We start from the raw sequence: 113926 nt of genomic DNA, 5'->3' as shown, positions 1-113926 counted from the left end.
TGAATGATACCAAAATCTACAGAGTCGAGTCATCTACCTCTTTATATCTTTCTGCTCAACGTCATCAGATGAATTCATGTTCACGACTGAGCTGCACTGATACAGAACATCTTGTTTGAGCTCTGTTGGCTCTCAGAGTGCTGTATTGATCTCGATAAATGCCACATTTGTTCTCTTCCTTCTGTTTCCCCTATAGGCCTGGCCTTTCACTCACTCACTTCCAGCTCATGTTCAAGACAGAAAGTGCCAAAGGCTTTTGTGCATTTGCAAAGTGTTCAGAAATTCAGAATATCTGAACTCAGCTAATTGTGTGCCTACAGGTATGCATTCATCTCTGAGAGCTGAAGCTGAGAATTTTTGTATGGTGTCTGAGGTGCCTAAATTTAAAACCCAGCTTTAGTTGCAGTTCTGTTTGGTGACGTTAAAGGGTTAATTCACCCAAAAATGAAATTTCTGTCATTAATTACTCACTCTCATTTTGTTCCACACCCATTAGACCTTCGTTCATCTTCAGAACACAAATGAAGATATTTCTAATGAAATCTGAGAGCTTTCTGTCCCTCCATAGACAGCTACACAACTGAAATATGATAAAAATATAATAGAGATTGTAAAACTAACCCATATGAATTATTCAACATTTTCTGAAGAGACTCGATCGCTTTTTATGATGAACAGATTGAATTTAGGCTTTTACTCACATATAAACATTGATCAGTCAACATAAACAGAAGCTCAACCAAACCTGCTTGACGTGCGAGAACAAACCTCCTGCGGAAGCTCAAACGTGCTGCGTAACACATGAGAATGAACCTCATTGGTTCTCGCATGTCAATGTTGATGAATGTTTACATGTGAGTATAAGCTTAAATTAAATCTGTTCATCATATAAAGCGATCGTGTCTCTTTAGAAATTTGGACTAAACCGCTCAATACATATGGGTTACTATTACGATCTCTTTATGAACTTTTTGAAGCGTCAAAGTTTCAGTTGCATAGCTGTCTATGGAGAGACAGAAAGCTCTCAGATTTCATCAAAAAGATCTTCATTTGCATTCCGAAGATGAATGAAAGTCTTACGTGTTTGGAACAACATGAGGGTGAGTAATTGATGACAGAATTTTCATTTTTGGGTGAACTAACCCTTTAATGCAGCTAAAACTACATGACAATTGACATACGAAACTTGGACATGTCTGCTTGGATTTAGATTTGAAAAAAACAACCATTTGCTATTTGCTCAAAATCTACAAAGCAGATATGAAGTAGTTATTAGACTTATTTCTGGAAAAACTTGAATTGCACATATTAATTCACATCCTGCTTTCAATCACTCAATCATGTCCTCTCAAAGTTTCATGCATCAGAATAGAAAAAAAATTCCCCAAATGTTCTTTACTAAACATAACAATCCACAGGCACTTACAGAATAGCATAACACAATCATAAGCAGACTCACCTCCTCAGAGACCATGTGTCTTTGCAGAAGTGAGCTTTAATTACATTCTTTGGATGTATTTACCAAGGAGGTGCATAATGAATGGTCAAGGTTTGGCTGGTTAGCATGACACAGTTAGCCCCTGCTGGTAGATGCTGTAACTACACCATTCTGGGGGCAAGAGCCACAAGTTGTGTAATTTGAATGTTTTTAAAGTAAAATGTTCTGAAATGGTGTGTGTAAACAGTCACATTTATTGGGCTCAAGACTCAAATACAGCCTTTAAGGACTTGACAGAGTTTCACACATTATGTTTGCTTTTGCATAACCTTCCTAGTTAGCTAAAACATGTTTAACCACTTCTGTTGCAGGGTGAATTTAGTATGCCCAAAATTCCCATGCATTTCCTGTTAATATCAAATGAGAAATGTTTAAATTGTAAAAACCATTTAGGTGAATATGTTTGGAACATGCTTGTCATTGTCAAAAAATATGAATATATTTGCTTAAAAATCAAATTTGTCAACGTAAAACAAAACTAAATTGTATTTTGTCAAAAGTAAGACAAAAAGCTTGCGAATGCTGAAAGCTTCATGGCAGACTCAATTTGGTTAGTGTCTACTGAACACATACTGCTGCAGTGAATCACTGTTTGCTAAAAAAAAAAAAAAAAAAAAAGAAAGAAAAAAAGAAATCCTGAGAGATCAGCCCAAAATGTTTGATCTCTTTTGAAATAATTGTAAAAACAGCTACTTTTGATTTGCTGTTCCATCTTTTATGAGTCATATTATTTTCCTCTTCCTTCTTTCAAATAAATAATTAAATAAATATTACCATTTGTTTTATTTTAAAATCTTATATTAAGTAAAAATATATAAATTATTTTATATTACCATTCTACAGAGATAAAAAAAAAAAAAAAGCCTGCCAGATATTTATCAAATTCAGTTATCATATATTAAAAATAGTTTTTAATACAATAATTACAAAAAAAGGATTTATTGATTTAGTAAGGAATAACTGATGACGGGTCGTTGAATTCTTAGAAAATAATGCACACCCGATGTGGTAATTATTTATTTATTATAAAACGGATAGTTCTGGCCCTTGATTCTGATTGGTTGAGACGCGTTCAAAGCCGTTGTAAAATTCGCGAAAACATACAGCTGACCACATTACATAAGTATCGCTGCACCACTGTGTATGTTACTGCGTCTGTCTTAGCAACCACTCTTATCATTGTAAACATATGTTTGTTCTCTATTGGTTTTTGTTCATTGAAGCTTACTGCATTATGTAGAAGAGTATTGTGAGAGAGATATCGAGTGGCCGAGTGTAGTCAGTCCTATGTTCATAATAAAAAATCAGTTTGAATGTCCGCTGCAATCTTGTCCTTTTAACATTTAATGGGTTTTCCCGTGCCCTGCTGACACAGCGCTAGTCAAAGCATTTGTCATTTGCGTCTTGTTCCGTGTTCACAACAAGTTTTGATATAAAAGTCTTAAATTGCGACTGAGTGACTCACTCATAAAAGCAATCTTTGCCGCCATCTAATGGCGTAATAAATGTAACTTCTGTTGCGTTTCACAGTCAGGGACTATTTTTTTCTGGAAGGAAGCCTTTTAATGATTTTACTTCATGAAAGTTGCATTGATACATATTTTTTGGCTTTAATATTTGTATTGTGTGGTAACCGTTTTATAAAAGCAATAAGCCCCGTGAAGCCGTGGTTTACAGTGAATTTATAACAGCTAAGGGGGTTTTAGGCACTAACAGCCCCTTAGCTGTTATAAATTCACTGTAAACCATGGCTTCTTGGAGCTTATTGCTTTATTATAATGCACACCTCGGGTGTGCATTATTTTCTAAGAATTCAACGACCCGGAGTCAATTATTCCGCTTATACTATGGTTACCTCACCTCAAGACACTGTTCCGATGGTGTATTTCAAGACATTTGTCAGGTTTTTGTCCTTAAAACACTCTTGTGTGTGGGACTATTTTCTTATGCATTTCATCCCAAGCCTCCGTTGCTAATTCCAAAACATAATTTCAAAACTAGTAACGAAGGCTTGAGCCTTGATAGCAGAATAATACAGTTGATACAGTTATTAACGCATTTGAGAGAGAGAGAGAGCGAGAGAGTAAGCATATGTGAATTATCCTACCTGAGTCAGTGCCTCTCTCATGCCAGTAGTCTCTATTAGGTCACTGTGATTTTGCCAAGTAAGACATGTTCCTGGATCAACATTCTTGTCTGAAAATTTAGTCATAACCCCATTCCTACCCCTAAACCTATCCCTACCCATAATTTATCCCTAAAATCAGAAGGAAATGATAGGTGAATAACACTGACGTAGAAGCACCTCTGGTTGATGGCCTAAACTTGACATAAACTGTAAACTTTTCCCTCAAATCTGATTGGTTGATTGGAATGTTGTTCCAGGATCAACAAAGATGTTGATCCAGGAACATGTTGTACTTGGTAAAATCACGTTCACCGTTTGAAAGAGCGGGAGAGAGAATGCGCTTTCAGGACACAATAAAACGTATTTTGTCGCAAAAACCATGACAATAATTTGTCGTTTTCAACCTATTGTTTTCTATATTTATTTGCTTGGTCGGTGTCATTTTGGGTTTTGGTTCTTTTGCGGTTGTAAGCTGTAAGGACCTATCGAAATAACTGAAATCATTTGGCGAAGTGATATGGAACTGCAATGCGGTCAAGACCTGCAAGAACTACTTTAGCTGTGCGTTTCCCTGAAAATAACTGCACACCTTAGAATGGTGGTCAACCAAGCCCCATAGTATAATTATTAATAATTATCTCTAATGCAATGAATGTAAAAAGCGGTAGCAACATATCATGGTTTGAATGCCATTATTAAATGTCTATAGCCTATTACAAAGGTCACAACACCAAAGCCAGAGCTGTTTTAAGCCAGACTGATGCCTCACTCAGAACTTCATCCTTCTGTAAGCAAAAACTCATTTTTTTCCCTCAGTTCTCCTAAAACAGTTGCCATGCCAACCCATGCAATTCCATGCCTTAACTTGGGAAAGAGCCTCAGTGTTACCAACTTCTGTCCGTAAGCTGTTTTTCACATCATTTATTTCTCCCGCTCACATATTCAAACAAACAGATTGCCTTTAAATCATTTGAGCTATAGATGAAAATAAAAACATGAACGCTAACATCAAAGTGTCCAGCATCAGCGTGTTTATAATGATCAATCATAGATGCATTGCATTTAAAGATAAAAGACTTGATTATCTAACTCAAGAGCTGCTTGCATTTCATAAGAACAAAGACAAGAGGGTTTATGCATAATAAAGTCAGTCACCTATACAGACATCAGACCTCCAATGGATGACAAGCACACTGAGGTCTGATATCTTTGACAATCATAACGACCATAATGATGTTAATTCATGTTGATTGACATTGCCATCTGACCTGCTAATAATAAGCTCATCCAGTGCTGTTCTGTTATTGAAATGATGTTTACTATACCTATCTGTCCTATAAAAGAGTAGATGTCATTGGTGCATCTGTCTGTGTGGCTGTATGAATTGTTTTTCAGAGCTTGTGTGGGAGGCTGCAAGCAAGAGTAGTGTGCTCCGTTTTGAATGATCATGGTAATTAGTGCAACACACACACTGAACAAAAGCCATCTTGAAAATAGAACATGCACAGATAAATTAAAGCAGTGTATTACTATGAGTGACATGTTTTTCCATTCTCTATCTCTGTTTCAGTTGGCTAATCTTACATTTGATCTTTTCCTGCTTGAGCATGAATAGATGGAAAAGGTATGGGTCAACACCAGCAACTGTACATCACAGGATTTTGTTGTTTGTTAAAGACAGAAAGGAGAAATAAAATGACAGGCTCAAGCATCTATCATTTGGGATATTGATTTGACAGAATCTACTATATACTGGTAAAGAATGAAACTGAACTATGCTGGCCCTTTTAACTCAAACAGCATAAGCATAGCTTATTTAGCCCCCGTCTGGATTCTAATGAATATAAAATGCCTTTCAGCACCTTCTTTTATCCATATAATCACACTAAACATTCTGTTTTTAGATGGAGCACCAGAGCAAAACAAAAATCCTATTCCACCCTGTGTGACCATCAAAAAGAAAATCTCTCAACAACAAGCCAACTTTATCACCTGGTTCGACTTCAGATGTTTTTCTCTTCGACAGTAGTGAATAGCAATGTTGAAGCTGTGTTTTCTGTCCTTTAGTCTGCAGCGACATCAACTGGCCAATTACAGAATTGACCTGTAATATTTTGTCCTTTTTTTCCCCTCTCACCTTTTTTTCTTTTTTGCATTTTGCTATTGGAAATTTTATTTTATTTTATTTTATTTTATTTTATTTTATAACAAAAGAACCTTTGAAAAAACAGCTTATGAAATTCAGTGGAACATGTGGTTAGGACCCAGTGCTTTGGGACTTTTGTGTGAGTACACTTGCTCTAGGTAACCAGTCTCCAGGCAGTCTGCAACAGCCCCAGGTGCTCTGTTTAAAAAAAAAAAGAAAAAAGATTGACACACCTGAGAACAACAGAATAACTGCTTACAAATCTTGTTCTAACAGGTTACACCAATCATGTACTGAAATGTTGGAGGGACAAAGAGTGTCTAAATTGATTTGCATGTAGTAAAACAACCACTGATGAGTCTCAAAGTTCTCTTTTCTCATAAGAGAATCAAGCATATCATGATCCTTCTCTAAACGGAATGGAGAACATAGTTGCAAAGCAACAAACAACATATCAAATAGCACTGAGAGATTAAAGTTTAATGAGTTTAGGCCCACACAGTGATCAAAATAAGCCTGATAAACTGTCTCCTTTAATATACAAACAACACTTCAGTTAACATAAGAATGTCTTTCTTCTTCATCTCTGCTCAAACCCGTTATAAGCCAAACTGGTTCTTCAGCTTTCAGGGAGCAACTTCTTATGTCAGCCTAAACACCATCACCACAGCAGTATCAGGTGTCTGCTGCTCTGAGATTACAGTACAAACAAGCAAATAACATGTATTTTATAGGATATATTATATTATAAGCTAAGTAAATATAGTCTATGAATTCTGTTTACAATAACATTGAGATGAAAGGTTAAATAAATTGAGATGAAAGGTTAAATAAATAGTTATTGATTGATTCAATCATCAATCAATCAATAAATGATTGATTGAATGAATGAACTGAAGACATACTCTCAATTTAGTAGCGTTTATTGCTACAATAATATTGTAAAAGTTAGGCGACTCGTGACAAAACATCATGTCTTCCCCCATATCGATATTAATGTCATGTTTAAATAGGAAGTTTTACGAGTGTTTGAGTTCCGCTTATTGTATTATAAGGAAGGTTATTAATGTGTATCCTAAATGACAACGGCTCGCGCGTTATTACGTATGTCTCAGTCAACAAGGCGCTGCTCGGGCGTGGCAGTACCTGCTTTGCTCTTGGCCGTGTTTGCGTGCGTCAGGTATCGTATCTTCCTCCGCTGCGCGGATAACACCGATGCAGAAAGTTTATTCTGGCATATTCAAATGAACCGAGTCGAAATCCAAAAGAAAGATGTTTATCTCATAGTTTATTCCGATACAAAATAATGTTTTTATTTTTAAATGGATTCATTTCGTTAAGTTTTAACCCGTCGTTTACATAGTGAGTGATACAATGAAAGACATACACCTGCCATCCGATTCATGTATCAATGGTAAGAGAGTTTGTTGTTTGTTTAGTAACTATCGTCAGTAATATAACTTAAATTGTAAGTTGTTCATGTATTTGTGTGATAGCCTATTGTTAGAGCTCTAAGCTGTTTTGGTTCGATACTTGATGATACTTGAGGTAAATGCTAGGCCTATTTGTAATTGTTGCACATTACGTTGGTTTGGACTCATTATGTTCTCTTTCAGAAAGGATATGAATGACAGCATGCTTATTAACATATGATAACATTTGTATAAAGGACAAATATTCTTTAATGTATCAATTAATGACAGATGATTGTTTATGCCCGGAACTTTGGTTGCATTGTTACCTATAAAACACTACGTAAACACCGTCTTTAAAAAAAATGTAGATGCTTTAGAAATCAGATGATGATGATGATTATTATTATCAATATAATTATTATGAAAGTAGTTGTGTATGTTGTACTGTTGTGTAACTGTTTTACATTATTAACCTGAATAAAAATCAAACAAGAATTCTGTAAACTGTAATTTTGCAGCCTACTAAAATTTAAATAGGATAAATTAAATAAAAATGTATATACATTTTAAAATGTTTGAAATTTAAATGAACAAAATGACAACCTGCAGTGTTAAGTTCATTGCCCTTTTTGCCTTGCTGTCAATGACGAAATGCTCCTGTTTGATTTAGCTGTTTCATGTTGATTTAGCTGTTTCATGTCACTAAAACTGTATATTGTATATATAGTTAGTATATTGTGAATAAGCTGTTGTGAAAATTAACTCATCAATTTAGCCTATTGTTGTAACATTCAGTTCTTCTTTCTTCTTTTGATCAGGTTCAGTAATAAGGATCTTCTGTGCCACATCCGCCTCTGTTTGTGTGTTTGACACGGGTAGCAACACATCTTTTAGCGTGGACTCCAATAAAAACTCTACAGTCAACACAGCAGTTCCCGCCATTGACAAATGGAGCAACTACAATTTCTGGACGGGTTTGACACTGGCCGTGCTTTCAGCTTTCCTCATAGGTGGAAGTATTATCCTGAAAAAGAAGGCATTGCTGCGTTTGGCCAGTACTGGGGAGACGAGAGCAGGTCAGGTCATTTACATCAGTATTTACATAATACAAAGACTTTAAAAGCTCCATCAAATTCTGACAAAATAAAGCATGTTTGATGTTTATACTTCAATGTTCAGACTGTTAGAATGACCAGTTATGTATATGAGGGTATTTGGTTTAATGTTAATTATTTTACTTGACTGAATAGCAGTTGCGAAATTGGTTGAAACCGGTTCCTTCTTTGTTTGTGCTTAGCTAATAATCACAGAATTACCAGCAGGCTCTGTTTCGTGATCTTTAAATAAATGTTCTTTATTGCCTGTTTAGCTGAGGGAGGTCATGGGTACCTGAAGGACTGGCTGTGGTGGGGAGGGCTTTTGACAAGTAAGTGCAATGCAAAGCAACCGTAAGTTATCTTCCTTTCATGATTTCCGACATACTCAGTTAACATCCTGCTTTTTTTTTTTTTAAGTGGGTGGAGGTGAAGCAGCAAACTTCACAGCGTACATGTTTGCTCCAGCCACAGTGGTGACCCCTTTAGGAGCTCTCAGTGTTCTTATCAGGTAACAGGACACCCTTATTTACACTCACCAATGGTTTGTTTTACAAGCCTGTGAGTGAGAGGACCAGTGTACTTTGAAATATATATGACTATAATGGTAAACATCCTGAATTGCAATATGTGTAATTAAATCATATTTAGTTGAGCTAGGGCTCAACTAAATATGAACTAAATTAATGAATATTAAATGTAGTGTTTCAACAATTTAGGACTAAAATGATATAGTTTCATATTTTCTTCAAACATTGCTTTTGTTTTCAATTTTACACTTTGTACATTACCAGTAAAAAGTTTAAAGCCTCTTATACTCATCAAGGCTGCATTAATTTGATCAAAAATACAGTAAAACAGTAATATAGTGAATTATTATTACAATATAAAATGTAATATTATGTTTTATATTTTAAATTAAATTTATTCCTGTGAATAGAAAGTTCAAAGCAGCAGCATTTATTGAAATAGAAATCTTGTAAAATAATAATTGTCTTCAATGTCGCTTTTGAAAAAACATTTAAGGGTTAACAGAGTCAGAGGCCCAAATGATGTAATTTCTCTGGCAAATGTCATTTTAACAGATACTAGATGTTCAAAGAATTTGTCAGTTGACAATGTCAATAACAAACAGTCAATTCATCATGAGATTATCATTATTATAAACATATACTATGAATATCTCATGCACTGATCTCCACCTTTACCTACTGAAGTCACAAGGTCATAGTTGAATACCTTGAATGTCTCTCAGTATGAGTGAATTCTGGTAATTAGGGCCCGAGCACCGGTGGTGTGAGGACCCTATTGTAATTGCTCCGTTTCTTATTATTCTTCTCCGAAATGAATCGCATTTTTGAGGGCCTAAACGTGCTTGAAAACTCATTAAACTTTGCACACGTGTCAGAAGTGGTGAAAATTTACATCTGATATGGGTTTCAGAATTAAGTGTGGCAAAATGGCTCGATAGCGCCACCTACAAAATTCAATGAAGTGCCCCTCACGCTACGTTTCACGTACAAAATTGGGTAGACACATTTATCAGCCCAATACCTGGAAAAACCAACAGGAAATGAGATATTTTGAATTTATTTTGCAAAATATTTGCAGTTTTTGCCATTTCCAGATGCTGTACTTTAAAACTCCTCCTAGAGCTTTAATTAGATCAACATCATATTCAGTCAGTCTAATCTAAAGGGCTTTGTGACGTTAAATTGCAAAGATCTTAAGTTTTCGCTGAAGGGCGTGTCCTTGGCGGCCTGACAAATTCGATGTTTCACCATGAAACAGGAAGTTGTTGTAACTCAGGCATACAATGTCCGATCTGCCCCAAACTTCACATGTTTTATTAGAGTCCTGGCCTGAAGACATCTACATGCCAATATTCAGTTAGTCATAGCGCCACCTGCTGGCAACAGGAAATGACATGTTTTACATCGTGATTAACTCCTCATAGAGATTTAACAGAATCAATATCATATTTGGTCAGTCTAATCTTAAGGCCTTAGCGATGATAAATTGCGAAGATCTTGAGTTTTCGCTAAAGGGTGTGTCCGTGGTGGACTGACAAAGTTTGATGTTCCGCCATGAAACAGGAAGCTGTTGTAACTCAGGCATACAATGTCTGACCTGCCCTAAACTTCATGTTTGATAAGAGTCCTGGCCTGAAGACATCTTCATGCCAATATTCAGTTAGTCATAGCGCCACCTGCTGGCAACAGGAAATGGCATGCTTCACATTTTAATGCACTTTCAGAAACGCATTTAACTATGCCATGAAGTACCAAACATGCTAGAAACACGTTAAATCATGCAACACTTGGCTAAGCGCTAATGTATGTGATTAACGTCTCGAAACAGGAAGTAGTTGTAACTCAGGCATATCATGTCCAATCTGCCCCAAACTTCACGTTTAATAAAAGTCCTGGCCTGAAGACATCTACATGTCAATATTCAGTTATAGTCAAAGCGCCACCTGCTGGTAGCAGGAAGTGTGGCACATCAAAATGACTTTTCTATTTTTGTCCTATATTTACCCGCTTAAATGCATGTCACCCACTGTTCTCTGTTTTCCTAAGGCAACAGGTGGCGGTGGCCCCGGATGCAAGGGCCCTTTCAATGCTGTTTGTAGCTTTAATGGCCTTTTGTGTTTCTTTCTGGTGTTTTCATTGGAACTAAATGGAAAGTTATTAATGTTAATGTTTATTTACTCTCTTCAGTGCAGTACTGTCCTCCCACTTGTTTGGAGAAACAATGAATCTGCTAGGAAAACTTGGCTGCATGCTCAGCATACTGGGAAGCACTATAATGGTTATACATGCACCTGAAGAGGAAGAAGTGACGACTCTTGCAGAAATGACAGTGAAACTGCTGGATCCTGGTTAGTGTTACGATACCTTTAGTTACGAAACCTAAAACACATTGTCATGGATAACAACAGCTTTTTCTGCTTCTCCTGAAGGTTTTCTGGTGTTTGCCAGCATCCTACTGGTTGCCTGTATGATCCTGATCTTTTACGTCTCTCCTCGCTTCGGTCAATCCAACATATTAGTCTACATCAGCATCTGCTCTCTGCTAGGAGCGTTTACCGTGTCCTCGGTCAAGGGCCTCGGCATTGCGATCCGCACCATGTTCTCCGACCTTTCGGTGGCCAGTCACCCTCTCACCTGGATTCTTTTGCTGACCTTAATTGGATCCATCATCATCCAGGTCAACTATCTGAATAAGTCGCTGGACACCTTCAATACGCTCTTGGTGTATCCCATCTACTACGTCTTCTTCACCACCGTGGTCCTGAGCACCTCTGTGATTCTGTTTAAAGAGTGGGGAGCCATGTCAGGAGTGGATGTGGTGGGCACCATCGGGGGCTTCTTGGTGATTGTGGTCGGGGTGAGCATGCTGCACATCTTCAAAGACTTGAATGTATGTTTTGAAGATCTGAGGAGCAATCTCTGTCAGCCGCTAGGTCAGGAGAGCCCATCGAAGAGGGAGGACAAGCACATCCTCATAGAGCACATAGACAGCCTGCCGCCCATGAGAGAGGAAGGGCCCAGAGTCTTCATCATCAGCTGAGATTGTATCAAATATAGTTGGAAGATGCAGTTTAGTAATATCTTCACTGTCTTAATTGTTTATTTCCTCTGCTGAGTGCTGTTGTACTGTGACGCAGTAGTTTGAATGGCCTGCTGCTGAGTACAGTGATGACGCAGACATTTTCTTCAAAAATATTATTTTGCTGTTGTGACTTGAATGAACTCTAAGCAGCCTTGGAAATATTTAAAGATTGAAACACCATATACAGAACATGACGCAGCAGAAATTCAAATCTTGCTGCTGAGAATTACCACCTAATTTACAAAACATTTAATCATCTTTTTTTCTTGGATGCAACCGTGTGGGTTATCGTTCCAGAGAAATATCTTGAAATAGATCAAAATATATTTATTTACATAAATATTTGAATGTAAAAAAATGTTTCACAGGAAATGTATTGTAGTTTGGCTTGAAAAAAAAAAAACTATTATTGAATGTTTTGGCTAATTTGATAATGCTTTCTTTTGCTTCTACTATAAAGCAGTATCACATTCAGTGCCTGACTTTCTGTATTATATTTATTCAGATTTGAAAATGAACATCCTCTGCATTGTGGGTTATTTGTGACTGTGTTGCCAGAGAAGTGTTGCTGTAAATCGGATAGCTCCAAACATCAAGAGACAAGTCAACAAGACTGTATTTACCTTTTAAATCATTGACCAGAAGAGCACTGGGTTAAATGACTCTGTCAATAGAACTGTAGCCTGTTTGACAGTTGGCATCTGTGTCTCTCAGGTATCATTTGGTTTGAACTGAAAAGATCAAAGTCTTTTAGGACAACGATTTTTATGTTTTAATGTTTTTTGTTTGTTTGTTTGTTTGTTTTTTAACACCCAGTGATCACTGTGAAATGTTTGATTTAATACTTAACATTTCTCTGAGAAATCTTAGTCAAATGCATAAGAATACATTTGCATAATAGAATTTAAAGTGTCTTCAAATTTATGTATATTCAGGAAGAAGAACATTAAGAAAAATGTCTAAGAATGTCAAAGAAATGTATTTGAAAGTTAAGTATACAGAATTCATATTATTTTCACTTTGTGCCCCAGTATTCATTCACAGTCAAGGAAGTTGCACCACACAGACAGATTTACTATCTAAAATATCCAAGAGTTCATTGCAAGAACAACAGATCATAGTGCAAAATTGTCTTTCTCAGTTGCACCAGTAGATGGCAAACTCTACACACCAGTCAGTCCCACATCATCCAGGCATTCAGGTCTCCAAACTGCCTAAACAATCTATTACACAGGGCTTTACATAGGTGTGCCTGAAATTGCTTAGTGTTGCTATGATACGGTAATACAAAAACGCTTAAAGGGATAGTTTACCCAAAAATGAAAATTCTGTCATCATTTACTCAACCTCAAGTTGTTCCAAACCTGTATAAATTTCTTTGTTCTGTGAACACAAAGGAAGATATTTGAAAGAATGTTTGTAACCAAGCAGATCTCACCCCCCAGTATTTTTTCCCTACTACGGTGGTCGAGATCTGCTTGGTTACAAACATTCTTCCAAATATCTTCATTTGTGTTCAGCAGAACAAAGAAATTTATACAGGTTTGGAACAAACTTGAGGGGGAGTAAATGATGACAGCATTTTCATTTTTGGGTGAACTATCCAGATTTGCTTACCCTCAAGATGTTCCAAACCTTTATGAATTTCTTTCTTTTGCTGAACACAAAAGAAGATCCATCCATCCATCTTCAGCTGCTTATCTGGGGTCGGGTCACGGGGGCAGCAGCTCCAGCAGGGGACCCCAAACTTCCCTTTTCCAAGCCACATTAACTAGCTCTGACTGGGGGATCCCGAGGCGTTCCCAGGCCAGTGTGGAGATATAATATCTCCACCTAGTCCTGGGTCTTCCCTGATGCCTCCTCCTAGCTGGACGTGCCTGGAACACCTCCCTAGGGAGGTGCCCAAGGGGCATCCTAACCAGATGCCCGAACCACCTCAACTGGCTCTTTTCAACGCAAAGAAGCAGCGGCTCTACTCCGAGTTCCTTAATTGGCCTCAGATTTAGAGGTGCTAATCCTCATCCCAGCCACTACACACTCAGCTGCGAACCGATCCAGTGAGTATTGAAGGTCACGGACCAATGATGCCATCAGAACCACATCATCTGCAAAAAGCAGCGATGAGATTCCCATCCCACCGAACCGCAACCCCTCCCCACCATGACTACGCCCCGATATCCTGTCCATAAATATCACAAACAGGATTGGTGACAAAGCGCAGCCCTGGCGGCGGCCAACCCCCACCTGGAACAAATCCGACTTACCGCCGAGAACCTGGTTGTTCGAGTGTGTGCCAGCTCTCGCTTTGGATGTACAGCGATTGGATAGCCCTGAGAAGGGACCCCCTCACCCCATACTCCCGCAGCACCTCCCACAGTATCTCCTGGGGGACCCGGTCACACACCTTCTCCAGATCCACAAAGCACATCTAGACCGGATGTGCATACTCCCAGGCCCCCTCCAGGAACCTTGTGAGAGTAAAAAGCTGGTCCGTTGTTCCACGACCAGGGCGGAATCCGCATTGTTCCTCTTTAAATCTGAGGTTTGACTATCGGCCGCACCCTCCTTTCCAGCACCTTGGAGTAGACTTTACCAGGGAGGCTGAAAAGTGATTGGCACGCACTCTCAGGTCCCCCTTTTTGAACAGGGGAACCACCACCCTGGTCAGCCACTCCTTGGGAACTGTCCCCGACTCCCACGCAATGTTGAAGAGGCGTGTCATCCAAGACATCCCCTCCACACCCATTGCTTTCAGCATTTCTGGGCGGATCTCATCAATCCCCTGGGCTTTGCCACTGTTGAGTTGTTTAACCTCAGTGACTTCTCCCAGGGAAATTGACAAAAGAAGATATTTTGAAGAATATGGTTAACCAAACAGTTGATAGACCCCATTGACTTCCATAGTATGGAAAAAAAAAAGTCAACAGGGGCCATCAACAGTTTTGGTTACCGACTTTCTTCAAAATATCTTCTTTTGTGTTCAAAAGAAGAAAGAAATTCATACAGGTTTGGAACAGCTTGAAATTTTCATTTTTGGGTGAACTATCCCTTTAAATCCTAAGGGTCATAACTCTGTCTGAACTGTTTTTAATCAATTCATGGATACATTTAAATACTTTCCACACCTTTACTTTCATTTAATTGTAGTTTTCCCAGAATATATATGAATGTCATTTTAACATAATATATAAAAAAAAATAGCAAACCAATTGGTATTTATTTATTTAAAAAAAGAGCACTTTTCAATCATTTCACAAAATTAAGTTTGTTAGGTTTCAAATTATAAATCAATATATGCACTGTTATTTTATAATATAAAAATAACAAGATTATATTTATAATTAATAACATTTGTTATTAAATTATTGTGACAACTTATGGTTTTCAGACTTCAGTGGAACATGTTCATAAATCATTGTGACACCAGTTGGCTAAAAAATGACAAAAATGTTACTTCTGATCATTTTTTTTTAGCAACAATTGTTCTCTGATGCCACTTGGTTTCGGTATTTTGCATCTAATGCAGACATGTAAACATTTATGTGAATAAAGTGTCCCAAATGATGTCCAGTACTTTTGGGGCCACTTTATAGGACATTGAGCACAATGTTGAGTCAATATGTAACTCAAATTCCTCAAAAGTTCGGCCAGTAAACATGAATTAAGTTATTGTAGAGTGATAATTTGTCCCATATCACAACTGAAAGCTGACCAAACGCAACAAAGTGTTTTCTGTAAGCCATTCCTCCCTGTTGTGACAGTATGAGTGAAGTCATTTGATCCAGCTGCAGGACAGAGGCCATTTCATTTATTAGGGACAGCAGTATGACTGTGAGTTTAAATGGTTTCTATTGTTCTATTGTGCTCCCCCACTCACTCATTCACTCACTCACCCACACACATACACACAGTTTCACTCGCAGTTGACATAACTGCTTCACTGCAAGCACAAATGTTTTTCCTTGATTGTGGAATACAGTGAGATGGACACAGAAAGTTCAAGGGAGATACAACCGTCATTCCCTGTCGTAACACTCCCACAGACATATTCATCATCAGCCAATCAGTGTTGAACAGACAGGTACTGTGACAGATACCACACCTATGACAGGCACCAGCACGTGGAGAAAAGAGTGAGAAGGTGGAGAATAAATACAAAGAGCCTGGGTGTAAGGAAGACTCGAGGAAAAAGTGGAAGAAAACAGGCACCGTTTCAAGAATCTGAATGCGATTCATGTGGACACTGTTGGAAAGGGCACAGAAAGTTTAGATCACCAAGGAAACAACATAAGAAGGACTCGCTGTCCGAGAAAAGAAGAGACACAGAATAAAGTGTGGAGGATGGACACATGGCTGAATGAAGTGCAGAAGCATCCAGCCCTGTATGTCTTGTTCTGTTCTGTAACCTTCAGGATTCTTCACAGGTTCCTGCAGACTGTGCCCAGCCCCAGCATAGTGGAAACAGACCCCTGGAGGACGTGGAAATGGAGGAACCTCTCAGTGTCACTTGTCCATTCACTGCTGACTGGCACTTGGGCCGTCGCCTGGTGAGTTGTTTTAGTTTTCATTCAGCTTTTCATTGAATTGTTTTATGAATTGTGTTCAGTAAGAGCAACAAATCACCAAACACCAATCTTCACTTTCATTATATATATAACTTGTGTTTATTTTTGGACGTTGCGGTTAGTTTGTTCTAATAGCACTGTCTAAGAATAAACACAAGTTAATGAATGTTCATAAACAGCACTTAACCTTCGGTTACAGATCTTTCAGTTTAGAAACAGGAAAAACCTGTTTTACCGGCATGGATTGAGAGAATGAGTGAATCACTTCTCCCCACAAACCAAGCAAGAATTTCTAACAGCAGTAGACTTTTTCACTCTTTTTTCTGTTCTTTAGTGTCTGTTACTGAGCACATGTCTGTTGTATTTTGATCCTCTGGTTGAAATGATCAACACCCTACATGAATCTGTCTGTGTGCCGACAGTGTCATACAGCATCCTGTGATGGTGCATGAAATCCACTCAACTTACACCCCTTCATCCTACATGCTAGTCATCGTCTCATCTGGTCAGTAAACATGTCATCATATGAGGAACACATTGTACTAACATACAGTAAAATGCAACACAATGAACCTAGAAATTTGACACAAGTAGTAAGTGTACAAATCATTATGCTACTCACATCTTATTTATCTGATGCTCATGTTCTCCTGTGTGTTCAAGCACATAGAAAACTCTGCCCAAAAAAAAAAAAGTTGCTGTATGGATTTTAATAAGCAAATACTTAAGAGTCTATGGATGGATCATTATTACAATGATTATTATGTTTCTAGCATGTTATATGTTTGGCAACGGTTCTTTTAACCCTAAAAGATGGAGTGTGTAGCTTTTCATTTCTTAAACCATGTTTTAAAATGTATCATGGCCATATTCCAGGATGACAATGTCAATATTCAACATGCTCAAATTGTGAAAGAATTGTTGGGAGGGAACATGAAGAATCATTTTCACACATGAATTGGCACTGACCTTAACCTCAGTGTAAGTTTTTGGGATGTGCTGGAGGAGACTTTACAGAGTGCTCACCTCTTGCATTGTCAATACAAGATCTTGACCAAAAAATGACGCACCTCTCGATGGAAATAAATGTTGTGATGTTATGATGTGTCTTCCTACATGGTTGTTTAAGAAATGAAAAGCTACACACTCCATCTTTCAGGGTTAAAAGAATCGTTGCCAAACATATAACATGCTAGAAACATAATAATCACTTTAATAATGATCCATTCATAGATTCTTAAGTATTTGCCTATTTAAATCCAAACAGCGACCTTTTTTTTTTGGCCAGGCAGTGTATATACTGTATATGTGAGCATGTGAGAATATGTATGCATATACAGTATTTTTATATATATATAGATATATATATATATATATACAAAATCAAACAACATTTAGGGTCGGTAAGATTTTTTAAATGTTTTTGAAAGATATGTTTCTCATGTTCAACAAGGCTAAATTTCAATACAAGGCTATGAAACATTTTTAAAAGTTCTAGGCAAAATCATAAAAAGTCATAAAAAGTATATAGACCTGGAGAATGTCACAACTGAAAAAAGCTTGAGATTCATAGCAAAGTTTCTTGAGCAATCCAGTTATTGATTTTGAACACAGGTTAGAGTGGGCTCAACCTTAATCCTGAAGTGGGGTGTGTGCACAGCCACAGTGGTTGATTATGCATCATTCCCAGTGTACTCCAGGGAAACATGCCTTTTGTACTTTGTACATAATATATGTTTCTTTTACTTCTTCTTGTACTTGATTCCTTGTTTGGCAAGTCCTCATTGCTCGTCCTGAAAAAAAAAAAAAAAAAAAAAATCCATGCAATTCTAGCAAGTTGAAACCATGTGCAATAATGACAAACAATCCCCCTAGAAAGACACTGTATAAGCAACAAAAGCTGAGTTCAAACAGCGACTTTTTTTTTTTGGCCAGGCAGTGTATATACTGTACATGTGAGCATGTGAGAATATGTATGCATATACAGTATTTTATATATATATTATATATATATATATATATATATACACAAAACCAAACAACATTTAGGGTCGGTAAGATTTTTAAAATGTTTTTGAAAGATATGTTTCTCATGTTCAACAAGGCTAAATTTCTTTGATCAATAATACAGTACAAACAGCAGTATTGTGAAATATTAAAAAATAATTATATACAAAATGTAATTTATTCCTGTAATGGCAAAGCTGAATTTTCAGCATCATTACTCTCTAATCATTACAGTCTTCAGTGTCACATGATCCTTCAGAAATCATTCTAATATGCTGATTTAGTGCTTAAGAAACATTTCTTATTATTATAAGTGTTAAAAACAGTTGTGCTGATTAATAACAGGTCTTTACTATCACCATTTTAATGTAGCCTTGCTGAACAAAAGTATTAATTTAACTGACCCCAAACTTTTATTAATCAAAAAATTATTATAGTCAAAGAAACGTTGAAAGGACTGAAACCCTAGAGATTAAAGGGTTAGTTCACCCAAAAATTAAAATTCTGTCATTAATTACTCACCCTCATGTCGTTCCACACCTGTAAGACCTTCTTTCATCTTCAGAACACAAATTAAGATATTTTTGATAAAATCTGATGGCTCAGTGAGGCCTGCATTGACAGCAAGACAATTAACACTTTTAATGCCCAGAAAGGTACTACAGACATATTTAAAACAGTTCATGTGACTACAGTGGTTCAACCTTAATGTTATGAAGCGACGAGAATACTTTTGTGCGCCAAAAAAACAAAATAACAACTTTATTCAACAATATCTAGTGATGGGCGATTTCAAAAAACAGCGCTTCATGAAGTTTCGAAGCTTTACGAATCTTTTGATTCTGCTAAAGTCACGCCCCCCAGTGGTGAACCATTGAAATTTCGAATCACTTATGATGTAACAAAGCCTTGTTTACTGAAATCATGTGACTTTGGTAGTTTGATACGCACTCCAAACCACTCATTCGAATCAAAAGATTCGTAAAGCTCCGAAGCTTAATGGAGCAGTGTTTTGAAATCGCCCATCACTAGATATTGTGGAATGAAGTCGTTATTTTGTGTTTTTGGCCCACAAAAAGTATTCTCATCGCTTCATAACATTAAGATTGAACCACTGCAGTCACATGAACTGTTTTAAATGTTTTTAGTAGCTTTCTGGGCATCTGAAAGTGTTAGTTATCTTGCTGTCAATGCTGGCCTCACTGAGCCATCGGATTTTATCAAAAATATCATAATTTGTGTTCTGAAGATGAACGAAGGTCTTACGGGTGTGGAACGACATAAGGGTGAGTAATTAATGACAGAATTTTCATTTTTGGGTGAACTAACCCTTTAATCTGAGAATCTATAGAAACTGTTCCAAACACAGACACCTTTAACACTCGTTGAGTGACACTATACAGTGAACCTGTTTCACATACAGGGACTGGAAATTGTAAACTTTAACCCTCTTATAATAAAACACAATTTATTTTAATGGTTTTGTCAATAAATTCAGAATTGATCTCCTTCAACAGGGTACTTCATTCAGGATGCTGGAGACATTATTTTTAGTGGATACGCAAAAGCATCTTGGGAGTTTTTACTTCACCATGCTATGGTAAGTCAATACACAGGTTATCATACAAGGCTATGAAACATTTTTAAAAGTTCTAGGCAAAGTCATAAAAAGTCATAAAAAGTATATAGACCTGGAGAATGTCACAACTGAAAAAGCTTGAGATTCATAGCAAAGTTTCTTGAGCAATCCAGTTATTGATTTTGAACACAGGTTAGAGTGGGCTCAACCTTAATCCTGAAGTGGGGTGTGTGCACAGCCACAGTGGTTGATTATGCATCATTCCCAGTGTACTCCAGGGAAACATGCCTTTTGTACTTTGTACATAATATATGTTTCTTGTACTTGATTCCTTGTTTGGCAAGTCCTCATTGCTCGTCCTGAAAAAAAAAAAAGAAAAAAAAAAAGAAAGAAAATCCATGCAATTCTAGCAAGTTGAAACCATGTGCAATAATGACAAACAATCCCCCTAGAAAGACACTGTATAAGAAACAAAAGCTGAGTTCAAAACTCCTGGAAAGTGTTACTCGGTTATCACTAAGATTGGCTGGATTCATATATAGCTATATATTTACTAGAGCAAATTAGGTTGAAAGACACTACAGACAAAAACATTGTTGTACATACACTTGTAAATTTTTATATTTTGGACTATTTGGCATTTCATAATGTGTTGTTTAATTCAGACTAGGGGAATAGAGAACATACACTTTTAAGTGTTTACTTTATTGCACTTTATCTATTTGCATCTGTAGACTTAAAGTGATAGTTCACCCAAAAATGAAAATTATCCCAAGATTCACTCACCCTCAAGCCACCTTAGGTGTATATGACTATCTTCTTTCAGACAGACACAATCAGATACAGTATATTTAAAAATATCCTTAGTCCTCCAAGGTTTATAATGGTTGTGAATGGGGGGCCACGTTTGGAAGTCAAAAATAATGCATCCATCCTTAAAAAAAGTAATCCATACGACTCCAGGGGGTTAATAAAGGCTTTCTAAAGTGAAGTGATGCGTTTTTGTAAGAAAAATATCCATATTTAAAACGTTATAAATTCAAATAACTAGCTTCCGGCGGACGACCGTACGCAGAATGTGGAAGTCGATTTGCGGCGGAAGAGTATCCTTTGACCTGACATCATTGACCGGTCATTACGTTGGTGAATAGGATAGAGCAAAACAAATCATTGGTCATGGATTGTAAGTCTAAAACGATAATTTTTAAAGAGAAATTTCAGAGGATTTCAATATAAGTGAAGAGGAGCTTAAATTTGTCGCAATTTACCCCTACATCCTGCGTCATACATCAGGGGTTATTAATTTGGCGAATTTATTTGAATTTATAAAGTTTTAAATATGGATATTTTTCTTCCTAAAACACATCGCTTCGCTTCAGAAGACCTTTATTAACCCCTTGGAGTCGTATGGATTACTTGTTTTATGGATGGATGCATATTTTTTACTTCAAAACGCAGCCCTCCATTCACAACCATTATAAAGCTTGAAGGACTAAGGATATTTTTAAATATATCTCTGATTGTGTTCATCTGAAAGAAGATAGTCATATACACCTAGAATGGTTTGAGGGTGAGTAAATCATGGGATAATTTTCATTTTTGGGTGAACTATCCCTTTAATAACACTCATTTTATTCAACTGAAGAAATATGGTGATATTTGTTTTTATTTTTTTCACCCTACTCATCTAGGGTGTATTAATTGTATATCTTTCCCTATAGGTGATCTGGTGTTTCCTGTACGCCGTGTTCACACATCAGTATGTGGCGGGTGCAGTGGTGGCTTTATTTGTGGAGGTGAACAGTGTGTTCCTGCACACACGTTTACTGCTCAAACTGGCTAAGGTGGCCCATAACTCTTTCATCTACACCGTTAATAAACTGTTGAATGTGGTGACTTACGTGACCTTCCGGCTTGGAGCACAGTTTTACCTCACCTGGTACCTCATACATCACTACTCGACATTGGATCATGCTCTCTACTTCCTGATAACCATGATGCTCATGAACATCATGATTCTCATCTATTTCTACCGCCTCCTCCGAACCGACTTCTTCAACAAGCGTCGTCCTCACAACAGTGCTCCTAAATTTGCTGAGGACTGAACTAACAGATGCTGATGTCTATCAGTCCATAAACCAAAGACTGAATTCAAGTGACTGTTAACAACATTTATCCATAGGATATCTGTTCTGAACAGATAAACCTCACCAGAGACGGTCTGACGCCAATCAGAGACATTTAAAACATGTTAGAATAAAACATTTATTTTTAATTTTTTTAAAAAATGTTTAAAACTTAAACTCAATAAACAACTTTAAACTCAAGAGTCATGGTAGACAATTGTTTAAGAATCTGCTACAGATGGGTTTTACACTGCAAAAATGAAGTATTTTTGCCTTGTTTTGCAGTACAAATAATGGGTCTCGTTCGCTAAGCAAGCATGTGTACGCACAAATTTATGCGTGAAATCTGCGTACGAACGTTTTCACGAACATATGATTCATCAATAACTTTAGTTCTAAAATGTATTCTAAATTTACGAAAAAAAAATGTACGAGCGGTACAACTGAAACCACTCGTACGCAAAAATTAGGCTACACCCTGGGTGGCATTATAAACGCGTTAAGATGATGCGTTTATCCATACATATTTCATGTTAAATAATATAAAGGAATTGGTGTTCGGGAAGCCCTTATGGACATGGTTTATTCTCCAAATTCATTAACGTTCGAATGAGGTTAAGAAAAATCCATGTGTGTACAATTAGGTGAACATTTTTCCTGTGCGTATAAATACAAATAATCCATGCAATTATTAGTGAATGAGACCCATTATCTTATGTAATTTTGCTTTTCAAATAAATGTATGTTGATTTAAGAATGTTTATACTGGAAAATAATACTAAGAAAGTAACTTTGCAGTGCAGGGTATCCAAGGCAAGGGTCATCATAACCTATCCAAAGACATGAAAATATCCAAGTTATGTCATTAGTATCCCCTTGAAATAACCAATAATTATTTTTTGAAATTTTTATGGAAAAGTGTGTAAACAATTGTGTTTTATGGTCGGTTGGAATTGTGACCGGTGGGATAATGTGTATACTGAATTAACATATTGCTGCAGTAATCAAAATTCTTTTATGGCCTATCTCAGCCCAGATTTTAACACATTTCATCACATTCTAGGGTTACTATTATACATAAAAACCATTATACAACACTTATTACTAAAGCCCATGTAAAGTCTTTGATTATAATTTTAAATTTAATCTGAGATAAAAGACAAAAAAAAAAAAAAAAATTACAAACATCAATGCATTTCAAAAATGTTACTTTATTGTAACATATATAGGCTAATATTGTTATATTAGTGCAACCAGTAGCCTATTTAAAACATCAAGACTGTAACTTATTTGTAACATTTTAACTTTTAATTTAGTGCAATATTCACTGTAACTTTGTCATCGCAACATTTTAGTGCAACCTTCCCTAACAACTGCAATTGGATAGTTCATTCTGTATTACCCACTGGTCACTGTTGTTTCCATTAACATATTTACTCATTCTATGACCAAACTTAACAAAACCAAATAACCGTGAAGTCATATAATAATACTAGACACCTTAAAGATAATGTGTACCAAAAATCTTTGTCACATCTTTGTTAACATACTAAACTTTTGTTTTGGAGCTTTGATGCAGCCATCAGCTACTGAACAATAATTAAACTGCTCTGGTCATGTGACTATTTGCACTAACCGTGTGAAACTGCACATATTTAATTGAGACCCTTTATTTTTTCTATATTTGCAAGAAATGCACTAAAACACCAGTTAGTAACACTTCTTGAGCTTCATAAATGAAAACCTTCTTTATGGTCACTATTGTTACCGGTGGGATTAAATGGGTTATTTGAATTAAAAGCAAATTATTAAAAGAAATATTTTCCCAAAATGGTAGCTGTGGGGTAAAGTGTGTCAGATTCTAATACTAAGTAATACCGATAAAGCTTTGCACCCAAATGCAGAAATGAACTAGCTTTATAAATTCCTTCTGAGAGAGCAATGAAGGGGAATTCAAACTTTAAGAAAATGATCAAGTATCTTCCTAAAAAATTATGTATTAGGAATGAAGCTCTCTCACCAGTTACCTCAGTTCTGCAGAAAAAAAAAAAGTTCAATAATAGTGTTTGGAATTTACATTTAGCAAAAATCATTTGAGTTTGCATTTCAAATTTAATTCAGGAGTATTCAACCGTTTTTAGGCTTGTTCCCTTGGTGGAGAGACAGAGCAGGGATCCCTGATACACACTGCATAAAACTTTATTTTTGGGTTATAGTGTATATTTAGTATACCCTATTATTACTGTATTCATATAGGGACCCGTTCTGTAACTTTAACTTTGGTTAAAATATTTATCACTTTAGTTTGAAAAAAAAAAAAAAAAACACCCTCTGCAGGAGCACCACAGGCCCCTTAAGTGTCATACAGTTCCTTTTGAATCACCTGATGCAACTCACTCACACAACTGACAGCAGTGATATAACTGGAAAATATTTTGCTTTTTACCTCTCCATTTTTCTCACAGAGGAAAACTCAAGGTAAGCTACTGTGCCACTTTTCATTTCTCACCCTAAAGATCAACCTAAAAATGTTGCCCTGCACTCAGTGGGCTGTCAAGAATTCAGAACCTAACTAGATAGGGTGACTGAAACAACAGATAACAGTCGATCCATAAATCCATGTTCATGAGGCACAAACTTCAATTATGTATAATTACTAAGGCTGGGTAAATTTGTTTTTTTTTTTAAAATCTATTCTCATTTTTATGAACCAATATCAATTCTTTAATCCCAAGAATCAATTAGTCTATCCTGTTTTCAGTTGATGAATGAACAGAACATTGTTAGCTTGCCTCCCATCCAATAAATCATAATAAGCTTTACTTTTGATATGAAAAAGTCTTAAAATGGACAGAATTTGAAATCTTACAAAATTCAAAAAATAGATTGCTGCAGCGCTTGAGCTCAGTTTTGCTAAATATAAATACATCAAGTTATGGCAGCTGCTATTTAAATATTTATATTTTTTTAAAAAACTAATTGGAGTAGAAAAAATTGTGACTGAAGTCAGTATTATAACTTTTATTATAAAAACTTCTTTGGGTGTAATGCAATTGCAAATCAGTTATTTTTAACCTTTAATATTATATAGTAAATTAGTAGGCCTACCAACTGACTCCCATGTGTTTACAGCATTAGTTTAGAGATTTTTTTTCCATGAGAAAATTTGCCATGTACTGTACCTGATATATACCCAAAATAATCGATAATGAATCAAAATTGAATCGAATAGTGAAATAACCAGCCCTAATAATTACAATAATTACAACATGTAATACATATTAGATGAATGATAATTAGATATGATAGAATATTATCCTGCAGATGCTCTAGCTTTAATTTACTTATCTAGCTTTACTGATTAATTATACTGAAACTACAAAGAAAAACACAAATGAACATTTTTGGGCATGGGGGGGGGACCCATTCTCAAACTAGTATTCTAAGAAATGTAAACAAATGAAGCCACAATAGCAGTTTTTACAAACATTTATTCTTCTGTACATCTGACCAAGAGCACTTTAGATGATGCCAATCTGTAAGGAAAAAAGACGACAATCAGCACAGATCGGAGCACTAACATTTCATTAAAAAAAAGAAAGAACAAAGCATCAGTGGTTCCTTTGAATGCATCACAATCATTCAGGCAGAATTGTAGTTTACATCATTTGCAAAGATTGACGATTTCCTCAGCAGCCAATTGTAGCTACATGAAGCTGACAACATCAACTGTTTGATACAAGTGTGAACATTTACTAATTTACCTTGTTTGCAACATCCAAGGCATCATAATCTGGTGCAAGACGAACGTATGCCTTCTTTTCACCATCAGGCCTGCAGGGAGCAATAAAGCATTTAGAACACATTCCATCACATCATCACAAATTTAACAACGCTCTTCCTGTGCATCAGTGGTTCCTTTGAGAACATCACGTTTCAGAGTAATGATTATCTTTACATCATTGCACAGCAGGGCTTCTCCCACAATGATTATCATTGAGCAGACCTCATTGGCCAGACAAGTTTTGCTTTAAAACAGTGGTTCTCAAACTTTTTGACTCAAAGGCACCCTGTTAGCAACAATATTCAAAAGCTCTCCTATACTGGCTATTTCAAATATTTCTATTATAAGACAAAACGGCTTCATTTTCTTCATTTAACTCTTTATCATGATATTAAATGAACCAACAGTATATGCTCCAATTAAAAACAATTACCGAAGGAGAATTTTAAAATTTTTATTAATTATAAAAAATGCATCTCTATTTTATGTCTTTAGCATTTAAATTTTGAGTTAGATTTTTTTTAATACATTTATTCATTTCAATATTTATTAATCATCTTGAGGCCACCTTGGAAGTTCGCTGAGGTCCCCGGACCCGAGGTTGAGAACCACTGCTTTAAAAGACTTGATGAATAAACCGAGTTCTACCTGATCAGTGTGTTGACTTTAGCCACGTCGATGTCGTACAGTTTCTTGACAGCGTGTTTAATCTGATGCTTGTTAGCCTTGACATCAACAATGAACACCAGAGTGTTGTTGTCCTCGATCTTCTTCATGGCTGACTCAGTGGTCAACGGGAACTTGATGATGGCATAATGGTCCAGCCTGGCAGGATGATTGAGATATCAAAACTCATGCAAGCTCTGCATTGTATTTATGCTCGAGTTCCATCTATATCTCAATGTTGAAATGAGGATGCATCAGTATTTAAAAAAAAACTGTAATCACATAATTTCATGCTTTGATCGCAATTCCCATCACTTGCATCCTAAAACATCTGATTTTAAAACATTTGTCACAAAGTAACAGATTCCCTCTGGACTTCAGGGAGTCACAAAGCACAAAATAGCATGCTGGTCTCACTTGTTTCTGCGTGGAGCGCTCTTCCTAGGGTACTTAGGCTGCCTCCTCAGACGCAGGGTCTTGGGCCGGCGGAAGGTTGGGGTGGTCCTGATCTTCTTCCTCCTCTGGCTGTGGACACCCTTCAGCACAGCCTTCTTGGCTTTAAGGGCCTTGGACTTGGCCTCGGTCTTAGCCGGTACAGCTGTACAAAGATATACAAAATATGACCATACAATATCACCAAAGCAGTCTATATGACAATGAATGAGTACAATGTACTCGTTTTCACATCCCTAATAAGCATTTTATTGCTTTATTATAAAATGTAAGGAACTTCGACACATTATTTTGTACATGGATATTAACGTGTATACATTTAAGCAACGGCTTTAAAATGCCTAAAACTCAAATTTGCTGAAATTTCAAAACGATATCGTTTTCGAGGCTGAGTGAATTACTCTTTAAAAATCACTAAACTGGCTGGTAATGAATGAGAAACGGATAGATATTGGTAGCCACGTGTGTGTACTAGCTAACTAAGACAAGCTAATGATGTGTTATTTACTTGTATTTTACTCTGTACAATCCAAATGGAAAGTAAGTAACCAGTTTATGCCAGCTGGTTAATGGTTATAGCACGCGGACAGTCTGATAGAATGACACACTGCAATGGCAAGTAGCTCAATTTTGTTAGCTTGCTAACCGCGGATCTGACTGAGGACGTCTCACTCCGGCACTTCTTGCATTAAAAAACAATGTTATTTAACTCCAGACGCCCAATAAAACCGCTAGATAGAAACATAACTATATCAATTACATTTAAGCGCAAACGCAGATGTATATCATCAGAATAAACTTTATTTTTACAATGCAAAATCTATAAACCTAACGCACCTTCCTTCTTCGCCTTCGGGGCCATGTTGGGAAAGGAAGAACGAGAGGGGTTTCCTTCAGTATATCGCAGGGGTTCACGTTAACAGACGCAGTCATCGCGAGAACATCGCTAGGCATTATGGGTTCTGTAGTTAAATTGCGCACTGTAAATATCGAGCGCAGCAGCCACAGGGCGAGAGTACTTATGTTGAGCACAGTCACGCAGTGAAACTTTTATAGGCGATTACTTGTTTATATATTTCATGCATGTGCCGCAAAACATCCTACAAAATAATATTTGCTTCAGCAACAAAAATGTGTCGATTAAATAATAGCCTAATGCGAATTTACTGTCAAGTCTAAAATATAGGCTACTCGTAGAATGTAAAAAAAAAAAAAAAAAAAAAAAAAAAAAAAAAGCCTTCTACCTTTCGGTAAGGTAAGTTATATTTATTTATTTTTTGAAACAAATATTTAGTATTACTATTATGTTTATGTTTGTTTATCCCACTAGTCACAGGACAGAATGGTTCAGTGTTTGTGTGGTCTCGTTAAAGCTCTCACATGATGAGCTCTCTACCCCCTGTGAAAGGAGACAGGATCATCTGTGAACTCCCTTTGGTAACACTTTCTGTATTTTTAGTTAGTTATTAATTTTGTCTCAATGCACATCTTTATACTCGCACATCTTTATACTTCTCCCTAGCTTTTTTTTAATTTTTTTTATCAGAATTACAACACTTAAAGGGATAGTTCACCCAAAAATGAAAATTCTGTCATCATTTACACACCCTCATGTTGTTCCAAACCTGTATAAATTTTTTTGTTCTGTTGAACACAAAGGAAGATATTTTGAAGAATGTGGGAAACTGAACAGTTCTGGGGCACCACTGACTTCTATAGTATTTATTTTTCCTACTATGGAAGTCCCCCAAAGCGGCCTGGTTACAAACTTTCTTCAAAATATCTTCCTTTGTGTTCAACAGAACAAAGAAATATTTACAGGTTTGGAACAACTTGAGGGTGAGTAAATGATGACAGAATTTTCATTTTTGGGTGAACTATCCCTTTAACGCATACATTGTGGATTACTTTGTTGAATAACTGTGTAATACTATAAGCCAGACTCAACTGGACCAGATTATTATATAAAAGGCGATCTTTTTGTTTTGTCTTGTTTTAATGTTTTAAAGCATAACCTAACTAATTTATATTGGTCTATTTATTCAGTACTTTACAAGGGACGCTGCAGTGCACACCAAAGATGGCTTTAATATTACTGTTAGAGAGGCATGTCAAGGACAGAAAACAGGGTAAGTTACTCTTTTTCTCTCTTTCACACACATGCAATTATTTGTTTTGCTATTATGGTGGGGGCTTTTCCATTAACTGTATTGTTTTGATATTCTCATTAACATATATTAAGCCTTTTTCCACATGGGGACCTTTGGCTGGTACCCACAATGTAGGCAAAAGCTCACACACAAACCATGTAGATTGGTTTAGATTGGATAAATGATACAAATGTGCAATGCAGTATGAATGAAAATTATTTTATTGTAAATATTTTCAGGCTAAACGTAGCCAAGGTCATTGTAGTTGGTGATGTAGCAGTTGGGAAGACGTGTTTAATAAATAGGTAAGAATCTGCAATGTTAATTTACTATTCTCATTCAGATCTCATTGTGCTTTTACTGATAAATTTACATGTTACTAAATTAATTCCAACAGTGTGCATGTAAAAAGAAAATTACAGCTTGATTAACTATAATTTTTAATATTTTTTACCTGAAGATTCTGCAAAGACACTTTTGACAAGACGTACAAGGCGACTATTGGAGTGGATTTTGAGATGGAGAGATTTGAGGTCCTCGGTGTGCCCTTCAATTTGCAGTTGTGAGTTCTGTGTATTTTATAGGTTTAACAGTCATACATATGGTTGCATCCTTCAATCATGGACCTCTTTCCCTTTGCAGGTGGGACACAGCAGGTCAAGAAAGATTTAGATGCATTGCATCCACCTACTACAGAGGAGCTCAAGGTAATAAGACAGACTATATTAAGCATACGCTTGCTGTGAATTGTGCAAAAACAATTTGTCTTTTGTTCCCAGCCATCATCGTTGTGTTTGACCTGAGCAATTATAACTCTTTGGATAATGCGAGGTACAGTATGACAACTTCTTTGGTTTGAAACACTTGTCTGAATAGTCATGAACCATGTCTGTTTTCTCTCTGTTTATTCAGAGAGTGGCTTGAAGATGCCATGAGAGACAATGACCCTTCTAGTGTTCTCCTCTTCCTCGTGGGAACCAAGAAGGATCTTAGTGTGAGTTATCAAATGATCACCTTTAAGCCATTAAACATCACCACACTGATTTGCACATGATGTTGACATAGAAGTGTTCCATTAACTTTTTTAAAGAAAAAATGGATATGGATGCATGAAATTATATTATTCTAAAATAATCCCAAAAGTGTTTCCTCGAGATAACTAGTCTTGGTGAATATTTATCCCCTATAGCACCCAGATCAGTTAGCCCAAATGGAGCAAGAGGCTGTTAAACTTTCGGAGGAGATCAGAGCAGAATATTGGGCCGTCTCTGCCCTGTCAGGTACAGTGAAGTGTTAAAGACTTTGAATCAAAGTAGTTGCAAAAGCAGATTAAAATATGCATATATTCTGTGCAGTAATGACAAAATCTTTCAAAATTTATGGAAGATAAAAAAAAAAGTAATAATCTCACTAAAATGCACCATAACCATCTGAATATATCGTCATATCATACATTATCGTCCAAAGATTGGAATAAGATAGTTAAAGGGTTAGTTCACCCAAAAATGAAATTTCTGCCATTAATTACTCACCCTCATGTTGTTCTACACCCGTAAGACCTTCGTTCATCTTCGGAACACAAATTAAGATATATTTAATGAAATCCGATGGCTCGGTGAGGCCTACATAGACAGCAATGCCACTGAAAATCTCAAGATCCATAAAGGTACTAAAACATATTTTAAAACAGTTCATGTGACTACAGTGGTTCTACCTTAATATTATAAAGCGACTAGAATACTTTTTGTGCACCAAAAAAAACAAAATAACGACTTTTCAACAATATCTCGTGATTGCTGGTTTCAAAACACTGCTTCTGAGCTTTACAATTCTTTTGTTTCGAATCAGTGATTCGGATCTCCTATCAAACGACTAAACTACTGAAATCACGCGACTTTGGCGCTCCGAACCACTGATTCAGTTTGTAAAGCTCTGAAGCAGTGTTTTGAAATCAGCCATCACAAGATATTGTTGAAAAGTCATTATTTTGTTTTTGGATCTCGAGATTTTCAGTGGCATTGCTGTCTATGGAGGCCTCACTGAGGCATCGGATTTCATCAAAATATCTTAATTTGTGTTCCGAAGATGAACGAAGGTCTTACGGGTGTAGAACGACATGAGGGTAAGTTTTTTTTATCCTCCATTGAAAGCAAAGAAATGACCACATTCAATGTCCTGAAAAGTACTAAAAACATTGTTAAAATATTCAACGTGACTACAGTGGTTCAACCTTAATGTTACGAAGCGACGAGGATACTTATTGTGCGCAAAAACAAAACAAAATTAACAAATTTAACTCGCTTTATTTTCATCAGCGAATAGGGGAAAAAATGTATCATGGTTTCCAGCAAAAACTGTTATCATCATTGATAATAATAAGGATTATTATTAATAATTGAGCAGCAAATCAGCATATTAGAATGATTTCTGAAGGATCATGTGACACTGAAGACTGGAGTAATGATGCTGAAAATTCAACGTTGCCATCATAGGAATAAATTCCATTTTAAATTCTATTAAAATAGAAAACACTCATTTTAAATTGTAATAATATTTCATAATATTGCTGTTTTTACTGAATTTTTTATCAAATTATATGATTTCTGTTGTCCTCCATAGGGGAAAGTGTGAGAGACTTCTTCCTCCGGGTCGCATCACTTACATTTGAGGCGACTGTATTATCTGAGCTGGAGAGGAACAATTCTAGACAAGTTGGTGATATTGTCAGTAAGTTCTTTTTCAATAAAGTCCAAGCAATATAACAGAAATGTCTTAAAGGGGCTAGTCAACAAAACATTAAAAGAAGATATTTTGAAGAATGTTGGTAATGAAACAATTTTGGTTCCCATTAACTTCCATTGTATTTTTTGACCATATAATGGATATCATTTGGAACCAGCATTCTTCAAAATATGTTCTATTTTTCTATTATTCTATTATATTCTATTAAAGTCATACATGTTTTGAAACGGCATAAAGATGAGTAAATTATGGCAGAACTTTAATTTTTGGGTGAACTATTCCTTCAACAAGTTAAACATTCACCCTTTGGGCTCATTTGAAACATTTTATTTCTGTTTTACTTGGGAAATCTTTCACTATGGTTATACATCATCTTTTCTTACATCTGCAAATTTTTTGTTCACTCCACAGAAATTTCTAATAATTGTAATGAAAATTTTAAGAAGAGGCAATCAAACTGCTGTCGTTGACTGAACGTATGCAACATGTTTCAATGGATCTGATCAAATGGGAATAAAAGTGACCCTTGAATACAAACTTTGGGACAATGTCCCGTAATGCCCTGACACAAATCTCTGGGTGAAAGAAGAAAATAATACAAACAGAAGACTTGGCCAGTGAGATAATGAGGGAATCTCAACAAGAATCCATCTGAAAGTATTTACAGATGAATGCCATGAAGTTCCAATTGTTTTAATTATGAATCTACTACTTTTAATACATTTTCTGCATCATTGTATTACATGGTTATGCAGATACAGTTTGTCAGACTCTCAAATAACCAGGATTAAGTATTATTTTGTCTATAAATGTGTTAAATTTTGTCCCAAGCAGTGACAGAGATTTATCTAATCTAGAATCTATAAATACTTGGTGTCATTTACTGACATTTAGTCTATCAGTATTACATTAAACGATGCAAATCCCTGTAATTTGATGGTAACGAGTTCTGCCTTCATGTTTCATTTTTATGCTAGCAAACAGCAGTGTTTAGTGCAGTGCACTTAAGAGGTCACATTAAATGCCCTCCTGGCAGTTCTGAGTGGATTTTTTGTAAATGCAGCCCTTGTTTTTCATTGCATCATGAGTTTCTCTGGCTAATATGATACATATGCCAGCACTCATGACCACAGGCTCTGCTGCCGTCTGCTCCGACACGAGATTCCCACTGTGCGCTAAATGGAAGGATTGTTAGACGTAAATGGAGAAGTATTTTTTAAGCAGAAATGAGCAACTCAACAAACATGTATGGGTCATTGACGAATAAGGTTTTTTAAAAGTATAAAAAAACAAAATGGAGATATAATTAATTTCGAAGTTTTATTAAGTGTTAACAATGAGATTATGTGGTTTTTATAATCAATTAACACTGCTTTTGTCATTTTTTACAAGATGGACTAAATTTGTCACCAAAAAAGTCATTCGGTTTAACCAAAAATTCGGTTTTACCGAATTACACATTTGGTTATACCGAATGGCGTTATTTTCAAACAGTGCTAACAGGCTGATATGTAGATAGCTAGCTAATTAGCGAAAGGACAGATACATTTCATATTTAGTACAAGTTTTTAAAATATTACAACATTTTCAATGTTTTATAGCAGTTGTACCGAATGACCTGATGTTTCAGGACATGCATATGAGCAAGTGAAAACATGAATTTTTTAAATAGTTAAAAGAGAGTTAGTTACTTTGCTTCATGACCATGTGGTCCTTTGCCAAAACGTTGCAAAACGTTTTTTAAACGGAAACGGTGGTGCGTTGAACACCCTGTTCATGAGTTGCAACTATGGCAGCTGAGAAGGCCATTCTTTGTGATCTTTTTGAAGAATTTTCGGAGCCTGATGAAATCGGTATAAATACGTTTAATACGCTCGACGTTACAGTCACTGCCCTTGCCGTCTAGAATAAAAGAGAACATCCCAATCGAGTGAAGGGATTTGTGGAAACTTCTAATTATTGTAATACAACATTTGCCTTGCATTTCATCATGAAAAGACAAACATTTCAGGCGAAGGATAATCCACTTCTTACCTCCGAGACTGTGTTGATCTATATTATTTTTATTGTGAGTATTAGGCTTATCATTATTGCTGATCACTGTTGTTGTGCTATGATATTGTAATATTTACCATTATATAATCAGAAGAGTATAGAAAAGTTAATGAAAGTGTCACTTCACAGTACAACAGCAAAATATATAAGTATAGTATTTTTATGTTACATTAATACCATACCCATTGTGCGCGCTGTATCTTTAATACCGCGTGGTATACATCTTGCCGCTGATTGGGCTGACATTCCTGACACACCCACCAAACAAGAGAAAACGTATCTCAAACCCGTTGCACACCGTTTCCAGGAAACATGTTGTTCAACCCGGAAAACGTAGCAAAACGTCACGCACCGGTTTAAGCTTGAACGTGCCCCTGGTGTCTGAATGATGTCACATGATATTGATCACATGACTTGATCCAAAATGGTCCCTTAATATTGGTTACTCCGAATGACATCAATGAAATTCATTTTTCTGGACATTTATATTAAAATACCTTTATATGTAGCAAACTATAATTGAAACCTTTTGGATTCAATAAAAGATCTAGTTGTACTACCTTACATACTTTGGATGTCATATCTTTGTTTTTTATTATTATTATTATTAAGGCCTTTGGACAAAGAAATGAGCCGTCACGTCATTGACCCGTATACATCACTGTATTCTGTACTGAAATATCCTCAATTCTTAATTCACAAGACAATAAAGGCTAACATTTCAAAAAAAAAAAAAAAAAAAGTATGAATTTAAATATGGATTGTGTTGAAAGAAATTTGAAGTTGGTAATTTGTTTGAAATATTTTGGTCCACTGGTAGCTTTGCATTACATATGACAGCTTGTAGAATCTGCTCGAGTCTCTTAAGCATCGGAGGCATTAAAATTCCAATGAATGTCACGTGGAAAATGGCATAATGCAGCCGTATCTTAAAATCACAGCTGTCGGAAATGAATTATCTAAGGTCTGAAGCTTGAAGACAAACACTCAAACCTCTTCTTTACTAACTGAAATCAGTATAGACCGCCAAGAAACGGACTACTTAAATAAAAACACTTGAATCGGAAGTTTATTTTTGACAGCTTTATCAAATGAAAAGAAATGAAATGGATGTCAGCAATGAAATACACTGAACAGTGACACTTTGAGCTCACTTCCTGACCTGAAGGCATAGTGCAGCTTCAGTGCTAAAAGAACACATGATCAGGTCAGAAGCGCTTCCCAGAACTTGGAAGATTCACTATATGGGCTGTGTGTGGATGGGAAGTCATAATACAAATAACTGCTTGATGTGTGAAAATATTGTTACAGTATAAGGAGCCTATTCGTAAAGTTCTCTTTGCTTAAATGTCACACTTTCGGTCTATAGTGATACATAGGATTGTACATGAAGGAAAGAAGACAGTTTAAAACAGCATGTGCAAACACCTTCAGGAAGTCTGGCCAGCAAAGATGCATTCACATACACACAAACAGCCTCCAAACTGAAAAAGCAAAAAACTCAGAGGTCTCAATATCTTTTAGCACAATAGTTCAGTTTACTTGTACAAGCAGTGATATCTGATTCTGAACTTAAATGAACAGCTAAATGAATGGGTTCAGCAAACCTTAAAAACATAATTTTTCAAAGTTTAGAATTTGAAATATGTTCTGATCACTGAAATGGTCCACAAAGACACAGCATTTACAGGATCTCTTTTAAACATACTTCATTTTAGAGTAGATAAACAAATCTCCCTAGTGCTTTATTCTCAGAGTTTTGCGTAACAGCTCAACAGAGCACGGATTTTAAATCATTACAGTGCTCTGGTTCATACTGAAACAGGGTTTTATTTAAATGTTTAAGCCAGATACAAAAAGAAAAGCTCTCTCAGTGGCCCTGAACTAATGATCTTATGATGAATTGAATACCAGCTCCCAAGGGCACATTCATGCAGCTCATGCTTTAAGCCTTTCCTTTTAAATTTAGTTAAAAAAAACTAAAGAAAAAGGAGGTGCATTCTGCACATACTTAAAAAGAAGAAAAAGAAAGAAAAAACTTTCGTGACAAACTTTTATTGTAGGTCCATTTCCTATCAGTTTGTCAACACCATATTTCAAGTGTTTGTCTTTGTATCAGTAGCTCTGAATGACTCAAAGAAATACTTCTAGCAGCGGAAGAGAGCAAAAGACGGAGAGTGAGAGATGGGATGTGGATGGATTGGGTTTTATATGAGATGTCTGAACACCCCTTCCCTTCTCCTATCGGTCCATCTCGTCCAAGAGAGGAGTGGCGTCTCCGGCGATAGACATGGGCGTGCTTTCGATCATGGGGCTGGGTGAAGGTCGGGGCGTCATGCGGGGCGTCTTTTGCTTCCGCCGCTCGGCTTCTTTCTCCTGCAGCCATTGTTCAGCCATCTTACCCCAATCCACGGCAGTGTGGGAACTTGTCCTGCAGGAAACACAGATCGAGTTTTAGTACTTAGCAGCCCATAATAATATAAACTAGCCAAAATTAAACCAATATAAAAATCAACATTAAACCAATATAAAGCCTAAATTCAATCTTATCATATAAAGCAATTGAGTCTCTTATAAAAATTTGGATAGAATGCTCTCAGATTTCATCAAAAAGATCATCATTTGTGTTCTGAAGATGAACGAAGGTCTTACAGGTTTGGAACGACATGAGGGCGAGTAATTAATGACAGAAATTCCATTTTTGGATGAACTAACCCTTTAAACCACACCAAATCCAAGAGTACAGAGAGTTTTCTTTTTGTGATGTGGCTAACATGGTTCTGTGTGTTGAAGAAAGCAGTAGTAGCACTCACTTGGGCTGTGGCGTCCGCACTCTCGATGACGAGGACGATGGCGTAGAGGACGAATGCTGATGGTGTCCGTGTGAGGACTGCGGTGTGCTGCTGGGATACTGGGGCGTGGTCATGGCCTGCTGCTGGCCAGGTGTGGTGTAAGAATAGCTGGGCGTCATCATAGGTGTGGCCATTGGCTGCTGGGGCGTTGCGAATACCTTGAAAACGCGGAAAGGTGAGGAAAGAATATTAAATATTAGCGTGCTCCATTTTGATTCAGTAGGATAAAGAGGCAAATAGGTGCAGGTCTCGTACGTGATAAGCGCTGCTGCTGCCACCACCTCCTGCACTGCTGCCACCACTGTAACCATACTGACTGGAGGCCCATTGGGCCGGCGTTGTGTTGGGATTCTGGCCCTGCCCTGTAACCGCCGCTATGGCGTTGAACATCTGGGACGTCATGTTTCGCGGGAGAGCGTTGACAGCTCGAGTCAAGTCTGAGAGCGAGGGGACAGGTATGTTTTAAAATACATTTATAAGAAGAACCATATGAAGAAATCACTGTTGTTTTCAGGGAAGATGTCAGCATGTCTAACATACCCGCAATGTTAATGTTGGCAGGTGTGGCGTTGACTGATGCTGGTGTTCGCGTTCTGCTGCTGGTTGGTGTGACACCTTTAGAGAGACAACAACTCAGAATTAAAAGGAATAATAACGATGCTAGGCCAGAGATGGGGTTAAGATGGAGACTACTAACCTGGCACAGGATCCTGGTAGTGGTCCTTGAACCAGCGGAAGAGACCATTGACTGTAGGGAATATCTGAGAACGGTACCTAAAGCCATCTGGAGTGATGGTTACAAATTCTATTCTGCAAAACAAAAGACCAAAAGCAAAACATTATTAAAAAAAAAAATCCTGATGTGTCTAGTGCCCTGTTCTAGTTGGGTAGTGTGCGTTACCTCGGCTTCCCTCTAGGCTGGTAACCCAGGAGAAATTTGCCCGGTAGGTCTCTACAAGCTGAAACAAAGTAGGGGATGAATGTCGGCTTCTCTTTCTTGGACCTTATGAGGAGTTCCTCCATTTTCTGTACAAAGGGAAGAAAAGATAAATGCAAAACTCTTCATGTACAATTTGCAGAGGCCATTTGATCTCTAACAGAGTATTAAATCAAGAAGAGAACAGAAAAATGGTAGTTCCTCAGAATTATAACATACCTTCCTATCACCCCCATTGCACTCGTGGAAGTACTTGTGGCCAAGCAGATCTCGTGCAAACGCAGCCATGGGCTGGACATATCTGGCTGTGATTTCATCCAGATCCTCAAATTCCTGCAGACAACCACAACTACCATTAGATTTCAGATATACTGTATGAACAAGTGTGCTTATCCTCTACCGTTCAAAAGTTTGGGGTCAAGATTTAAAAAAAAAAAAAAGAAAAGAAATTTAGCAAGGATACATTAAAATTATCATGACGTTTACATTACAACAAATGTTTTCTGTCCTTTTAAACTATCAATTTAACAAATAATTATAAAAAAAAAAATGTATCACACTTTCCACAAAAAAAAAAAAGCAACCGTTTTAAACTGTGATAAGAAATGTTTCTTGATCAATAAATCAGCATATTAGAAAGATTTCTGAAGGATCATATGATACTGAAGACTGGAGTTATTACCATCATGGGAATAAACTACTTTTTAAAATATATTCAAATACAGATTTTAAATTATAATAATATTTGACAATATTAGTGTTTTGGTATTTTTAATCAAATTTCTTGGTGAGCATAAGACAAAAACAAAACAAACAAAAAATTCTTACTGACCCCAAACTTTTCAATGATAATGTATGTGCGTGATGTCGCAACAGATCACCTCATTGTTGATCCAGAGAGTATGTCCAAGGCTGAAGGCATTCTCTTTGCCCTCCTCACGCACATCCACATGCTGATAGATCCCATCAGCCACCTTCCACGTGACCGTCAGGTGGTTCTCCCCTTTACTGCTGGGTCGAATAACTACGTCACCCTGGTCCATGGATTCCATCATCTTTTCCGCTTGTTTGAAGTTGATATTGTGGAAGGATGGGTGAGCGATCACACGCTTAATGTAAGCTAGAGAAAGAAAATGAAAGTCATTCCTGCATCACTTAAAAAGATGGTAAATGCTCTCAAAAAGAGTTTTGGTCAATACTGACTGGTTCTCTGCTGTTTCTTCTTATGCTCCTCTTCCTGTTTAACATCATCTGTCTCAGCATCAAAGTCATAGTAGGTGTCTTTGGGAAGCTTCCATTCATTGTTCTTGTCACTCAGATCAGATGTTCTACAAGTGAGGTCCACATTGAACTTCTCGATGTCAATCTTCATGATGCGGCAGTGCACGGTCATGCCAACCTAACAGTGGAGATCCAGGCATAAGTGTGTCAAAAGGACATTTTCAGACTTCCAGAACTTTTCTAAGGCGACATATTTGATTTATATTGTATATAAATGAATAAACAGATAAAGTAAAGAAAGGAAATATGAGATTAGCTCACCTTGACCCTCTCCTCAGGGTGCTTGACCACCTTGTCACTAAGAAACTTGGTTGGGATAAAGCCCATGACAGCATTATCTAACCTGGTTCTCACACCGATGGCTTGACCAGGACAGGAGCCGCTGTCAAAGTGATTCCACACCTGAGAAACACACACAACATCATCATGACACAAGCATTTTGCTAATGTGCAATAGCTAAAACTTCCATGATCTCATTCCTTTGAAAGGTAACAGAAAAGATTCCCACCTCACTGAGTTCAGGGAAGTTGTCTTGCTGGCAAAATGGACACTGCCAGAGTCCCGTCTCATCATTACGAATGGCCTGGTCATAACTCTCGCCCTGTGGCCTTCTGTGAGCGATGCCAGTCACCACACAGGTGATGAGTTTACCTATATGTGCACAGAGATTGACAAAAATATTTCCAACAGTATCAAGACCGAGCATCTCTAAAATATGTAAATCTGTAGGTTTATGATTACAGATTACTCTAAAATCCTTTATAATATCTAAAAACATTCAGGTAGTATTTACCAATATAGAAGGTCTCAGGCGTCTCCTTGGTGAGCATGTTAAAGACCTCCTCAGTGTTGGGAGGCCTGTAAGGGGCTCTCAAATCTTTATATCTACAGCTGAGCTCCGCTCGGATGTCATACAGTGTAATTCCCTTATTGCCATAACCCTGAAAAAAAGAAAAAAAGATACATGGTTACAGGAAAACTGTCTAGTTCAGTTAAGTACATGGTTGAAGAGCTTATGCTGTATTCCTTGATTGTCGCTTTGGATAAATGCGTCCGCTAACAGAAAAAAAAATATCCAAAATTAAGACCTAAACAAAACTCACCTGTCTCTCCAGCTCCTCAGCAAAGGCATCCAGATCCAGGTCTTTCAGTCTTTCTGGGTTCTCAAGGATCTCCTCTAGTGCTCCGGCTGGGTTGGCATCTTCTGCCGACTCATCATACTCTAGAGCATCCACCGCCATTTTACGCGCCCACTCATACGTTTCAGGATGCACTCGGGAACCGTCAAGAACCTCAATGTAGGAGTCAGTGCTGCAGAGTGAAAGACACATTATTTCTTCAGAATGCAGAGTAATTCAGAGTGAGCTGGTGGTCATTCACACACATTACGTTTAGCAGCTTACCTGTCTCCAAGAGAGGCGGTGTCGATCTTGATAAAGCCAGCACAGTTAATAAAGACTTTGGGTCCCATATGGCACATGGTGACCAACTGTGTCCGGTTCTCTAACCTAGTGTTGTTCTGTTTAAGAATCTGAGGAACATTGGGAAGGTACAGATGATGATTTCAACATCTTGTGATTTAGTTCTAGCAAAAAAAATTATTATCTAGACAAATAGAGAACATTTTTAGGCAGAAAAACAGAATGAAAGTGAGAATACAGATTTTTGGAGAATGTCTCACCTTGAGCAGGTGGGAGCCTTTTCTAGGTCCGAGGCCACAGATGTACTGGACCAGGCTCTGGGTGTAAGGGTGAGCAATGGCTCGGTTCACATCCACACCAACCTCATTCACCCGGTTTATGAACTCACAGTAGAGAGCGCCCAGCAGCTCCTCTTTCACTACATGCTCCTGAATAACATTTAAATAATACATGAGAATTGATTCACAAATAACCATCTCAAACAAGATGAAAAAAAAAAAGACATCACTTTGTTAGCAGCCGCAAAACTATCACAAATCAAAATATAGGGTAATTCCGTGTCAATTTAACCAGAGGTCCCTGACTCAAATGTTTAATTTTGTTAATATTTTTTCTGAAGAAAGACTAAAATAAATACAGTGATGCAAGCCAAATTACTGAGGGGGTGGGGTCAAAATGACAATTTTCACATAAAATTTAAAGAAAAAATTACAGGAGGGAGAAAATTACTTTAGAAAGATTGCAGCATCATTTTATTTTTACACAGAAATCGATAGGTTCACCAAGTGCTTACACAGATACACACGGGAACGTTTGAAAGGCGGCGTCTATCAGCAGATCCCTAATATATCCACAGATAGACAGATTTGCTGATAGACGCCTGCTTTTTTTTTCTCCTGTGTGTACCTGTGTAAGCGCTCGGTGAAGAGCGTCATTGATGATTATTTACAACATGTTTTTGAAGCGTCGATCACTGTACCTAATCACAGACATATATGTTGAGCGTGTGAACAATGGCCAATCAGAGGTGTTTAAGAATCCGCTCAGCAGCACTCAAAATGCTAGGGGGAAAGGCTGGTATCACCACATTTTTTAAATTTCAGTATCGACTTGGTATCGAAGTCGAAGTAATCAATTACAAAGATGAGTCGTTCCAATCCTAGTATTTAAACATAAATGGCAGAAACCAAGTCATTAGAGGAAAAAATGTGCTGGTACCTGCAGGGGATGCAGTTTCAAACACAGAATGTCATCATCGGAGCTGCAGACTTGGGCAAACTCCACTAGGGGGTCCTGAATCTTGCGTGCCACAGACACAGCCTGCCGAAGCAGAGGTGGGTAATCTCTGAAGTCCGCCTATGAGAGGAGCAGAATGTGAAAGAAACATTAGGAAAGGTATTGGAAGTATTGTAAAATTTGTTATCTCAATGCACTGACCTCAGACTTCTTGCTGTTCATATAAAGCACAGCCAACTCATTGTCCACCAGCTCCACTCCCACCGCAGGAAGAGAGGAGTCCTGCTCCAGCTCACTGATGGTGCGCTTGATGTCCTCCATCACCATATGAGCATCACTGAACACAATCCAGATACAGGATTAACATGCAGCCCAATACAAGTTTAAAACTTGTGCTGTTTTTAAAACAAAAGGACCAACAATAAACATACCGATTCTCCCCAGCAACTGCAACAACATGTGGCTTCTTACTAAGGAGGAATTTCTTGAGATTTTCAATGTCTTGAAGCTATGGAAACACAACATGTGTTTTAAAAGCCACAATACTGAAGTCAGCTGGAATTAACCAACAGCTCAATAGTAAAGGCAGGGCTTCTGTTTTTTTCACCTTTTTCTCTCTTTCATCCTCTCTCCATGCATTTCTCCTCTTCAGGAAATAAGGTAGCCGGAGGAAGTCCACAACCTCTCCTTCACCATTGATGAGGGAACAGAAAACTGGTGTGTCTCTATAGAAACACAAGAAAACACTATCAGATACCATTCAAAAGTATAAAAGGACTGATAACAATTCTGGCCAATACTGACAAGCCAATAATTATAATGACATTTTGGTGAGTAACTGATAAATGGTTATTATTCTGTTAAAAAATAAAAATAAAATAGTATTTGAAAACATAAAATTATTCACAGATTCATAATAAACAGAGTTTAATAACGATGCGTGTTATTCTCTGAATTGTGATTCACTTTAAGTGAGAATTAGAGAACCTAAATGCACATTAAATACCCAATATTTGCCAATAACCGATATGGTGATATAATGCATCCCTATTCAAAATCAAATGAAATTCTCTCTCACTCAGTACAAATATGTACCTGCCAGAAGCAAAGGCCACCCCGAGTACACGGATACCCTTTCCTTGTGACTCATCCATAAGGTCATCATCCTCCTCTACCTGCTGATCAGGCCGATAAGGAGCTACCTTCAGGCAGTTATACAGCTTCTTGCAGCAAGACTGTACCACAGACACAAGAAACACAAATCAATTTGTTTTAGGCCACAAATTGGTACAGAAACTGTTGGGTAGCTTTTAAAGGAAATGCAGGCAATCAACGTGGCACCTTAACAATATTGTCCTTGGCTTCAGCGATAAGCTTATTCTTCAGTTCCTTGGCCATCTGTGGATACAGGAACTGCTGAAGGGAACGTTCAATGGCAAGGGTTCTCTGCTTGTTCCATTCCTGCACCTGGTGACTGAACTCATCCCTGTAGTAGAACTGCTTAATCTCATCAAAGTATGTCTGATCGCCATACCTGTAGAGATGACAAACAAAACTGCTCTGTACCTCTTGTAGATAATCCGTAACAACTCTTGAATTGTTTTCTGACACTGAATTCAGGTTAATCAAGTTAAAATATTCAGGACACATCTATACCCTTTGACTCCCACAAGGTCAATACAGATGTCTATGGCGAGCAGGCCTTCCTCCTCAGCCAGGCACATCTTCAAGAACTGATCTCCACTGAGCTCTTTCACAGGCTTGTTCTTCAGGTACTTGAAGGAATAAGCATAGTGTGCCTCATCCACATCCTGGGAAACATGACAGACATTAGCTGATGTGGAATTACTGACAAAAGAACAAACAATGCAGTCACTGGCACATCAGTTCAGTCTGGGTTTGAATAGAAGTTCTCTATGTTAACATCTATTGCAAAGCAAAAACAATTCCTACATGCATCAACAGATTTGATTCTAGCTAAAGCTCTAACACAATAGAACTCTGCTGGGATGGGAAAGTTTTCTATTCTGCCAATACCCTTTCCTTGACGAATATGGTTAAGCAAAAGAGTAGAAGATAAACAAAAATACAACAGTTAATAAAATGATGGTAGAATACCGACACTTCCTACACAATAGCAGTAAAAGTACTAACCTTCTTTCCCTTCTTAGTTGGCTTGATGTTAATCTTGGCCCTCTCCTGGAAGGTCTGTCTGAGCACGTGCCTGACCAGAGGTTCACGGGCAATCTGCATCGCTACCATGTAGCGAGCACCTTCCAGAACAGTCTCAGGGGTGTTAAATTGGCTTTAAAAACATGAATAAATAAATGAATATGCAAATTGCTATTCAGTAAGCAGTGGGTAAAAGACTTGATCACAGAACAATTTATAATAAGATACAATTTCAAGTTTGCATTGATCCATTACCTGCACACATAATCCTTGGCCAGCTCCAAAGGCTCTGCAGGGAACTGCTCGGTTTCGTGTCTCTGATAACTGTCTCTCAAGTTTTCTCCAAACTGCTCTGGGGTCAGTCCAAACTTCTTGGCAAGACCATCTAATAAAAAAAATAAATAAATAAAAAAAAATCATAACTTTCAAGGAGTTACATTGTCATTATATAATATGCATATAATTACATAAACTGAAAAATAGTAGTAATAATTTTTTCCACTTTACATAATTCTATCATATTATACAACATTTTTCTGAAATATAGGCCCTGTTTCCACCTGGTATTAAGAAGCGTTTTGGTTGATTGGATCAAAAGTGGACGAGGGAGACACACCTGGTTTTTTAATCAGTCTATTTTGTCCACTTTTAACCACTTCTGTCCTGATTTCTTCAAGGGAAGGTTTATTGGCGGGTAAATGTATGGGTTATTTCAGATCTTTCGATGTAATGGATGAAAAAAAACTCAAGCAATTTACATATGAACGCATCCGGAGATGATGGGGGAAAAAAAAAAAAAAAAAAAAAAAAAAAAACCATACAGAAAGCAGCAGCTTTCATTTCTGCTATGATAGCCACAAGACCAAGGTGAACGCGGTGTGTGCGTGTTAGAAATCAGGAATGGTTCGTTTTTCATCTTCAAACCAAACATAGGTCTTCAGCCAACAAAGTTTAAATCCCGTCTGGCTAGAGCGCTTCTCATGATGTTTACGCATTAGGCATAGAGTAGGTGGCCTTTTGTGGCTGTTTGAAAGCATTCAACCACATGAGTGTCTACACTATGAAAGCAATCCGGTCGAATGCGTTTTCGACGACCTCTGGAAGTGGTCGAAACTGGACAAGCTCTAAATGTTTTACACCCCGTTCACACCTGTATTTAGCGCCGTCCACTTGTGATCCGATCGACCAAAATGCATCTTAAGAACAGGTGTAAACAGGGCCATAAAATGTGTTGCTATACATTTGTTAAAAAATGTAAAAAAAAAAAATTCTGCCAGTGGGTCTGGGATAAATTCCCCCCCCCTTCTTAAAAAAAAAAGAAAAGAAAATTATATATATATATATATATATTGTTGAGTCTTCTATACATTTGCAGTATGTACACACCAAGGCCTGCGCTCTGGCAGATGCTGTACATATCTCTGCGGGAGGCTTGTTTCAGATCTGGCCCCTTCTGCTCCTCTTCTTCCTCTTCCTCCTCCACTTCTGCTTCTTCCCCTAGCAGAACAAAAAAGTTGTTAGTCTAATGCATGCCTGAACATCATAATTGGCTCATTCAATGAAAACAAGGCTGTACCATCTTCCTCTGACACTTCCTTGATCTTCTTCAGTTTCTTTTTGCTGGCCTTGGTTGCATTTTGCATCTTAGGAATGTCTCGGCCATAGTAGAGCAGGAAGTGGTTGTAGACGTCTCCCAGCTCATCAAGAGACTGGACATCTTTCAGTCTGTCAAAGCAGACAGAACAAGTGATTGCTGTGGATACAGCATAATATATAAGACAGTTTGTTAGGTTGGTGCTCATACCTCTCCATATCAGCAGTGTCTAGGGGACGAGTCGAGTCGGCCAGCGGCTTGTCAGGGTCAGCTGAAATCTGCTCAAATTGATAAGACTGCATTCGCTGGAAAAGACGTGTCAGGTTCTGCTTTCTGGTCTTCAACTGGGTCCACTGAGGAGGACAGCATAAACAGCCACATTTAACTGTTAAATTAAAACAAAAAGCAGCAACCACAATGCATTCTGAGAACATTTTGATTGTGCCCTTACCTTCTCATCCCACTGCCACACTTTCCACAGATCATTAATGTTCAGCTCTGGTTCCACATACTCCTTCCTGTAGAATGCAATGAAGGGAACCTGTAGGAAGGAAAAGAGAAGAGACAAGTTAATATCAGATTATCTGTCTATCAAGTAAGTTTAAAGGCTGCGACACACCAAGCCGTCAAAGAACTAGAGGCGACGAAAGCCGGCTGTGTTGCCGCTTTGCATCGACTGTGTCTGGAACACACCAAAAGGACTACAGGCGACTGTCAACTAACATGTGTGTTCTGTGCCTGTGTGTAAGGAACAGCTATATCAGCAGGTGTCAATAGTGACACGGCGATTTCAGCATGCTGAATAAGGGCAAACTGCCGCCGGCGTGAGCCATACACTGCAAAGATTTGCCCCGACAAACGTTCACCGTAGGCTTGGTGTGTCACAGCCCTAATACACCCTATTTTCCCCACATGACTATACCTCAAAGTGTTGATTCCTCATAAAGTTCAGGGCTTCTTTGATTTTAGCAATAGTAGTGGGGCCCTTTCTGCTGAAATTAGTGGTAGTCCCACGATCCAGGTAGTCTGTGCTCTCCTAAAGTGCAAACCAAAACAAAATAAGCATAGAAGTTAGCTTAGTGCCATGATATAAACATTATGATATACAAACATTTAGCTCCTACCTGCATGGAGATGGTTGGTGTAGAGAAGGCATTCCTGTAAATCCATTCAGCTTCTTCCTCCAGCTCATCATCCTCAGCAGGCTTTACAGGGATGGCCCTCAACTGCAAATGACAAGAGGTTATAAAATATCGTCATTCCCACCCATGAAAAGAGAAACACTCATATACACACAGCCTAAAGCTGATCCACACCTGGAATCTTTCTGGCATGTCTGTAGAGCGGATCTCATTGTCCTGATCGGTCATGTGGCTGCTCTCCAGCTCACTGGGCTCATAGATCTCAAAGATGCTACGACGGCCAACTCTTCTCTTGGTCTGCTTCTTCGGTCGATCCCATGACTCATCATCCTGATCCTCCTCTTCCTCTTCCGCGTGATCATACGCCTCAGTGTCGAACTCAGCAAAGTCAAAATCACCCCCGAAAATCTCTTGAGCTTCTTGCAAAGCACTGGAATGTCAGAAAAGAGAGCAACACTAGGGTAAAGGCCATTTGAATTTAGTCCATCATACCAAGGTACACACACACTATATTTACATAACCAAAACACTGTTTACACAACTTACGCATCAGTGTAGCCAGAGAATTTCTTTCCCTTCTTTTTAGTGATGGGCTGTCCATCATCATCCACAATGAAATCATCAATGTCTGCAAAGGTTGAAGAAAAAAAAACATCACTAAAATTCTACAGAAATGTAGCACAAGAATTCAAATCCATGATGAACAGAGTAAATGTCTTTTCTACCAGATTCCTCATCTTCCTCCTCCTCTTCATCATCTCTTGGGTGAAGTGTGTCCACAGCCTCTCCGTCCTCAACTTCTCCATCTCCGTCTCCATCCCCAGTGAAGATCTCATCAGCAATCATGTCTTTCTCATCATCTTCCCCCTCATCATCCATGGTTTTTACACGAGAGTACTTCTTTTTCTGAACACACACAATTTTTTTTTATGAATTTAAAAGTGTTTAACTGGTATCAGTTAAATTTGCGAAAAACCTGCAATCTAGCACAGGCAGGAACTTTGGTGACTTACCCTCCTCTTCACTTTCACTCCTAAATTCTCCTCAATGAGGTCCAGATCATCATCATCCAGATAGTCATCATAACCTGACAGATACAAACACACATTCTTTAATGAGAACTAAGGTTGAGCAAAATAGAAAACAGATATAGAAAACAATTTTTAATTTTGCCTTTGGTCAATATTTTAAATGCTTTTTTTTTCCCCCCTAATCAGAGCAACCTTAATTGTAGCCAAATTGATTAAAAATAAATGCAAGAAGTAAAAATTTAGTTATGACACATTTTTCCTAAATAAACATTGGTAGTACATTATAGTATTCACATGCAACCATCTAACCAAAAAAAGTATTATCATTTAAGTATTTCCTGAACAAATCTGAGTGATGATGCACTGATTCAGACAGCTGAATCAGAGTTGTCAATCAATCAACTGAAATGAGTAGTTTGAACAGTTTTACAAAAATTAACTACATTTACCAACTTGAACACTGTTTTTACTACTAAAATATAAATTATAGGCACTATTAATGTTTTATTGCTCTCATACTCACAAGTCATGAAACAAGGAATCATCACAACTAAGGTTGGGTATCGTTTGAATTTTAGTGATTCCAATTCCAAATCTGCTTATCGATTCCGATTCTTTTCGATTCCAAGTTTCGATTCCAGTAAGGTAAAAACATTTAGTCAAACAATTATATCAAACATATTTATTCTGTGTTTTTTGGCAAAATGTTTTGTTGCAGCTGATTTCCACAAACAAAAATCAGCAGCCTAAAGAATATTTTCCTATGGTTTTAACAAAAATAAAACAGCAAAAACAACTGGACTAACTGATATAAATTTCAAACATCATTAAAGACAAGTATAGAGTAAATAAAATAACAAAAACAAATTAGCATTAGTACAAATAAATACACCTGAACACTATTCTTTGATTAACATTAATGAAACAAAGTGCAGAATGTTTATTAGGCTGCTGTCACTTTAAGACCTCATGCAGGATCCAATATGTTTTCTTTCTCAACCGTTTGATCACTTAAGACATAAACAGTCAGTTATGAGGATATTTTGACATAATTGTGTGTGTATTCATGTGTTCAAGCGCAAGAAGATGCATAGAGTATCATGCATTATAATGAGGAGTGGTTCTCTGTGCACGCTTTTGGATGTGTGACCAAAGAAAACAGGGCAGTGCGAGTCCCGAATTGAGTACTCTTTTGTGTCTTCTTGCACATAAATGGTTTGAAGACACAAATCGATAAGCAGAATCCAAATTTTAACTTTATTACAAGTATCCGATTCCAGAATTGGAATCGATTTTCAATTCCCAACCCTAATCACAACAGTATTATAATGATATGTTCTTTAGGAAAGTTAATGTACACTTAGAAGCATTGCAGAACTCACAACATTACTTAATTTGTTATCCTCAGCAAAATAGCAGTTATCATATTGTGAATATTTGATTTCACCCAGCCCTATTGAGAACAACATTATTATTCACTAGTGAATTGATGAACCACAAAATACAGGAGGATTTACTAATGTGCCTTTATCAGAGTAACCTACTTCGTTTCCTGCGGCGATGACGGACCTCTTCACCAGAGTCACTGTCTTCTCCCCCACTTTGCGCTTCTACCGGTTCTTCCTCTTCCACGTCACCATCATCGATGAGTCCTCTCAGGTTTCCATGCTCATCCTGATCTTCAGTATTCTCTTCTTCCTCTTCCTCTTCTGGAGACAACACCACAAGCAATGAAGCAGTGAATTAAACACAGCAGCACACTAAAATGTGGTTTCTGGTAGTATTCCTGCCCTGGATGTAGGAAACATCTTACCATCCTCTTCCATAAATCTCTGCGTCTTCTTGGGCTTCAGGTCCTTCTCCTCGAACTCCTCCTCTGACTCCTCAGCCTCGCTCTCGATGAAGTCAGACATTTTTGCAAGGTCTGTATAAAAAAACAAAACAGGATTATATTTTTTTTTTTAACAAGGGATCTGAGACAAATGTGGTATGGCTATGATAAATAGGTTTGGGTTTGGATTGAAAAAGTATTACATTATAAGACCCCTGTCATAATCGGTAGTATTAAATTAAAGCTATAGAAACTGGTGGCTTAAATCAATTATTCTAGCACTAGATATTCAAAACAGCACTTTGTTTTATATGTTAACCTAATGTTTATTTTAAATAAGACAACATCTGAGTATTACTCCTGTATATACAGGCCTTTTATACCAAAACGTATATCGAGATGAACTTGATATACATGCAACTAGCTAGATAGGTAATTTAGCTTAGCCAATGAATTTGGGACGCATAATCATACCTAAGTTTATACCTATAAGAAATATCCCGAAAGTTAGCGATGAATCAAACGTAAACAGTAAACAACTTGTTCTTTGTTATATAATCATGTAACGACTCTATCCGCGACACTGTGGGAGATCAAGGCCCACATGCTAACAGCTAACCTATACAATAAGAAAAACAACACCAAGAATTATATTCCGCTTTTAAAAACACCTAACTGAAACTAAGAATCGATCACAAAAGCGCACTTACTATTCCTTGCGAGGAAGGTCGATTACGTTAAATGCCTGAAAATAAACGCTGAGGCGAAGAACGAAGCGTCTCTTTTGAAGAAGCTTGATAGTGACAACAAAAATGGCTGAGGGTTCCAGTCGAAATTCTGGTTCCGGTATACACATATTTAACTTCCGGCCAGGATAAATTCATTTGCTGATATCGTTGTGGCCGTTTATGATATAAGCTGATTGAGAAAGTGTTATTATCATTTTTCAAAAGTTTTATTCAAGTTTACACCTTAATCTATAATCATAATCTCGTTTTTACCCAACAATGTAGTTTCTCACAAAGATTTGTAAATGTATATCTGTAGTTTCTCCAAACCTGAAGACGGCGCTCTAACTTTTAGTGATTCACGCGCTCCATGTGACGTCAGTTAGGGTTTTTAAAGATTAGTTTTACCAGGGCTCAACAAGCCATGGACAATTTGGGGTTATTGCGGGTCCAGTTGTCTATAATAGTGTTATTATCATGTATGTTTACATTGTCCCCTGGCAGTGAAATGAGCTTTGTAACGTGCGGGTCGGTGGTGAAGCTGCTCAATGTGAAACACAACGTCAGATTACATTCTCATGATGTCCGCTATGGATCCGGTGAGTGACTCCCATTCATAAATGCTGCTCGTCCCATCTGTATGGAAGTGATTTAAACTTTGATGTAGAAAATAATTTAACAACCCTCACTTATATTATATTAGGGTAATTATATCCTAGCTTATACTGTCCAACTGACGCACTGTACAGTATGTACTTATACTTTGCACTATGTACTCAACCGTGTAGTGTTTGAATATGGTTATTTGAGTCCATTATCGCGGTATTTGAAGTGCATTTTCAGTGTGAACACACTATACTACATTTATTCTACTAAACAGCATAGAATAGTGTATAAGTACACGAATAGGGATGCACCTTCTCTCTGTTATCTGTTAATGTGATGATTTAATTCCAGGTAGTGGGCAGCAGTCAGTGACCGGTGTGACCGCAGTGGAGGACAGTAACAGTTACTGGAGTGTGCGGGGCACCAGTGACGCTGCATGTCATCGAGGGTCTCCGGTACAGTGCGGACAGAACATCCGACTGACCCATGTGAACACGGGCCGCAATCTACACAGCCACTACTTTACTTCACCGCTTTCTTCAAATCAGGTTTTAATATTTCATCTTTTTTTAACACACACTGTAATGTAAAGGTACTGTATGTACAGTTTGATGTTACAATAGGCAGTGCAAGTTTACTTAAAAACTCTTCCCATTTAGGAGGTCAGTGCCTTTGGTGAGAACGGCGAGGGTGACCATCTGGACGAGTGGACCGTTCTGTGCTCAGGCTCAGTGTGGCAGCGGGATGAGTCTGTTCGGTTTCGTCACACGGCCACTGAGGCTCTGCTGTCTGTGACAGGCGAGCAGTACGGCAGACCCATCCACGGCCAGAGAGAAGTGCACGGCATGATGATCAGCAGCTCGCACAGCTACTGGAGAACAATGGAGGGCATCTTCATGAAACCCAGTGAGACTGGATCCAGGGATTTCAGCAGTCCATTACACACTGAGTTTTAGAGAAACCTGATGAACTCTTTATTTTATAGAGTTCTGTTCATTCTTTACCAACTGGCTCAGAAAAGAGCATTGAGCTGTTATGAAAAACAGTTTGATAAATCAAATTGTGCCTCATGTTCATTTTTAACACTTGAAGCATATGATTTTATATTGCACAGCATACACTACCGTTCAAAAGTTTAGGGTCAGTAAGTTTTTTTTTTTTTTTTTTTTTTTTTTTTTTCGTCCTAAAAGAAATTGATACTTATGTTCTGCAAGGACACATTAAATTGTATGATTTCTATTTCAAATTGAAATTCATCAAAAAATCCTGAAAAAATGTTATATTTTTCCATAAAAAATATAACTGTTTTCAACGGTTTCTTGAGCAGCAAATCAACATATTAGAATGATTTCTGAAGGATCATGTGACACTGAAGACTGGAATAATGATGCTGAAAATTTAGCTTTGCCATCATAGGAACAAATTTAATTTTAAAATAGAAAACAGTTATTTAAAATTGTAAAAAATATTTCACAATATTGTGGTTTTTACTGTTTTTTGTATATGTAAAAAAAAAAAAAAAAAATCAACCTTGATGAGCATAAGAGACTTTTAAAAACATAAATCTTACTGACCCTAAACTTTTAAAAGGTAGTGTATAATAAGGCAAACAGAAATTTTGGAAGGCAGAAAGAAGCCACTTTTATCTTTTTAAACAAATGTTCAGAATTAATTCCACAATTTTACAGATTTCATGATTATAAGGCAAAATTTCAGTCAGTGTTTTAACCGAGTTTCAACACAAGTTTTAACTTGTGGCATGAATGTTTTGATTTAATGGCCGTTAATATATAAAAATCATGGCCATCTTACAAGTAATATTTTAAAAAGAATAATAATAATTAAAAAAAAGAACAGCAAATTTTTAAGTCATAAAAATCACCCACAACTGTTCTAAAAAAAAAAAAAAAGAAGTCAAATATAAATTAATTGCACACCAAACAAACTTGAATTGCTTGATGCTGACCTCAGTGTGAAAACACTACAGCAGAACTGCTACAGCTGCGTCTTATTTCGAAAGGCTGCGTCCTCCGGAGGTCACATTTGAAGGCTGTGTACGTCATCGAGGCGGTCTCATTTAAGAAAAGTAACTGTTAGATTGCAAAGTAAGAAAGACAGTATTTTACACATCACAAGGAACAACAGTCAATTTTATTACGGTTACTTTTCTTAAATAAGACATCCTTGATGACGTATGCAGCCTTCAAATGCGACCTCCGGAGGACGCAGCCTCCAAAATGAGAGACAGCTGTTATATTGCAACAGTATTAACATTAATCTTATTAAGAGACTTGTGCTGTGTTATGATGTTTTGGCTATTTTTCTAAAGGAAGCCATGAGTCATTTATGATGAAAGCTCCTGTACAGCCATTAGTATCATACTTGCACACCTGAATATTACACTAGTAACACTTGGTAAAGCAAGTATCTTTCTCCTAATAAGGCAATTTCCTAAGTATACATTAAGTAGGTAACATCATTGATGCCACTAAAATCATTCATTTAATTTTCTAATGCATATTTGAAATTAAAACAAGTGCCTTTTTACTCTTTATTCATTTACATTGATTACATAGAATGCTGTAAAATTTGAGTTTAAACAATTGATACATGCAGATTCCTTGAGAATGAGGTTCCTTGAGGTGATCTGTAAACATTTTTCTTTTTTTTTCTGTTTACATGGTTGGGGTCACAGCTGTATAACGGAGAATAACTCGGTACACGTTTTGAAGTATTCCTCAAACAGACTCTAGAGTTTATTACCTCAGACTATCACATTCTACTTCAGGCCTTGGAAAACAGTATTTTTGTTTAAATATGTCAGTATGCTTTGATGGTTGTGTAGATTCTTTAAATTAAAGAGATCAAGACTGGCTTATTCATTTACAGTCCTTCTTTTATCATATTTAGATATGCACAGCTTGAGAAGAGAAGTGCAGAAAAAAAATAGCATGTCATTTATTTCAGTCTTATTTGTAGAAAATCCAACTGTGCCTCCTACTGGCCCAAACAATAATAACAAAAAATGATGATGATGATGATAACAATTGTTGGATGCAAAGATATGTTTATTGTCATGTTCAATAAATAATTTTCTTTTATTCATATTCTTTACATGTAATGATACATTTTTGTTTAGAAACCATATTGCTGTAATCCGACTGTCAATCCACATCCTGCATGCATTATGTATACTGTTTTGCATATTAATAATCCTTCTTTTGATATAATCCATAAAAATACATACATATAAAAATTTATTTGGCATGCTTCAAATTCAGATAAAGTTAGGATCTGGATTGAGAGTAAATTAATTTAAAAATTCCATCAACCTTTGCAAGATTAGAAAATAATCAAAATAAAATACCGATATAAAACATAAATATTATTAATCAACAAAATATAAAATACAGTTTTAAATAAAACCTGGACCAATTTATATTTTCAAAATGCCCATAAACTAGAGGGGTTTTTATATATATAGATTGTATATTCTAACAACAAAATGGCAACAAGCGGAGGAATACATAGACTAACGGCTAGTAAAAATGGTGCTGGACATTTTTAAACTTTAGTCCACCAATCTGCCTTTGTGATATTTGAAAGAAATAGCAAAGCAAATATTCTTATAACATATTAAAATAACAAGGTGTAACACTTTAAATTGATACCGTACCTGTCAAAAGTTTGGAAACATTACAGTTTTTTAATGTTTTTGAAAGAAGTCTCATTCTCGCCAAGGCTGCATTTATTTAATCAAAACTACAGTAAAAACAGTAATATTGCGAAATATTATTACAAATTAAAATAACTGTTTTCCCTTTTAATATATTTTAAAATGTAATTTATTCCTGTGGTGGCAAAGCTGAATTTTCAGCATTGTTACTCTTCAGTGTCACATGATCCTTCAGAAATCATTCTAATATGCTGATTTTCTGCTCAAGAAACATTTATTATTATTATTATTATTATTAATGTTGAAAACAGTTTTTGCTGCTTAATGTTTTTGTGGAAATTGATACTTTTCTCAGGATTCTTTGATGAATAGAAAGTTCAATGAACAGCATTTATTAAATTGTTTAAAGCATTTATTAAATAGAAATCTTTTGTAACATTATACATGTCTTCACTGTCACTTTTGATCAAATTAATAAATCCTGGATGAATAAAATTGTAATGTTTCCAAACTTTTGACAGGTACTGTATATATGGAATTTACACTGAATTACACTCCTGTTTCCAACTTATTTTTGGTAAAAGTTACTTGTTTCTTTTTTCTTTTCTAGTGTCACTTCACAATGCTAAAAGTAACTCTCCTTCTTTACCACTGTCACATCACAACCTCTAATCTTTTAGCCCACTAGATGGAGCCTTCGATTCAGAGGTTTCCTCATTCCAAAGCACAGACTGACAGAATAAAAAGCACCAGTCCTCAATCAAGCCATTCTGTGACATTCTGGAAAACTGACAGGAACTTTGTCCAGTAAACTGTTCCCAATAATCCGCTTTTCTTTTGCAGTGTATTTTGGCACAGAATGCTGGTACTGTTTCAGATAAGATTTGCTCACAGGAAGGAAACAATGGGAGTTCAGACATTTAGACTTATGCTCTCAGCAAATGCCTGCAAACAGTACAGACATTGAAAAAGCACTGCATTAGTGTTCTGAACATGCAAACATGACAGTCAAACGGACGACTCTTTTGTGTGGCACTATATGCATAAATACACATGCAATATACAGGGGAGTGTGACAAACAGCTGTTAAGTATACATAATAATAAGGGACACAGGGAAGGAGACTGATGTGCTCACACATTATAAATATATAGACAAACAGGTAGACAAATACTTATATTACACACATAGACTCTAGCTGTAAAAGAAAAAGTGCTATTTTAGAGATTGACCAGTTTACTTCTGGTTGATTCAGAGCAATTTATGTTGCATTCACTGACTCTCTAAACCTGAGAGTGAATAAAAACTCAAAATGGACCAAAAAGTCCAACTATGTAGCATAGACACTTCCGCAGAAGTTCAGTGTCATATATTTAAACCAGACAGTATATGCAGACATTGAGAAGACCTTGATACTATATGTTAAATCAAAGAGAGTATTATACTCTCTTCTTCTGTGTAGACACACAAAATAAGAGATTACTGGGTAATTGAATGAATGAAACAAACAAACAGACTTCTAATTTCCATATAAAACGACAACTCTGTTTACACATAATGCACAAGGTGTTCCACAAAATGGAGTTGTGTGGAATTTAATTCATCCCACTTGCTTTGCAGAATATGGAATTTGTTAATGTACAGCCACAAAGCATTTGTAACTCAAGTTATGAAGCAAACAATGAGAAAACAGGCTGGGTACAATAAACTACCATTCAAAAGTTTGGGGTCAGTAAGATTTTAAAATGTTTTTGAAAGAAGTCTCTTATGCTCACAAAGGATGCATTTATTTGATCAGAAATAGAGGAAAACAGCAATATTGTGATATATTATAACAATTTTAAATAACCGTTTTCTATTTTAATATATTTTAAAATGTAATTTATTCCTGAATTTTCAGCAGCCATTGCTCCAGTATTCTTCAGTGTCACATGATCAATGTTAAAAACAGTTGTGCTGCTTAATATTTTTGTGGAAACTGAGATTGTCAGGATTCTTTGACAATAGAAAGTTAAAAAGAACAGCATTTATTTGAAACAGGAATCTTTTGTAACATCATAAATGTCTTTACTGTCACTTTTGATCAATTTAAAGGTGCAGTAAGCAATTTCTGAGAAACACTAGCTGAGTTTCCATTACCCTTCAAATTGCGCAAACTGAAATTGCGAATTGAAAATACGCCCAATGGAAACACGTCAAATTCGCAAAAACTCTCATAGATCACAAAAAAAAAAGTTTTTACGCTTGCATGAGGTGGTTTTTCAGCTAATTGAAAAAGGAATATTTCTCAAAATTGCAATGGAAACAATTTTTTCGCATTTACAGGTCACCTGGAGTACGTAAAAGTCGATCATTCTTTAAAGATGGCGCGGGTATGTTTTGACAGAAGACGAGACAGAGCTCTTTATTAAACTGACAAAAACAACAAAGAAACCTCAAGACCTCAAAGCAGATAGGAGGGAGAAACACCCAGAAACACTTAATATGCAGCCGTTCCCAAGGGCCTTTCCTTGCCATTAATGCCTGGATAACACACCTACGTCTCCTTTGATTAAAAATAATGGCTAGTGCAGTGGCTGCTATATACTTAAACCTACTAACATCCATTTTCATGATTTTTGGAATGACTTGTCGCGAGAGGAAAGAATTACGTCGGTTAATGGAAATGCCATCATTTCGCAATAGTTTTTTATCGACATTTAGAAAATATTGCAAAAGTTTTGCGCAAATCTGTAATGAAAACCCGGCTACTGTTGAAAGTGGTTCAGACTTTGTACCGCAACACACTTGTAGCCAATCAGCAGCGGGGGCGTGTCCACTCATAATGGGGGAGGAAAGAGAGTGAGCAAGAGGGAGATTTGAAGAAAGACTGTAGAGACATTACAAAAGAGAAAAGGTCAGAGGAATATCAGTGGGAAAAGAAGGGTTATGATCAGACAAGAGCTTTAGGACCCATGGTAATATTAGAAAAGCTTTTTAGGGCTGGAGAGACCTATAAGCGGGAAGGCCTGAAAACGGACTCTGAGGTTGCATTGTTTCTGCTCCATATGTGAGTAACATTGGTTTTGAGTGTCATTGTTTGTTTGGAGCTGCATGCTGCTGTCGACTAACAACAAACTCTTGCTTATATATATACTCTTGTGTACTGTGTGTTCATTTTTTGTTCTTCCTTGTCGTTCGCTAATAATCTTGACTTTATTTTTTTCATTATTTTGCTTCACTTCAGCTATGATAAAGAGGCATCCACTCTTGCATTGTGTATTTGTGTATTTTGGGGCCGAAGCAATGAAGGGAGTGTGTGTTTGGGCTGATTTCAAATATCAGCAGTTTCTCAGAAATTGCTTACTGCACCTTTAATGCATCCTTGCTGAATAGAAGTATTTTTTTTTTTTTTTTATTTGTAAAAATCGTTGTGACCCCAAACTTTTGAACGGTAGTGTACGTCTTACTATTTTTTGATGCTGTTGTCATTTAATTTGACCACACTACATGTTTAGTTCAGCGACTGCTATCCAATTATCATTTTAAACTTTTATTTCTTGTTTCTTTCTTACCTTACTCATTTTGATGTTCTTAAATGATGTTGAAATATTTTGTTTTACTTGTTTTAAATGTCTCCCTCTCCCCCTATGCTATTGTAATGTAAATAAACTTGCCTCACCTTGGAAATATGGCAAGTATTGACAGTCCAACCAAAGAAGGAGATGTTAAAAATCAGCTGAATAGCTTCTGGTTCATTCATCACATCAGATGGATTATGGGATACAGTTTCCATGCAGGTTGTATCCTGCATATTTTGGTGATAGTGGTTTTCTTTGCATTCTGTACACAGTATACTGCATACTGTAAAAGTAATAGTATGGTCGTATGCTATTCCAAAATACCCAACAGTCCCTTCAACACTAAAAAATATCTTCAATGATTTCCATAAATGAGCTTCAACACAGTAAGGCTCAGAACAAATCGGACATTGCATTTGAGATGAACATGCACACACTCTTGATGCCAGACATCCTGCGGTGGCTCTGTTGGACAGGCTGCCAATCACTCCTCATCGTTCCCATCTGAGTCGTCACCTTTCAAAGACGGGGAATGAGAAAAACACGCAGCGCAGAGGGACACGGCATGTTATTGCATTAAATGATATTCAGTGAGGAGCCCTTGCATGTCCCTGTCAAGCTGATGATGGAGGACATTCCTCACTGTTGTTTCTGTCTGTCACAATCACAATCGACATAATAAATATAAGAGAGAAAACTGGCTTGGGATTCACATCCTCTGCACTGTGGTCTCCCCAACACTCTTCAAACTAAAAGAAAGTGGAGTTTTTAATGCATGTTTCTTAAGCAGAGGTCAGATCAACCAGGGTTCACAGTGGGCGGGGCTACTCCATGCCATTCCGCAACATCTGATTGGCTGCGATGAGCATGACGCTGATGATGAAGGCCATTGCAAAAGCGCAGATGAGGCTCTTGCGGACACATGTCTGACGATTCTTCTTTTTCGAATGCACTGATGGAGTAGAACAGAGCATATATGAAAGACACACAGAAGAGCTGCTAGCGGTTATACTGCTATGGAGCATTAGACATCAACGAGAAGAGATGACAGCACACAATGAGCATAAGCCATCCGAACAATGATCCATCAGTGCTGTTGATCTCTGTGCATAATGAGGCTTTGAATATGCACAGTAATGAAACAAAACATGTGGATCTGCTGAGGTGTCTCGACACACGTCGCACACTAATGATCGCAAACACACACAAATAGCATAAATTATTCGGGTGAAACTGTTTAAGGGCACAGTGTGGGCCAATAAAGGATATATTTTTAAACAATGTGACAGACTAATTGGATTTTGAGGCATGAAATTGTTACATTTTATTCACCTTTTTCTCAGGCCAGCAGATTCAATTCCATTCAATTTGTGTTGTTATTCTGTGCTGCATATTGAGATTAAATATTGAACTGCTGAAACATAATTGGATATGAACCGTTATGATAATTTCCCTGTTTCTGAATTCCATTCATTCCCTTTACTTTTTTTGGCTGATTTCAGTTATGCTTCAAAAGGGGGAATCTATGGCCAAATTCAAAAGTAACCTGTGAAGAATGGTTTGAGTTGAATTTCTTACTGGGAGTAAAGAAAACATTATGCAAGTTGTTTTCATTTATCAGATGATTTTCATCCATAAAAACATATAATGCACTGAGAGCACAGAACTCTCATCTCATTAAATGGACAGTTTCTGGGCAAACACAGCAGGCTATAGACCACAACAGTCTGGCTCCGGAAGTAAAAATCCATAAAGAAATGGATTTTTAATGATAACATATAAATCTTTGAAGACCTGCTATGAGCTCTGAGATTGTGAAGCAATGATATATGCTTCTGCAGAAGCCAAAAGTCAATGTGGTTTCAGCTTAATTTAATAAACAAGCTTCTAGTTGGATGCACCAATCAGAGAAGTTGCTGAATAAATGAATAGTCAATAATAAAGTCAATAATCTTATATTGTACTATCATTTTTGATTCATCTTGAATGTGTCATGGGAGGAGTACTTTATTGCCTCATAAAAGTACACAGTTTTGTACTTTGATTTGAATTACAAAACTATTTGATATAGTTTGTACTGTATGTTGGTTTAAAACTCTTTGTTGAAGACATTTGAAATGCCTGTGTAGAAAAATAATGAAAAAAATACATATAGGCTCCAGAAAAACTGTCCGTTCACTGCTGCGCTTTATTGTCATGTGAAGGTGGAAATAAAATATTTTCATCGGTATTCATACAGATCTGAATTCTCGAGTACTGTCAGAGTTTTAAGCATCACCTCACTGAAGCTTCGCAAAGTTTCCAGCGTCTGTAAACAACTGTTGCATTATCCGTCAATTAATATGAAATTGTTTTCTTTGCTATTTACCTCCCTGAAATTCGGTCTGGCAGTTTCCTGAGTTCTCCTTCAAGCTCTCTTCCTCTGTGACGATAATATTTTCGATGTCCTTCATGGTGAGATGGTCTCTGAAGGCGTGGAACAGGACATGTTTGAGCTCCTCCAGGGACATCTGTTGCATGTCAAACTGCAGGGTGGAAACACAAGAGGCCTCTCGTCAAATCTCAGCACGGCTGGGTTGTCAACGCTTCTCTGTTGGGCAGTGCTCAAATCCTAGAGTGATTTATTAAGGGAGAATTTCCTTCGACAGAAAGTTTTGAGAAGTGAAGCTAGTAGGAAGAGAGGAAAATGACCAGATGAGCTGTTCACTATTCAGTCACTACGCTAATCATTTGTTTACTTGCTCAATCTAATGCACATTGAAAAGAAGCACAGCACACTTAAAAATTGATCATCATACTGGACAATCTTTCTGACGCAAACTGAGATGTGAATCAACAATGATGTTGAAGGGCGTAATAGTCCTCAACATCTTTACTGTCCTTCAAACCAAAAAAAAAAAAAACCTCAACAGAAACACATTTCAGCTAAAAAAAAAAAGAAGTCATTTCAGACATCCAATTAGCACAGCAGCTCTGTCCTCATTGAACTGCAATGCTTGTAGTGACAGCATTACAATTGTGACCTCAAGCTGGGTGAAAGCTGAATAAAAAAAAAAAGAAGAAAAGGAGGAGGCAAATTTGGGCTGGTTCAATAATTCAGAATCACTGAGAGAGAGACTTGAACTTTTCCAATTTCCCAGCAAACTCTGTGTCAAGGGTCTTCTCAGAAACCTTGAATGAGCTTTGGTGGCTGGGGTGTTATCCTGTCTTGGCAGAGTCAATAAATTATTGAACTGTATGAAAAAATATGTATTACATTGCTGAGAGTTTCCTTCTCCATGATTCCATCCACTCAAATGCCCCTTTTTTTTTAATAAACTCTTTAAATCTTTATTTGGCGTTCCAACGTGTTTTCATTGTTCAATCATATAAAATGTGCATCACGCAAATGCAGTGATTACATATCTGCTTATTATTAACTAAACATATCAAAAAGATGGTCAAAACTTACTACAGTTTCACTTTATTTCGATAGTTCACTTTAGACTACTAACTTTAAATAACTTTGCAACTACATGTCGATTAACTCTTATTAATATTGCAACTATATGCAGGGCTCCAGACAAAAACATTCATTAAGGAGCCATTGGCTCCTATAGGGGGAAAAAACAGGCGCCAAATAATTTTTTTAAGAGCCACACAACAATGAACTTAAATGTTTAAATCACTTACTTTTAGTCATCCTGTTGTGTTTATATATCTCTCCTTTACAGTTTCAGCATTTTCATCTTGTGGTTTTTCTCGGAAATGAATGTCACTATTTTCACTTAATACTATTATAGTTTTTGAAAAACAACATTCACTAGATAGTGCACACGAATTCTTTCTGCGCTCAAGGCCAAAGGAGTATAGGCTACTTTGAAAGGCTCGCGCGCTCAACTGTGCACGAAACTGACAATTTTTATTTCAACATTTTTATCTTTTTTAAACTGAAATGAAAGGCAATGTGGATAAACATTCACAGCCATGATGTACAGAACACCACTCAAAGATATAAGAAAATGAATAAAAACATTTTGGATCAATAAACCTTAAAATATATATATATATATAAATAAATGCAGATAGATATGCATTTCACATGTTGGCAAATCAAATTAAATCGGCTAAATTGCCTGTGCGAGCAAGCTTTAACTAATCTACAGCGCAACATCGATGCACCAAAAAACAATCAAAAATTAATTTACAGAATTGAATTAGAACAGAATATACCGTTCTAATAAATAAAAATCATTTAAAAAATGAAATAGTCATAATCAAGTCACAAGTGCAAAATGCCTGAAGTGCAGGGGAACATATATTCAAAACACAAGCCACAAATAGTTAAATTAGATAACCCAGAGTGATCAATACATAAATTAAAATTAAAGAAATTATTAAAATAATGAAAGTATAGCCAGAATTGTCAACTTTGTCTTTTTAACTGCAGAGACAATAAACGCTAAACTGGAGTGGCAGTCTTTTTAGCTAAACATTCACAGCATCCAAAAATCAAATTATAACCGGCTGAAATGTTTTGAAATCACTTGTACGCTACCTGATTGAGAGAAAAAAATCCAATCTTTCACGCGATCTGCCTGTGTCCATTTGAGTCTTTTCAAATAGCGCGCTAGTCAGCTCGTTAACATTGACCGGCAGAAGCGCCCGTTTGTTGTTGTTGACCGGTAGGACATGAGCTGTTGGCACAAGTAGCATCTTACGTTTTTTGGATCATCTTTTACCATTTCAAAGTGCATCCAATTCTACTCTTTAGATTTTCTTATCCCAGACATTGTTAAAGATTTAATCCCTGCCGCCAAGATGCTCCTCTCGTCCTCTGTTGGATCATGGAAGTGAAACTTAAATCTGTCACAGGGGTGGTTGGATTTATTCACATTAAAAATATTTATTAAAAGCTTCTTTCTTATCACATTTTTATTTACAGCATTATCATAATAGGCTGTATATTAACCTATTGGGAGAGAACCAGTAGGTCTATGTAAAATCAGATATTGAGCACCCCCATATCTCGTTTCATAACACCTCTGCAAAGATTCGACTGTGAGATTGATAGTCGAATCAGGCTCCTCCTATCGAAGCATCGAATTGTCGACTATTCAGGGTCACCCCTAGTTTTTAGTCTTTCCTTCCTGAAGCTACAACAGTTTACTTTGAATCAAATGAAAATAAATATAAATATATGGAAATAAATATATTAAATTTGGTCTGCGTAACCAAATAACAAACGGGGGAAATTGATATACATACTACTTGACTTTGATTAATGAACAGGCCGAAATACAGAGGGACTCTTATTTTGAAATGCCTGTGCTTTACTTTTGCTGCTCATTCAAGTTCTGATGAGGAAGATAAAAAAATGTATGTTGTTACAACCGTTTACAACACATTACAATATAAATAATATAAAGTAAACTTTGTCATAATTGATCAGCATCAGCATAATCGGTTGACAAATGTGCTCTAATCATTGATTGTGAGCTGCTCTGAAGCACTGTTGCGAGAGCCTGAAGAACGCGCAACAGCGCCATCTTTTGACTTTAAAACATGCAGCGATCACATTTATTTAATGAAATTAAAGTTAACAATCACATTAGGGAGTATCGCGATTTGTTTTTCCATCCACAAAATATAAGACGCCTTAAAATAATCATTAATACTCTCGTTATACCATTTAAGATACTGAAGACTTTTTATGACCTTAAATTTATCTTATGAGCATGAGCAGTGGAATAATGAAAGTGATCAGCATGATTGATATTCAAAACGGGAAGCACGCGCTGAATTGTGTGTGTATCTGCAGTCTGCAGAGCTGGTTTCCCCTTTTGAATGACGAATATAGACGAATTTATATGAAGAAATAGGTAGTTGTCTCTTTTATGCAGGAGCAGAACGGTGTGTTTAAATGCTGCTTTTTTGCACCGAAGCAGGCGACGGAAGGCAGCAACATAGTCGGCTTTGCCGTCGGTTTGGTGTGTGATATTTTTCCCTACCCGTTCATATTTTGGTGCTCTAACTCAGTGACACCTTCATACGCAGCATCTCATTTAATTACATCAACACAACAAATGATGTGATAGGCTACTAGTCACAGAACACACAAATAACATTCAAATTTTACAGTCATGACGTGTGAATTTGTATGGTCGCCAGTGGCGACCTCAGCAAAAATATCACTCGCAAATTATTATTTTTGGTCGCAAATGCAACCGTTTTAGGCACAGTCTGGAGCCCTGACATGTCAACTGAAGGCTGAAGGCTGCGTGAGTTTGTTGTGAGTTTGTCCTCAGCCGTTTAGTGTATGATGCTCAGTTTTTCCTCTGTAACTATTTACAAAGTCGGCAAGTGTATGATGGCTAGTGTTTTAAAATCTGTTCAGATTTTAAAAGCCTTGTAGAGTATTCCAGCCTTAAAGGGATAGTTCACCCAAAAATGAAAATTCTGTCATCATTTACAGATCACAGATTACATTAGCAGATCTCGCCCCCCATTGACTACCATAGTATTTTTTTTTCTGTTACGGTAGTCAATGGGGGGCGAGATCTGCTTGGTTACAAACATTCTTCCAAATATCTTCCTTTGTGTTTAGCCGAACAAAGAAATTTATACATAATACTGATGACAGAAGTTCACACAAAAATGAAAATATCACTTTAACTCTCATTAAAGTATTAGACAGACGGTTGCCTTGAACCGAGCCCGAGCGCGATTGTCCTCCCTCCCCACTCCCCTGCTGGCCCGCACTCATATTGCACTTAACGTCCCAAGCCGGAGCACACTTAAGTCATATACGATGCAACTTTTTGAATGGATGAAAACAGGAAGAAATGCACTTTCGCTAAGATACTGCCTAATAGATTTATCATTTATGCCGCGCAACGATTTTCACGTATCAGCGGATTATTACAAATGCAGCTGATGTTAATGGACGAATTTGCAGCTTTACTCGCAAACTACAATTCCTGTTCATCAATAAGGTGAGAACCAGACCCGTTATTAACCCAAATACACTCAAATTAATTACATGAATTGATAACTGTACTATCAGAGTAGTAATAAAGATGTTTGGCGTCATAATGATGACAGTAGCGCACAAAATTAGCAGCTGTTCCGTGCTCTGGCGCGGTTAGCGCTGACACCGCATGCGAATTGTGCTCAAGCCCAACCTAACCGTGATCTGGCCCACCTCTTCCAAGTGGGCCAGGGACGGCTAAACGAACCGCGCCCGGGCACAGAATGGAGCGATCACACTTGTCAAACGAACCGGGCTTTGGGGGTCAAACACGCTCGGGCATGGTTCAGAGCGCCTAGTGTGAGTACACCCTAAGTTGACATACCTGCAAAGATACTTATAGTAGAATGTCAAAATAAAGTGTTAGCAGAAATTAAGCAGACAGCCTACTAATACTCTAATGATAATAACTGACATGTAATTACCAGGTTACTTGTATGTTTAAAGTGGACTATCGAAAGTGAAATTATTTTATTTTCATCAGAATACACAGCAACCTTTGAATGTATATTCAAGAAGCTTTTTGCCCTCAGATGTTGTGGTTATGGCATCTATTGGTAGTAACTGGACCATGCTAACTAGCAAACCTTGACGCCTTGCAAACACACATGGTTTTTATGCCCTTTAGAAGCTCCTGGGATTCAGTTCAGATGCAGAACCAATCATCATCTGATGTTATCACCGAGGCCTGTCAGGGAATGTCACTTAAACAAAGCCATGCGTAAGGCCTCAATGAGACATTATCAGCTGGGATTGTCTCTTCTGAGGAGCGAGATGACAGCACTGAGCGTGTATCTCTGTCATTCAGCCATTCACACCCATCCAGACATATACTCTCATGGGATCCCTTCAACTCCAAATTCAGTTATTTTCCAGCACTGTCTATTCTCTCACTCTGAAAGAAAACTACATGAATGAGACCTATTGATGTCTATTGATGAACTCTGTAATATCATAGCATTCCTTGTATTAGACTGTGTTTTTCTCTTATTAGCTAAGAGTAAGCTGCCCCACTTTCTACTATTAGCAGCTAAGCCAAAAAAGATGATGCAATAAAAATAAGAGACTGAATCCTTGTTGTGTTAACAAGGGATGATGATGTAGTACTTCAAGGCATCCAGTTCTAATGTTCAAGCTCTTCACATGACCAATACCTGACATTAAGTGAGGCAATTTACTGCAAGTTGTTTCATAGTTGTTGAAGCTCTATCAACATAATTGCACTTAGAGTGTGCTTAAAAACAAATTTGATTTAACATAACATAGCAGACTTTAATGTGATGATTTGAAAAGAATATTGTAGGAGTCTATTACTGTGCACCACAGACACATCCATGAGCTGTGGGGAAGACTACACTCTAAAAAAAATCTTAACGAAATTTTCCGTATTTATTTTTTACAGGTTTTTTTTTTACCTGTATTTAGAATTTTGCACTTCATTGAGTTTTAGGGTTAACGGAAATGTCCGTAAAATTACTGGATAATGTCCAGGTGATGAGCTGCCAGTACTTTTTCCATTATTTTACGGATTTATTTTTTACAGTGTAGTAGTAATAATAATAATAATAATAATACAAACAGTAATATTGTGAAATATTATTACAATTTAAAATATATTAATATTTTTAAATATATTTTAAAATGTAATTTATTCCTGTGATGACAAAGCTGATTTTTTAAAGCAGCCAGTACTCCAGTCTTCAGTGTCACATGATCTTCCAGAAATCATTTTAATATGCTGATTTCGTGATCAAGGAGCAGTTCGTATTACTTTTTGATTATTTTGCTATTTTTTCTGATAAACTTGATAAATGTGCTTACTGTCACGATTGATCAACTTAAAGTGTCCATGCTGAATAAAAGTATTAATTTCTATTTATTTTTAATTTTTTTTTTAAACAGTGTTATATACAGTATATATATATATATATATATATATATATATATATATATATATATATATATATATATTAGGGATGCACCGATACCATTTTTAAATACCGAGTACGAGTACCGATACTTTTTTCTAGTACTCGTCGATACCGTTGCCTATACATTTATTATTCTCTCTCTCTTTTTTTTCTTTTTTTTGGTGATGTTGCAGTTTTCCAAGTACAACACAGTGAGACTAATGAATGTAGGATGAATGCAATGAATGCAGCTTCTTTATTATTACTCTAATGAAAAAAGTTTCAGAATTTCACAGTGTCCAATAACCTTCAAAGGGCATAATCACCAATATATATAATTGTTGTTATATAAAAATAAATTTACAAACAATACAACAAATACTATAGAGATACAATTTAAATAAACTTGTTTTTCAGATACAGTAGGTTTATTTACCATGTATACATTTATTTAACATATTTTGTTGTTTTATTAACATTAATGACAAATATTTAATTAGGCTACGGTCCCTTTAAGACCGAATTCATGGATACTGACACATATCCTGTTTTCACCCAAATGTTTACGTCCACTTAAGCCAGAACCAACGGTATTTATGTGAGATACTCCACACGATGGACATTTTGACAACTATGTGTGCATTTGACCATTCAGGTGCAAGGAGAACCGATCGCGTGCTGTCTGAGAGAACTGGGATCGAGAGAGGGAGAGGGAGAGAACGCTTCTGGTCTGTCATTCAGCGCGATTCCGCCTATCCTGCCTTCACTAATCGATAACGAATTGTGATTGAAAGCATGCAGTTCGCAATATGTGTGTTGTCATCATTAATTTGAAGTATTTCCACACCCCTGAGGCTGACATTGTTTCTGCTGCTGCCGTCGGTGTCTCTGTGCACGGAAAATTCTGTCAGTTACATCATGTGAGGTATCGGTCTTTGGTATCGGGGGTATTTTTACGAGTACGAGTACAAGTACATGAGCTTGGTATCGGGCCCGATACCGATACTGGTATCGGTGCATCCCTAATATATATATATATATTATATATATATATATATATATATATATATATATACATATATATATACATATATATATATATATATATATATATTAGGGATGCACCGATACCAGTATATATAAGTAATAATAATAATAATATATATAAGTAATAATATTTTTTATCATTTTATATCTGTACTGTTTAACTAAATAACAGGTGCCAGACTTGCAAAGCTAGCACAGCTTCAAATAAAACATTACTATGCAGCATGGAAATAAATCACTTTAAAAAAAAAAATCAGTCTTTTACACCAAAAAAAAATATTGTCACATGATACATTCTTTTTCTTTCACATTCCGTTTGACTTGATGACATCAGTAAAGGTGCGATCTTGTAGGAGATCGCTACTTTATTGTGCAAGATCGCTCCTTTATATTTTAAATGCTAATGTTTGTGTGTGTGTTTGTGACTGCTGGCTGTAATCCACGCAGTCTGTTTGATTTGACAGGCATTTGAAAGGCCTCTGATTATTCCAGATTTACACTTACTGTGTTGCTTATTTTGCAGTGGCGGCACTAAAAGCCTGTATTGATTCCCATCATTGACCATCAATCCTGAAGTAGCACCCAGTAGAGCAGGTGATTAACATTTCAATTACCTGAACGCTCTCATTTTAATGGCAGGTACATGATTAATGTGAGAGCGAAAATGCCTCTGTGAAATGATTTGGGAGAGCTCTCATAAAGAAAGACAGAACAAACAATTCATAATAATAAACTATAATTCAGAGAGTTAAAATGCCTGTTAACTATTGCCAAATTCTTGTGAATTTACAGATTGATCATCTCTCATACACAGTTTGTATTCAATAAATGCCTAAGATTTAAAATGCTGTGTCTGTAGGCAGATCATTAGGTTCATCAGAGCAATTGTGTCTTAATATCTCACTGTTTGCTATTGCCTTCCCCTCCAAAACCTAGACCTGGTGTTAAAAGTGTGTCTGGATTGTGGCCAGTTCTCATGTCAAATGGCTAAGCGGATCTGCACGTAGGGGGAGATGGGCCATGGAGAAATCTGTCAGAGGCTGATGTCTTTGGTTGACCCACTGAGCAAGGGACGAGGCAGTAAGTGTCGTGTTGAAGGTGTCCAGACACATTTGTCACAATGAAATAGGAGCTGGGCTCTTTTTCCTTCCCAATCCTGTCTGCCTGCTCCCCTCTATAACTCACAGACACAGCCACATTAATGCTGATATAAAGAGATAAGCTACACTGAAGTGAGGAGAGAAGAGTGAAGGACCATATCCGCTGACTATGGACGCAGCAATGAACTTAAATTTGTACTAATTAGCACTGATTAAAGGCAGGGTAGGTGATTTGCTTCAAAAACATTTTTTGTTATGCTGTTTGAAAGTCTCTTCACATCCCGATAGCAATCACTACGTTAATTTATATGTATTTATATATTAATTTATACGTATTTACATACCCTCACGCACCCTGTTCGCACAGACATCATACGTCATCAGCGCGTTAAGACAGAGTTAAGACAGACACGAGCACCGCAACCAGCAGCCATGTTTTACAGTTCCTCCTGAACCGAAGCAATGAGCTTATGCTGCATTCATGCCATAACTACCATAATTTGGATGAGATGGAAACCCGTAACATTATACTCAGAGCGAATTTATGCGTTTCAATGGCAACACTATCAACACCAATGGTACAGGTCAGTGCTCCTGTTGTTTACGTTCATTATTACTGTAATGTTATGTGCTTAGAGACACGAGGTAGTTTAACGCAGTCTCTCGTGACGTTTTTGTTTGCTCCCTGCTGTATGCGTTCATATGTTTTGGAGGAGGCGTGGCTTTGGAGAACGCTCTGAAGGATCTTATGCTTTCAAAGCTAGCTTGCTATTGCTAGTCTCTCCAAAAATGACTTACTCTACCTTTAAGTTATTTGCGATGGTCAAATCAATATTTTTGTAAAAACATGCGTTGCATTAAGGAGGATGAACATAATTCAAAGATATTATTGTGGGCCCTTTATAAAAGTCAAAATATTGATTTATATACTACTACTAATAAATTATTATTATTATTGTTATATCTCTCTGGACTTCCTGTGGACTCAGCAAAAATACTCAGCATTTCACGACTTTGTGTGCCTGTATAATCTTAGCGTACATGGTGAACAGTTTTGGCTTGCTGTCCACTATGGAGGGTCTTAGAGAGGATATTCTACTTGAGCTCTGATTTGCCCCCAAAATTGCAAAGTACAATTCGGACAGCAAGTAGGATTTACCGGATCGAAATGCTCATAACTATTTCTGTGAAAATGGCACATGTAATTGTCTCAGTGGTCCGAAGAGCCCCCCAAAACACCTGGTGAGAAAGTTATATTGGAAGGAATATGCACTGTGGAAGGAATATGCATTGGCGCAGTTCCTGTGGGAGCCATGGCGGGGCACTGCAGTGGCAGTACTGAGTTAAGCATGGCACTGCAGTGGTAGCATCAAATCCACTGGAAGGCAAGCCTGCAACCTTTAACCAAAAAAGCGTAACGGCTAATGCTAATGCTAACGCTCCGGCTGTGGCGGTACGCAGGAAAGGACCAGAGGCCATTACACGATAGGCTGAGAGGTGCCGCACGTGATTAAGTTAGCCGTTACGCTTTCTCCAATGGTAAGAGATACAGACCCTCTCATCTCCCTGTAATAATACAATCTCTGGTAGCATCGAGCTCCTGTGCGAGTTGTCTGCAGACTTGAGGTTTGCCGCTGAGGTTGGAGAGTTTCCTGCCACTGCATCCACGACATGGAGCCTAGGAATTACAGAATGTGAGGCTCACCAATGTCGCTGAAGGGGCAGGTCTTCTAACCTGGGAAGAACAGGCTCAATGACCCCCAAAGTGGGCCCCCGCAGAAAGAGGAAAAGGAAACCATAAAAATAACTGACGTGGCATTCCCATACCCTCCTGACATGAGGGCCTGAACTATGAGAGGATGCGAGGGCCAGTCCCCTCCAAAAGGGGAGATTCTGGCACCTCCAGTCGCGAAAAAATTCGGACGGAAGGCCCCATGATTAGAAACATGAGAGATCACACTGCAGTTCGGAAAGGGGGAAGCCACTACTGTGTGCTACTTGCAGCAACCATTTAAAAGTAGCCCAAATTCACAGAAAAACTGCAGACGTGGCAAACCTGTTGATGAGGATGAGAGTCACAGATGGGGCGGCCGCGGAACTATTGCCTGCGAATAGACTGCCGGCTGGGATGAGCAGCACACAAGGAACCGGTGGTCGCGGTTAAAGGCGGAGGCAGTAGAGGGTTGAAGGCAAGCCGCCTAGTCCGTGTGAGGATTTGCTTTGGTGCTTCAGTTTGGTAAAGGACAAATTAATGTTGTCAGAGGGAAAAAGCTCAATTTCCTGAAAGTTGGACATGATACCAGATTGGGGAGGGCCAAATGGCAAAAAAACTGATGCAGGGAAGAAGAGGCTGCTTTTATATTGTGGCATTAATTAGAAGATTAGATGGACGTACTCCTCCGGAAATTATTTTTAATAACTTCAATTCCGCTTGTACTTTAACGCAAATTGCTTATATTGAAGGATTTTTTCTCATTTCTCCCTATTTCTCAATCTGGAATATATGTATGATAAAATATGTTAATTTTTAAAATAACTAACTGTATTAAACTAACATGTTAAATTGACATGTCTATTTTATTATCTGCTGCTTTTATTTGGGTGTTTTTTTGTTTTTTTTTCATTGTCCCCTCAAAGCCACAGCAGAATCCAAATAAGCTGATCCTTAATCAAGATGATTCAGAATATCTCATACAGTCTGCCAATCGATACTATATCACTCCGTCAAGACATCAGGGGGGACCGTCTGTGGTGTCTTATCAGAGACTCCAACATCTTATTACTTTGTGCCAAAAAAAAAAAAAAAAAAAAGCACTGAAAAATCATTTGAGGAACTGCAGTGATATACCTCTACTATAACTTGGTGTATACCCTTGAACTACAAGTACATAGACAAACACACACATATAACTGTCTTCTGCGAAATCATTTCCAAGGCACTAACAGCCTGTAATTCAGCTGCCAGTTCTGCAACTGTCACTTTGGGAAGTGTGAACTGAACAGATGGCATTTGGGCGTGAATGGTGCGTTTGGGAGCAGGGAGATTGTAACAGGAGGGTCTGGGGTTCATCAGACATCCATTACTTCACATGGACTCATTTTCATTCAGCTCCACGAACCCTGGACCAACATCACTTCTACTTACTCTATTAGCGGCTATAGTAGATTAAATACTTGCACCATGACCTGGCTAAATATTGGTTTAAATTTCACTGCTCAGAGTCTAGTGTGACCATGGCACACACACACACACATACACATCCATATTTGCAAGTATGCATACAGTACTCACCATTCATAGCACTATCAAGCCAAAAACACTCACACAGACAAAAACCGACAAGGGTGACGAGCCGATTACGAGGTATAAGACATAACCAATGCAGTGTCTCTGTCACAGTCTCCACATGTGACATTTGACATGGTTAGGGCCCATCTGCTCGTGGGCCTGATTGTTATCGCATCATGTTAATGACTGCCAGTGTGAACGAAGCAATGCATCTGTCCTACTTTCATCCCCTTTCCATTAGCTGAAGTGTCCTAGTGGATAGAAGGCAATCAACAGGATAATTGCAGACCAGCAGCCATGAGAGAATTACAAGCAGAAAACAGGTGCCATTAACCACTAACCTTTTCTCTTCTCAAAGAGTTGTTTCTTAACACACAGCCATATGCAGTGATAAAATAATCAGAAGTTTGTGATTTCCGGCGACCAGAAGCAACCGTGGGCGTGTCCAGCAATGCGACAAAGTTGAGAAAAGTTTCACTTTATGCAAATGAGCAGCGACTGCCAATGGGAGTGAAGACATGGGAGCACATGTGTGAGATGCTGTTGTCGAGTGAAGGCAAGATGGAGAAGATAACATTGCCATGAGCGATTTCTGCCCACATATAATAGAAAAATTATGCTTGGAAAACCGTGTCAGAAATTGTCTGCATTCTGAGTGATCCGTTCATTGACAGTCATTCATCTTGTTCATGAAATGATGTATTATCCCCTGCTGCACTTTATATTCAAATGCTTTCCCCTCCAGAATGTTCATTTTTAGCAACAAAAAGCAGATTCCTTGTTGAATTAAAATTTTGTATATTTTACCAGCAATGCATCTCTTTTCTGATCAGATTTTGAAAAGCTATGACCAGTTGAGCATCCCATCAATGATATTCGTCCAGCTTTAGAAACAATGCCCACTATGACTAAAAATACAGTCACTATAGCAAACTATAGCAATACTGTGTCTGGGTGTATATATATATATATATATATATACATATTATGGCATGCCATTCAGGAAATTATTGTATTTATACTATGAAGTTTGAGTATATGGAATGGAAATCAGAATATATGGAATGGAATGAAAGTCTGAATATATGGAATTAAACTCTGAATATATATATAGAATGAAAGTCTGAATATATGGAATGAAATTCTGAATATATGGAACGAAATTTGCAATATATGGAATGAAAGTGCAAATTTGACAGTACTTAATGAATAATGTATAGCTAGATAGATCCTTGTTATCAAAGCAATAGCCTGAATTCCAAGACTTTAAAAATGACATTCCCTGAAATTTTCCAATATTTGCAGAACTAAAAATTTTTGGCAACAGCTGGTCATACACCAAACAACACAAACAGTTTGGAGTCTACATCCGTCATCTTGAGAATCACATTTCCATATAATATTCCAAATTCAGTAGTACGCAACAGTAACTGCAGAGCCACAGCGTTGATGAATGTAAAAGAAGGCACAACCATATGTCTTTCTAGTGCATTTAGTTTACACAGAAAAGCAATGAAAAGCAGTAAAAATTCCCATAATCCTCTCTGACAGAGCTTTATGATTGACCCAAAGCAAATGTCTACGACAGAGCTATGATCTTGTACATGCTCATACAGGTGATTTTCATTGTTTGTTCACACAGAGCACATTACCGGTAATTTACAGGTAATGTTACAAGTTCTCATACCGGAACCAATTTACCGGTATTTTTGAAAAGGTCCTGTTCACACATGATCTCTCAACGGTAATTTTTTACGTTAATTACCGGTAATAAAAAGCCTACCAGTAAAGACTGTATGTGTGAAAGAGGCTATATTGCAATATTCTTAGTGCTTATGAGTAGTCATGTTCAACAAAATGTTGCTGAAAGAATATCATGCATCATTCTTGAAGGAATTTACAAATCTCTCTTTAGACTTTTAAATATTTTCAGATTGCATTTCGTTCTAATTTTTATCCAGTATTTTCAGACTTTATTCCATATACTCAGACATCATATTATAAATAAAATAATTTTATTCTACATAAGCTGTATTCCATATATTTAGACTTTCATTCTATATATTTAGACTTTCATTCCATATATTCAGACTTTCATGCCATATATTCAGACTTTCATTCCATTCCATTCCATTCCATATACTCAAACTTCATATTATAAATACAATAATTTCCTGAACGGCATGCCATAATATGTATATACAGTATATATTTGTATGCTGCAAGAATATAATATAAATTGCGGTTATAGCTAATGTGATGTGGAGGTATTTGTGTGCCATTAACAGCCTGCAGTATTTTAAATTCACTGCCTATAGTGGTAATCTCCCTTGTACACTCGTCAGCACAAACAGCTCTGAAAAGTGAATATTTGTGCATTCGGCCCTGCTGAGTTTGTTTGTCATGCTGCTCTAAATGTCTCCACAGAGGGTTTTAGTTTACTTTTAAGACAGCTATGGCTCTATAGCATTGATGCCGCTGGCTACAAGCAGACAATAGTACAGAGATCCTGGTGTCATTCATCTGGGCTGGACATGGAGGAGGACAGTGCCGGGCTGATTCACGGCTTAATTGAGTTGTCAGCTGTGGCGAGTTGGAAAAAAAGAGACATACTCCCTAAAGCTGTGGTGACTGTTGGGGATACTCCTGAAAGCTCCTTTAATTTTGGCTCACTGCATCTTTCATATTTCTCTTAGTTTCTCTCTCTCGCTCACTTTCCTGTCACTGTTTATATATCCACTCCAACTTTCTGTCATCTGTTTAAAAAAATATGTAAATCTTGATTTCAGAACAGAACAGAGACAGGAGTATTATTCATTGCCCACATGAATACTACACAGAGGGCAAAATAACACTGGCTGATTCTAAAAAAACAGGCTATTACTGTCCCTGAACTTTAGAATGGTAGTGTTTATAGAAAAGACACCTATGCAGGTTAAAATTCTATAGAATCATAGAATATATAGAAATGTGCTTGTAATGCAGTGCAAGACAACAGAGGCAGACTACATAATTAATATCAGCTGATATTTATAGGCGCCAACCACTGACTCTAGCACCCATGCAGTAGAGATGTTTTGAAATAACAGTAAAACAATAGCCAAATGTGAATTATACATCATAGATGGCTAGAATGTGTTATTAGTGATACTGGTTAATGCTGACTGTGTTTGTCTCAAATCATTTCCACTGTCAAAATTGGGCTGTTGGCAGCAACTCTACATACACTCCCCAGGCTTGTACTCCTCGGGGTGGGGAAAACAAGCTTGTTTATGCCTATGTGTTCCTAATAATCCATGATTGCCTGTAGCTCTTGGCTCTGACGTCCCCATTGACAATCTTGTTAAGAACATTTTTAAACGCCCCCCACTAATAAGTGCTCAGTCTTTCATGTTACACAAGGGCCTCAAGGTTCTTCGGATAAAAAATGTCCTAGTCAGCATGCAAATTCAAACTGAGATGACACCCTGATGAGCACATACACAATTTCTTTTTGCTGACAGATAAAAGCTAACTTTCTTCTGACTGGTGTATGACTTCACATCTGCAGCTCAATCTGCATCTACAGCTCAAGCTTTAAAAATTTTAAACAACAGCTTTTGGAGGGGATGGGTCTGGCTCCAATGCACTGTGTGTGAGACTTTACATAGAGGTCATCACTACCATACCTCAATGTCAAAGACATGGTGTGTTAATATTTATTAGAGCAGGTTATGATGCAAATAGCTTGAAATATATTTGACAGGAATCTTACAGATTATGATTGCAAAGATGCACTTGACCTTGAAATCATAATAGTTGAACCGATGTACTATATTGTAAATTTATATAAATAAATTGAGAAATTCTAATTTAAATCCTTCATTTATTCTATTGTATTTGAATTATTGTTATTATTAATCCTTTTTTTTGTCTACAATTAGTAGACACAATTATTAGAGATGCACAAATACTAAATTTCTCTGCCGATACTGATAGCCGATTATTCAGAATGATATCGGCCGTTGCCAATGCCGATACCGATTTTTCATAAGGAAAAAAAATCTCTCCCAAATAATGCAGCAAACTATACAGGGAACCCTCTCATTTGGTACACTGTAATATTAGAGATAACAATTAACAACAGAGGTATTATATTCAGCTGTTGATATAATAATTACACTCAAATAAAAACTGAAATGTTTGAATACAACTCAGATGCACATAGGGTAGTTTTCATAAGCACTTGTCTTCATGGAAAATTTATTCAAACATATAATTAACAGTAAATAAGCTCCTCTCTAGTGTTTTTTAATAGCTAACTAAGGAACTGTGAACATTGGAAAAGGTAAATGTGACATTATGTGACATATTGTTCACAAGCTGTGTTACTGAAGTCTTTCCGTGGTTGAAACACAGATAAAGTGATTATATGAGACATGATACATTCTGGTAAGTTTTACTGTATCTTTTAACATACCTTTTGATGTTCATGCATGTTTTTCAAAATATAACTTTTATTAATGTGGAAGAAAAGGCTCGTGCTCCACGCTGCCGCTTGACATGAGGTAGGAAGGGACGAGGAGTCAGAGACAGGCGGAAACAGGGAGGACCCGGCAGATAGAGACACCGCAGTAGAACTAATGGTGGGAGGAGCCAGGGAGGAATCAGATGTCTGACCACCAGCGGTGAAGCCAGAAGATTTGGAGACCAAGGTGGAGCCGAGGAGACACAGAGACCGGGCGGCACCGTATGTCCTGGAGGCCAAGGTAGAGCTGTGGTGATGAGCGGCTGAGGTAGAGCCAGGGTGCCGGAGGTAAGGCGGAGCCCGATGGAGCTCCATGGTGTTGGCAGAGCAAGAACTGACCTAGGCAGAGCCAGAGGGACGAGGCAGCCCAGTGGAGCCGTAAGGACGACAGGCGAGCCGAAGGAGGGAGGAGCCAAGGTGGAGCAGACTGGACGACGAGCCGAGGTGGAGCCAAGGGAGTGAAGAGCCAAGGTGGTGCAGACTGGTTGACGGGCTGCGGTGGAGTACAGGCTCTGCGGCTCGAGGCAGAGACAAGGGATCCACATGTCAAGGCAGAACTAGAGACCGGAAGACCCGAGACAGATCCACAGAGCAGAGTGGAGCAAACAGAAGAGGAGCCGAGAAACTGAAGGGAACCAGCGAAGGTGGGGACGAAGAACTGGCTGTCTTTGGTAGAGGAGGTGGGAGACGGAGGCTGGGTGGGACCATCAGGGACGCAGGAGACTTGGAGCTGGGAAGGACAGCGGAGATGCAGGAGAATTGGACCTGGGCGGGACCAGTGGGGACAGGAGACTATGGGGAAATCCCAGACAATAACACAGAATAACACAGTAACTTTGGACAGCTCACATTCAGCAACAAGAGTATGGGTGGGGCTCCATTCTATTCCCTTGAACTCCACAATGACACCCACTGGTGCTGATGATGTTGCCGGTTCACACTCCTGATCAGACATATTGTTGGGCTCAGGCTCCAGGGCGAAGTATGGCTCAGGCTCCGTGTCTGTGGTGGGCTCAGGCATAATGTCCGTGTTGGGTGTTGTTGGTGGCTGGCTGGTCTCTGGGTCCGAAGTGGGGCTGGCGTTGGCCTCATCCATGAGGCAGACAGTCATAGGGAAGTTGTCATTAGCCAGCACCCACTCCACACAAGAGCAAATGTCCCTCGAGGACCATCACCGGGCAGGCGTGTCTTACACCGCTCATTTAAGCTGGTGAGGAAAACACACACACAGGGAGCAGTCGGGGAAGAGTTAAGACACAGCAGCTCTACAAAGTCATTTGTGTGGTCCTCGAGGGTATTATCTTCCTGCTCTAAACAGAGCAATCTGACTGCAGGAAGACCCATTTCTTGTACGGTTCAGTCTTCTGTAACAGGTGGCTGTAGTAAAGCGCACAATGACGAAGGAGATATCAACAATGAATAAATCCAAAAACGTAACACACAGGAGATCAATTGAAAAATGGAATAGCACAACCACTTCAACATAAAACATTTCATTACTGTCAGGGTTATGTTTATTTCTGTTTAGTTTGATTGTCGTTTGATATACACTTCCATTTGGGGTTTGGGGACAGTAACAAAATGTTTTTGTAAGAAGTCTCTTATGTGCACCAAGGTTGACTTTATTTGATAAAATTCTAGTTTTCTATTTGAATATATTTAAAATGTAATTTATTCCTTTGATGGCAAAGCTGAATTTTCAGCATCATTACTGCAGATTTCAGTGTCACATGATCCCTCAGAAAATCATCAAAATTTTCTTATTATCAATGTTGAAAACAGATGTGCTGCTTAATATTTTTTGTGGAAACCATGATACATTTTTCATGATACATAGCTGTGTAAGAAAAGTGTAGGATTTCTAACAGAAAATTGTGAAATTATCTCAATAACAGTCGCTCTGTCAAAACAAAATATTTCCCAGGAGGTTTTGTCATTTTGCCAAGATTAGACTTGTATTGGCCTCATAATAACATCAGAGAGGGAGACAGTGTTTGGTATGCTGGTGTGATGATGTTACAAGGATTACCGTTGCAGTTATGAGTCACTGTATCCCACTAAAGGTGTGTTGAGATGAGCATTTAAATCACCTTCGAGACAACCAGTGTCTGTGACCTTGCTGTTACTCACTCCTACACACCGCTCTGCTTCCTCTGTGAGGGAGAGACGCTACACATAAACATGCAAATCCAAACTCAGACACTGCTCCTTCAAGAAAGGAAGTCAGCTATTTTTCCGGTCTAAATTCTTATTTAATAAAAGCAGAGATGGAGACCTAAAGAGAGAGAAAGTGAAAAAAATGCCCAAATGCCTGTGATGACTAATTCAGATACTTCCCTTTTAAGTGGCAAATCTTTCAATTAATATGCCTTCCTCGACGCTCACAGAAATCTATAATTTCCCCACTATATTAATGAATGTTCACTTTGAAATGGACAGATCTGCCTGCTCACTTTGAAGCCCACAATCTGGGAAGAATCACATTCACCAGTCGTCACGGGACGGAGGAAGCATGTGGAGAGGGCAGAGCGTTACCCATAATCTTATCCGTATGCTCAGAATACAAATGCATGCCCAAACAATGAAGAAGAGAAGAGAACACTGAAATATAGAAAGAAATGTTTTCCATACCTGCCAGAATATGCTGTCTATAGTGCTGCCTAAGAAGCCCTCTCTGGTTTCAGAAGAGACGAGTTTAGGTCCCAATATTGTCATAAATTCATCAAAATCCACCTGTCCATCACCTGCATCAAGAAGAGAACATACATGTTAGAATTAGAGAGAATTTTAAAAAGAGCCTCAATAAGTTTAAGTAAAACAACGGGATCTTACATATTGGTACCATGATGCTTATCAGTTAAAATGAGATAATTTTTTTAAGTTTATGATATTCGTCCATATTGAATAAATATCTTCAGATACAGGGTATTCAATTGTGCAGTCTCATTTCCTTTATATTTACAACTGGATTACTTTTGCTGTCATCTAAAGCTCACTTTAAAGGTAATCTTTACAACACAATTTAATAACACTGTTTTAAATGTCATTATATTGCTGTGATGCTTAAATTCACTTTAGCATTTAAAATGACTGACTTTAGTTTTTAACATTATTATTTATTATCATTTATTTAGATAAAATAGTATAGTATAATAATACAGAGTTTTAATATCTGCCATTTATCTGATATTATTCATGACATGAAAATAGTTATTGGTTTATCTATACATTGCTAGATTACTGAAGCAGTTTTTATGTAACACAAACAGTAACACTGTGTCCTAACCAGATGCAACACTAAAGAAACAAGTTACAAAATATCTCTTTTCCATGTAATTCTGAGTTTTCTTCCTAACCAGCAGCAAAATCAAATAATCAAATGTCTTCTGACTAGTTGAAATTTTGTCACGTTGCACAGCAATTCAGTCTGGACAAGACAAATTGGTTGTCGCTGGAAACTTTTTACATTGCAGTTGGTGAGGACAAAGTTAAAGAATAGAGTATAACAGAACAGACTAGAATTATATGGGGAAACCAAAATTGCCCTTTTCATTTAATTTTAATTGAATAGGATCTACCCTGCTATGAGATTGATTTATTATGCAGTTTTTATTGGTGTGGCTCAGCTAAATGAAACCATTCAGTGCTTCTGAACTAAGCACTAGGCTACAGATCTGATATATTCAAGTTTACTTGATTACAGTTTGAAACCGACAATGATATTTTTCTCTTCACAATTTATCTCCCATTGTTTTCTTGTTCAGTTTTATTCAATAAAGCAAATATTATGGGCCAGGCAAATTAAAATTCAGATCAACTTGCAGCTGCTAATACCTTTACTACTTTTAATGAATACTTTTTTCATTAATAATTTAAAATTAAACTGAATTTAATTATCTCCTAAGGTGCATGCTTCTGACCTTACATTTGCTCTTAAAGGATTAGCTTACTTTCAAATGAAAATTAGCCCAAGCTTTACTCACCCTCAAGCCACCCTAGGTGTATATGACTTTCTTTCAGATGAACAATCAGAGAAATATTAATAAATATCCTGACGCATCCGAGCTTTATTATGGCAGTGAACAGGATCAACAAGTATGAGCTGAAGAAAGTGCATCCATCCACATCTATCCATCATAAACGTATTCCACACGTCTCCGGGGGGGTTAATAAAGGCCTTCTGAAGCGAAGCGATGCGTATGTGTAAAAAAATATATCCACATTTAACAAGTTATGAAGTAAAATATCTAGCTTCCGGCAGACCGCCTTCCGTATTCAAGTTATGAAGAAAGTGTAAACTGGCGCCGCGTCAGTTACACTTTTTCCGTAAGTTGAATAGGGAAGGCGTAGGACGTAGCATAAGCTTTTTGAACTGCAAGAGTTTTACACTTTCTTCGTACGTTGAATACGGAAGGCGGTCTGGCGGAAGCTAGATATTTTGCTTCATAACTTGTTAAATATGGATTTTTTTTTTTTTACACAAATGCATCGCTTCTCTTCAGAAGAACTTTATTAACCCCCCGGAGCCATGTGGAGTATGTTTATAATGGATGGATGTGGATGGAAGCACTTTCTTCAGCTCATACTCGTTTGGTAACGCTTACTGCCATTATAAAGCTCGGATGCATCAGGATATTTATTAATAATAATATATCTCCGATTTTGTTAATCAGAAAGAAGAAAGTCATATACACTCAGGATGGCTTGAGGGTAAGTAAAGCTTGGGCTAATTTTCATTTGAAAGTGAATTAATCCTTTAAAACCAGAAAATATCTACAGTATATGGCATGTGAGCAAATGTGAGCATAACAGCTATCAAACTTCCTCTCTCAATCCTTCCTGAAAAAAAGAAAATGACTGGTCTGAGATATTCAAAAGGAATTAAACACCAGCTGAGAGCAAGTGGAACTTAAAGTGATAAATCAGAGAGAGCTGTTATCATGCTAGTGTTTCCACTTGCTTCAAAACCTCGTCTCCACTCGACTGCTGAATCTTAAATATTTATTACTGAAATACAAAAAAGAAGTGCATTCATATCTGCATTCTGTACAGCACTGAAGAACATATTTTCGATTAAGAGTCAAAAAGCTAAAGATATGCCCATCTAGTCATATAACTGTGCTTAAAGCCGACACAGCAAAGCTATGCAGAAGTCTTTGAGGTAAAATATATATTGAAAAGGCATTTTATTTTACTTTATCTTATAATGGTATTATAGATGTGGCACTGGTCTTAAACTAATAAAATTCATATTATGAGGTATAAAAGATCTTCCCAAACCACTTCATGGTGTGAGTTTCATTTAACGCCCTACTTGCACAAAAATGTGCGGATCAAGAACAGCAACAACCTGCCGGTGCTGATTGATGAGCTAAATCAATGCATGTTCTATAACCATTCAGTCAGCTGGTCTGACCTTGAGGGACCCCCGAAGCCACACACATGCACACACACAAACACACACACAGTAAGATGAAGGTTTCTCAGAATTCACCTCACAGAATTAATCTATTTACAGCCTCCTGTGCTGGATAAATTCTATGATCGCTGTAGCATGAACTGTTCAGGATGTCATATATCTCTTCAGTGCAAGGATTGGAAGGGGTCTGTGACAGACTCTAAAGCTGTTTTTACAGATGATCAGAAGGCTGACGCTCTTTTGTTTGTGTGAATGGTGCAAGCTAAGAATGAACCAGAGAATAAGAGAGATGTAGAAAGAGAGTGACTCACCGTCCATATCCAGTCTCTGCATGATAATAGCCAGCTCCACTTCACTGGGCATGTACCCCAGAGAGCGCATGGCCATACCCAGCTCCTGCTTTGAGATAAATCCATTCCCATCCCTGTCTAAAACTCGGAACGCCTCACGAATCTCTGCAGAGAGAAATAAAGAAACAAGACAAAACCGAAATGTATTATCAACAGGATGCAGAACAGTAAGTAAGCACAAAAAACTCAATTGACGTTCATAATTCAAGTGATTCAAGTGAATCAAGTGAACGTGTGCATGTCATCAGGGACCATTAGACTGTATGCATTATATAATGCATGCTTTTCTCAGCAGTAACACAGAGTCCTATCACACAAACAGCAGACATACTAAATACAGCTCATTCTGTTTTCAAAGGCGCATATTTAGTGTGCCGTGACTAAATGTTTATCCACCGTTTCAAAGGGCATCAGTGCTGGTTTTTCAGTTCAGCTCAGGTTAAGGAACCCACACCAAGTCGCAAATGGCAACAACAAAAATAACACGCGTATCTCAGATCATTTCTGCTGTCTTAAAGACCCACCTTTGTGTTATTCTGGGATAAAGAGGCAGAGGTGCTGTGTACCTTGTAATATGCTGAACTGAGCACTTCCTGCATTTCACAAACCCTAAATGTTTCTTCACTGCTTTAGATAAAATATCCTTAAAATTCACAATAGTAGCCTTTGCTATGTTTCATCTGTTTCACTTGAGACAGGCCTCGCAACAGAAGGGGCCCTGTATGAGTTCTTGTTTGTAATATTTGCAGGATATAATGTGCTGTTTTCCCGAATATCAGCACGACTGCAAATGTATTAGCCTATTGATTTTAAACATCAAGTTACTGTTAGGTGACTTTCATTTTAGACTTAGAACCTTGTCTGTTTTTGCTCTGTTTCGCAACAAATCCACAGTAGAGCCATTGTGCATCTCCGAGCAATGGAATGAGTGCGTGTTTTGAAGGAATCGTTTGACTGAGTGATTGAATGACTCACTTGTTAAGACAATGATTTGCCTTTTAGTTTCATTAAATTTTTTTCCATTGCTTCATTTTCTATATTTATATCTCTGCACTTGCCCAGATGTCAGTTGAACACGATGTTATGAGATGGCTGGATAAGGATAAACTTGGCAGAGCTTTTGCAGCACTCCATTATCGGAAAGTTCAAAACGTCCAAATCGGAGTAAGTCTGTGTGTCCACCAAAGCATTTTTTCTAGCGGCTAGCATAGTTTTCCAATTGTTTTCAATGGGAGCGCAGCGTTTTTTAAACGCCAGGAGCGTAATGAGGCGTTGGGCGTCTTTTTCACGCTCAAGCGCTGAGCGCCTCGAGTTGAAGAATGTTCAACTTTGAGTAAAACGCTGCACTCATCACTGTCACTTTTTAGCCAGCCGTCCAATCAGAGTGGAGAAGGGGCGGGACAAATACAACACCGACCAACTGTCACAACATTCTTGCTGTACAACGACATCAACAAGCAGAGAACGGGACAAAATGGATGAGAAATTAATATTGCTGGTCTCCGAACATACATAGCAAGTACTCTACATTGTGTCGACATTTTTAGTCTGAAACAAATTATCAGCGAAATCAGTTACAAGTAACAGTGCCACGGAAATTCCGTATCATAGCAACAAAGTGTCTCAACTGAAAAAAAAGCTGCGCTGCTGAAGCGCTCTCAAGCACTCACAGATAAAAAACACTTTGGTGGACACACGGCCTAAGTGTAAAACATTTCCTCTTGATGTAGCCTATTCAAATTCATCTTGTATTAAATCACTTATCTAATCCCTGTTTGCTCATTTTATTTCTTTTCTCTCATGGCCAGGTCATTATGCAGTCTAAAGTGCTCGCTAAGGGGCTGAGAGAGTGATGGTGATTGAATGTTGATTTTGCTTTTGGTTGTGATTGTAATGCGTGGATAGTGGTAGATAGAATGTGTGTTTATAAATAGACTATAAAGAGTGAAATAGTTAAAATTAGTTAAATATAACAGTTAAAAATGTTAAATATAACATAGATAAAAAAATTAAATACAGTCGCATTGCATACATAGTTTTTTTGGTAACACTTCACAATAAGGTTCATTAGTTAAACATTAGTTAACGTATTAACTAACATGAACTAACCATGAGCAATACGTTTGTTACAGTATTTACTAATCGTCGTTAACGTTAGTTAATGAAAATACAGTTGTTCATTGTTTGTTCATTGTTTGTTAGTTCACAGTGCATTAACTAATGTTAAGGTGCAATATGTAATATTTTCTGTCCGCTAGAGGTCGCTACAGGCCTATTCAAAACAAAGGCGTAGCTTGATGACGCCAAGTTTGAGCGCGGAATCTTGGGACATGTGGTCTTCACCTCAACGGCCGGTGGAAAAGAATTGGGATTGGACTCGGGAAGAAATCATGTTCATGGATGTGATTATTAACGTTACTGTAGTATGAAGCAGAGCAGGACCAAGTGTTGTGGGAGCTGAACGAGGTCGCTGGAGCGATTGTGCAACACACACCGCGAGCAGCAGAACTGTTATTATGCCACAGTCACCGCCGCCGCTTCCGCTTTTCCGGTCATGAGTATGAGGTAACACAGCTCTGTTTATCATATTAGATACTAGGCCTGGGCGATAAAACGGTATCGATATTTATCAACGGTATATCTTAATCGATAACAATAGAAAAAATGTTCGATATAACTCTCGATATAGTTTCACTTAAATGCGTTAAAATGTAAACAGACATGAAGTTCGGTTGCATGAACAACTCTCAAGCGCGCTCCGTCCCTGGATCACAAACAGACGCGCTACGAGTGACATGCAAACAAGTTGCTGTGGAGTTCAGGTGCGCAATCAGCACGTGAGATCAGAACACACACACATGAAAATGTCATTGAAGATTTTTAAAAAAAATAATAATTCAAATATATTTAAAATTTTAAAATAGACTGCAGCACTTAATATTTTGTCAGAACCTCTAAATTTCATGTTATTTCGTTTAGTTGTCATTCAGAATTGTGATCTCGGTTTGAAACAAACAAAAAAGTTTCTCAATTTATCCAGAATTGTGCAGCTCTAAGTTTCTTTAACACTTATTTATTTAATCTTCATATAAAATATAAGAAAGATTTGTTTACATTTTATTTTGCTTTGTTTTAAAAATTATTTGTTGTTTGCCTTAATTAAAAATGCATTGGTTAAACTCAAACATTTTTTTCTACTAAAATGTTTTCAATAATTATCGATACCGATCAATATGAAACATTATATTGTGATAATTTTTTTAGCTGTATCGCCCAGCCCTATTAGATACATTTGAGTGTGTTGAAAATGTTATAACGTTACTCTGAGCGTTCGCTCGGTGGCTGCTGTGAGACACTTGTTGCACACTGCAGTAAGCTAGATCGATTTTAGAATATAATATTAAATGCTGGATGGCTTGTGTTGATAAATGGCATGCAATTAATTTTAAAACATATTGTATGATGGAGAAAATTCTGTATTACTGTTACTAAAAATAAAGCTGTATCTGACTATGCTATGTTAGCTACTTGACAAAATAGTGTTTTTCTCAGAGGCATGCATGGTAAAGCATGGTACTCGCAAAAAAGAGAAATTAGATTTAAACAATAAGACTAAACGTATTGAGCTATATAACAACAATTAGTTTTCTGTCTATAAATATATCAAAACAGTTATTCCCTTGCCTATTAAAACATGTAAATATTAAAGCTTCTTTGGTGTTTCCATGGTTTCTACAAAATAAAACTGAAAACCGAGGGTAACGCGGGTATGACGCAATTGACAGGCGACTCCTCACACGTCCCGGAGCCTTGGTTAAAATTACAATTTTCTCACAATTTACAAATGGTTGCAAACATTTGGGATATTGTAAGTACTCAACTGAACAAAATATATAACACTGGTCTAGTGGTTTTTAGATATTTTACTGCAAAATTCTTACATATTGCACCTTTAACAAGATTTTAATAATGTATTAGTAAACGTTGAAATTAACATTAACAAAGATTAATAAATGCTGTATAAGTGCAGTTCATTATTAGTTCATGTTAACTAATGTAGTTAACTAATGTTAATTAATGAACCTTATTGTAAAGTGTTACCAAAAAATTACTAAACAACGATGTGACAGGCATGGCTATAATGTTGTACACCATGAAGGAGATATTCAAACCGCCATGATAAACAAAACAAAACATAACCCTGACACAATGAAGACTTTTTCTAGTACAAAATAAAAAAATGGGAATTGAGGAATATTAAGAGGTTAGTTTTAAAAATCTATCATTTTACAATTGATATTTTTAAACATAAACCATTGGGGGTCTCTGGGACCCCAAACATTAAGGAAAGTAATGTCAGTCTCAGTAGAACATGTGGTTTATCTTCCTCCGCCATTAGCAACACCCAATCCTCTCCACTCTTTTGTAAAAGGCTATTTGTCTATGAATTCATGACATTTTAATGCATCTCGTCATGCATTACATGCGACTTAGTACCAGATTTAGACAAAGGTTCTAGATTTCATTCAATATGAGTTAACTGATAAGTTGATCCAGTCAGTGGGTCATTATTATTTGTCTCCCTTAAGAGTTTTTCTTTCTGCAAATGCAGAACCTCATCTGAACGGCCACTTAAATTTATTACCCTTCATCTCATTAATTTTTTACATTGTGGGCATCCCTTGGTTCCTGGTCTGTCAAAACAATCATTTTTTAAAGGAGGTGCTGAAATCTTTAATTCCATCTGAGAGTTTTATAGCTCAAACATCTCTTCAAATCAACCACTGTATTGTCAACACCCTCAAACCCACCAGTCAGACCATCGATTTTCTTCTTGTTTGCCCTAAGGCAGTGCCTAAACACATGACCGGCAAGACATTCTAGATGAGAAAATGAGACTTACAGCTGCATTGGACCGTAGTGAGGCAGAAACTGTAATGGGTTTGTAATATTTATCACTGAAGGCACAAGAGAGTAAACCCTGAGGTTCATTTGCTTAGATTTGTTCCCTGTAAAACAGCAGTTAATAATGACCACAGGCAGTCAAACTCCAAAAAAGGACAAAAACAATATATCCCAAGTTTTCTAAAGCCATACTACAGGTTTCCCCTCTTCCTCTCTGCTGTAACTGTAATCTCATTTATGTTCACATTCAGATTCAAAAATGTGCCAGATGCTTTGTGCCAAGAAATGACATCACTGATGCCAAAATGGCATTTGCTTCTTCCATGTGTTATAACCAAAATTCATGCTTTAAATATGCAGAATGGAAAATGAGATTTGAGATCAGCAGAGAAATAGATTTTTACAAAACAGCCTAGATTTTGGTGTTTTACTCAGAATCTATTTGCAAAACTGTCCTTGTGTGTTTGGAATGAAATGGGAAAGAGTTCAGAATTGAGACAAAAAACAGCCATGCAAACAAAACACACACAAAAACACACTCACCACCAAGCTCCTCTGTGGAGATGTTGGCAAGCTGTTCTTCACTGGTTTCAGAGAGAGAGGTGCTCAGGAAGTTGTCTGTGTAGAGCAGCCCTGCTCTCACATGGTGAAAAGGCATCTTCACCCTTCAAAGGAACAACAAACAACTGAGATGAATCAATGAACATGCAACCACTGTGCCTGCAGCCTCACCGAATGTGAGTAATGATCTCATGTCTGTTGCTGAAAGAAAGTGACTAGACCTAGAAAGAAGGATGGAGCACAGGCGAACAGGTTCCTCAGTGTATAATACACAGTGATGTAAGGGGGCATAAATTTACAACTATAAGTGTGTTCAACCAAATTCATTTTTAAGGATAACATTCAAATACATAAATGCCCACATGTACACACACAGTGTATACACACGTTATATTAGCATTTACCTCAGCTTGGAAAAGCTTGTGATGAACATTAATTCATTGAGTTTCTCTTTACCAACTGTGTTTTAAGGTGGTTGTCAGTATATTATAAAGGTATAAAACAGGTTTTAGTGATTTGGTATATTGTATACTTATATTTCAGTTAATGAAATATGTAAATGTAAATTTATGTACAAACAGTAAAAATGTAAAAATGTTGCTACCATTTTTATAATGGTAAGGTTCAGGCAACCACATCTGCCTTTTTATGTAAATCTCACAGATTTTTTAGAGTTATATATTTTTTTAATATTTATATCAATATTATATTATATTTATAATATGGTTAGTTCCTGTCCTTGATTCTGATTGGCCAATAGCTGTGTTTTATTCACGGTAAAACACGGCTATGACCGCTTCATCCAACAGTTCTGTGTATCACTACACAACACCCTTAGCAACCACTCTTAGCAACGTAAACTGTTTGTTCTTAATTGATATTGTTCATTGAAGCTTACTGTATTATGTAGAAGAGTATTGTGAGAAAGAGATCGAGTAAGCGAGTTTATTACCTGCATTCAGATTTAGCATTTTCCTTCAGGTCAGTCCTATGTTCATAATAAAAAAATCTGTTTAAATATCTTGTCCTTTTAACAGTTCAGGGGTTTTCCCATGACTGACAGTGCTAGTCAAAGCATTTGTCAGTTGTCTTTTCAATGTAAAAGTCTTGGCTACTGACTGACACACTCATAAAGACAGTCTTTGCTGCAATCTAATGCCGTAATAATGTAACTTCTGTTGCTGTTCAGGGACTATTTTTTCCGGCGGAAGGAAGGCTTTTGGTGAAAGTTTACTTCATGAAAGTTGCATTGTTACATATTTTTGGCTTTAATATTTGTATTGTGTGGTAATCGTTTTATAAAAGCAATAAGGTACTCGAGGCTAGTGCTATATCTTGAATAAGTCACGGATGAAGGGGTTGCTCCGCTTCGCATCATGCCTAACAACGCCCTTCAGCCGTGACTTATTCACGATACAGCACAGCCTTTACAGTACTTTATTGCTTACTTATATCATTTTTTTTTTTACTTCAACTATTATGTTGATAATTTTAATTAATATATTTGTATTAAATTGAAGCCTCTTTTTTCTAGTGGTCTTATATCTTTGGACCCCACCTGTAAATGTGTGTCTGAGGGTTCATTCGTTCAAGCCATTGATTTTTTTCCCTGTGAGCACAACAGGGCTTTTATTTAGTAAAACAATGACAGTACCAAGGTAGATAAGTTGCCAAATAATTTAGTGGGACAATTGTTTATGGACTGAAACTGTGGATCTGTTTCTAGCAGCCTGACAAATTATGAAAAATTTTCCACAGGATTTAGGTTTTTGTTTTCTTAGTGGTTTGATTCATTGTCAGTGCATAAAGCAAAGGCTTGAATGTGTCTTGATTGTCTGATCTGTTTTAATCATTTCAGGCCCTGCGATGCTGTTAAAATGAAGCACTGACTGGAGACAGTTTTTATAAAGCTATAGAAACATCTAAAACACCAGAAAGCACAAAGCTGGGGAAACCTCTGAGACAAAAAAAAAAGAGCCACTATCAAGAGAATTTCATGTAAATTAAAAGGTAAATTACGAGGAGGTGACAGAGGGGTTGAAGCAGCTAATTTGTGGTGATGCTCACCAAGGGCGAACCCTAGCTGTACAATTGGGTTCCGTGCTACTGTAATTACCATAGATATTAACAGAGCTTTAGCTAAAGGCAGCTTTGGGAGCAGTTTGATTGATATTAGGCTCAGCTAAGGGCAGCTAGACATGAATATTTTAAAGAGCCATTGATGAGTCATTTGGCTCACTTTTAAAACTTGACCTGTGTAGTGGATACACAACATACACTACCATTCAAAATTTTGGAATCAGTAATTAATACTTTTATTCAGTGAGGATGCGTTAAATTAATCAATTGACAGTAACAACATTTACATTGTTACAAAAAACTATTATTTAAAAATGCTGTTCTTTTGAACTTTCTATTCTTCAAAGAATCCTGGAAACAGACTCTGCATCGTGGTTTCCACAAAAATATTTAACAGCGAATCAGCGGTTCAGAGCAAGTCACATGATTTCAGCAGTTTGGCGGTTTGACATGTGATCCGAATCATGATTTGACACGCTGATTCATAACGCTCCGAAGCTTCCTGAAGCAGTGTTTTGAAATCGGCCATCACTATATAAGTCGTTATTTTTTGTTTTTTTGGCGCACCAAAAATATTCTCGTCGCTTTGTTCACATTGTAAACAAAGTGCAGCACTTCCGGGTTCTACGTCAGAACGCCGGCTCATTATTGGCTGACGCTGTTCACTGTTCACAATGCATATGTGTGCTGCTGATGCAGGAGCTGGTTAATAATGAGTCGGCGTTCTGACGTAGAACCCGGAAGTGCTGAAATGTGTTTACAACGTAAACAACATAGGAGAATGAGGGAGAAGAGAAGAAATTGTTGAATAAAGTCGTTATTTTTGTTTTGTTTTTGCACACAAAATGTATTCTCATCACTTCATAACATTAAGGTTGAACCACTGTAGTCACGTGGACTATTTTAACAATGTCTTTACTACTTTTCTGGACTTTGAATGTGGTAATTATGTTGCTTTGTCTTGGGGATCAGAAACCTCACGGATTTCATCAAAAATATCTTAATTTGTGTTCTGAAGATGAACGAAGGTCTTAGAGATGTAGAATGGCATGAGGGTGAGTAATTAATGACAGAAATGCTGATTTGCTGCTCAAGTCACACTTTTTATTATCAATGTTGAAAATGATTGTGCATGTCGAATCAGCGGTTCGGAGGGGTTCGGAGCAAGTCACATGATTTCAGCAGTTTGGCGGTTTGACATGTGATCTGAATCATGATTCAACACGCTGATTCATAACGCTCCGAAGCTTCCTGAAGCAGTGTTTTGAAATCGGCCATCACTATATAAGTTGTTATTTTGTTTTTTTCGGCGCACCAAAAATATTCTTGTCGCTTTATAATATTAATATTGAACCACTGTACTCAAATGAACTGATTTAAATATGTTTTTAGTACATTAATGGATCTTGAGAGAGGAAATGTCATTGCTGGCTATGCAGGCCTCACTGAGCCATCGGATTTCAACAAAAATATCTTAATTTGTGTTCCGAAGATGAATGAAGGTCTTACAGGTGTGGAACGGCATAAGGGTGAGTAATAAATGACATTATTTTCATTTTTGGGTGAACTAACCCTTTAAGGTTGAACCACTGTAGTCACATGGACTATTGTAACAATTTCTTTACTACTTTTCTGGACCTTGAATGTGGTAATTTCGTTGCTTTCTATGGGAGATAAAAAAAAAAAAAAACCTCTTGGATTTCATCAAAAATATCTTAATTTGTGTTCTGAAGATGAACGAAGGTCTTATGGGTTTGGAACAACATGAGGGTAAGTAATTTATGACAGAAATTTCATTTTTGGGTGAACTTAAATTGATTTCTGAAGGATCATGTGACACTGAAGACTGGAGTGATGGCTGCTGAAAATTCAGCTCCTTAGAAAATTATATTTTAAAATATATTAAAACAGATGTTATACATTCTAAAATATTTCACAATATTACTGTATTTTTACATGTATTTTATTTTACAAATTTACTGTATTTTTCATCAAATAAATGTCTTGGTGAGCATAAGAGACTTCATTCAAAAACTTCAAATAAATTAAAAATTAAAATAAATTAAAAGACCCTAAACTTTTGAACAGTAGTGTACATGAAGCTCAATATAAATGCAAAATAGAAGTAAATGGTATATTTTAAGGTAATGCATTTTAAAAGACAACATGAAGTAATTTGGAAAATGCTGTCAGTTCAAATGACCCTCAATTTCTTGGCATTTACTTGCTAAAAAACATGCAAATAACAAATATCCAAGGCCAAATTGTACTGAACGTTGTTTCTTCGGTAACAGATTTTGAAGTACATTATTCTGAGGTTGCAAGAGTAACCTTAACAAACATTCTATTCTAAAGTTCTTTAAATCTGACCCATATAATTCACAGGCAGTGTGTGAATGCTGATGCAAATTGATATTGAGCGAAACTGCCATCACATTAAGCCTTTAGTGTGGCAAGGACTGTTCATTTAATAGTTTAAAAAAAAATGAGATAGAGAAAGAGAAGAGAATGAAAGGAAGTGACAGCCATTGTTGGCATGATAAATAACATATGATGCTATATTAATGGATTCTTCCCAGACACCTTTTAGCTGGTCTGACTCATGGGATCTAATGGGACCAACATCGACCAGTACCAGAAAAGGTGTGAGACTTTCACATGTCGTGAGTAGCAGGTGCTATCTTGGCTTTTTGGTTTTGCACATCTGCTCCTGGCTCTGTTCCAGGACCTCTTAAAGAGGGTTCATTGACATTTCAGTAACAGACACCGCACCTACCTAGGAGACATGTTAGGCAGTTCATTAAACGACCTTCAACAGAAACACATGGGACAGTGATGATAATGAGCCAACAATAAGAACGCACCTTCACAAGGTCAACTGTTGTACTCGTCCTCAAAGCAATAAAAGAGATTCAGTGTTCCAAACACTTCAGGGAGTGAAAATATGACCGAATGGCATCTAAGACACAATTTTACGACCTTCACAAGGTGATGAGAATGCAGATGAAGCTGATTTTTTGACTGAAATGTGAAAACAGAATGTTTAGTCCACAAATAATGCCAGGCTTAAAATGGCAACCTTATATGAATGGTCTTTAAAAAGATGGGCAAATAGATAGAGAGGGAGGGAAAGATCTGACATTGTGAAGTTACATCAGAGAAATGTCAGAGCTGCTCCGCAGGGACCCTTTGCATGCACTTAACACTGAGTGCCCACAACAGCCACATCAAAAATACAGTTTAACCCTTCTGTCATGTTCAAATACCTTTTCTCAATATAAAACATGTGAAGTTAAGGATAAAAACACCAGCTTCAAGAGATAAAGAAAATAACTAACGCAAAATAATGCACCAAGAAGCGTGTAAAATATCTTCAGAATGACAACTGCATTATAAGATCCTGATTGTGGCATATCATGCACTGTAAAAAAAGTGAAAATGTGCAGTTTTTTTTAATAATAAAGAGAGTCGATTCAGTGTCAAGCTTGGACAAAGAAAAAATGCAAAATTACTGCAATATCAACTTAATCAGCATCTCAATTCAACAGATGTCAAATATTACAGCTCAAAAAGCTACAGGTCCAATTTCTTATTGCTTGTTTGGTGTCTGAAAACTAAACTGACACCCAATTATGATTCAAATACACCAGAGAGTCAGTTCACCATCTGCACTGAAAACTTCACTCGCCTCAATACCAGCCCAAAAGCCTCTGATAAAGAAGAACAAACCACCTTATTAAGAATATATCATATCTGGTTAATGCATTAAAGCGAATTTTACAAGACTTTACAAGACAGTGAAAGCAAAACGCCTCGCAGTTACCTCCACAGATCGCAGTCAGCGGGCATCACAAGCGAATCCTCTGAGTGACTCTCTCCGCACAGCTCCGTTTCTTCTGCTCTGTTAGTTGGAGACGGGCCGGACACATCCACCGTGCGCAAAGGCAGTTCTAAACCATACTTTTCCGGACCCATTATCGTTTATTATAGTATCAAGGCATTTTACGCTGACGTTCCCGCAAAACTACTGCCGTTTGCGTTCCCACGGACAGCCCAGGCGAACAGCTAGAAGTACGGGCTTGCAGCCTCCCGTCCCCTCGCCTCTGGAGACTGGAGTGACAAGCCATAACTCACACGGGCCATACATCACTAGTCCTTCAAATATCACCTTGCTCTTACCGTGAATGAACGTCTCGGGGAACCACTACCATTTAAACAGACTGAGCATTGCTGGGTGGCATTTTATATAAACATTTTATATTTAAAATTTAAAGGGTATAGGCTAAATTTAAGTTTAATGTGCAAGCCTTGTGTAGTTAGTCGGTTACACTCCTGAACGACTTTGTTAAGCGGGTAACCGACATTTTAAACATTATCCCGCTTATAGGCTTATGTCTACAAACAAATATATTGTTGTGTTGTTTACTTGCTAACCTGTAGTGACACAAAGCTATGAAACGGTTTAACGGTCGAGCGGTCTGTTATTCAGCGTCTCATTAATATTTGCAAATATTTGATCGCTATCAAGTGATTGGCAAATCAGAATCAAGTATTCCATAAAGCCGTGTGATAAAGTTTTATAATATAGGCCAAAAAACTACTAGCCAAACTTTCTAAATGTAAAATTCCTTTAAAAAATCCACTCGATAAAGAGCGGACCGTAAATATCTATCTACGACCAATTCTTTTCACAACAGGTGCCATATAACCCGATTTTTCTTCGTCTTCCAAGGACTCCATAGACCTGCATAGCCATTTCAAAGACACTGATATCCTATGAAATCTACTCACCTCCTCAAAGACTCTGTTTTGCAATTCGCAAAGTCTCGGGGTGCTTATAATGCCAGTGTTGTGAAATTTTCTCGGTTGGAGTTATGGTTATCGTCGGTCTCATGTAGTATGCTGAACACACTAATTCTGAAGGAAAACAACGAAATTTTCAGTTGCCCCAGTTATCTCTTCTCGGTCCCGCTGGCATGTGACAGCCCCATTGCCACCGCAGCAGAGTTTCCTGAAGATCCATCAGGTGAAATGCTCGTTCCAAAAGCCACTGTCGTATTTTTTTAAGTTCAACAATTTAACTGATTTGTTCAGAAATGCCACAGGCTCGCGCTCGCCTCGTGCGTAACAGGCGCTCTCCGCCGCGCGCCCAAGGGTGTGTTGCATTTAAAGTCCTTTCCGAATGCACCCGGACAGATTTATAAACGTCTTAAAAATGGAGTCCCCCTTCAATTGCGTGTTTATGATCAAAACACGCGAAAAAAAAAAAAAAAAAATTTCGGTCGCAATAAATCTATAGGGATGATAAGATCTGAGATGGGCGCGCTGCCCTGCAGCCATCGAACGGCTGGAGTGGTACAGCCGATCTGCTCCAGAATGTTTTCCCTCCTTTAGAGATCTGGCAGGTGTGTCAGAGAGAGTGGTGTAGGGTGGAGTTAAAAATAGATCAGTAATGTATCACTATTAGCAGACACAGACATAATGCACACATTTCTGCTGTTCATTCCTTGAGGTTTATAACCTGATGGAAAGAACAAATAAAGGACTGTGTTGTTTTTATTTCAGCTCTGTGTATTTTGCTATTTTTGCAAATTCGATATAGGCTAACATTCGCATATTTATTTCCGATAAATTGCAGTAGTTGACAAATTGACAGCATTTTGATACCAGCTCTTTCATTTTTCATTCAGAAAAAAATGATCACATTGTAAACCAGATTGTTTTTACTTTCTTACCACAAAATTTAATTGATTTACAATGCACCTCATGTTACATCACTCCCAAATCCAGCATGTTCTTCTTTATGCTGGGTAGTAACTGATTACATGTAATCTGGATTACATAATCAGATTCCAAAAATTAAACACTGTAATTAGATTATATTAAATTTTTAAAATACATGTAATCAGACTACAGACTACTAGCTCTGCGATGCGGCACGCATTACGTAATCACGTTGGAAAGGTCACGCGTGACGTAGGCGGAAGTAACGCGGTAGGGCGAAAAACTCCCCCTGCGTTCCATTCGGAAGGGCTCATCCCTATGCCCTAATCCCTTCAAAGGAGTTTACCTTCCGGTGCGAGAGCTTCGAAGGGATGAAGGGTGTAGGGGTAAAAAAAAAAACTCTTTTTTTGGAATGCGCTTCTGCGTCATCTTAATGAGACAATCAAGGAGTAGATCGTAAAAGCTGCGCCTTTTGTTTAACGTTAGTTTATTTATTTATTTATTTATTTATTCACATATTTTTGTACAATGTCGTTTTGACCATAATATTGTACCAAATCTAACTCGTATAAATATTACGGTAGTATAGAAAAATACTATACATACATTTATAGGTAAAATCGAACTCCGAGGCTCCTGTACCCATTCTGTGACGACAAACAACTTCCCTGTGCAAAGGATCATGGGGGCCTGAAGTGTCCATCCGTTGTACCCTTCGAAATCCTTCATTCCGAAGGGCCCTTTGAAGTGGCCAGTTTTGAGCACTTCGGTTTGGAACGACACTTCAATATGGCGGCAATGATTATTTTCACTCCAAAGTGCCCTTTGGAGAGCGATATATCCCGTTTGGAACGCACCGTCCATCTCATTTTCTCCTCCAACTTCAAAATCGGCTGACATCGTTGTTTTACTTTGTTGTTGTTGTTGTTTTGTAAAGGCTGTTTGACTTAGTCTGCACGGTAGTTTTGTAAACACTTGCTCAGTACTTCCGCCTACATCACGCGTGACAATGCGTGGCGCCTCGCAGAGCTAGTGCAAGATGAGCATTTGTGGTTAAAAACTAAAAAGTGTAATTTTTATTTATTTATTTATTTATTTTTAGAAAATGACGATCGTTTCGCTAGATAAGACCCTTATTCCTCAGCTGGGATCCTGTAAAGCCCTTTGAAGCTGCATTGAAACTGCAGTTTGGACCTTCAAACCATTAGTAGCCGTTGAAGTCCACTATATGGAGAAAAATCCTGGAATGTTTTCCTCAAAAACCTTAATTTCTTTTCGACTGAAGAAAGAAAGGCATAAACATCTTGGATGACATGGGGGCGAGTAAATTATCAGGAAATTTGAAATCTGAAGTGAAATAATCCTTTAATGCACTTCATCTTGTTGATAACAAAGAATGGAATTTTTTTTTTCTCATTGTATTTTTATATAAATATTAAACAAGATTATCCTGTTCAAATCAATGTGATAAATGAGTTTGGTCAAAAGTAATGAAAAAGTAGTCCGATTATATAAGGCTACCTTAAATGTGTAATGTAATGGATTACTTTACATGTCATGTAATTTGGAATCAGTAACCCACTACAATTTTTAAGTAATCTACCCAGCACTGGCTGCACCTGTTATGTATAAATGACACGATAGACTTCTTTGTATTCATACCATCCCATTTTTATCATAGTTCAGAAAATGAAGTCCATAACTGTTTGGAATGAAATGTACAGGGCAACCAGCTCCCAACAGTTACTTATAATAAGCCTTGTTCTGTTGCTGGGACCTGTTGAACACTGCAAGATCTGGGCATCTGTCAGACATGACACACCTCCTTTTCTCATATTACTGAATGATTAGAGACATAGTGAGGATTTGATGCTGTATTTTCTTGCTTTTGAAAGTGGCAGAATTGCATCATCATCCCTGTTTTATTCTCAAAAGTCTGTGGCTGCATTGCCCAAAGGTCTAATGTTCATACATTTTCAATTATGTTGTATTCTTACTCACTAAAAATAAGATCATTAACACCATCTCAAAGGGTAAATATGCACTGCCTAATAGTTTGTGACAAAAAAAAAGATAACAGATGTATGAATGAATGTCATTGATAATTACTTTGTTTCATTTGAAGTTTATTTGAAACGTATTTGGTCCTCTGAGAACCTATAAGGAAGCAACAAAAATGCATTAAATATTTAGCTTTTATCTGTTTAATTAGGAACTGAAGCCATGTTGGCTTGAAGAATTCAGTTCGACAGCAGCTCCACAAATGACCTTGAGATGGCATCGAAGTGCTTGCTGGTACTGCAGGGGAAATAATAAACCTATGCTACAGTCTTCACACGACTATTGGGAACAAGGTGAGAGCACCCAAACTTCACAAACAGTGGCATTATCTTGGCTGGACAGAGAGTGACTTCTTAAAAAGCTAAGAGATAAAAGCACAGAGATTGGAAACTAAAGTTCCTATATTGAAGTATATTAAGATAAATTCAACAATAAATGTCTCATAAATGTGACCACATAGTTATTGATTCACATTCACCACGTTTATCATTCATAACAAAGGTCAAGCTTCCATCAAGGAGTTTCAAGTTTCAATAGAGAATCTATCTTGCATATTTCATGAGGTCATTTTAAGATTTCTGTATTGAATGGAGCCCCGTGACTGAAAAGTCACGGTTTGGTGTGACGTAAACTACTTAACGTCCCATTCCACAACTATCACACACACTATAAACACTAAGTGACACTTAGAGTTGGAAAACAGGCTGCATAAAACAAAATGTAACATATGGATGCTGTCATTACCTCATAGATCAGGTCTAATTCGATTCATGCAGGGAAATTACCCCACCCAGAAAATCTTCCAGTAATATATTAAAATTAAAAAAATTAATCTTCGATCATTCAGCAGAAATACAATACACCTCAATCACATATATTATACAAACATAACAGTTTCTAATGTGCACCCCTTCCAAATTAGATCGGAATAAAAGATCCCATCAGTAGAAAAGAAGAATGGAAGACTTTACATGAAGCCAGATATTACGCAATCATCTTTCTGAAGCAAGAAAATTATTTAAAATTAAACGATAAGATTACAAGAAAACAACTGCCTTAAAGTGCACCATTTATTTTATCTGTATCCATCTCTGCAGGTAAAGACAAACACCAAAAAATGAAACGGCACATAAAAAAAACAATATTTCCTATAATCTTGTAAAAGTGGGTCTTGTTACTGTCGTTTAATAAAAATGACACAGCCCACTGCAAAAGATAAAGTGACAACATTTAAGAGAGCTCCAGAGATATTCATGGGCAATGTGGAGGAATAATAAAAAAAGACCTTCATGGAGGTGAAACTATTTTTCCTTCTACAGACAGCTAAAAAAATCTGAGATCATCATTTTGTATTTGTTGACAAGTATGAAATTGTTTTCTGTTTCTAAACATTTCATACCATAGAATATTTTTCATTAAATGCCAACATGTTTAAAACAAAAAAGACAAATTATTATTCTAAAATGCATGCCTGATTAAATTTTAGTATTATAAGTACTTATTTAAAAGACAATTCTTTTAAATTAATTATACTAAATTGAAAATTGTATTTAAATGAAATATTCCTTTTAAAGGGGTCATGAACTGCATTGTTTTATTGTTTTATAATGTTTCCTGGGGTGCACTTATAATGTTAGTATGCTTTTTACATCAAAAATTGTCATAATTTAGAAATAAAAGGCATTTTTCCTACCCTGATTTTAGCCCTCTTATTTGAACGCTCTGTTTTAAGGGGCATGTCTGCTGTGAGACTTCGGTGTAAATGCCCACTGCTGTGATTGGCTAATCTTTCCATTTGAAATAGAAGTATTACTCTCTCTTTTAGTGCATTTTTACTATTACAGCTCTCAAGGTTAACTAATTGTAAAAAAAAGTGCTGCATTTCATTTATATCTATGGCATTATATTTAGATCGTGGCATGAAAGTTTGCAGTGATGAAGATTGTAGCTGATCACAGACATGTTGTTGAGCGCATGAAAGCAGTGATCTCGTCATTGCAATTCAATTTCTGCACACTAACGAATGCTTTCATCATCACTAACAGTGCAAACACGATATAACTAAGAGATTCGTTGAATAAAACGGGAGTTTTGGTGCTTGTCCAGAACTCAGTCACTGATAAACTCGTGCAGTTTGATTGACAGCTCCAGCGATTGCAAAGGAAGCTTTCTTTGATCGTTTTTTTATATAATTTAATCACCGTTTAAATAACAGATTATTTTCATCCTACTAAGCAAAACACCTGAAGTTGGCCATTTAGTCACTGGTTTGATTTACTGACACATAGACAAAGAACATCTGACTGTATCATTACATATCAGATCAGGCATTAGTATTAACATAGTTACTTACATGTTGTTGCATTACTGTCGGGTCCATATCATAAAAGTCTGTTTGCAAAGCCTGCGCTGAAATGTGATTGATTTACCAAAGAATCCACAGTGACATACCGAATAGAAATAAATAAAGCTCAACTGAGACATTCACATTGTTGAAAATAAATAACCATAGCATTACAATCTTTGAAAGGTAATGTTATTTTTAGTCCTGTATTGCTCTTCTCTCCTCATCTCACTAACACGCCAGTGGGCGGGGCTAACGTTGCAATGATGAAGTAGGTGTTGATTTCTTCTGCGGAGGCAGGGTTTCACATATAGGCACATTCCAGGATCAGTCATTCAATGGGCCTGGTGTCAATAGAAGCTTTTATTTGACTAACAAGGAAGTTTTCAGTTCTGAAACTTACAGGAAATTCTTATAGTACGATGACCTCTTATATATCAAAAGCTCAAGAAAAAGCTGATTTCTCAATTCATGAACCCTTTAATTACTTGTATTTATTCATACCATTTATAAACATTTTATAATGCCTGTTTACATTGCATGAATGATTATGTTCAGTTATTTGTAATTTAGTAGATCTAAAGCAATATGGAGCAACCTTGTATTGGCAGGTCAACCCAGCATCTCTCCGTTTCATTAACTGCACTTCCAGCTTTTCACTATGCTTTACCAAATAAACATGAATTAACAAGATCGGTGTTTGTAAAAGCAACAAGAGAAATGCTACATTACCTATGAACCTTTCAGCAGATAGCAGATAGTATCAGAGTTTACATACATACAGTATGCTGACAGCATGGATACAGACATGTTCAATCCATACTTTGCAAAGCTCTCATTTACCATACAACCCCCTGATGCGAAAGCGAATGAAGCATAATGTCAATTGTGAATTTCATACACTGGTGAACTGAGCCCATATTTGAATGTAAATTACTTTCGGGACGAGACGCTTTTTCACACAGCAGTCACACAAATTCTTAAGTGTATGTAATCCTGATTGCATTGCATGCCAACATACTTGAACTACATGTAACCCTATTTATTTATTTACTTTTGCTTTCTTTGTTTTTTGGGCCAGGGTCCAAATGTTCCTTTGGGGTACAATAACAGGAAGTTGGCTTAGACTTTTGGTAAGTTATGCAGAAAGACATTGCACATTAGAGACCTACAGACCCCTTGACAACTTCTCCTTACTCAATAACCAACTGCGAAGGCCCTCCTCTCCCCTTGTTACTACTCCACTCACGATCACCACCAACATCCATCTGTTTATTTACTTTTACTGCCATCACAGAAATGAATTCGCCTGGATTCAGCACAGAAGAAAGTCTGCTGAGCCTTTGCCCTTGAGGAGGAAAATTCAATTGACTTGCTTCAACACATATACATGTTGCATAAATGAATTATGTATCAAATGACTAACAAAGTGCGGCAGGATGGACTGAGGGTAAAAACAGCAAACCAACAAATACATAAATAGCTAAATATAGAGTCATCAGGGAAATGAATAATTCTAAGATGAAAGATATCTATTCCCATTGAATGGAACATTATCCTAACAAAAGCAACTTTCTAAGGATAAAGATGAAACAAAACCACAGTTAAAGTCACCATGAAATCAAAGTCAACGATTATTATTTTGTTATATTTTTATGAAATATATGTTTACTAGCGCAAGGGCGGGACAACCTGTCACTCACATAAGATCACAGCAATAGCAAACCACAATTATCCAATCCATTCCCGATGGACAAAATCAAATCCTGCTCAACATTTTTTCTTGTTTGAGAAGCCGTTTACAACAACCGCTTACCTTTTTTTAAAATAATTACTTTGCGACAGTTAAAAATTATAGGTGCATCTCAGTTTGCACTTATGCACTATTCTATGCCATATATAGTGTGATTACAGTGAAAATTCCCAAAATTAGCTGAGGGCAAGGGGCTAACAGACCCCGATGTTGGATGATAAAATGACCTTATAAAATTCATTCACTAGACAGTTGAGTACATAGTGCAGGGGTTCTCAGTTCTGGCCCTTGAGGTCCACTTTCCTGTAGAGTTTAGCTCCAACCCTAATCAAACACTCATTAACAAGCTAATCAAGGTCTTCAGGATTACTAGAAAGTTAGGCAGCTGTGTTTGATCAGGTTTGGAGCTAAACTCTGCAGGACAGTGATCTCAAGGGCCAGAGTTGAGAACCCAGCTGCATAGTATAAGTTCATAATGTATAGTAGCCTTTGTCATTTGGGACACAACTTATATTCTATATCATAGGCACGATTAGACAACAATATGCTTAAAATGGAGAAGTTTTAACTTTGACACCATTGTCAAAATGATCCCCATTCACGCGGATCCGCGAAAACAACTGAAAACGCTGTATTCTGCTGCCAGGCCATTAGATGGCGATAAAACACCATAGACTGAACGTGTAATATGCATGTGCATGACGTCATCGTTTCCACAGATTCACGTTTTTGTTGTTTACACGGAGACCGTTTTCAAAAACTTGCACTTTGAAACCCATTTTCAAAAGCTTGCATTTTCAGGCAACCAAAATGCTGTTGTTGTGTAAATGAACAGCTAAAACGCATTAAAAGTTACGTTTTTAGTTGAAAATGGTATCATGTAAACAGCCCCTAAGTTACACTAAGCTACAAAAATAGCCTAAGAACTGGCTGTACTGAAATCAGCCTAAAAATGCTAAATCTGAGCGAGAGCAGAGCCATACTTTTGTCAGAACGCTGAGTCATTATTGGCCGGCTCTTGCGTCAGCGTCACACACATACGTCGTGCTGCTCACGTGAACAGCGTCTGCCAATAATGAGTTGGCGTTCTGAAGTAGAACCTGGAAGTGCTGGACGTAAAAAGCATAGGAGAATGACACAGAAGAGAAGATATCATTGAATAAAGTCATTATTTTTGTTTCGTTTTTTGCACACAAAAAGTATTTTCGTCGCTTCATAAAATAAAGGTTGAACCACTGCAGTCACGTCAACTATTTTAACTGTTTTTAGTACCTCTCTGGAACTTAAAAGCGGTGGTTAAATTGCTGTCTATGGAGGAGGCATATACCTCTCAGATTTTATCAAAAATATCTAAATTTGTGTTCCGAAGATGAACGAAGGTCTTACAGGTTTGAAACGACATGAGGGTGAGTAATTAATGACAGAATTTTCACTTTGGGGTAAAACCCTTTAAAAATATACTCCTAAAAGTTCAGGTACCCAAAAAACCAAAAACTTAATTACAGTAACGTGAGTAGTTCCACCCCTGCATTCCACAATTCCTCTCCTGTGGCCTCATGGGACAGTAAAGTGTCCATTGGATGTGCACTTCAGTATCTCGCCGGAAGTCGCAAGATGTAATTTCTCCATATCATTTTAATTACTGTGAATTCTGACATACTGCTCTTTTCAAGTTTTTTTCACCTGCTATATAGAAGGGAAGAAACCACTTTTTTTATGAGTGAATCTTTGAACACTGATTCATTCAGGAACAAAAGATGTGACTGACTTTATGAGTGAGTCATTGGATCATTTACTCAACCGATTCATTTCTGAACTTATTTATTCAGGAATGAAACACCACTAATGTGTTTTGCTTGGAGACGATCAGCGGTTAATTCTGTTGTGGCTTTGTTTCAATCTACTTTTGTTGTGGAGCAAAACTAATTAAAGTAACTGTCAATATTGTGTATAAACTCTTGGTTACTTAATTTTAATATTGTTCAGTGAACTGCTTTGCCTAATTATACCATCAAGGGAGGTATTTAGAGCTGTCCATCATGGACAGCATGACAATTATGTATCTATTTTGAAGCTTTTCAGGTAATCCATTATAATGCTGACATGATGTAGCCCATTAAAGATCGATGCAGTTCTAAAATACCATGTTATGGTGTGCTTCATTAAATCCAAAAAAGGCCCCACTTGTTTTGAAAGAATGAATCAGCCACAACATTGTCATATAATTTGGCTCATAATGTTGTGAACAAGTGACACAGTATTCCAGACACTATATGAGATTCAGTGTTGAGATGCTGTGTGACCTAGAAAAGTGGGTCACACTTTCTAGTCCTTCAGAATGTAAATGTGATGCATTTAAGAGGCTGAAGAGAAAGTGATATGCATTGAAAGTGAGGTGGAAAAAGGAAGGGTTTAAAATGATTTGGAAACTGGAAATATTGAAATAGCAATAAAGATTTACAACCAAAATCATCATCAGCATAATAATCAGCATTTGTTTTATATTTGATGCAAAAGGAACATTATTAAAAAAAAAACTATTTAAAAACCCTCAATCTTTAAAATCATAATTTTTAACAATTTACTTATTTAAAGTTTTATACCTAAAAATATGCTATTGCTAATAAAATATAGAGTAATTAGATATTTGTAAGCAGCACTCTCACTTATAAAAGACTTCAAACCTTTCATCAGATGTAGTTACACTTCACTACCTACTTCATTTAAAGCTTGTAAATCCCTGAGGGGGAAAACTCCCACAGAGAACTTTAATTGGAAAACTGAATTAATTATCTACTGCACATTTATACTCATAGCTTGCTTATCCCCAAAACATTTTTCATTGCTAACATGGAAAAACATGCCTCATCACACTTTCTCACTAATACTTATTTGATTACGTGTTCATTGAATTATTATGGAACGCCTAGAAGTTTAAATGCGTTAGATAAAGAGTTTTAAATGCTAACTGATAGACAGAAGCTTATGATCACATTTCTTTGGATGAGAAAGAAAGATCTGTCTGTCAAAAAAATGGCAGTGACTCGTGAATACACGTGAATAAATCATTAAAAGCAATCAACACTGTTTATACATGAAAGAATACTCTGAGGAACAAGTTTGTTGAAAATTTCTTTTGTATTCTTGTAAAATTTGTTTTATAATCTTGCATTGAGCCATCAGTCGTGGCAAACTCAAGACTTGCAGCTGTAAGAAATCAAAGCAACGTGTTTTTAAAAAATAAATCAGCTCAAGCTAGTTTTACACCTCAAGCCTTTTGAATAAATAATGGCCTGCTCTCACTGTTTGTTCACTTTGAGGTGGCAGATGAAGACAAACGTTGATGACAAAATGGCTTTGCTTGTCAGGCAAACATTTTTAAATCCCCTCCGAGCTGTCCTGTGTCACGCCTCCTCATACAGAAATGAGGAAGATGACAAATTAGTGCACTGAGTGAATACCAGACATGTGGTCATGTTGATCTTATAATTGTAAGGGACCGTCTTGGGATTGACCATCTGATCATGGGTAAAAAGCGGCATTAATATTCTGTCATGCTGCTTTTTTGCAAAAGGAAAAAAAATACGTCAGTGGTAATATTGTGGGCAGACTCAGTTGTCTGTCTCAAGGTCTTAAAGGAATATTCCAAGTTCAGTACAAGTTAAGCTCAGCACTTCTGGCACAATGTTGATTTCCACAAAAAAAAAAAAAAAATTCAGCCTGTCACCCGCTATCTTAAGAAAAAGAAAAAACAGTTACAATGAGGTACTTATAATGGAAGTAAATGGGGCCTATTTTTGTACAGCAAAAAAATGTGAGGCTTGTAATTTCCTAAAAGCACTTTTTTTTTTTTTTTCTGTTAAAACTTTGAGTAATAATTTACATATTATTTGAGCTGTTCTCGTCATTTTTATGGTCACTTTAGGGTTTTAGGGCCCTATCATACACCCAGCGCAATACGATGCCAGGCTCGATGCAAGTGTTTTTTGCTAGTTTCAACCCGACGCAGTTATCATTTTCATGTCAAGCACCACGTTGTTTAAATAGCAAATGCGCCCGCACCCATCTGTTCGCTCATGGGCGTCCTGGTCTGAAAACGAGGTGTGTTCAGGTGCGTTGTTGGCGTGTTGCTATTTTGAGGCAACTGAAAACAACTGCACCATTGACCAACAAAAATCTGGTCTAAAGCCAATGGCGCAGTATTTTGTTGTTGTTGTTATTTAAAAGGCGCGTTAGTAATATGCACCTTTAGGCGGGTGCACAACCCGTGTACATTCACACACAGGAACAGGCAACAGCACACAAACATGCCAGATATTACAAATAAAATGATTACAATGTAAAAAGATTATTATTGTGTACATAAATATTATTGCCTACATGTCATAATGAATAGTCATTGCATGTATCAGAATTACCTATTTGCAGTAATGACAAATAAAATTGGTTAATTATTTGACCAATCGTGGCAATACACACATGTATTTAAACTGGCTCGTCAGGATGAGGGTGTCTGTATTCCGCCATGTAAGCACACTTGGCTTTTAAAGGGAATGGGAGATGAGACTGATTGGTTTATGCACGTTAAGCCAAAACACACCCATGACTCACTAAGAGACAAGGTACAACCCTTTTGGACCATGTGCCTGGGGCGCCGACCATTTTTTCCATCGTTAAACTAGCAAAAGTGGAATCGGATACACCCTAACTGCTCCTGTGCAATGCACTTCAGACCATGTGCTTAGATCGTTAAAATAGGGACCTTAGACTTAGGTGTTGTCATGTAAAATTGGATTTACCTTTACACAGAAATAAACAGTAAGCGATTTTTTTTACACTAAAATCATGTAAACATGCATATTGTTTACATCTTGTGGCTTTACAATTTAAACAGTAATTTAACATTTATGGATTGTCCCGATTCACTTCCATTTCAAGTACCTCACTATAACCCATAAAGGGACGAGGGACGAGTCGAAATTATTTTTGTGGAAATCATTATGCCACAAGACAGAGCTTAACGTATACTGAACCCAGAATATTTCTATAAATAACCACAATTTGTGTCCTTGCAAACCGTCTTGCTGTCAGTTGTACCAGTAATCCATGACAACCAAGAGCATTTTTGCACCCGATGTGGCAGGTTAAAGCAATAGCTTCTGCAGTGGGGATGTACAGTCATAGTACATGTCTGCGGTCCCATGAGGAATCAGGCTCCACTTGCAGCCGAGGCAGCAAAAATGGGGCCAAACCTGCCTCTATGATTGTTCTCTAATCTACAAGCGTATGAGCCTTTGGGATTGATGGTCCTGATGGTCCTTATCAGCTGCCGGAGGAACCCCGCGGAATAATGATCACCCACAAAGGTTCCCTGATAAATCAATGTTGACTAGGCAGAGGGAGAGCTATCTGATTGTGTGCCCAGGCTATAAGGAGTCAAAAATATGACTGCCAGCGAGGCGATGTTCTCCTGCATCCTGTGCACCAGCTCATCTTTCCAAACGAGGCACCCCGCTATTGCACTCCTCTTTGAGATTGAGAATGAGAATGGAGGCTCAGGCCAAATATAGAGGAGGAAATGGGGAAATGGAGAGGAAAACTTGAGACAGAAAAAGAAAAAGGTAACAGAAATGTCACAAAGAAAATAGGGGACTGAAAGAGAAACTTATTAAGAAATGTATTAAAAAAAAGACAGATAAAAGGAGTTTCATGGAGCCCCAGGGGGCCACACAGAAAAAAAAAAACCCAAAATATATTTCAAAATTAACAAAAAAACGAAGGGTATGTTTACATGACAAAGATGTACTAAAAACAGAAAAGTTTTTCCTTTGCATTTCTTGTGTATAGACGACAACGTTGTCAAAACAATCCGCGTTCACACGGATCAGTGAAAACGGTTAAAAACACTGTATTATGCATGCCAGGCCAGTAGTTGGCAATGTCACTTTGTAAAGAAACACTACGGACCTACAGTATAGACTGAACACGTAATACGCATGCGCATGTTGTCACCGGTTTGACAAATTCGCATTTTTGCAGTTTACACCTAGACAATAACAGTATTTTCAAAAACTTGCACTTTAAAACACGTTTTTCAAAGTTTGCATTTTCAGGCGCCCAAAACGCCATTGTCTTGTAAATGAACGATGCTCGACTGGATTGAGATCTGAGGACAAGTCAACACCTCAAACTCGTTGTTGTGCTCCTCAAATCCTTTCGAAACCATTTTTGCTTTGTGGCAGGGCGCATTATCCTGCTGAAAGAGGCCACAGCCACCAGGGAATACCATTTCCATGAAAGGGTGTACATGGTCTGCAACAATGCTTAGGTGGGTGGTACGTGTCAAAGTAACATCCACATGGATTGCAGGACCCAAGGTTTCCCAGCAGAACATTGCCCAAATCATCACACTGCCTCTGCCGGCTTCCCTTGTTCCATAGTGCAACCTGGTGCCATGTGTTCCCCAGGTAAGCGACGCACACGCACCCGGCCATCCACGTGATGTAAAAGAAAAGACCAGACCACCTTCTTCCATTGCTCCGTGGTCCAGTTCGGATGCTCACGTGCTCACTGTTGCCGCTTTCGGGGGTGGACAGGGGTCAGCATGGGCACCCTGACTGGTCTGCAGCTATGCAGCCCCATACGCAACAAACTGCAATGCACTGTGTATTCTGACACCTTTCTATCAGAACCAGCATTAACTTCTTGAGCAATTTGAGCTACAGTAGCTCGTCTGTTGGATTGAACCACACAGGCCAGCCTTCGCTCCCCACGTGCATCAATGAGCCTCGGCCGCCCATGACCCTGCCACCGGGTCACCACTGTTCCTTCCTTGGACCACTTTTGATAGATACTGACCACTGCAGACCGGGAACACCCCACAAGAGCTGCAATTTTGGAGATGCTCTGACCCAGTCATCTAGCCATCACAATTTGGCCCTTGTCAAACTCGCTCAAATCCTTACGCTTGCCCATTTTTCCTGCTTCTAACACATCAACTTTGAGGACAAAATGTTCACTTGCTGCCTAATAGATCCCACTTTCTAACAGGTGCCGTGATGAAGAGATAATCAATGTTATTCACTTCACCTGTCTGTGGTCATAATGTTAGGCCTGATCGATGTATATGTATATGTGTATGTATATGTGTGTATATGTAAGTACACAATGCACACATGAGTATATGCACCTGACCTGACTTCATACTTTAAGATTGGGGTCCCCTTCCCAAACATCATCATTTTGGAGAGTCCTTGGCAATAAAAAGTTTGAAAACCCCTGTATTACAATATCTCAGTCATGAAGTGATGCCTCTGTGTCTCTTTCTGTCCTTATGGCACTTTCTATCTGTGTTTGATTTATTGCGGATGCAATGATGAACATATGCTTCACACGCCATATCAGAGCAGAGGCAGATAAAATGCACTGCTTGGTCGATTGTAAATCAAAAAATAAATTTCCTGCCACAGAAAAATGACAAATATAGCAGAATTACAGTACAGAGAAGAATATAATGAATTTTGGAGATCTTGCTGGGTTTGTGGTGTTAGTAAAAACTGTTTCACTATTGAATGTTTTCTTTGGAAACAGACTTTGAGGTGTGTTTTTTGCATTGGAACAAGGAATCCTAATGAGAAAAGAAGTTTCATAATGCTTTAAGATACAGGTTGTGAAGTGGATAATGTGCTATGTGTCCACAGAAGCCCTACACGTACACGTAGGATATATTGTTGAGAAAAATCAAAAACAAATACATTCCTTCTGATTCACACCCCGACTACATTCATCAAACATAAGCACGTTGTGTCACTGGGACACTGTCCACACCACAGCGCCAGTCTCGTGAGAGAGAGTATTCAGAGCAATGCACAGCAGGGCCTAAACAAAACACACATATGGGAACAAGATTGATAACACTATATGCACATGCACACACACACATCCACTTAAATACATATTACCAACCACAAACCATCCTAACACAATTCTGTATCTGCTGTCTGTTGAAGTAGAACACCTGTTATGAATCATTGATGTGAGCTTCCCAGCCCCCTCCTCTCCTGCAACAGAGCACACAACACATCCATTAACTGAGGCACTGATGGGACAAATCTGAGCTAACCTCTTCCCCCAGAGTTCCCATGTTCAGGTGAAGGAGAGGCCCAGAAAGGAGAGAGCAGGTTCTGTCCTTAGGGGAGGAGTGACCTCTACATAATATGAGCCAGAATACCACACTCTAATTTAAAGCATTACAGCATTGTATCGATTGAACCACTTTAATTCACTTGCTCAGAATAGTGAAGTAAAGGTGATTATTAGAAGTAGTGGGACAATTTATCTCACATTTATGTCTCATTTATTTCTACTGATTTAAAATGGATATAAGGGTAATCTCACCAATAATATAATCGGCAGTTGCAAGATAAAGTTAAAAAATATTATATAAAGTCACACTGTAAGATATACTGTGAGATATAGTCAAACTTAGAGAAAGAACATGCCAATTTTGAGAAATAAAGTCACACACTGAAAAAAAAAGTGTTGAATTTACATGATTTAACAGTGTACATCAGTCCCACATGAATCAATTAAGTTACACAAATATAATTTATGTAACTTCAACATGATGATTAAGTAATTTTTAAGTGAAGTGGTCTTCAAAGTAAATATTGTGAGGTTCCCTGACATGATTGATTCATCCAAATCATTCATTCATCCATTCGTCCAATGTTCTTTTATTCTATTTAACTTCATATATTCGTTATGTGACTAAATTATTATGTACTAGGTAGTCAACAGCCTACTAGCTAACAATAGTGCACACACTAGCATGTTAAATGCTAACTTTCAGCGCAATGCAGCAATTGAAAGTGAAGTGCCAGTCCACAGCCTAAGCAAATGCTCCACTTTTCTCCACAATGGTAACCCACTGAAATTTAAAACATTCTAATAATTTCAATATAAGTGAACACTGTACACTATTAAACAATATCAAGCATCCCCCTGTTTTGCTCTTACCGCAAAACACATAAAATAACATCTAATGTCAACATTTTCTCTGTTGATCCAGCCATATGAAATGTATGCGAACTAACAAGCACTGCCCAGTTTCAGTCAATGCAACAAAATTCATTCATGTTATCCCAACACAAATGGATTAAGTAAATTTCAATATTAGATACATTTAAGTGGATTGAACACAATGAAATTAAGTTAGGACAAAATGTGTTAGAGTTGTGTTGCTCTAGCTAAAGTAATTTTAACAAGCAGCAAAAATATTTTTTTTCAGTGCAATTTTGAGATATAAAGTCACAATTATGGCAAAGCCACATTTGTGAGAAATAAGGTTGCAAATGCAATTGGGAAATATAAAGTCACAATTATGAGAAATAAATTCACAACTGTGAAAAAAATAAGGTTGCAATCGTGAGATATAAAGTCACAATTATGACAAATAAGTCAAAATTGTGAGAAATAAAGTTGCAATTATGACAGTCGAAACTGTAAAAAATAAATTTAAAACTGTGATATAAAATCGCAAATATCAGATTAAATTATTATATATTTCAAATTGTTTAAACATCAACATTTAACACAAAATTTACCATTAGTTATATTTCACTGAATAGACAAACTATTAGAGTACTGAAGTATTTAGCTGTGTCTACAAGACCGTTCCTTGTGCACAGCATGACTCGATGAGTGCCTAAGAAAAAAAAGTGGCTCCTCGATTTACCATGACCCCAATTACAAGGTCAGAGAGCCACTGGCAATCAGTTTGAATCATGGCAGCTTATAGCATAAATCAGGCTGTATTGACAAAATTAATCTCTCGTTAATGTATAGTTAGTGTGCATGTTTCATTCATCTGTCCATTATTCTTTTCATGCTGTTTAGTGAGGCTTTGATTCAGAACTATGAATGAAGACTAAGAGGGATCAAAGCCTGTGCACTGTGAGAAGGGAAAAGGAAATGGCTTTGAAAAAGAAGCAAAAGACAAAGAGAGGGCAGTCATCTAATCAGCCAAGATTGGATTGGAAGATACAGAGAGGGGGAGACAATTTAATAGGAAAACAACAAACTAATAGATGGATATTATCTACAAATAACATACATACCAGAGTATAATTTCTGCGCTTCTCGCGTCACTAAACAGAATTGTAAAAATAATGACTGTTTCAAACAGGTTTCCCGAACATTATCTTCATCTACCATTGGTCAGAAAAATAGATAGACCCACCCTAAACACCTAAATCTGATCCAATCACCTAATCATCCATAATGTCATGTGACTACTTCTTACTCTGGAAACTCTGAGAATTTTTTTTTTTTTTTTTTTCTTAAATAATTAATTATAATAAACTGCATTTATATAGTGCCTTTCTAAAACTCAAGGTCAAGTTATAAAATTATGAACACAAGACAAATCAGAAACAGAACAATATAATAATAATAATAATAATAATAATAATTAAGTGCAGGGAAATAGTCAGCATATACAAACTTCTAAATGAATGTCAATGGAGAAGTTAATCAACCTATTAGCTCACTTCTAGTTGTATAAGCATGTATTTTAACATTGAAAAACATGAAAAACATGAAGGATAGATAATGTATCTGTAGATGTCAAAAGAAACAAAAGAGGGATGCAAGGCAGATAAACCGGATGACAGGGTATAAAAGGGGGAGAGATAAAGACAGACAAAGCAAAAATGAGAGAGAGAAATAGAGAGAGAGAGAGAGAGAGAGACTAATACTGTTGCTGAGGGCAGGATTTGATTCATTACAGCATTAGTGGAGTGAAATCAAGGACATGCTTAATATGGAGGAGAGACTCCCTTTTACATGACACTAAACAGAAGAAAGGCAAGTTCATTCACCAACAAACACCTAGCAGCAGGTGTTAATAGCATACATTAATATACCTGAGCACTCAAAAACAGAGCTATATTTAGATGATGGATTGAAATTTCTGTCTTGACCACCTTTTTCAGTCATTTATTTTAGAATCACTTATGTTTGCATCATGCTGATGTCTGTACTATGCAAATCATCAAAACCATTCCCTACCTGCACTGGCCCTGTACACACATCCACATACGCCCCCCAGCTATGTTCACTAATTAAAGAGAATGGAGACTCAATATGAAGAGGAAAACAGAGAGATACCTCAGGGCTTTGAGGGACCTGTGGGTCTCCAGATTTAATCACAATGCTGCTGCTAGCTGCCCACGTGGTCCATCTGGAAATAGGCCACGGGCAGAAAAGGGCACCTCAGGGTTCAGCTCTAAATACAGCAACTGAGTGAAAAATGGTGAGCGTATGTGCGTAAAGGCGTGGGGCCACAAATTATCGTGGGTGGCTTTTTCTAACATTTGAGTTCATGTGTTTCTGTTGAGACTTGGGGGGAATGTTTCTGGGTCCCAACCAATCTGGCCTTGTGGACAAAGCAAGCTGGCCTCTGATTGATTTTAACCACAAAGACAATGAGCTCAGAGTCTGGCTCTGTGTTCTTATCCGGGTTCAATGAACATGAAGTGGTTTCCCACAGCTGAGGTGACACTTTGACAGAATTGCATGAGAAATGCATCAGAAAAAAACATTTAATGCATGGAGTAGCAATAGGAGGAATGAAGGAGGCCAAGGTAAAGATAGTGAGAGTGAGAATGAAAACCCAGATAACAAGCAATCATTGAAACAATGTTGATGCATCAACGCTAATCGCATTGAATTGATGTTACAAAGTGATGTTGGTTCAATATCAATTTTGCAAGAAT

General features: G+C 37.4%; 7 protein-coding genes and 2 non-coding genes across 14 annotated transcripts; 4 read left to right on the top strand and 5 right to left on the bottom strand.

Moving 5' to 3' along the window:
• Window positions 1–6888: 6888 nt before the first annotated feature.
• Window positions 6889–12370, top strand: nipal4 (NIPA like domain containing 4). Its single transcript, XM_051877981.1, has 6 exons — window positions 6889–7186; window positions 8006–8263; window positions 8557–8613; window positions 8702–8792; window positions 11002–11162; window positions 11244–12370. Exons 1-6 carry the CDS (start codon window positions 7147–7149, stop codon window positions 11852–11854), a joined length of 1218 nt encoding a protein of 405 aa, XP_051733941.1. The 5' UTR covers window positions 6889–7146; the 3' UTR covers window positions 11855–12370.
• A 3435-nt stretch (window positions 12371–15805) lies between these two features.
• tlcd1 (TLC domain containing 1) lies at window positions 15806–22374 on the top strand. The gene is made up of 4 exons (XM_051877989.1): window positions 15806–16443; window positions 16884–16966; window positions 19986–20068; window positions 21769–22374. The coding sequence occupies exons 1-4, from the start codon at window positions 16238–16240 to the stop codon at window positions 22150–22152; spliced, it is 756 nt and encodes a 251-aa protein (XP_051733949.1). The 5' UTR covers window positions 15806–16237; the 3' UTR covers window positions 22153–22374.
• Window positions 22375–25646: 3272 nt separating this feature from the next.
• rpl23a (ribosomal protein L23a) lies at window positions 25647–28040 on the bottom strand. The gene is made up of 5 exons (XM_051877991.1): window positions 27914–28040; window positions 27041–27221; window positions 26606–26782; window positions 25938–26007; window positions 25647–25709 (listed from the first exon to the last, which is right to left on the bottom strand). The coding sequence occupies exons 1-5, from the start codon at window positions 27936–27938 to the stop codon at window positions 25695–25697; spliced, it is 468 nt and encodes a 155-aa protein (XP_051733951.1). The 5' UTR covers window positions 27939–28040; the 3' UTR covers window positions 25647–25694.
• LOC127504390 (small nucleolar RNA SNORD42) lies at window positions 25780–25847 on the bottom strand. The gene has a single exon (XR_007927359.1). It is a non-coding gene; the product is annotated as a small nucleolar RNA SNORD42 (small nucleolar RNA).
• LOC127504389 (small nucleolar RNA SNORD42) lies at window positions 26077–26141 on the bottom strand. Its single transcript, XR_007927358.1, has one exon. It is a non-coding gene; the product is annotated as a small nucleolar RNA SNORD42 (small nucleolar RNA).
• A 29-nt stretch (window positions 28041–28069) lies between the features above and the next one.
• Window positions 28070–32900, top strand: rab34b (RAB34, member RAS oncogene family b). 5 transcript variants are annotated; one of them, XM_051877987.1, is made up of 12 exons: window positions 28076–28331; window positions 28450–28513; window positions 29123–29205; window positions 29319–29357; window positions 29466–29531; window positions 29687–29788; window positions 29869–29933; window positions 30006–30057; window positions 30139–30220; window positions 30416–30506; window positions 31846–31953; window positions 32380–32900. In XM_051877987.1, exons 2-12 carry the CDS (start codon window positions 28457–28459, stop codon window positions 32436–32438), a joined length of 804 nt encoding a protein of 267 aa, XP_051733947.1. In that variant the 5' UTR covers window positions 28076–28331; window positions 28450–28456; the 3' UTR covers window positions 32439–32900. The 5 variants fall into 5 exon arrangements, 4 of the variants coding, with proteins under 4 accessions (XP_051733947.1, XP_051733946.1, XP_051733944.1 ...); XM_051877986.1 differs by having other exon boundaries at window positions 28077–28326; window positions 28407–28513; XM_051877984.1 differs by having other exon boundaries at window positions 28077–28331; window positions 28407–28513.
• Window positions 32901–35091: 2191 nt separating this feature from the next.
• supt6h (SPT6 homolog, histone chaperone and transcription elongation factor) lies at window positions 35092–50386 on the bottom strand. Its single transcript, XM_051877976.1, has 37 exons — window positions 50232–50386; window positions 49504–49614; window positions 49235–49399; window positions 47673–47746; window positions 47385–47565; window positions 47206–47287; window positions 46834–47089; window positions 46642–46743; window positions 46440–46553; window positions 45969–46058; window positions 45728–45870; window positions 45500–45648; window positions 45310–45420; window positions 44179–44308; window positions 43906–44056; window positions 43408–43562; window positions 43093–43285; window positions 42847–42986; window positions 42359–42476; window positions 42183–42259; window positions 41953–42088; window positions 41734–41871; window positions 40776–40943; window positions 40498–40625; window positions 40198–40405; window positions 39888–40035; window positions 39603–39745; window positions 39355–39495; window positions 39016–39211; window positions 38694–38932; window positions 38032–38145; window positions 37777–37901; window positions 37573–37685; window positions 37416–37490; window positions 37131–37312; window positions 36837–37033; window positions 35092–36454 (listed from the first exon to the last, which is right to left on the bottom strand). Exons 2-37 carry the CDS (start codon window positions 49601–49603, stop codon window positions 36265–36267), a joined length of 5172 nt encoding a protein of 1723 aa, XP_051733936.1. The 5' UTR covers window positions 49604–49614; window positions 50232–50386; the 3' UTR covers window positions 35092–36264.
• Window positions 50387–50610: 224 nt separating this feature from the next.
• Window positions 50611–53960, top strand: sdf2 (stromal cell-derived factor 2). Its single transcript, XM_051877990.1, has 3 exons — window positions 50611–50848; window positions 51207–51403; window positions 51515–53960. Exons 1-3 carry the CDS (start codon window positions 50674–50676, stop codon window positions 51809–51811), a joined length of 669 nt encoding a protein of 222 aa, XP_051733950.1. The 5' UTR covers window positions 50611–50673; the 3' UTR covers window positions 51812–53960.
• On the bottom strand, window positions 53903–95679 carry caln2 (calneuron 2). Of its 2 annotated transcripts, none has more exons than XM_051877983.1 (6): window positions 95059–95679; window positions 88171–88292; window positions 82684–82827; window positions 79585–79697; window positions 60460–60616; window positions 53903–59043 (listed from the first exon to the last, which is right to left on the bottom strand). In XM_051877983.1, the coding sequence occupies exons 2-6, from the start codon at window positions 88283–88285 to the stop codon at window positions 58916–58918; spliced, it is 657 nt and encodes a 218-aa protein (XP_051733943.1). In that variant the 5' UTR covers window positions 88286–88292; window positions 95059–95679; the 3' UTR covers window positions 53903–58915. The 2 variants fall into 2 exon arrangements, with proteins under 2 accessions (XP_051733943.1, XP_051733942.1); XM_051877982.1 differs by lacking the exon at window positions 95059–95679 and adding an exon at window positions 94091–94885.
• Window positions 95680–113926: the final 18247 nt, after the last annotated feature.

The sequence above is a fragment of the Ctenopharyngodon idella genome, chromosome 21 (genome assembly GCF_019924925.1).
Source record: "Ctenopharyngodon idella isolate HZGC_01 chromosome 21, HZGC01, whole genome shotgun sequence".
Lineage (NCBI taxonomy): Eukaryota > Metazoa > Chordata > Actinopteri > Cypriniformes > Xenocyprididae > Ctenopharyngodon > Ctenopharyngodon idella.
This window is presented reverse-complemented; position numbering and strand designations above follow the sequence as displayed.

What these genes read in the sequence shown, in the direction of transcription:
- nipal4 (XM_051877981.1), top strand. Translation starts at nt 7,147, where the DNA reads ATGAAAGACATACACCTGCCATCCGATTCATGTATCAATG. An exon ending in GTGGGGAGGGCTTTTGACAA is followed by an intron (nt 8,614 to 8,701) that starts GTAAGTGCAATG and finishes TTTTTTTTTAAG; the next exon opens with TGGGTGGAGGTGAAGCAGCA. An exon ending in GCTCTCAGTGTTCTTATCAG is followed by an intron (nt 8,793 to 11,001) that starts GTAACAGGACAC and finishes TACTCTCTTCAG; the next exon opens with TGCAGTACTGTCCTCCCACT.
- caln2 (XM_051877982.1), bottom strand. Translation starts at nt 94,242, where the DNA reads ATGGGTCCGGAAAAGTATGGTTTAGAACTGCCTTTGCGCACGGTGGAT. An exon ending in CTCCACAGAGGAGCTTGGTG is followed by an intron (nt 82,828 to 88,170) that starts GTGAGTGTGTTT and finishes TTCTCTCTGCAG; the next exon opens with AGATTCGTGAGGCGTTCCGA. An exon ending in CCAGACCGAATTTCAGGGAG is followed by an intron (nt 59,044 to 60,459) that starts GTAAATAGCAAA and finishes CTACTCCATCAG; the next exon opens with TGCATTCGAAAAAGAAGAAT.
- tlcd1 (XM_051877989.1), top strand. Translation starts at nt 16,238, where the DNA reads ATGGACACATGGCTGAATGAAGTGCAGAAGCATCCAGCCCTGTATGTC. An exon ending in GGCACTTGGGCCGTCGCCTG is followed by an intron (nt 16,444 to 16,883) that starts GTGAGTTGTTTT and finishes GTGTGCCGACAG; the next exon opens with TGTCATACAGCATCCTGTGA. An exon ending in TTTTACTTCACCATGCTATG is followed by an intron (nt 20,069 to 21,768) that starts GTAAGTCAATAC and finishes CTTTCCCTATAG; the next exon opens with GTGATCTGGTGTTTCCTGTA.
- sdf2 (XM_051877990.1), top strand. Translation starts at nt 50,674, where the DNA reads ATGGACAATTTGGGGTTATTGCGGGTCCAGTTGTCTATAATAGTGTTA. An exon ending in TGATGTCCGCTATGGATCCG is followed by an intron (nt 50,849 to 51,206) that starts GTGAGTGACTCC and finishes ATTTAATTCCAG; the next exon opens with GTAGTGGGCAGCAGTCAGTG. An exon ending in CACCGCTTTCTTCAAATCAG is followed by an intron (nt 51,404 to 51,514) that starts GTTTTAATATTT and finishes CTTCCCATTTAG; the next exon opens with GAGGTCAGTGCCTTTGGTGA.
- rpl23a (XM_051877991.1), bottom strand. Translation starts at nt 27,938, where the DNA reads ATGGCCCCGAAGGCGAAGAAGGAAG. An exon ending in CCCGAAGGCGAAGAAGGAAG is followed by an intron (nt 27,222 to 27,913) that starts GTGCGTTAGGTT and finishes ATCTTTGTACAG; the next exon opens with CTGTACCGGCTAAGACCGAG. An exon ending in AAAGTCAACACACTGATCAG is followed by an intron (nt 26,008 to 26,605) that starts GTAGAACTCGGT and finishes TGCTCCCTGCAG; the next exon opens with GCCTGATGGTGAAAAGAAGG.
- rab34b (XM_051877987.1), top strand. Translation starts at nt 28,457, where the DNA reads ATGATGAGCTCTCTACCCCCTGTGAAAGGAGACAGGATCATCTGTGAA. An exon ending in CTTTGGCTGGTACCCACAAT is followed by an intron (nt 29,358 to 29,465) that starts GTAGGCAAAAGC and finishes AAATATTTTCAG; the next exon opens with GCTAAACGTAGCCAAGGTCA. An exon ending in AAGACGTGTTTAATAAATAG is followed by an intron (nt 29,532 to 29,686) that starts GTAAGAATCTGC and finishes TTTTACCTGAAG; the next exon opens with ATTCTGCAAAGACACTTTTG.
- supt6h (XM_051877976.1), bottom strand. Translation starts at nt 49,603, where the DNA reads ATGTCTGACTTCATCGAGAGCGAGGCTGAGGAGTCAGAGGAGGAGTTC. An exon ending in CTGCCAGAGCGCAGGCCTTG is followed by an intron (nt 44,309 to 45,309) that starts GTGTGTACATAC and finishes TTTTTTTATTAG; the next exon opens with ATGGTCTTGCCAAGAAGTTT. An exon ending in GCCTGAGACCTTCTATATTG is followed by an intron (nt 39,746 to 39,887) that starts GTAAATACTACC and finishes GTGCACATATAG; the next exon opens with GTAAACTCATCACCTGTGTG.